The sequence below is a fragment of the Trichomycterus rosablanca genome, chromosome 27 (assembly GCF_030014385.1).
Source record: "Trichomycterus rosablanca isolate fTriRos1 chromosome 27, fTriRos1.hap1, whole genome shotgun sequence".
In the NCBI taxonomy this organism is placed as follows: domain Eukaryota; kingdom Metazoa; phylum Chordata; class Actinopteri; order Siluriformes; family Trichomycteridae; genus Trichomycterus; species Trichomycterus rosablanca.
This window is the reverse complement of record NC_086014.1, coordinates 12780472-12912010: the sequence shown is the minus strand read 5'-3', so window position 1 is coordinate 12912010 and position 131539 is coordinate 12780472. Positions and strand designations below refer to the sequence as shown.

Sequence of the window (131539 nt, the reverse complement as noted above, 5' to 3'; positions counted from 1 at the left end):
TCAAGTTCAGCCATAAATAATGGTTACACAAAATTTAGAATTCTTCTGACATTCAGCTGGTACAGACAGAACATGGCAAAAAATATTTATAAGGGCACAGAGAAGTCCTAAAGGCCTTAAAATTTAGAACTAAACTCAAAAGTTAGTTATGTAGGAAGAGATGACTGACTACATTTGTGGAATTACTCATTAATTTATCTTCATTAACCATTTCATCCTGCTTAGGGTCAGAAACTGGACGCAAGGCAGGAAAACACTCTGGACACGTCCATGTTTACTCATTTACTCAGTTTAATCCACCTTTTTGTGGTTTTTAAATAATGGATGAGAACCAGAGACTGGAATGAGGCAATAAAGATGAACGATCCAGCTTTAGATAAATTGACTACTATAAATTGTATCTACCTGTGAGTAAATGAGTGATGCCCTGTGGTTGACTGGCACCCAGGTCAGTGTGCTAATGCAGTGTGCCCAGTGTTCCTCAGGGTAGGCTCCAGGTCCACAGTGAGCCTGATCATGAAGCAGCTGCTAAAAATGAATGAATGAATGTATGCATAAGTAATTCTGTTCTGAAATTAAGATACAGCTGATGCTTGATGGCTAAAAAGGCAATTTCAAAATACATGCAAGAATGTGATTATAATGTTTTTAAATTGATAACCAACCACAAAATATAAAAATATATCAGTACTACAGTTTGAATGTAACTGAATCATAAATCTGACACACAAGAACAATGCTGTATTAGACCAGGTCAGCTAAAGAAAGAGACGCTATTATTAACTACAGATTAGTGTAATAATCAGACAGCTGACCGATATATTTCACATTTAAACTTTTGACCACAAACAACACAACAATAAACAGTCACTGTGTAATTTGGGCAGCTGTTACAGCAAATCCTGACATGACCGATCTAGCCATGGAAACCGTTCCTGAAATAGATCGTATCAGACTGCAGGGAGTGCCTAGATTAAATAAAGCCACTTAATAACAACAACAAGAAGAATATGAGAGCTAGACAGCTAGAGTAGGTGCAACAGCAACTTGGGCCAATCTGTGCTTCTGATCATTGTCTGTAAGGAAGTTCTATGACATATTCCCTGTCAATTTAATCTCCCATAATTTTAGTAGGTGGATTGGCTGCAAGCGAGCAAACCAGACAATGACTAGCGCCCAGTTCATTGTATTCCTGCCCTGTGCCTAGACTTTCTACTCTTGCAGACACCGCTGACTCGTGCCAATCTGTAAGGGTTGGCAACCCTAATCATACCTGAAAACTGTAATGACTATGTGCAAAGTCTTTTACAAAAACAAATCTAGATGCCACGGCTGACCTGTTCTAGCTCGCACAGACATTTCTGTAGCAAGTGCACCATGCCTTCAGGGTCCTCATATACAGAAGCAAAGGCTAATCTGATTCTCATTAACAGCACAGATCCGTGTAGTCCAGTATCCCCAGTCCTACATTCTAGATAAATAACAACAACAGATTTACAAACATTATTCAGATAAACTACAATGCAGCATTTTGTTAATTAATCTGGTTTGATTTACCATTTACCTTTAATCTTTCAAAAATGATGCTAAACTAATTATACATTTAATTATAAATAAAACATTTAGGATAATAGTGTGTTGGGATGGGACTAGAACATGTCTTGGGTAATTAAAACTGAACCATTATTGGTAGGAAGTTTGAAAAACAAGTAAACTCCTGTCTTATAGTTTTATGACTGCAGGGTGCTGACATTTTAGGACTTTTTTTTCAATGAAGGACTGCACCACCCTCTGCCAGCTAAACCATTCTCAAGTCCGAGATAAACTTAGTCACAAACTTAGATGACATTGACAAAGTTTATGTGAACTTTTGACCTGTGCTGTTTATGACAGATTTATCTCAAATTGTAGCTACTGGGTGTATGTTATTGTGACAAAAGAAAAAAGATGAAGCACTGACCTTGGGAGATATTTCAATTTGCTGATAGGAAAACATGCCAGACTTCCGGTCACATTCCGTCTTTGTCTGATCTAAAGGTTGTACGATAAATGTACTACAGAGAAAGAGAGAAAGAAAAAGGAACAATAGCACAAACCAGCATAAAATCAGCATACATAAGCTCCCATGCCATTTAAAAAACATTATTAAAAAGCAAATGTGATAACCGAGATGTCATAATGGTATAGACAAATGCCGAAAATGTGTAGAATATCATGAAGATGACAAACATTAGAAAGCACATTAATTATTTTCTGAATTGCTCTAGACATGCAATCCAACATAATGGGCAAAACTAAAGACCTACTAAACTAAAGGTCCTACTTTGTTGCTAATAAACTATTATAACTGTAGGGACTCCCCTTCATGTAGTGTTTAATAAGGTTGTGTACTGATGTTTGGGGGAAAGGCCTGGTTTACTATCAAGGTTACAATTTGTCCTTGAGGTGCAGGATACAGTTAACAGCTGCAGACTTTTCTTTTGTCTTTTCTTCTCCAGCACTTTAGAATTGGGACTTTCTGTGGAATCTGTCTGTTGCATGATTCCTCGCTGTAAAGAATGTTTCCATCACTCTACAGTCCAATGGTGGTATGATTATTCACCTGAGCGCCTTAACAGTGTTTCAAAATTCTTGGCCCTGCCAATCGCACATACACACCAATGTGTTGAAAAACGGAAAACCTGAGAAATTCTGGAGAATTTTCAGAGTTGAAAAGTGTAAGCAAGGTCAACAGGGATAAATAGCTTCAACAGCAGCCATGTTTATCCACCACAAACATTGTACAGTTTATAAACTCTTAATGTTAACAGCAAGAGTTTGTAAACCAACACGGCTGTAAACTGAAGAGGCATGTCACGTACCATGCACTTCGTGAACGTTCATGTCCATGTGACTGCATGCTGCTTACATTAGCTGTTTGGTTCCTCATACAAACATTCATGCTGAAATAAATCACAAGCACATGAAAAGTTTAATTACTGAAGCTCTAATGTGCACTAAGTACACGTATCTAACTGACGTGGATAATATGGATAAATGAAAACATGAATGTCAAAATTAATAAAAATCTACACGGTTTAACTTATGCTGAAGCAGTGCTTGTAATTTGTGATCTAAATACACCATCTGTGAACTTTCTTTTTGGAATCTAATGCAATTAGCTATTTTATACTGGGGTTGAAATCAATACTCATTAACTGATAAGAAAAGTTCAAGACTACAAACCATCAAATCCAAATGGCTGCAAGAACAAGTCAAGATTAAGACCAAGTCAAAACTAGAATTAGATGCAAAGGTGCAATAATATATATTGATACACATAGAAATGACCTACTTCATGTTAAAATTTTGGGTAAAACTACAGTATAGCTGTATGGATTTTATGAATTATTTACCCTTAAAGAGCAGAACAGTGACACACATTAGGATTGTTAGCTTTATTCTGTGATGTAAATAAATGTGTAATGCCTTGCTATGTGTGTAGTCATGCTTTGCGTCCAGTGTTTCAAGGTGGTACCGGACCCACTGCAAACTGATCAGGATAAAATTTATCAGATGTGATAAATATGTTTTATCTGTACAGATTGTTTGTCCTCTATGAGCAGTTGTGTTTGGATATACCAAGTTGCGACTGAACAAATCAATTCTTTGCACAATAATGAAGCACATCTTCTATTGACAAAAGCAATACTGAAATAAAACCCTGTGTAGTCGTGTGTTTGATTTAAAGCAATCGCCTTACAAAGATTCAGAGTCAGGATCTCAACAGCAGAATCTGTGCATCAGGATATAATTATAAAAGATGCATGAACAAGCAGCATCAGTTAAAGGTTAAACTGCAGAACAGCTGGCTAGTAGCAATAAAAATGGCACAGCATGAAATCCCACTGAGCTGCAGATGTGTTAGGCTTCCCCTGGCCCCCCCCCCCCAGTAGAAATTCTATTAATTCAAAAGTTTACATACACTTTTAAGAGACTAATACACAACAATGGCTAAAGAAAGACCCCTAGGAAGACACTTACACATGTAAACATACATAATTTACATGCGCTTCGTCGTCTTAACCCATGTGCACAACATTTGCAGCACGTCATGGAATAAAATGAAAATCAGAAATAGTTTATATAGTTGGTAAAAAAACATTCACTTGCAAATTTTAATGTACTAACACAGTGTTTAATAAATGCCTCGCTGTCAATCACTTTTCTCATCAAAAACACTATGAAGGCAGATTTATAATGCAGTAGCTTGAGCAGGATGTTAAATCCTGACCTGCATAATTAACACCAACAAATAATGTGGGCAGGCCAAGAAAATAGGACTATCACTCAAGCTCACTCAATCTCACTCAATCTCACACACACACGCGCACACGCACGCGCACGCGCACACGCACACGCACACGCACACTTCTGCTCAAAAACAAACATGGTTCAGATGATGCAAAACTATATAGCAAATTAGGGCTGAGTGATGAAGAATGGTCCGGAAGCTGACTAGAAACTAAAACTAACATTGAGCAGTACTTAATAATGCTAACGGGCATGGAACCCTGTAATTGAAGTTCAAAGTCATTAGCACAATGCTAAACCCTTGCAAAATCTGAGCCAAAAGTCTGACCAGAGTTAATGAGAACAGATTTGCTATCGGCTAAAACAAAAATGATGAGTACAGTCAGTAAAACGTAATCAGTCTGACATCAAAGCGTTACCATTTTCTACAAACGCATTAAAGCAAAAATGCAAAAAAAAAAAAAAATGCTGATGAATGATTCACCCATCTAAAGTCAGAGGTCACAGGCCTTCCTGCACAGGACCGGGTGTTTAAAACAACCTAATTGAGCTAATTACTTACTTTAACAGAGTAATTCAGAGTGTTCACAGCTGACGAGATAATTACAAAGTGAGATAATTTAATATTATCCTATTTTTAGATGTATTATGTCCTTTTTCTCTAGACAAAAAGATAAAAACACAAAAACTGGGAAAATATATTCTGGATTTTACAGTGTTCTACATATATCAAATTGTACAGCAACCTTGGTTTCTCTCAAAGTAAAGTATACAGAAAAAGCAACTGTGGTGATTAACAATTTTACCAGAGGATTAGTTTAAGACTGGAGATTAACGATCCTGATCCCGACATGAGCTTGGATCTGTCAAACACTCTCCACTCTTGCTGTGGTTTTAACAGCTCTTACTAAACCCACCATCACCAAACAAGGACTTGTTTAAGGCAGGACAACCTGGGAGAGTTCAGGCGGGTTACTTTCCTTGTCGGAGGAATCTGAAGTGAAACAAATCCTTCAGTTGATTTCCCGGCTGGCTCGCAACACAAAAGATAATTGTCGTCACCTGAAACACTTAGATCTAGAAAAGGACAAAAACTAAGTTAGATGCCAGCAAAAAGGTAACATTAGCATTTTACAATAACAATAACAATAACATAACAATAACATATTTTTCATCTGTCTCCAGTTTGTTTCCACCAGATACTCCAGTGTCATCCCACCTAACAAAAACATAAAGGAGTTGTCTTGAATACTCAAACCCATAGGTGTAAGTAAGCATACGTGTTTGTGTGTATTGATCTGCAATGGATTACTGTCAAGTACAGAACGGATTCCTGAATTGATAACAGGAAAGGCTATTATAATAAATATATAAGTTGTAAAAAGTCTTGTCTTTACAAGCAGATATGGATTGTGGCTCATCACTTTGTGCAACATTGCGTCGTGAGAAAATCAGTTCAACAACATCTTTGGGTTATTTACTAAACTTTCCTGTAAAGGTGTGTTTTTTTTTAGGAGTGAAAATTTTTGGACTGACCCTCCGTTATTAGTTAATGGGCTTACAAGGACATTGAATCATTCTGGAAAATAAATGGCCTCTGCTTACACAAATAATAAGGAGCCAATTATTAAGGAGCAATTGTATCAGAGGTGATAACAAACTTACTGAAACATTGCTTTTTCTTCCCAGGATGGCCTGCACACTTTGGAATAAATTATATTTAAAAAATTCCTTTTTCTAAAGAGAAATTCTACAGCTGGGTTAAGGTTTTAAAATGCAAAGCTTGATGACAGTCACATCTTCCAGATGAACCTAAAGTGAGGATGGATCTCATTTTACCAACTGCTCTGGAGCATAAAATAATTTCCTCTCCTCTAGATTTAGATCATTTGTATGAATCAAATCTGCTCAACTGTAATCAAAGCAACATGCAGTAAAAACAAATGAAAGAACAGTAGAACATTAAAACAGTAAATTACTCAGCAGTTTAACTGTAATAATGAATGTATGATACATTACCAATGATTAATCTCACATGTAGGCCTTTATGCTTTTAGAAAACAGAGTTGAAGTTAAAGACTACACACAGCTACACAAAAAGTGTCTGAGTGACAGTGTTTAAACCTGCGTGTTAAAGCTCACTGGACTGTGGACAGTGTTACCTACGTTTCAGCAGCTTTTCATTTATGGCAGACCTGACCGACCTTACTCTCCTATGAAGTGATTCAGTCTAAACTCATCTCACTGCCTCCATCTACTGACAACATAGAAATATACACTTCACACTTCAACCTGGCAAGATTTTCTTCATTTAAATAAAACTGTTGCGATGTAACCAGTTTACCTGATTTTCTTAAAAAAATTAAAAGTGAAGCTACAAAAACAAACATATAAAATATAGCAGAACTAAAGTTAAATTACAAAATAATAAAGTGCAACTAAATTATATACAAACTAAATATAAAAATATCTTAATATTATTAAAATGACCAAAAACTATACATTCTGCTTAAAAAAAGTTCTACAAGTAATCTAATACAGTACACTTGAATATAATATACAGTACACTATAAACCCACCAAACTTACCAAGTAAAATTGCAAAAAAAATAATAAAAATGCAAATGAATGAATATGTATAGTATAACCATTACATTTGCTTCCAAAACTGATTTTGTAAATAAACATGGCTTTTAACAAGAACAATTCTTCTTTATATGCACAATAAATTGTCTATCTAGCGGCTCATTTAGTAGGATAACACACCAGAAGCAACATATTAAACATGACCTTACTGTTCTAATACAGTTTCTTCTTGAAATCAAATATAAAATCAAGAATTTAACCTAAAACTCACAAAACATAGAATGCATTTATAAAAACTAACAAAGACTAACCAACCTAACCACAGTAAACTCTCTAGAACTTAAAATAATGCTCCATAACTAACATTTAAATGTTTTACACAGATAAGAAAAGACAATGTAAAGTGAGATCAATCACAACAAATTAATATGAGAAAAGTGAAAATAAATCTGTTTGACAGTCGGTACAGTTTTATTGTTGTTATTAAATGAAAGTTATGCAGTATATTTTACAAACTGAAAGCTTTACGGTGTCATAATATTTTAATATTTGAAAAAACAAAAACCTTTTAAAATGGCATTACAAAAACAAGTAGTAACACTAATGAACAAAAAACATTCTTTAAATAACAGAACTGTACATTTTAATAGGAGACTTAAAAACCCAAAAAACCAAACAAACAAAAGCTGAAAGAAAAAAACAAACTTGAACATTCTTCTACACGTTACACAGCTATCACTATTATCTTTAAAAGACGCAGATAATGAAAACGATGTAAAGGTGTTGGGTTATTATTAGCACAGGACTTGGAATCAGGACAGAACATCACAGTTTAATTGGAAAGGGCAGAAAAAGGGACAGTAAGAAGACCAGCAAGAAGTCCAAGCCCAGTGTGAATAAGGCAGTAGAGACGAGATGACCTCGTATAGAAAAAGCAAAGAGAAAAATAAAGGTCTCTGTACAGCCGAAGCTCAATCACACACCATTTATAGAAAAATCCTGAACTGTAGAGTCCATATTAATGTGTTTTTAGAGACACAGTAATACAAACCCAACTGGTCGTCCACATAAACATTAAGACATTTTAAAGTAAGCCATGCTAACATCCAAAACCCTGACCGCAGATCTGCTAAAACATTAGAGAAACAAACTGCAAAACATGTTTTAATTTCTTTTTTGCCGGCTCACATCGCTCATATCTATTTAACCTTTAAACACCAACTGACCACACAGAGTCGAATAATAAAACATGGACATGGTACACATCACCTTCATCAATATTCATCTCAACACAATTCTGTCTAATGAAATATGTATGTATCATTAGACAGTGGCTTTTAAACTAAATGTGTAATAACAATTATTTCTGTCTAAAACTTTATTTGGCTCAATGTCAAACAAAAAAGGGGGAAACTATCTTCGTTTAAGCAACATTACCTAAACAGAAGACTTTATTTTGCTGGTTGAGTATGAATTCCTGAGAAACTTTTATGCACGTTGATTTCTCCTATAAAATTCTTGGTCATTTTCATGTGGCAGGTAAATTACAAAAGTAATTTGTGCATCATTCCAAAGGCTTTGCATATATAAAGCGCAAAATCACAATGACCATCCAGCGGCCACTGTTAATAAAAACTCTGTAAGGTTCCATCTACTGATCAGTGCAAATGTTTAAACCCCTGAAATGAATGCATTGCTTTTTAAAGGGATTGCTTGACTGAAAATAAATGTACAGCAGTTACCTAGATGTAGAATTATACAAAAACAAGCTTTGTTCTGTTATCAAACATTTTTTTAGTAACCACTTAATTAAGGACCACAGTGAATCCAGCGTCACCTGGAAACAGTGGGAGCAAGGCAGGATTTACACCCTAAACAGGGCACAACTTTATCACAGGGTAGCACACACATTAACTCATCCACTCGCAACTAGCGTTATTTAGAGCAGGGAGAAGAGCAGGTTCAAAGCTTAAAGAAAGTCTGCCAAGTGCTTTTTTTTCTTCAAGTGTCTGCTGTGTGGAAGTACAGCAATATGCAAAGGCCTGGACACTCCCGGTCAAATTCTATCTATGTTACCATCACACCAACTTCACAAAGACAACCACATGAACCAACCTGTTCAAGCCCTTAACATACACAGTTATGTCTGAGGGAGGAAGGGCTGGATGAGGAGTCAACAATCCTGCCAGTGCAACAATGACTTTTACAGCCTGGTTCAGAATGCATTCAGAAGGTGGGAAGAAAGTGGATAAGCTGGGAAAAAACTACCACAGAATCAGATTCATTTTATCATAAATTAAATAACAACCTGAAACAAAGCAGAACCAGTTGCAGTGCTCCCATGGACACACTTTTTTTTTCTTATGCGGTACCGTAAGTCAAATAAATTACAAGTGACTGGTTTCTCTAAGCTTCAAAAATAATGTTAAGTTTTACATTACATTTGTAAAATGTATTTAACAATGTTAATAAAATAGCAAAAAACATACTGACATGTTCACTGATATAGTGAAGTATTCATGCCCATTCCTAACTCACTGAATAAAAATGCATTTTAATTCACACACAAACTGTATTCTTCTGGTGAACTGCTAGCTATAAGCCTTTCCTACCTGACAGCTTTATTTATTTAGCCGAGAAGAACCGAAGCTTCAAAAAGGACGACCAAGACGTCTTAACTAACTGGCTATGTTTGAGGTACATGGGTCCCAACTTCTCTCTCGGTGTATACCATGTCCATACCACACGTTCTGACCACAGACGGAATGCAGCTGAGCTTCTAAAAAAAAACACCACTACGCTTGTGGAGCAGATTCAGGGTGCGACATAAAGAAATAGAAACATACAACACATATTACAAGTCAGTATAAAATGTAGAAGTGAATATATTCAACGATATAGTAGTAAATATACAAGTAAAATAGTTCCTCTTTCATAATCTAGATGATAAATTCTGCATAGCCATAGCATTAAAAGGGCTTCCGTTCACTTTAACGGGCTGAACCGATAAAATGTGATTAGAAATATACTCTTCTAAAATTAGAACTCTACTAAAATCATACAAATTTCAGTTTTTTCTGTTATACCCTAATTATACGTTCTAACTTTTTTTTTGTAAACAGCTTTCCCTTTTTGAAATTGTGAGACATACATACTTGCAATGTACATTTCTTTTATAGTCTTTTTTTTTCTTTTCCTTACAAAAAATGTTTATATGCAAAGAAATTGGAAAGTAGCGCCCTGTACAGAAAGTCAGATTCCCTCGTTTGTTAAAGCATATCCAGAAACCTTTTCCTCCCCACAACATAAGTTTAGTTTGTCCTGCTGGTGCATGAAAGTGGCATGTGATGCATCAATACGAGCTGCTAGCAGGCAGACTGACAGCTTTCTCTGTTCAAGGCGTGCCACTCTATGGCTCCACAGGCAGTGGCTGTTTGGCAGAACCAAGAACAGATTTGTGATGTCAAAAAGGGGGCAAGTGTAAAAAAATTTTTTTGGTTCAGAGGAGCAGAACAGACAAGTCTTGCTTTATAAAGCGGCGTACATTTGACAGTGCTGTTGGTGAGTCTGATCGTCACATTGCAGCTGTGAAGTACTATTATTTTCAAGTACGATCTGGAAAAGCGGGCACTGGCTAGTCAACAATCGTAACAAAGATTTTAAAAACCCAGTTCTGCTGGTGTGACTCCTGAAAGTTTGTTAAAACACCTACATGGATGTATTACGTATGCATGTTTACCATTCAGTCCTGAGGGATTTACAAAAATTCCTGCTAAGGCTTAGGGATTTTTTTTTAATTCATGAAATATAATTAGGAGTTATACCATCAGAGAATGTTCGAATTTTAGTCAGGGCCATATGTATAAACGTTTATCTAGACATCCATCAAAATACACTATATATAAAACTATATATATATATATAAGTGCAAATTTAGATTTTATGATTTAACTGGGCAGAATGATGATGTTAAATAAATAAACATATTTCATGATCACATATATTTACTGTGATTATAACTTTAAACTTTGATGTTTTTGCTGCAGTACACTCAGATCTTAGTGTGCATGTAAAAACTGCAGATTTTTGGTGATATACTATTTTAGGACTAAAATAAATGTTTATTATAGGAACTGTATTGAATTGTATTCATCCGCACAGTCCTAGATCCATTACGACTTCACCACAAGTCTGATGACTTGTACATGTTATGTATGCTTTTACACATATGGCCCCGACTGAGGAACATGATGGTTACTGTCTTGATTATGCTTTAGTCAGACAATCCAATTGTTTCATGACCAGGCTTATGCTGGGTCAGAATGAACAGAGCAGGTTCAGTGTATCATGATCAAGTGGCAGAATGGCCCCTGAGAGACGCTGCTTGATTACTGGGGACTAGTAATCAAGGGACTTACTGTCATCATACCTGAAGCTGTAGTGTTTCTACAAACTGAAAAACAATCTGCTTGCTTTTGATTCTTGCAGAATGGGGTGCTGCTGCTTTTTTAGTTACACATAGCAGTAATCCGTGAAAGCCATTCAGAGTGAATGAGTATACAGGTGTGTTTGAGAAAGAATTCATATGCTTAAAATCTCTTCAGAGTCTGTCGCTGCGGAAGCTTTCCTCCACCGATGGGTCCGGCAGAACCATGTTGGGGTCACTGAGCATGCTCAATCCATCCAGACTGAGAGGTTCGATTTGAAGCTCATGCTCCAGTGGGAAAACTCCCTCCGTATCGAAGCCCTCTGGCACAGCTAACAATACACTGCTGATGTCCTTTAAAAGGCTTGGACTGGACTCATCTAAAAGAAGAAGATAGATCAGTCATTTATTTGCTGGGTTCAAAGGGATCACATTCTGTCATATCCATCATATTCATTAACCGTTTGCGATGCAGCTTCTCGATATTTACATTTCAGACTGCCCTTCCAGCAAGCTATTTACATTTTTAAAAGGTGTGATGCTACTATTTTACTACAGAAAATGATACTTGCATTAATGGTTAAATATCTACATGTAAACACATGGTTTGCCAGCCTAGGCAAAAACAAAACCACTGTGATAGTTAATAGTACACTACAGACGCAGTAACAAAACATTACATAAAATTTATGAAGGATTTCCTCCTTAAGTTTTTACCTGTGAGGATAATGTTGGGCACGGCACCTCCACAGTTCGAGTACAACATGTTGGCCTTCAGCTGCAGAGGATCCTGCAGGTTACCATGACTACCGCTCAGGCCCATAAGGGAGGCCTGGGAGTAATACAGGCTGGACGGAGAGTCAAATCCTCCGGCCATGGAGCTCATGGCATTTTCTAGCATATTAAACTGGTCCTGCAACAAAAGGGCAGAAAGATGTAGGAAAAAGTGTGTTACAGGCATCAAATTCCATTTTTTTATGTTTACAAAATGCATTTAAATTGGTCAGTGAAAACATTTAATATCTTTGTACTTTTGTCAGTTTGGGTATGCACACTATGTGTCATAGTGATATATTACCTGCTATAAGTTGTATAAAATACATTATTTACAGTAAATTATAAAGTTAGAGTTTAAACATTTGTTCCTATTGTTCCTACCTGGTATGACTGAACCTTGGACTGGCGACTGGAGAACTGTGGATCCATGAACGGATCATTAAAGAACACGCCCATGTGGCTTGGCTTTAAGGAAACAAACACAGCAGTTTTTACATTTTCAGCTAATTTTAAGATGCATGCAAACTAATAACAAGGAGAACAGCTTTTAGAAAAACTCACAGTACTGGAGTTGAAATCCAGCGGGATGCTTTGCAATGGGGAAACTGGCTGATGCTGTAGTTGGCGCTGTCCCACAGCATGCTGGGAGCCCATGCCGGACGGATGACACTGGGATGACTGCTGCTGCAAGGCCTGCTGAGATTGCTGGTAGAGAGGGTAGGGAGGCGGCGGCTCCATTGGCAAGTTGCTGGTGTCCAAGGGAACTCCCTGGAGAGTGGGAAATACAAGACAATAAACAATGCGCTCACAGACCGTATACAGGACGTTTAGGGAAAACAAACCTAGATTTTCTGTCCACTGTTTGCACAGAGCATTGCAGGAAGCCTAAAACTTTATGACCTCTAACCTTATGCCACTAAAATAAATGTATAAATGAGCTGCACACCTGTGTGATGGGAGAGAGGGATGGTGACATGGTGGGCGAGAGTTGTTTTCCAAGGCTGCGGCGCTGCTCAGAACCAGGTGAGAGTGTCAGGGGGCTGATGGGAGCCGGTCTTCTCCTGGGCGAGGTGGCCATGCCCCCTGGTGGAGGACTGGATAGTGAGGAGAGCCGCAGAGAAGTGTGGATGGAGGGATTGCTCAAAGATGAGGGCAGCTGGGAGTTTTTGAGTGACGCTTGGATTGAAGGGTTGCTCAGAGAGGAAGAGAGGCCTTGAAGAGAGAGATCTGACAAAATGAAGAATCTATTTAGACAGCAAGAGAAATCTGATTCCGTAAATTAGGACCACAAATAAGTTTACATCAGAGCTACTTTAAAAATCATTGTTAAATACAATAGCTTTACAAAAGAATAATACACGTCTGTCCTTTACAAGTGGGTGGTTCGTTTGGCTAATAATTAAAATGCAGATGCAAAATATCAAAAGAAAATAGTAATACAGTTCCTAGTGTAGTAACAGGTTTGTTACAATCCTGCTGGACTTGCTAAGACACTGAATGATTGTTTGTGAGCAGCTGGAGTCCTGAGCACAAGCAGAAAAGAGCTGTTTATGTGCAGCCAATTCAAGGGTCAAAGTTAACCGTCATTCTGGGCTTTAGCCAGTTCAGTTCAGGCCGCACTGGCAGAAGCAGTAAGCCAGGGCCGGCTGTTCCCAGACGTGGGTCTGAATGGAGAGTCCAAAGCTCAAGAGAGTAAAAGAGAATGAGAGCAATCAGATAGTGGAAAGCAGGCTGGGGGGAAAGTTGGAGTGTGGTGACTCTTATGCATGGTTGTGACTGTGTAAAGAATAAACCGTAATTATTCACCACAGTGTATAAAGCGGTTTCGAAACAAAGGGTGGAGTGTTCATGATGCTAAGTTCTGTTTAGGAAATGTGTGGCGTGCCAGTATCATTAACAAGAAGAAGTTCTGCCATCAGCTTCTTCACAGATTTTACATTCCAGCTCATTTCTTCCACTTTTCTGCCACTTCAACCAAACACGTTGAAGTATTAGTGTTTGGACAACATTTGCAATTAATTTTTTTACTGGATTTCTCCCCCTTCATGTCTCAATCCTCCCCCTACATACATAGCCTGACTGCATACATAGCTTTACTCACCTTGAGAATTCCCAATGCCGAGATGCATCATGGCAGCAGGCAGGTTTCCTGTGCTGCTCCCTCCGCTTAGGTTGGGGTAGCCCCCCTCCTCAGGGTCCAACGGAGTGGGAAGAGGAGAGGGGAAGTGGAGGTTACTGAGGTCGGGTAATGAGCCGCCAGTATTTAACGTGCCCTGATAGTGGGACAGACCAATGTTTTGCTCTGGAGACGGGAATATACTGTACAGACAGGACAAAGAGAGCAACAGCAATTACTAAAGTAACCACTGGATACACACCGTCCTACCAACAAGTTTTATGAGAAATTTCAGACATACTTAATTCCAGGCACTTCACAAGACTTGGGCCGCGACGAAAGGGACTGCACCTGCCACAAAGCAACACAAGAAATTAAGCAGACACATTTTTACTTAATTCTATAAGTTACTGACAAGTAGATTTTCAATGTAATACACAATACACACAAATCAGTGTTTTATACACATATGAAGTGCTAATAATGGGTAAAGCAGGTTAAAGCAGTGGTAAAACATGAAAATGAAATGGTTAAAGCAGTGATACCAGTGATATAAGCAGTGAATATGTTGGTGTTGCCTGGCAACAGTCCAGGACTATTCATGTTCACAGAGTAAAAGAAATTATTAACGAAAGAATGACATTATAGTCGACGGGTGTTTGTAAAACAGCACTCCCTCTAATGTGATATTGCTTAAATAATCAGATACCGGAAGTCTAAATCATTTCCTCACCTTTTTGGCTTCCCACAGCTGCTTGGGCAATGGCTTACTCAAACCAACCAAACCCTCCTCGTCAGCAATGCTGGGGAAGGAGAAGACTGGAGAAGAAAAGAAAAGAATCCATCAACTGACCGTGGAATAAGTAAAAACATACAGAATGTAGAAATGTAAGAAACACGGCTGATCAAATATAACTTATTTATAGATTTATTAAGGTTTTAATTGTAATAAACATTATAAAATTTCTACACTAATAAGATGAAGAAAAAAAAACAATCAAAAATGGGGGGTGTAAACAAACAAGCTGCTTTACTAGCAACCGAGAGCGTGTCTATGTTCTATATGCAGTTCATTCAGGTAAAATGATTTTAAATTGATATACAGTGCGGGCCATATATATGTTTTATTTTTTGACAGCATGAGGGATGTAAGAAATCAAAAACTTTACATGAGTATGAAGACTCCAGTGTATCACACGTTTCTAATGTAAATTTGATGAAGCACAATCTCTCACCTGTGTCTATTTCATTAAATAAAAAAGTTTAAATAAAATACATAAAAGCCTCTAATTTTAAAACATTGAAACATGTAGGTCACCTGATTCAGATTGTTTTCACAGTAATAAAGCAATCTTTAAGCAGTTTCAGGTGGAAAAAGTTAAAATCAGGTAAATAGCTCGAGGAGCTAAGCAGAATTTGCTCTTCATCTACCAGCAGGGGGCACTAGCAAACATTTGTACTGATATGTACGGTTCAACCCTAGAGGCTACTAAAGCATGTTTAAACAGACAGTGAAAACCACGGAGGACTTTAAAATGCATGAACAAACAACTGTGGTTTGGGTTCAAGTGAAGTTTAGAAAACGATCTGCAGTGCGTACAATGCCACAAGCGAGGTCAGTAACCTAAACCAGATCCACCTGCATGCCCATATTCTACCCGCCTACACACACACACACACACACACACACACACACTTACCATCTCCAGTGATGCCATCCACCTCCGCTTCATTCATGCTGGCTGCACCACCATAACCACACAGCAAAGAAATTAAAAACAACAGAGTTTACATCATGCAAAACAATTAATTTATGGATTAAAAATATTTAAAACAAAAGGGAAATAATTCAGGTTTTCTGATAATTCACATAAACCCCAAAGCAACAACCAGTAATGCATGCTTCTCAGCATGACTTCTATAGCAAATAAACATTCATCAGTTTTTAGACACAAACATATTAAAACAGTTTTGGGATTTTAATCATTTCTTCAACTGTTACATCTCTGAGTGATGGGAACATGCATTGTCAAAACTGTGGGTTAAAAATATACATATAAAGGAACTAGCATCTCCATTTCAGTATAAAAAGGCTATTTAGAACTTAAATCTGCAGCACGGGTGTTAAACTCACTGGAGTGGTAATGCTCTCGCTCAGTGAAGAGCAAATATTAATTATTACAAACTGAGTTACTCAGAACGCACACTCCTCCACACAGTTGGGTGCAGGACCGGGTTTTGGACTAGACTTCCGTCAAGCCTGCATTTAAAGAATCGAACACAATGCAGTGTCTTTTCTGGACGAATGTAGGAGCAGCTGCTGTAACTGAGCAAAGGAAGGGAAATGAAAAACTGTGTGACTACAAGCGCTGGAAGAATAAATGAGGACCATTGTCCTGTGAGCTGAAGAGATCTGTTAGAAAACAGAACTTTTTTTTTTTTTCCTGGGTGCACTGGGCCAGCACTTGCTAAGTGTAGGATCAGAATGGGATTAGAGTCAAGATTTCCTTCACACATTCAGCAGGGCTACTTAGCCAACCAACTGGCATGAACTTCAGGGCGTGAAAATGAAAATATAAAGAAAGAGAATAAATTAAGAAAGAGGATTTGTTATCTGTCCTATATTTTTATATTAGGTAACTGCATTTCTCATTTTAATTAAAAAAATAAATAAATAATGAACGAATGAGCTAGCCATTTTATAGAGTAAGCACAAATAGACATTTACACACAGATACACTTTAACGTTGCCTTTGAACTTTGGTGCTGGCGAAGACTTTTGAAAGCACCTTGGAAGACAAAGGAGGAGCCTGGGTGCAAAACTGTGTTAATCCGATCTGTCACTGGTGATATTAAAAGTAACTTTTTCTCATCAGTCATCACAAGACAGGCCCAGAGCTACACACTTATTCAGACTGTACATCCTGCTTGAACATGCTGAGTAAACCCGTCCACTAAGTATACAGGTTCCACACTGAATAAGCACTGAAGTCTGATGAGATGAACACTACTCTCTTTGCTGACAAACATATTTATTTGTACATACAGTGTATCACAAAAGTGAGTACACCCCTCACATTTCTGCAAATATTTTATTATATCTTTTCATGGGACAACACTATAGAAATAAAACTTGGATATAACTTAGAGTAGTCAGTGTACAACTTGTATAGCAGTGTAGATTTACTGTCTTCTGAAAATAACTCAACACACAGCCATTAATGTCTAAATGGCTGGCAACATAAGTGAGTACACCCCACAGTGAACATGTCCAAATTGTGCCCAAAGTGTCAATATTTTGTGTGACCACCATTATTATCCAGCACTGCCTTAACCCTCCTGGGCATGGAATTCACCAGAGCTGCACAGGTTGCTACTGGAATCCTCTTCCACTCCTCCATGATGACATCACGGAGCTGGTGGATGTTAGACACCTTGAACTCCTCCACCTTCCACTTGAGGATGCGCCACAGGTGCTCAATTGGGTTTAGTCCATCACCTTTACCTTCAGCTTCCTCAGCAAGGCAGTTGTCATCTTGGAGGTTGTGTTTGGGGTCGTTATCCTGTTGGAAAACTGCCATGAGGCCCAGTTTTCGAAGGGAGGGGATCATGCTCTGTTTCAGAATGTCACAGTACATGTTGGAATTCATGTTTCCCTCAATGAACTGCAGCTCCCCAGTGCCAGCAACACTCATGCAGCCCAAGACCATGATGCTACCACCACCATGCTTGACTGTAGGCAAGATACAGTTGTCTTGGTACTTCTCACCAGGGCGCCGCCACACATGCTGGACACCATCTGAGCCAAACAAGTTTATCTTGGTCTCGTCAGACCACAGGGCATTCCAGTAATCCATGTTCTTGGACTGCTTGTCTTCAGCAAACTGTTTGCGGGCTTTCTTGTGCGTCAGCTTCCTTCTGGGATGACGACCATGCAGACCGAGTTGATGCAGTGTGCGGCGTATGGTCTGAGCACTGACAGGCTGACCTCCCACGTCTTCAACCTCTGCAGCAATGCTGGCAGCACTCATGTGTCTATTTTTTTAAGCCAACCTCTGGATATGACGCCGAACACGTGGACTCAACTTCTTTGGTCGACCCTGGCGAAGCCTGTTCCGAGTGGAACCTGTCCTGGAAAACCGCTGTATGACCTTGGCCACCATGCTGTAGCTCAGTTTCAGGGTGTTAGCAATCTTCTTATAGCCCAGGCCATCTTTGTGGAGAGCAACAATTCTATTTCTCACATCCTCAGAGAGTTCTTTGCCATGAGGTGCCATGTTGAATATCCAGTGGCCAGTATGAGAGAATTGTACCCAAAACACCAAATTTAACAGCCCTGCTCCCCATTTACACCTGGGACCTTGACACATGACACCAGGGAGGGACAACGACACATTTGGGCACAATTTGGACATGTTCACTGTGGGGTGTACTCACTTATGTTGCCAGCTATTTAGACATTAATGGCTGTGTGTTGAGTTATTTTCAGAAGACAGTAAATCTACACTGCTATACAAGCTGTACACTGACTACTCTAAGTTATATCCAAGTTTCATGTCTATAGTGTTGTCCCATAAAAAGATATAATGAAATATTTGCAGAAATGTGAGGGGTGTACTCACTTTTGTGATACACTGTATATCTATATATACATTAAGCAACCACTTTATTAAAAACACCTGTACATCTGATCATTCTATACTCGTAGCAGCACAAGGCAAAGGTCACTGGTTCAAGCCCCATCAATGCCAGGGTACCACCGTCAGTCAGAGTGACTTTGACAGTGGCATGACACATTTTGGGTGCACAATTGACACAGGTATCAAAAATCCAAAAACCAGGATCACTTCAACCAACAAACAAATACAATGAAGGATTTTAGCAACGTCTAATCTCCACATCATTCATCAGTCAACACCAGTCCACTAAAGTTCTGACCACAGCAGCACTCATTCTCTCAGCTGTTATAATAACCGAGCATGGTAATTATATTAATGATAATCACCCCAGCAGAGAGCTCTAACACTTTCTCTGTGCCGCCCACACAGGTGCTGTTTTTGAATGTTTGTGTGTGCGTGTCTGTCTAAACAAACCTCATTGTACGTATACTATTCAAATTTTCATGGCATTTACATATTCAAAGGCAAAAATGCACATTCAAGTGTTTAACATCCCTTGTTCTACACTCACCAGCCACTTGATCGGAAACACACAGTAATGCTGAGTAAGACACATTTCGCTTTGAATCTTCATGACAAATTCTGGCCCCAAACATCCTCATCTAAATTTAAGACTCTGGCAGGGTACTCTGCCTGCAGAACTGGTGCTTACTGGATGTTTTTAGTTTTGTACTGTTTACAAAAGTTCTCAAAAGATGTTCAAATTATCTTATTTTAATGGAAACGGATATTAGTTAAAACTGCATTAAACTACTGATATTCTGGCCCTGCAGAGCCTTTTGCTTTATTCCTATCACCCCACCTCAATAGATTTTCACCAACTACCACAGACTAAACTGCTTTATCTATACCGAACTATGTATAATTAAAAGAATATATAAATAAATACTTAAATACAATGTATTTGTTTGCTAACCAGCCAGTTATTTCTACTACTGTGGTATCCATTCGTCATATATAGAAGTGAAAGTGAAATCTAACAGGTCTTCTTAAAGGAAACATCAGTACATAATATTACTGTACAATATTTAGTCAGAGAATGAGAGGACGGTGGTTGATTGCATATCGCAGGCATTTTTCAACCGTACCCCCTGCTTTTCAATCTAAACTAACCACTATTGTAATTATGCATTATTTTAAAAACAACAAAAAATTTAGCAACATGCACCAACATGTTTTAGGAGGAATTTCACAGCCCTGGTTTACATGGGTACTGTAATTTTGCGTGAGTGCCAAATTGCTAAAGTTATTGTTATTTGTTGTGTCTGGTTATTTAAGAAAGCTCTGAACATGGCTCACCGTTGCGCTGGGGCGGCCCTCTGCCCACTTGCTGGTTCCCACCAAATGGATCCTGAGGATTGGGATTCATTGCGCTCGTATGCAGAGCAGAGTCTGAGTTGGTTCTGTAAACAGGACAGAAGCTGGATTAAGAAAGATGGAAAAAGAAAAGATGAGCATCTCTCTTCCTGAGCAGCCGCTGAGGACAAGCAAAAGCCTGAACGGTCTTTTAACGTCATTTATCTACACGACTCCGGGTTCTGTTCACTTAGTGCCCTTTAACCAGTTACACATGAGCTCAATCTGAAGGGCTCTTCAGAAAATTCTGAAAGTGATGTTCTGTTCTCTTTACTAAGCACACACTCCAAACAGAGCTCATACATTAATCATTACACAGGAAAGCTTCACTCTGGGTACTTGTGCTTTCTGAAAACCCACAGCATGGCTACACGCCACAAAAAGAAGATTACATTTGTCCAGTATTTGTTAAAAAAACAAAACAAAGACAGTTGTTAATAAACAATACTATATCATGGTTATGGATGCACCAATCGGATTTTAAGTATTAGGAACGTTCCAATTTATACATTTCTCAGACTCAGACTCAGCTTTATCGTCATTCAAAACCATGTACATGATTAGAACGAAATGCAGTTACTTAGGTCTCGGTGTGTGTAAACATAATAAAATATAAACATATAAATAGCAAGAGAAACTATGGTTAGTAAAAATAAAACTTAAGACTTAAAAACTAGAAGAAATAACTAAGGTAACTAAGGAATTTTAAATATTTACATTTACATTCAAGTATTGCACAGGAACTACAGCAGCTTTCTGATCCTATATAGTTATAAGAGCTCTGAATATTGGCTGATATTATTCTGATAAAGACATCCTCACAGTCTAGTCTAGTCTAGTCATATTCAAATTTCAATCATAACTCCCTAACCATTGCAGACCCCCACCCTGAGAGTGGTGCCCCCTGGTGCCCCCTCCAACATGTAGTTGACGACTGCTTCTTTTCACCTGCCAGAGACATGCTACTATCTATAACAACCATTCCTTACACAGACTCGTCGACCAGCAAGCAGAGTCAGCAAGTGCAGCAGCAATTAAGGAATCCTGTGTGACCTCTCCCTCATCGGACACAGCCAATTGTGTCTGTGTGGACACCCAGGTGGTCGATAGCACAGCTGAGATTCAAACTCAGATCTGTAGATCGCTGCGCCACCAAAGTGGCTCACTGTTTTTGATAGATTTTGACGGTGGTGCAGTTATCACGACAACACAGACTAAGGACATAAATGACCGAGTGCTTTAAGCCAATAATGGAAATCAACTGAGAAAAATACACAAAATAATGAAAAACATCACTTTGTGTGTTGCATCTAGACTTTCACATTGTGTTATTTAGCCCAAATCTGCTAACGATGTGTGTTACAGCACTCATTGTTCACAACCCTAATCAATACCAGACCAAAAACTGAAAGCAATTGAAACAGTGCATCACTACTATAATATAATGGGTGCTATAGTGAATTAAATATGTTTACATTTTGTTGACTTATTTTCTTTCCCTCTTATATCTTTCATATACTCTTATACTTACATAATGGAGTAACTGGTTTAACAGGGCAGTACAGTTCAATCAACCTTGTTCAGACTGAAAGCTGAGTTTGGAAGAATTAGCTTTTGTAATCCTCCCCCAAATTTAGCACAAATAGTTCCTAAGACCAGATAACCTGATGCAAACACTTATCTGTATTGTGAACACGTATGATGTGAACATGGGTCAGTCACATTAACCAACACCAAAGTTTTTGTTTATTTTTTTCATTTCCACTGGGCAGTTATTGTATAAATGGCTAAATTAAATCAGTACTGGTTATCAGCTGATACTGATAATGTATGAAATGTAGAAAAATAAAATTGAAATATCTTACATATCTTGCATGTTAAAAAGCATTTAAAGGTTAGTGGAAACTTAAATTTTTGAGTAATTGAAGTTTAATCAGAGACAATATGAAAAGAGAGAGCTCGTGGCAGTCACTTCCAGTCAATCAATTAATGCACTCCATATATTTCTAACTGCAAATAAAAAGTTCATTAATGAAAAAAAAATTTATACAATTGAATTAAAAATTAATACACCCTTTAATTAATACAGTGGTACCACCACCATGTTCAGCATTATGCTTTATCTCCTTTACATTTCAACCAGGGACCTTTCTCTTCTTACGTTGTCTCAAGTTTAGTATGGAGATGTTCATCAATGTGTTATTATTGAGATTAAATATCAGAACAGAATCAAAGACTGAAATAAATGATTTAGTTGTAATCACCTTGACCTGGTGAGGGGTTATGTGTTTAAAAAAACATGAAAATGAAATTAAACATGAAGAACTGACAGGTAGAGAATAACTCTGATCAAGGAAAGCAGGACAGAAGAATGTGAGACAGAAATCCATAGGAGCTGATCTGTGAAAGAGGAGATTGAAGGTTAAAGATCACCTGTTGAGCTGTGATATTAATCTAAACCCAGGTCGTTTGTCTTCAGTCCATGGCTGCTGCTCCCTTTGGAAATGGAAACAATCATGCATTACTGACCACCACACAATCACAAACAGAGGACCTGGAGCTCAACCTGGATCAGGGGGTTAGTTCAGGGACACGAGCAGCAGGACAGACAGAAAGATCTAAACAAGAGTTGCAGCCTAATGTGGCCCAGTGTGGAGTCTCGAGGGTCTGCAAGTGAACGTAAACAGAGCTTAACTAATCACAAAGCTTCCCCTGTGTTAGTGCTCGGCAGGTACATCATGCTAAACTCCTGTTACAATTATCCTACAGAGAGGATCACATCTGGGAACTGCACAAAGAACAAACAAACGTGCTGCATATCCAGGAAAGTCTGAAACAAGTATGCAAGCAGCAAAGCAGTGTTCTCTAGGCAAAAGAGGAAAATCCTGACCATTGGACTGTTCAATTAGCAGCATCTCCCATTATATAGGGGTGTTTTAGTCACATTTGGCATGAATAACTTGCACATCTGTGGAGGCACCAATAATGAGGGATATGTAGCCCTTTTGAAGCAACATATAACATTTGTGCTTGTCTTAGCAAGCAAAGCCATATTCACATTTGTCACAACAGCATGCCTTCGTAGTAAGAGTGCAGATGCTAGACAGGCCTGCCAGCAACCCAGCAGGTCAGAAAATATTCTAGAATTATTGTTTTAGTTAAATATTCATTCAGCATCAAAACTCCTCACAGACAGTGACAGGATGAAAGGATCAAACCCAGAACCACGATGCTGTACGGTCCCTATCTACCAGAAGTGCCACCCTAGTAACATAAATATACAGTAGATTCCACATTAAGCACAACTATTTTTGGTAATAAACAACATACAATGACAGTACTGAATTGCAACTTCTTAATGCCAAAGTACATCAAACGCAGCAATAATTGTTTTTAGCTGCAACACTGTCGATTTTTTAAAACTATAAATCAGTATCAGTATGCATAACCACAACTGAACCATGTAGGGTAGGTTAAGTTTCTACACTGCTGCTACATTTTAATTCCAGATGCTGACCCACCAGCTGTGAAGCATATGCTCCTACAGTTTATTAAATTATTCATTTCGCTTGTAAACAAAACTGATGTCTTGATGATAAAAAATACATTCCTAATTTTTCTACAATTTGTACTGGGGATTTCAGCATAAATGGTTTCACCACCACTGCACATGTTATAAAAAGAATAAACAGAGCAGTGATGAGAAGGCATCTATTCACAGTCTCATGCTGACCACCAGCCTCATTTCATTTCCATGTAAAGCCTTTTCTCCCCCACCCACTGAACTGCATTAGAGCTTAGCGGGACATGCCATATGGAGCGCTGTGCCTGACCCTGGTGTTGAATCTTCGCAGATATCATAGAGTGCAAATTAAAGATGACACTCTCGAAACAGATTCAGAGATGAAAGCTGCATGCATGATGAACGAATGGATGAGCAGGAACAGACTACATACAAATTCAACTGAAGGGCTTTTTATATAAACTGCCTATGGGCTGCTTCTGATTTCAGTATCACTGAAGATGACAAACGCAGATGCTTTAAAGCTGGCATGAAACCACAAGCGCCAGCAAGGCACCACACACTACTGAATGAGTGTTTGTTGCTTTTGGATCAGTCGTGCCCGAGTCTCTGGGATAGGGTGCTTTTCAGAGTGCGCTCCCAGGAGGCCTGCCTAGGATGCAGCGAGAGAGAAGGGATGAGGGAGCGTGGGAGCAACAGAGCGATAATGACCTGAGATTTGACCCAATCCATCTGGGCTCCATTAAGATATCAGACTAACCTTGACCAGAAACTAGAACCAGGCCATTTATACCTCACCCACACCCGAAAAAACTCAGCTGATACAGCTTAGCCTTCAAATTTGAACAAAACTATGTCTTGCATGAAAAATTAAAGCCACATAAAAATTCTTATAGCACAAGGCATGCAGGAGTCACGCATTAATCATTTTTTAGACAAAAATAGAATCAGAAAGGTTGTTTAGGAAGGATGCACCTGAGAAACATTTAACACCACCATTACAACCAAAAGAAAACAGTAAAACGTAAAAGCATTGGGGATGCTTGAAAACACAATTTAAGCAAACGAGTTAAAAACGGTATGTGACTTAGTGACTATCAACGCTGTAGAATTTATACAGTAACAATCATGACTTATTTTCTCTGCAAATTAAGGCTGCATTGTAGCACTGTACACTATTTTCCCCAGGTGACCAGGTGCTGTTAAAATCATTTTCTGAATAACACTAATAAGGAACGGGTGCATCTTACAAGCTGTAGGTTTATGACTATAAGCATCCTTGTCCGTGTTAAAAAGCTTCACCAATTTGTTTTAACATGTAGCAACATTTTCAGTTTACCACCCAGACAACTACAAACCTGATTCAGTTCTGACAAAATAATACTGTCAGTTGGTTCTCAGAAACAAATCTGACAAGGCATAAATCAGACTTCAATCCCAGCCCACTTACGAAAAAAAAAAAGTTAATGAGTGCGGACTGCCTGCAATATGTCCTGCAGAAATGTAGCACAGATGTGGAAAGATTTGTAAACATTCCCTGCTTCTCTTTCCCCAGAGGCTGTACATCAGCATCTCCTTCCAACTGGACAGGTCTCACCATCTCCAGTGCCAACACTACCTAGTGCCAGCTGTAATGCACAACTTTAAATTCCAATCCCCACTGGTATCTGTTAAGTATTTACAAGCATTTGATGAACCCCAAATGCAGCATTGGACTCTTTTTGTTCATTTTTTTTCTTTTCTACACTTTATAGACCCCCTGCAGTCGTGCCCGAGTCTCTGGGATAGGGTGCTTTTCAGAGTGCGCTCCCAGGAGGCCTGCCTAGGAAGCAGCGAGAGAGAAGGGATGAGGGAGCGTGGGAGCAACAGAGCGATAATGCAATCCCCACTGGTATCTCAGCAGCATGCTGCAAAACCTGATCACAGAAGAGACTAAACTATCAGTGCAGATCTACTGATGTCAGCTGACAGCTGTTACATTCTCTACCAAATCTGGGTTAAGAAATCAGCCCTGACTACAACTACAAAAATACTGCTGATCCTGCTCCAGCTAGCAGGGGGTCTATAAAGTGTAGAAAAGAGTCCAATGCTGCATTTGGGGTTCATCAAACGCTTGTAAATACTTAACAGTTTACAAACTGACTGTACGGCTACATTAATTTTCATTCATTGTGAACTGGATTCAGTTCATTAAAATATCAACTAATAATGTATACATTTATGAAATGCTCAAAAGATTTTAGAACTGAATGTACTATAATTACCTACATGTGACAAATTTAATGTAAAGATCAGGCTAAAAAAGACAGACATTTCTACAAATACTATACAATCAGTATAAAAGAGGGAAGCAAGAGGACCAAAATCATTTGAGAGGATTTGTTCATTTGGCTGAGTGGGACCACAGCTCACAGGTCGACTCCTGCAGGTCCTGTACAGAGAGGAAGTACAGCAGCAACACAGTGAGAACACAATCTGCTGCAGGAGGGAGCAGACGGTGAAAGCTTGGCGCAGTGCAGATTTGGCACAGTGGGTTAAAGCTGTTGGCGCAGGGCAAGAGCACACATGCACACACACATGCACTTACAAATATACACACACAAAGAAAAGCCACACTCTGATCATTAAGGGGAAAAAGCATGGTTAGATTAGAGAGTAAATCTAGGTTAGTACTGGAACGTCACCAGGAGCTCAAAAAACCCCAAGAATGATACACATCTGAAAACATAAAACACTGATTGAACAGGAGTGAAACTTTACGACTGTAAGAAGCGTTATAATTATACACCAAATGTTGCTTTCTGGCTACACTTCGTCTGATCCCACTGGCTCTTCTGTTCGATAATTCATCACAAATGTCTGTGTAGATCGGTGTTGTAAGATCGACATGAAATGAAGTGCTAACAGCATGTATAATCACAGGCTTTAAGTTTGCAGGGATTTTCTACTCGGTTGACTTTGGCATTAAAAATGAAGTCTTTTAGTTCAGAAATTCCCTTTTTAACAGCTTTGTTAGACTAAAAGAGCAGTATGTGCCAGCAGGCCTGCTCGGTTTAAGACCCTCAAAAGCTAAACTTCTAGTAGTGTATTTACAGAAAAGCGGGTTTTAGGTTTAGAGAAACAAAGGGTGGGTAAGATCCAAATATCAAAATCATTTAACAGAAATATGAAATGTTTTAAAACCAAACTGTATTTACAAGACAGAGATGATGCACATTTTAATTAATTACGTTTAAAAACCCTTATGACACAAATGTCTGACTGAAACTGAAATTTAAGTGAAAAAGCCATGGTTGCCATGGTGATGGTGGACGCTGGCGCATTTGGCTGCCGCTACCGTTACCGTATTTTACCGTATTTTACCGTATTTTATTGTATTTTTATCGTTTTTCGTTTTCATCTTTTTACACACCTTGTGGATCTATTTCTTTTATGTTACTTTTGATACTTTTATTTGTGCTTTTGATACTTTTTGTTCTTTCTACTGTACATCGCGTCTGCGGCCGGTGGTGAACGGTGGATGAGTTTTCCTGGGATCGGCACGATGTTGAACTATTCCGTTGACCAGCTGAGGAAGTTCAACAACTGCACTACTCCATCGTGTATTTCAGTCATCAAACAGCTTGGACTCCTTCGCCGGCCTCGTTATATTCACAGGGGCTCCCGGAGAAAGCTTGTTTATCTTCGAAACGGTAACGCTATTCCATCCTTCTGGTCAGCCGTGCGCACTGTCGCTCCGCAAACACGTCATCAGAGCGCTGCTGCCTTGCACACCAGTAGCGGTGTAGTCTCCATGACAACGCTGTCCACGGAGTGGGATGGGAAACGCGGAGTGGACTTAGCAAATCTCCGTTCTCTTCCTCGTTCCTCACAGCCAACTACACAACAATACCACTTGAAAATGGCATTGCTTAATGTTCGTTCACTCAACACAAAAAGTACTGTACTCAGTGAATTTATATCTGACAGTGAACTAGACTTTTTCTGTCTCACTGAAACTTGGCATAAACCCTTGGATTATTTTACGTTAAATCAGACCACGCCAATGGGATACTCGTATATTGATGAACCTCGTATGGAAGGGCGAGGTGGTGGTGTTGCTGCAGTCTATAGGGATGATATTAAAATAACCACTTTGTCTTTTCCTGCTGCTCTTTCTTTTGAACACCTGGCTTTCAAGTTGTCAGGGCCTACTCCTCTGGTCACTGCTGTAGTTTATCGTCCGCCAAAGCCAAACGCTTCCTTTCTCTCTGATTTTTCAGATTTTTTAACCCAGCTTAGTGCCCTCTCATCCTCTGTACTGCTTATGGGTGATTTTAACATCCATATTGATGACAACAACTGTAAATTTGCCAGGGAATTTTTGGAATTGTTACAGTGTTTTAATTTCACACAACATATACATTTTCCAACTCATAAAAAAGGTCATAGCTCTTGACCTTGTCTGCTCTACTGGTGTCCTAGTTCATCAGCCGTCCAGCCATGACCTTACTGTCTCTGATCATTTGACAATCATCATGGACATTGAGGTCACTAGGCCCATCACTAGAGCTAAACGTAAAATATCCTTCAGGAATCTTCAATATATCTCTCCCTCTGCTTTCTCAGATTCTCTTGTTAAAAAGATGTCTGTCTGTCCTGTACTGTCTAGTAATTCATCTGACCTTGTCGATTACTATAATGACATACTCGCCTCATGTCTTGATGAGCTGGCTCCTTTGAGAACCAAATTTGTTTCATTTAGTCATTCCGCACCATGGTACACAATTGAGCTTCACCAAATGAAATCCCGTAAACGCCAGCTTGAAAGACTTTATAAGAAAACCGGTCTAACAGTACATTATCAGATTTATTCTGATTATCTTCAACATTACAAAGACGCTCTTACGGCAGCCCGATCCACTTACTATTCCGAACTCATACATGCTGGATCAACAAATCCTAAGACTCTCTTTTCCACAATAAATAAACTTCTCAAACCAGTTGACAATACTACCAATTCCTTTACAGTTGACAAGTGTAACTCTTACCTCTCATTTTTTCAAACAAAAGTTGAGAATATCCACAATTTTCTGACAGTTTCCCCTGTCATCTCTGTTTCTCCGCCTATCTCATCTCAATTTATTACCCAGCCTCTGTCTCAGTTCTCACCTGTGTCTCTTTTGGACCTATCTGAGATCTTAACAGGGATGCGAAGCTCCACTTGTGTTTTGGATCCTGCTCCATCAAAACTTGTTAAGGGTTGTTTTCCAGTTCTCTCATCACTTATCACAGAGATAATCAATTCCTCTCTTAGTTCTGGCTCAGTCCCTCAATCACTCAAATTGGCTGCTGTTACTCCCATACTTAAAAAACCTGGACTTGACTCTAACATTATGAGTAACTTTCGGCCCATTTCCAATCTTCCATTTCTGTCGAAAATACTGGAACGTGTTGTTGCCTCACAGCTCAAAGATCACCTAAATTCCAATAATCTATTTGAATCATTTCAGTCTGGTTTCCGCCCCCAGCACAGCACTGAGTCAGCCCTCCTCAAAGTCACAAATGACCTTCTTCTTTCCTCAGACTCTGGACAAATTAATATTCTCGTCCTCCTTGATCTTACTGCAGCTTTTGACACCATTAATCACTCCATTCTTCTGTCCCGCCTTGAATCCTCTGTCAACATCACTGGTACTGCCCTTTTGTGGTTAAGGTCATATCTCATAAACAGACAACAGTTTGTTAATATCAACAATTGTAGTTCTGCCATTGCTCCACTGTCCCAAGGCGTTCCCCAAGGCTCAGTGTTAGGTCCCCTTTTGTTTATTCTTTATATGCTCCCCCTTGGTGACATCATACGTCGGCATGGTTTACATTTCCACTGCTATGCTGATGATATTCAGCTTTACATCTCCTCCAAATCCATTAATACTGAACTTCACTCCACTCTGACAAATTGCATCACTGAAATGAAATTGTGGATGAAAGCTAATTTCCTCAAATTAAACTGTGAAAAATCAGATATGATCATCGTAGGTCCTACAACCCTGGCAAAAACCACAAAAAATTTTCAAATTACCATTGATAATGACACTTTGTCTCCGTCTTCTAACATCCGAAATCTTGGTGTAATTTTTGATAGCAACCTCTCTTTTGACCGCCATGTAAATCACATCACCAAAACTGCTTTCTTTCATCTAAAAAACATAGCACGTCTACGTCCATCACTCTCCTTTTCTGCCGCCGAAACCTTGATTCATGCTTTTATTACATCCAGAATTGATTATTGCAATAGCATCCTTTATGGTACATCTAACAAAATCCTAAAAAAACTTCAGTATATCCAGAATTCAGCTGCTCGCCTCCTTACTCATACTCGCTCCCGTGATCATATTACACCTGTTCTACAAAAACTTCATTGGCTTCCCGTTGCTCAACGCATTCAATTCAAAATTCTTCTATTCACTCACAAAGCTCTCCATAATCAGGCCCCATCCTACCTCACCGACCTGCTCCATCAGCACATTCCCTCCCGTAGCCTTCGCTCTTCTGAGGCTAACCTACTGTCCATACCCTCTAGGACCAAGCACCGGACCTGGGGTGACAGGGCCTTTTCCATAGCTGCTCCATCTTTATGGAATGCTCTCCCCAAACACCTACGAGATTGTCCTGACCTGTCCAAATTCAAGTCACTTCTCAAAACTCATCTATTCAGAGTGGCATTTAACTTGTAACAACACAAAATAAATGCTTTTATTTTTGCTATTCTTTTTAATAGTTTTTATACTTAGATCACGACAGAAATGTGAAGTCCTAGATCCTAAAACTTGTAAAGTTTTCAGTTTCCTGATTGCATGTAAATCTGTCCTGCTTCTGTCTAATTTTAAGAAATTGTTCTATATTTGTTGTTCTCTCTCATAATTTAGCTAATTTTTAATGAACTGTCTTATGCTGCTCTCTTTGTTTTTATCTTAATTATTCTTGATGTTGATGTACTATTTTGATTTTGTACTATGATTTGTATGGTGTATGTACGTATTTGTTTTGATTATTTGTCTTATGTAAAGCGTCTTTGAGTATCTTGAAAAGCGCTATATAAATAAAATGTATTATTATTATTATTATTATTAAAAAATTAAGCAAAATCTCAACTGGTAGACACACAGACATTATCAGATGGTATATACAGTGCCATGAAAAGTATATTTCCCTTTTAGATTTCTTCTATTTTGAAGGTATTTTTCAGACTTAGTAGTTTTAGATCTTCAAAGACAAACGTGAAACACTTGGTGCTTCAGATTCTTTGTGGTACCTGGACGATATTTTGAGAACTACTGTTTTAGGCTCACAACAGAGCTATTAATTTTAGTTTGTGATCAATTTTTACAATATAAAATATTTAATAAAATCACAAACTTTAGCTTCTATTAAGAAATCTAAAAATATTTTAGTGACATATTTAATTGCCATTATAATAACAGTCACTATGAAAGTGGTTCTAATTACTATGTCAGTCGTGTAGTGGTGCACATGTAGCGCCACATTTGGCTCTCAGGAAAGACAAGGTTAAGCTAAAGCCGCAGCGACTAACCTGTTTTCAGGTGTAAACAGTGACGGAGGGAGGGCGTGTACTCATTCATTGTTACATTCATAGTACAGTCTGAGTGCTACTGCTAATGGGAAGAAGCCACGTAGGCTGGGGGCCAAGCCCACATTCAAAACATGACAGCAGAAAAAGGAGGCGCCACGTTAAGGCTTTTGTAACCGGCTGTCGTTTCCCCCGTAGTAAACAGAAAAGAAGAATGTCCTGATTACTCTGTACTGAAAATAAACTCAAGGTAGAATTGTGCTGCTGGTTTTTTTATGTGACTTTTGTCCTGAAAGATCTGAAACTGCTTGAGCTTCGTCTTACTGTGTTCTTATTTAATAATAAACAATGTTTTAAAGTGTTTTACCGTTTGGCACCCGTAGACTTTTTAGTTATTCCCTTCAGGCGAAACAAAGCAAAAATAACCTTGCTGTTAATGTCATCTGAGGTATTGGTCAGAAGAAACCATGTGAAAATGAAACACCAACATTCCACTTAAAGCCTGCTTGACATTTTAAACAACAGTCTGTTTTGTGTTTGGATAATGAGGAACTTTTAATAAATTCTACAGTATTTTTAAGACTTGAGCACTTGAACAGGAAAGACTCACCTTCTCCAGTTGTTGTCTGGTGGAGGCGACAGGTACACAGGTCCGTAAGGAGAACTCTCTGCGTGGCTTAGTTAAGAAAATTTGGCACAGTAAATTTGGCAAACCTACTACCTTATTATCATCAGGTAAAAAGATATACAATAACAGTCCAGAAATAATTATGAGGCAGTGTGTAACATATATAAATCAAACTAACATGAAAGCAATTAGCACCAGATAGTTTATTTAGCTTTCTTTTAATTATGCACATTGACCAATTATCCATTGTTCATTATATGTTCATTATATAAATATCGGGTGATACTTTCAACATTTAAAAAAAACCCATTTAAACAGATATTTAACGCAATATATAAAATGCAATGTATTTTTAAATAGGATTTATTTCATTTCAATTTTATGTTTTACTACCCCTTTACCCTAATCAGGGTAATGAATATCTGCAGTCTTTCTCTCTCAAACATGCAAAAAAACAGTAAAACGTAAAAAAAAAAAAAAAGCCATAAAACAAAGAAAAACCGGAATCACAAAAATAAATCCCAATAGTCCACACATAAGCTGGATAAATAAAGTCATCAGGAAAAATAAAATGGGGACCAAACAGACTTACTAAGAAGTAAACACACAAAAACTTTTAAATAAAAGAGTGTAAGTAGCAGCAGAAGAAACATGGTACCATTACTGACACGGCTGCTTTCGCCAAATCTTGTGTCAGAGGGAGGTGGAACTCAGAAATCCAGCAGGACTGAATCTCTGTCAAACATCTGCTGAAGCTCACCCCACCCAGTCATCATTTCTGCACTAAGACACACGACGCCAAACTGCAGCTTGACCACCGCAAAGCCAAAGTCTTCAGCTGCTGACCTGGGCCTTCACACCACATCACTGGCCACCAGGGTCTAAACCTGACCGCTTTCTCGAAATGTTAGTCATTCTGGTTTATCTGAAACAACATATATCATTATTTCAAGAACAGCCATGGCACTGCTGCAGTGTTATCACCAGTCTGGCTGGCATTCGATATGATAGGGGGTTTGGGAAAGGGGTGCACCATGGCCTGCTTAATCTAGGCAGCTACACTGAAGTGATTTCTGAGAAAAATGGGCTAACACTGTGAGAGGAATCTGGCACTGAGAAACCATTATAAAAAGCAAGAAGTGAGAAACTGGTCTCGCTTCAACACGCTTCAACAGCAGAATAGAAACTCGAGCAATTGGAAGCCTTATTAAATGATTAAAATAAGACTTTTTTATTTAAACTATCCTCATAGGGAATATATATCATTTTAAATTCAACCATAATCTTGCTGCATTTTTATCCATAGCTGAAACCCATATGATGATCAATTGGGCATAAAATGAGCTATAAAAAGTCTACATCATTATTATTTTATTCCCTTTTTAGCATTCAGTTTATGATTTATTCTTCGCTCATAAGAAAAGTTTAAAACGATTTGGAGTAAACTAATAAACAAATTAGGCATGTGAATTTTTACTTTCCATTCTTATTGCCATGTGCAAAGCTTATGTTTGCTTAATGTCAGAATACAATATTAGGCTGATTAATATTAAAATGTAAATTTGAAATGAAAGGGATTACACCACCCTAGTCTAATATTAGCTATGTCACCTAACTAGCAATGCAAGAATTATAAGCAATGCAAACTTTCACGAGAGGATGATTACCTTCTGTATGATGTAATAGCTGGTGTTTGTACTCCAGCTTTTCCTACTCCCAAAAACACATGAACCGACCCTCCAGAGAGCTGGATAATCAGCTTATGAGCTAAACAGGGAGTGTTCGCAAGTAAAGAAAACTTTGCAAAGCAGTGGGCCTTTATAACTGCCATAGGATCCAATACCAAGGTTAATTAATGAATGTAAATGATTTAAGCATGTGAGTCATATGCTACAATAAGCTTTGATACCTGGACATTCCACTCACCATGCCCACCTTCCTAGCCTGCAACAGAACAATAAACTAGAAAAATCACTGTAATCGCTGCATTCAAGAAGGATTTGAAGGACACGTTCCACTAATTTGTAGATCAGACTCCGGTTCAGTTATTAAGGCGGGAACTGCACGCTTTACGAACAGCAGACGAACATCTGAAAAACAGGTTCTGCAATGCTAACCATGATTGCAGTTATACACACAAAAGCTGCTTCCCACTCACAGAATCACAGTGTGTTGCAGCTCGAGACTGCTCCGATTCAAATATGTCAAACATTTTGCAGCCATTCGGCAAAACTAAAGTCTATTTTCCTCTTTCTTTATCTCTATTTCCAGAACACTGGCTAAATTTTAACACATTTTTATCCAGAAAAAGATCTAAGTATATTAATTATAAACATCAACAAATGTGAAACAACAGAAAGATTTAATTAAAGCCTACAGGTTACATGTATTTTTAATTCTGTGCAAAAAAAGGTGTTTCAGTGTTTTTGAAGAAACAAATCACCAGACAGGAATTATTGAGCTTAACAGCTTGAGTTAATTAGCCCTGTAATAATTATTACATGTTTTTGACAGAAAGGTTCTGGTTATATTAAAGTGATTTAGTAGAATTCAAGTAAACTGATTTGAAGCCAGTAAAGATTTCTCAAAACATTCGCACAAGACTGACTGAGACGGTCAGAGGGAAATTCTGTTACATTGTGCTATTCCCACAATACAAATATGCAAATACCCCTCTACACACACACACAGAGCTACAACTCACCCACACCAACAACAACACATCTCCATAAGAACTATACAGAGTCATACAGTCAAACTCTTAATGACCCTCCAGCTCTAAAAGCAGCTGCCCACATGAACAAAGGTCATGGTACAGTCATGCAAATAAACACACACACACTTACACAGACACACACCTAAGATGCCTTACATGATTTCAAGCACACAAAGAATTCCAAAATATTTGTTAAAAATCAAGCAACTATAATAATAGTACCAACTAGACGTGTGTCTGACTATTCAACTAATTAACAGTAACTAATTATTAGTTAGTGAAAACAACTAGCCTGGACTTCTTTTTAAATATTCCATTTAATTAAAATATTAACATTACTTTCATTAGTTTTTATTATAAAATCTCAATCATGTCACCTAACTGGCTAAACACACGTGATGACCAGGTTAATTAGTATTAAGCTGTGCTGCTGTGTTATGCGTCGGCACCACAACCACCAACCTTAATAAGATAAATAGGACGCGGTGGAGCTACAGTACATGTGAAAGTACTGTACAAGTATACTACTAGTACACACCTCGGCAAATATGGCCGAGCGACCACGAACTTCAGTAACCAGTTTCTTTTGAAATTGATTTTTATGCAAACAAAGAGAAAGCTGTTCAGCCCGTACAGAGCAGGATGAGCGTGTACGTGTGTGTAGCTGTGTGTAAAGGTGTATTTGTGTTCAGTAGTAGCAGCTAACCAGGCATTCCTCATTCCTGAATGTGTGAAAATGCTAACCTGTAGAAACTGCTGTGTGTTTCTTTTTCATTTCAATTTGCACAAACGCACACAGCAGTTTGGAATGCAATGTTATATAACTAACATTTTGTTTGTGTTATTTACTCAGAAACGTGTTGTCATATCATTTACACTATACTAGGCCTGTGAAAACTTATTTATAAGCTGATTCATTTTAAACATTAAATAAACAAACTTATTTAGTTACATTAATTATGTTTCTTTGACAGTTTTGACAGCCTAGTGGGTAGAACTTTGGGCTATTAAACAGAAGATTGTCAGTTCAAATCCAGCCTCTGCTGTTTAAATCCAGCCACTGTTGGGCCCTTGAGCAAGGCTCTTAACCCGATCTGCTCCAGGGGTGACGTAGTGTGCACTGACCCCAGCTTCTAAACAAGCTGGGATATGCAGAAAAAAAAGTATTGTACTGTACACGTGTATATGTAAATATGACAAATAAAGGCGTTCTTCTTGTATACATAGATAGAGCAAATGCAAAAGTAACACAGAGCATTGTTGAGAACGACTGGTCTGACTGTAAGCACTGACTGATCTATTTACAAATGGCTTTTGCACATGCTAACAAACTCACTCATTCAGTGTAAACGACAGTCACTAGCAGGACTGGACAGCTTGTAAAGGATATTTGCCGTCCATGTTTGTCGATAGGTCTGCGGTGTGGTGAGTTGATGCGGTTTCTGTCTCTGTGGACTCTCTCCACCAGACCGTGGTGCCTGGTTCCTCTTACAGAGTCAAAACCAGAGGGGAATGTGGCCTGAACAGGAGAGTGAAAAGAAAAACCAAAACATGATCAAAACGGTTACAAAAAGTTTACAACAGCAAACAGAACACACAAATTTAATATAAAATACATGCACACAATATACACACACATGCCTAAATCCACAGGACATTTCAAAGATTCCAGTAAGTGGTTTTGATGATTAAGCAGTTGATGATAACCGGCCACTGTTCAATTAACGCCGTCAGTCAAAAAATGTCTTTTAAATTTATTTCCAACAGCTGATGCTTGAGTCTAACTCAGAGCTCAGCTACAGTCTGCACTGAGAGAAAGTGCAGATTTGAAACAAACCCCAAGTCACCTTCAGTTGTGCAATGCGCCAACTCTTTGTAGAGCTGCATTTAGCGTTTTTACACTAATGTTGTCAGTAAAAGTTTTAACATACAGACTACAGCTGATTTAATCATGACTGGGGTTTTTTTTTGTAAATTAAGCATTAAGACTCAAAATAAAGTATTAAGAGTTAATATGAAGCTCAGTAAGGTGATTTATATTTTGAAGGGAGGCTATAAGCTTGTTGGTTTGTGGTTAACTATGGACTAATAACGTTCGGTTATCGGTAAAAAGAAATGTTTAAACTTTATTTAAAAAGGTCTATAAAGAAAACCTGGAATTTAAACTAATGTTGTGCAGTATAAATCAAGTAACGACAACAGGATGGCCTACATTTTAGCCCATAAAAATTATTGTGCAAGACCAGCTGTAACTGCACCCTGTTTTCTTACATGTAAAGCTTCTCCCCACCCCACCACTTTGCACCACTATGCTTACAACTGAGAAAAAAAATGTTTAAACAGATTCCATTTCTGATTGAAGACAAACACTTTAAGGATCAATCTCCACTGCCTGAAAAGAAGCTTGATTCACTGCAGACAGAGCACTTTCATTAAGAGATATGAGCCACTTTTTCTCCACAGTGAACCTAAGCAGACAGAGTTCAGCTCTGCCGTATCAAGTTAAGTACAGCAGTTCTCTAGTTCAGAGTTGAGCAGGCCAAAAGATACAGGTGCAACAGAGAATCTACACATATGTTTCTTCAATGGACAATATTTTTAATTAGCATCTCTAACCAGAAGTTAATTTGTTCTTTCTTTAATGTTTAGGATTAAAAAAAATCCAATTTTAATCCACATCAAACAATCCTTTAAGGGATTTCAATAATGAACTGGTTAAATGATCATTTTTAATAGCTTACTCGTGATTCCAATTGATTCAACACAAGATCATCAACAATATAGAGCAGGTATGAAAGAAGCACCACATTTACCTGGAAGTCAGTGCAGACATTGCCAATCTGGTTGACGTTGGGCAGGGATCCACCATAGTACTGGGCACGGTTCTGAGACAAACGAAGCTGCTGAAGCTTCTGAAACTGCACCTGTAAATAAAAGTGAAAAGTTATAATTTGAATTCACTTCAAACTACTGATGTTTGAATAAAATAAAGAGCAGAGCAACAGATCTCTCAGCTGTACAAAGCGCATTAACTGTGTGAAACTGTCAATTTCTTAATAAATCTGTTAATAAATCTTGCACATCAGCTTGGAGGAATTTTAGCACATTCATTCATACATAACAGCTTCAGTTTACAGCAGATGTACTGATATTTTCCTTTAAAATTCTCTGGTATAATTCAGAATTAACTGATGGAAAACCTTCCTGGCTCAGATGCAGCAATACAGGACCAAACCGTGACACTATCACCACAATGTTTCACAGTGTTTCTCATTCAAACCAAAATAATTGTATTCAGTCTCATACACACAAAACATTTTTTTCAGTCTCAGGCTTGTCCACATGATTTTAGTACACTGCAGACGGGTAGCAATGTTGCTTTGGGAGAGCAGTGGCTTTCTCCTTGCAACCCCGCAATGCGCACTATTGTTGTTTTGTGTTCTCCTGATGGTAGACTCATGAACATTAACAGTCCCCGATGTGAAAGAGGAATGAGGTTGCTTAGAAGTTATTCTGGGTTCCTTTGTGACCTCACACACTATTACACCCCTTGCGCTTAAAAAGATCTTTGTTGCTTGACCACTCCTGGGGAGGGGAACAATAGCCTTGAATTTCCTCAAGACCATTTCCATTTGTAGACAATGTCTGACTGTGAATTGGTGGAGACCAAACTCTTTAGAGATGGTTTTGTATATACATACAGGGGTTGGACAATGAAACTGAAACACCTGGTTTTAGACCACAATAATTTATTAGTATGGTGTAGGGCCTCCTTTTGCGGCCAAAACAGCGTCAATTCGTCTTGGAAATGACATATACAAGTCCTGCACAGTGGTCAGAGAGATTTTATGCCATTCTTCTTGCAGGATAGTGGCCAGGTCACTACGTGATGCTGGTGGAGGAAAACGTTTCCTGACTCGCTTCTCCAAAACACCCCAAAGTGGCTCAATAATATTTAGATCTGGTGACTGTGCAGGCCATGGGAGATGTTCAACTTCACTTTCATGTTCATCAAACCAATCTTTCACCAGTCTTGCTGTGTGTATTGGTGCATTGTCATCCTGATACACGGCACCGCCATTGGATGCACATGGTCCTCCAGAATGGTTCGGTAGTCCTTGGCAGTGACGCGCCCATCTAGCACAAGTATTGGGCCAAGGGAATGCCATGATATGGCAGCCCAAACCATCACTGATCCACCCCCATGCTTCACTCTGGGCATGCAACAGTCTGGGTGGTACGCTTCTTTGGGGCTTCTCCACACCGTAACTCTCCCGGATGTGGGGAAAACAGTAAAGGTGGACTCATCAGAGAACAATACATGTTTCACATTGTCCACAGCCCAAGATTTGTGCTCCTTGCACCATTGAAACCGACGTTTGGCATTGGCACGAGTGACCAAAGGTTTGGCTATAGCAGCCCGGCCGTGTATATTGACCCTGTGGAGCTCCCGACGGACAGTTCTGGTGGAAACAGGAGAGTTGAGGTGCACATTTAATTCTGCCGTGATTTGGGCAGCCGTGGTTTTATGTTTTTTGGATACAATCCGGGTTAGCACCCGAACATCCCTTTCAGACAGCTTCCTCTTGCGTCCACAGTTAATCCTGTTGGATGTGGTTTGTCCTTCTTGGTGGTATGCTGACATTACCCTGGATACCGTGGCTCTTGATACATCACAAAGACTTGCTGTCTTGGTCACAGATGCACCAGCAAGACGTGCACCAACAATTTGTCCTCTTTTGAACTCTGGTATGTCACCCATAATGTTGTGTGCATTGCAATATTTTGAGCAAAACTGTGCTCTTACCCTGCTAATTGAACCTTCACACTCTGCTCTTACTGGTGCAATGTGCAATTAATGAAGATTGGCCACCAGGCTGGTCCAATTTAGCCATGAAACCTCCCACACTAAAATGACAGGTGTTTCAGTTTCATTGTCCAACCCCTGTACATCCTAAGTAAAAGCATAACAATATCTATTTAATAATCACCCAAATCACAAAATTAGACAGATGTAGGTGTAAGATGATGTAGCGTGCATTCCCACAATCTCAAAATGACAGCCATATAAATTATGCCCTATAGTGCACAATCGCCATAAGAGGAAAGGTAGGGCAGGATGAACTGGCATGACAGGAGGAATGTAATGGCAGTTAAAAGTGAATTGAACTGGTGGATCATGTACAAGACTTAATTGTCAGATCATTCTTAATGCAAGGCTTATATCTGGTGAAATAGAGCTGTAAATATCGCTGATATAATGTTAGACATAAACATAAAACAGTGGAGAGAATGAAAGACACAATCCATGATAATGCAATTATAAAGTGGAGAGATGCTGATAGTGGAGGATCCATCAATGTGATTACATGATGCTGTGCTGTATTAATGTGATACAAAGTGCACTCATAGTCAATAAAATCTACCACGTATTCACATGTGAGCAGTGAAGATTGTGGTAAACTAAAGGACTTTAAGGTGCATGTCCATAATGTGGCTAGGTGGAGGAAAGTAAACAAATCAGCCTGGCTCTTAGTTTACTTAGTCTTATATTAAAGTTACTTTAATCATATTGTTTTAACAATTTTGTTTGGAATATTGTACTCATTCTGCAACAGTACGCACAATTAAAACTGACCAGTGCATGACCAACTGACCAGTGCATCTCTGTGTGAAATTACGCTGAATACAACACAACCTGAATTTGATTCAGCAAGACAAACAACAAAAAAACTTTTAGCACACTTTTAACCAAACATGTTACATAAATGTATAAACACTGGTGTACTTACCCTGGAGACTGTCAGGTCTGTCATGAGCTGCTCGAAGGCCAGTGTCTCCTCCGCCTGTTTCTGGTTGTGCAGGGCGATTTTCTCGCTGAACTTCCTCGGGTTGGAGGAGCTACTCGAGCCCGGGGATCCAGACATAGCGTCTACCAAACTTTGTAGTCTCACTTTACACCGAAATTAAACGTATCTACTGAGTGCTGGGTTTAATTCTCACTGTTTTTCAGCTGTCCTCATCGCTACAAGACTGTTGTCGGGTCACTTTACGAATCATTTCTGATTAAAATTCAGGAGTAAATCAGCGACGTCAAGTGTCAAAATTATATCATTTGAAAACTAAAGTGGTGGATAGGTGGCACAAAATAATACCCTAAACGAAATATATTTTGCATTAAATAAGTAAAATCCCTTAAAATTACTAACTGTTCAACTTATTTACAAGTTTTAAACTTTAATACGGAGTAATTTAGCTAGCTGGGCTAACGTGTTAGCCGGCTTTGCTAAGCTAAGCAACATTAGCTTCGTTACTAGTGCTTGCGTCTATGTACATTAACTTCTTATTTTGTGTAAAAAAAAAAAATTAGGTCTGTTTAATAGCTAAAATGTTTCTTAATTTTCCAGTATACAAATACTAGTCTAAAATATCAATAAGATAATGCTAAATCCTAGCTATATAGCAAGCCGCTAGCGCAACTATTATTTGTTTATATTTTTAAAGTCGGATGTAAAGTTAGTTATAACTTTAAATATAATGCCAACACAGGTAGGTTAAATGGTTATATGTTTCACCAACAAATGCCGTTTTTTGGTAATGAATTGTTCAAAAATTTACCGTCTAATGTAGTTCTACACAGTTCTGTAATAATGTGACAATTGTAGTTCAGCTTTCTTGTCACCCCAGTTTCAGCTCAGATTTATAAACATTTATAGGGTAGATAAGTGGTTATAAATGTATAAAAACGTCCCAGTTTGTGTTTCATACGTCTGCACTTGCTGACAAACTTTTCCTCAATTTCAACAAGTGGTTTACACAACACATAATAAACATAACCAGTTCAGCACTGACTCCCTCCAAACATCACAGTCCTATTAATCCTACACATGCTCTTCTACACTAACCAGCAGTATTTATTTATTCTCATTACTGTTGCACTCACAGAACACGTAAACTCGATCCCACCGAACACAGGAGCCCAACCAGCAGCTCCGCTCCGACCGTCCCTGTCATCCACCAGCACAATGTCAGCTCTCACACTGAAATCCCAGTACGTCCTCGATATTATACAGTCTTTATAGCTCCGTATATCCGTGTGTACAGTCTGGTTAATGCACAAATGCAGGATTAAGAAAGTCCGGCTGCACAGTGAGCTTGTTTAGAATTTCTACGATTCCTTGTTTCTAAACAGCTGAAAAAAACATACACACAAACCGAGCCGATCTAAACTGTACTGCAATACCGCATCTGTCCACAAGGCGGCAGCACACACTCCTTAAAGAGACAGTACCTTATAAATCAGGCACTGTGGCGCATCTTCAGCAACCTTCGTGGTACGCATGTCACTTGGTTAGGTTCTCCAACAATCCAAATGTATGTGCCCAGTGTGTACAGCCAACCCTAATAACAATACCCTATCAGCATTATTAGAATAATAATATCAGTGTCTGTAATTAAATATCAAAGGCTATAAAACAGACAACGGAAGTTTTGACACCCCTGGTTGAATTCCATGATTGATTGCTGTTCCTGTTCAAAATCAGTCAACATTCTTTACGGAAATATCCAAATAAAATAATTAATAAAGACTGTAGATGGGATTAATGACGAGTGATAATGTATGCAATATGAGAAAACCAATTCATTGGGGAAAAACATATATGCTTAGTAGAACTGAAGACAAAGGAGGAAAAGGACAGCAGGCAACAAGATAAATCAGCTATTAAGAAGCCTAAAGGCCAAAACAGAAGACATAATTGTTCTGGAGAAACAGTACTCGTACTGTTAACCTCATCGTCAAACACCGTCACAGGCAATTTTGTATCTCCAGTTCACCTAACTTGCATGTCTTTGGACTGTGTGAGAAATCCCAAAGCCTGCAAACGAAACACACACAGACACAGGGAGAACATGCACACAGCAACAGCTGTCCTTGACACTTTGGTTCAATTCCAGCCTGTGAGAATTTTTACACATTATTCTCATGTTGATGTGGATTTCCTCCCAAAAACATACAGAAGGTGGATTGGCTACTTTGCTTTTAAGATCCCCTAGCTATGAATGGTGCGCTGTCTAGGAAGAATTTTACCTAGTGTTTCTAAATGGCAGCAAGCAATGGCTGCAGGATTAACCACTTAGGATAAAATGACTGACAAAAGTAAAATAACTCTAATGCATTGCAAATGATGTAATTGAAACAGGAGTTTGTGACGTTTTACAGTTAGTGTATGTGGGGAGGAAAGTGCACTACAGGATGCCGGATCAACGTGACCCAGTGACCCAGATTCAAACTCCTGTATGTTTTGTTTCCTTCTGCAAACCTAAAATTATACCAGTATATGGATTGGCTCTAAATTGCACTCAGGTGTGGGTAAGTGTAAAATACCATGCGATGAACGGTGTATTCCTGCCTTGCTTCTTCAAGATTTGGCAAATGTGGAATGTATGATGATACTTTTTTCCCCTACACCGTAACATTGGCACCCTATACTTTTCACATCTACACAAACAGATACACATAACATTTATAAGCATGCTAACAGATCTAAGCGATATTGGAAATGCACAACAGAAGTTAAACATTCACATACACTTGTTAGGGACAATGCAGTGTTGAGATTTCAATGATTTTTGCAACTGAACTTTTTCTGTGACTAAATAAGTATAACTGGCTCCCTGTCCTGGATGTATTCCAGTCTCGTTTCCTCCAGACTTGTTAAATGTGGCACAGTTGATGCTGCTTTTTCTCTACACCACTACTCTGCACCCTATGCTTGTACAGATACACAAACACAATATCTTGTTAAGAAACATGCTTATACAAGCAAGTGACAGAAAAAAGAAATTCACTGAAATTAAAACGTCTTATAAAAAAGCAAGAATCAGACACCAAAAGAAAAGAAAATCAAGTCATTTTAATTCATTTATTTATTTTAAGTTGTACTTAGATTGTCCTATTGATGATTGTTTTGGTCCACGGGATATTTAACACTAGATATTTTCCAAAAAGACAATATACTGACAGGTAAAAACTTTAAGTGCTGTCCAAGCTAAATGTACACAGTAAAGGCGATATGGCACCAGTCTGCTATAACACCACGCAAACGGCAGAGAGAGGGCAGAGGATTCAGATGCTACTATATACTACAGACACCAAAAACAGACGTTTAAAAAAGTATGAAAAAGAATTTCAATTTCTGAATTCTGTTGAGTTATTTTTCAATGTGTCCAGCATGCACACAGGGCTGTCAAGCAAAGCTGATTTAAACAATCATGTAAGATTTATATTTATATATATATATATATGATTTATTTCCATGTCCGGCATCCCTTCTGTTTTTTAACCCTGACCTTGTCCACTTAGGCAGTCAGCAGGTACTTTAGAGCCCTATTATTTATGAGCACTTCAATGCTTAATTCAAGTTAAGGCAGTATAAAAAAAATCCAAACAATAAAGCTATGAAATCCAAAGGTTGTAAACTTAAAATCCATACAGTGTCAGAAAGCTGGGAGAAAAAGAACCCCCTTTCCAATAAATTATAATTTGTGGCGAGACCCAGACTTAAACGACAAACTTCTGAGTAACAGACACGATCACTCTGATAAATAATTTGGCTGCATTTTTCCTATATTATTGGCTTACTAAGAAACATGTACTGTTCTCCCAAGCATAAAATCGAAATGTAACACAAATGTTCTCTTTACATATTATACTGTTCTAAAGCCATGCGTGCAGTTTGCCACCAAGCAAAGCTAACTAACACAGGCATATCATATCACTGACCTTTTTAAAATGAATAAACATGAAACAATACAATTCCGGACATGGGAGACACTATTGGTGCATTTCTTAACAACAGGGTATATTCCCGGGTAGTACAGACATGTAACAGGCCTGCAGGGTTTGGTGTTGAGAGATGTGGGCATGTCTTTGTAAAAGACAGTCTGTAAAGCCCATTTTAAGTTAAATTTTATTTGCCGTAGAATTTTTTATTGAGCAGGAAAATGAGCAGGTTGACGTTTACAGTGGCTCGGTCAAACAGCTTCATGACAGCCACGCCCTCGTACTGTAACTGCAGAAGATCCTGTCGTTTAAAGAACAAATATACATGCAGTTAAATTAGCAATGCTGATCATATGCACAACAAAATAAAATAAATGGTAAACACTCCTGTTCCAGCATGACTGTGGGACAAGCGTGTATAATGATGGATTAGTGTCAATTAGTTCATTAGATGCACCTTACAAAAAGACAGAGGGCAAAAACAATGATAAAAGAATAACGTTTACCTGGTATTCTAACATTAGCGTCTCCAAATGGACTCCCATTAACTTGGCTTTAACTTCAAACACTCCCACAACTTCAGCTGGTGAGATCTCAAAAATGACATTCTTAAACCTGGGAAACGTTCAGAAAAGAAAAATGTTACATATTAAGAACTGTATTTGGTAGATTTTTAAATCTAAAACACAAATGCAAACGTACTGATTGGTGTGCAGATCATCAATGTCGATAAGAACTCCTTTCTCATGCAGCCGTGCTGCTGTGTATTTCTGTGAAACCTGCTTGCTCTTCTTGGCCTTGTTGTCTCCGAGCTTCTTTGACACTCTGACAATGGAAAATAAAATCAATGATAACAGATATAACAGTTCTTATCATCTGGATTTTTTTACATTATAGTATTTAAAAGTATTAAAAAAAAGCTCATGGATGATGGTGGTTTGCAAGTTTCTTGAAATGAAAGTGGATTACCAAACAGAGGATGACTTCTCACTTCACAAAATCGGATCAATATGACACTTACTTGCCCTTGGCGAGGTTGTCCATACAGGTCTTAATGTACTGGTTGTAGTAATCGATTTGTACGTTATAAAAGCTTGACTTTGTGTTCAGGGCAGAGTTGGTTTGCTGAAGCTTTACCAGCTCAGCCTTCCTTCTCTGACGATACCTCCTCTGATTTCTGATATCCTGCATGAATAAAGAAAAAGGTATCAGGCATACACATTGTATAAATCTACAGCTGTTACTTCTCACTTTATTCATTTCTGCATCCAAAGTCAAATCATGTGTTTAATTACTGCTTTTTACTGGGTATTTGCCCTAGATAAATTCTGTTAGCAACAATATAAGCACCACTGAAGATTCAAAAGGGGAAAGGGGAACCAACAATTGTTAATGACAAAATATACAAATTATAATGAAAAAAGACATAGTAGACACGTCTGATGTGGTACCTTGGCAATGTCGTTAATAAGATCCTGGTATCTGTTCTCTGGATGCACTTTACCCAGCTCTGCCAGCCTCTGTAAGTTGCTCTTAATCTTGTCTTTTTTGCCCTGTAGTGTAAGGCTGTCGTCCACCACCGGTTTTGCCTGCTTCATCTTTTCTGGGGTTTTAGCATCACGGATAGCCCGTCGCTGCATTGCTCTTTGGTACTCCACTTCCTAAAGGTCACACAAAAATGGAGGATCAGTTCATGTCTACCTTAGTTTGTCTTAGTAGCACAATTCTGTTTACTTTTGCTCTTTACCTGTTCTTGTGTTGCAGGAGTTTCCAGGATTTCAGAGAGGGTTTCTCCTGGTTGGAATCGGATCACATCCACAATTAGCCTCTTGGTGCTAAAACAGAAATCATTTTGAAAATGAGATTTTATACAAGACACCCTGTTGTCTACATAAACAAAAAAACAAAGCTAACACAGAAACTGAGGAGGAACCCTATCCGTATGGCCAACCGGCTTTTCCGGATCCAACACTAAACATGCCTTGGCTGATTAGCTAGATTGGACATTAAGAAAAATGATCAAGATATACTTCAGAAGGAGGGTCTTAGCATCTGTTTCAGCATTAGCTTCACCAGGAACATCAAACTTGTTGGTAAGAATGAGGGAAACTTCCGTCTTGCCCATCATTTCCTTATTAGGATCATCAGGTGGCAGCGGATTTTCACCTGTAACAAAGGTGTAGGATCATAACAGCTTATTTCGGTGACTGTAAACCACAACTTAGCTATGTTCACTACTGCATCTTCAGTGACTTACCTATCAGAGACTCAATAGTGGGCACCTCTCCCAAATCTTCCAGCAGCTCATGAATAGGATCATTGTGCTCAGGAGCGATGGCGTCCTGGTGATCCAACAGGAGCTGTAAAAAAATAAAAAGAACATAAATATCTAGTTAAAAAAAAGTAGATGATACTGGGTTTAATGTGATGAATACCATGTGCTTAAGATACATACAGTGTGGGTATTGATGATCTCCCCAATTGAAATGTAAATAACAGGTTTGCTGACAGTAACTAGGTCAGAGTACTTATCCACATTAAATTTATCCTCCAGTGATGGAACGTCACATGCTGCCAAGAAGAAGCGTCTAAAGCAGGGAATAAAAATAACAGGATATACTGGTAATTCAAGCAGAAAGAAAGACAGTATCAGTATACAACTATTCTATTCCTAAATCCACAATCATTATTATTTCTTGTTTATAATTTCAGGCTAAGTTAAATAACCATAATTTTTTTTACCAGTGGTGTGCAGCCCTAAGTGATATATTAAAGGCTTTAATGAGTAAGGTATACCTAAACTTCTGGTAGGAGTTGGTAAGGTACTCATTGATAGGGTTTAGATGGGCATTGTCTCCGAGAAACATCTTGTTTGAGGCAGCGTGCTGCAGCATTTTGGCGATTGAGCCCAGGTTTCGCCGCTGGTCTGTGGTCAGCTGACCTCCAGCTGACATATCGATGATGTCAAAAGCATCTGGAGCCACAATGGCAGGGTTCATATAGCGATAATACAGCAGGTTCCCAACAATCTGCAAACAGACACAGCAATCAGACTTCCTGCCAACACAATTTTATTTTTTTATTTTTGTAATCTTTACTCAGGAAACAGGACTGGAAGCGTGAAGAAAAGAAAGACGGCAGTGTGTCTCACCTCTTATGGGCCACAGACAGGAGAGCAGAAGCCTCGAGAAAGTAGCAAGGGCAAAAAGAGCTGGAGCCAGGAGCGAGAGAGAGGGAGAGAGAGAGAGAGGGTGGACACAAAGAAGAAGAAGAAAGAGATAGAAGCAGCACTTAGCATTCAAAAAAGTGAAAACAAAAAGCACCACAGCAGCTTTATAATCACAAGAAAGTTTGTTTTAAAGATTTTTATGGTGTAGTTCTATATAGCACCACAGTACATGTGCAATACCCACTGAGATTAAAAAAGAAAGGATCAAGTTTAGAATATACAAGCAAATAGAGAACAAAAACTTTGGTTTAATGCTGTTTTAATGTGTTATTTAAAATATCAAATACGGGTCTGGTATATTAAATAGTATTTTACTTTGATGCTCAAAATTACATTTGCCATTAGGATTCCATTCAACACTAAATTTAGTGTAATTCATGCTTTTTGTTTATCCTTTTTATTCTTACTTTACACAATTTTCTTGGATTGCAACAAGAAAATGCATTCCGAACGGCATTATTTACAAAACTTAATTCTTGGGCTACAAATTTATCCTGTTCTTGCTAATATAAACTCCTTATCTTCTTCTGTGAGGTGATTTCATGAATTAGTGAAGATTCAAAACATGACGATGGTTTCTGCTCACCTATTGAAGTATATATATATAAATATATATATAAATGTGGAGGAAGTTTTTTAACAAATGATTATCACTGATTGATTAGAACAGACCCACATTCAGAGAAATCTATATGAATTCTGTGATCACAAACCTTTAAAAGCTCATCCTCTGTGGCATCAGGAAACTTTTCATTAAGAGTATCTTTCAGCACCTTGGCAATGAAGCGCATGCCGTACCTGCAAATGAACACAGAGGCAGCTAGTACGGCAGGCTTGCATTTAAATATTTAAACACAAACATGCATAAACAGGCCCAGATACATTTTTAGTTTGTTTGTGAGCATTAGATTTTTAGTTTATTCCATTTCATTTTAATAAACCACTTTAACGGTCGGTCTGGTTTCATCAGGAAACCGTGAGCGCAAGGAAGGAATACCCTGAACAGCTAAGATTCAAACCTGAATCTCAGCAGTAATGGGCTAGTGCAACAGACGTCATCTGAGCGCACTAGGACGTTAGTTTTATTTAATGTTAGTTATATCAACATATAAGGGATTTCTGCTCATTTCAAAAACTGACAATGTACATTATATAGAGCTGTAGAGAGCTGACATATTGGTCAGACCCTATGGTAATTATCACATAAAAGGTAAAGTTATCACTCTAAGGTGGATACTTACGGAATTTTGTCAACGGAAGTGACAATGGCAGACAGGAATTTGTCAGTCACCGTGCGCATGTTTTTAATGGAGGCTTCCAGTCGGTTGCGAACTTCCTCATGGCTCATCGCTTGCTCAGGTGTGACATCATAAGGCAGCTTGCTGTACGGAGCAGAATTAGATATTTGCAAACATTTACCCTAAATGGTATCATGCCTACTAATTAACACAGTCTTTTAAAGAGATATATAATAGATTAATTTCTTTTTATGATCTGTGATTTGATTAATATAGTAGCTGGTGAGTTTTTACCCTATCATCTCTAAAATATTACCACTACAATTGACAATGGCATGCTAAACGACAATGACACATTTCCCTTCACACTACTCTAACATGAATCATTTAAGACATATAATTTGTTATTAAAACAATTTGTTGTTTAAAATAAAAGAACAAGTAATTGCAAGATACAGCTACTAGTGAAATACAATTGTAACATGTAATAAAGTAATTCTAACCTGGCCTCCCCGGTCTGAGACTCCATCTGGTTCACCCAGGCCTTGTAAATATCAACAGGGTCGGTTTTGATGTTTAGCGTCTTGTCATCCATGATTTCTTTCACAACAGGGGAGAGGATTTGTCTCAAAGCATTCTGACCTCGAGCTCCTCTGTTGAAGCTCACCACCATCTTGATAACGGTGGGGTTTCCAGTTACAATCTCCTGAATCTGGTCAACTTTTGATCTGGTTAAATGAAATGGGTGTTAGTAGTCAGTAACTTCTTGACTTACCTTTAATTAACCCCAATGAGAATTTATTTATTACAGACTGAACTAGCGATAAGCAACCACCTTAGCAAACACTTTGGCATCAGTAAGAAACTAATGTTGGTAAATGTTAGTAAAACATATCTAAAACAGGCACAGCTGAACAGAAGGGGTTCAAAGGTACTAACAAACGCATGTGGGGTAGGAGTACCTAAATTGACTGCTCTAAGTTGCCCTTAAATGGATGTGTAAGGTTTGCCTATAGTACTTCCAGGTTAGGCTCAGACCCACAGCAGGCCTGATATTATGTCAACAAGAAAAACTGAATATTAAATGTTAGGTAAACGTCTATGACAAATCTATCCTACTGTCTAAATTTTTATCTCATTTGAAAAAGCATCATACTTTTTATCTTTGTGGTTTATGCACTATGAAGGATTCTTACTTGATTTCCTCTTGCAGTGCTGTTTTGAAGAGTTTAAGCAGCAGATACTCTTCACGCTGATTAGATGCATAGTTGTATAGTGTAAAAATCACAGAGTCCATAAATTTGGTGGACTTGTTCTGGGGCATTTGAAAAATCAGTTTGGCCAAATATGTGGGGTTCGTCTGAAAAAAAGAAATAAAAGAAATAACAACATGACAAACAAATGACAACATTTTTAGTGCAAGTGCACATCGAATGAGAACATGGCATCATGTGGAAGATACTGAACATACCTGCAGCAGGTAGAAAAGGTTCTGATAAGCCTCCAGTTTATCTCTCTTTTCTTTGCTAAGAGCTTTCAGTCCTCCTTTCTGTTTGTTCATCATCATGAGATTGGAAAGCTCGCCCTTGTTTTTCTTGGTTAGCTTTTTGCTGTGAGACACCACTTCCTGCAGTGTGATCTTGTTCTTCACCAGCAACCCGATCTTAATGTCCATCAGGTTCAGGTCGTTCTCCAGCTGCTGGTTGGAGCGTATGTTGGTGATCACCTCCTCCCTTAGACGCATTAGGTCCAGCTCCTCCTGGAAGTCCTGATCACTGTGGTCCAGCAAATGCACAAATTTTCGTACCACCCCCATTGGAGGATCATCTGCATTAACTGTGAGCGAAGAGGAAAAGTAAATGAAAAGATTGTTCATGTATTCATTCTGGATCTCTTAAGACAATGGTCACAACAGGTTAAAAAGTTTTAGGTTTTGAATAAATGTTGTATTTGAGTAATTGTTTTGAATTTTTTACATTTCATTCAACAACAAAACAACCAAAAGAAGTGGTTATGAACTATTTTACTGTACACACACTGATGGCACTTACTGAGGGTCTTGTAGTCGTCTCTCGCTTTGTTAGCTCGGATAAACGCCTGAATTTTAATCACATCATCAATCTGAAAATTAAAAAAAAAACTAATTAAAATCAACAGGGCAGCAAATCTTGTTAAATCAACAAGCAAACAGTGACATGCATTAACTTACACAGAAATCTTAAATATTTTACTCATTTTTTATTTATTTTGGCTGTATCTGACATTATGTGAATAAAACGTAAAAAAACCTCCAATTTTTATTAAGGGGCTTTTAAACCTTTGACTATTCAAATATATAGTTTGAACCAGTGAAAACTAAATGATATGAAATGTGCTTTATTTTTACTCACATGGTCTTTGAAGTATTTCAGACGATCTCTGTACTTTTGGCGAGCCTGGTGCATCCGCACCATGGACTGGATCTAAAAACATTATGTGTGAGTACTAGCAATAAAATTAACTTGTAAATAAAATTCCACTGCTAATGCTTCTCCATTATCGTACCTTGACAGCATCATCAGTGTGATCCTTCAGGTACTGCTTCCTGTCATTAAAGGCTTTTCTTTCTTTGTAGCCCTTCCAGTGAGCCTGTCAATCACAATCAGCAATTAAAACCACTATTCACCAACACAGAAAAATAGCATGGCACTTGCATCACTGAGTTGTGTTTACTCAGTTTAGCATGACACAGTGGTTGTAACTGGCACATTTGCTGCTGTTAATAAAAAATTCTGGTAAATTGTAGCGTTTGTGCTTCCTATATCAATTATTTTTTACACTTACCATATATCCGTAGTGTAGTATGGTGTACAGTATAAAAATAAGACTTGTAACCTGGGCAAGGCAGTGTCTTGAGCTCACTAAATATTGACAGGACTCACCTGGATGCGTTCAATGGCCGAGTCCTGAGATTTGAGGTAGTCAAGACGCTCTTTCAGACTTCTTCTCACGATGAAACCGCGACACCGAGCCTGTAGTTTGGCTATCAGACTCTCGTTAGCCAACCAGAGCTGCTCACGGTTGTAGGCTGCAGTCACTCCCGACACCACAGACTGGCCAGAAACAGAATTAATGCGAATGTAAAATGTAAAAAAAATCATATTTGTGTGGACAGGACCTGAATGTATGGATGAGAACCTTTTGTCAGACAGTTCTTTAATACCTGGATTTCGTCCTTGTTCAGCTGTGTGTTATTTTGCACAAAATGGGCAGGCTCGTCCCAAACGCCTTCTTTTGTCTTCAGGTTGTAGTAGTAGTTGTAGCCTCCCTTTACCCAGTGCTTCATCCATTCACTGCCATTATCACCTTAAACAACCATTTTATTATTATCCACCAGATAGTAAGCTTTAAACTAGAGATATATACTTTTACAGACCTATAAAACTCTGTAGAACTGCCATTAAAAAAAAGGAAAAAAAAAACAGATGATGTAAGTCACCCTATAAACCTGATTCCATACACACTTCTCACTCTTACCCTCCTTCTTTTTGTCTTCTTTAATCTTGGCCAGGTCATCCTGGTAGGTCTGAGCACACTCCGGGGTCACACCGTACAGACTGGATCCAGGAGCACGCAAAGCAGTCAGAGTGTGGGTGGCATCCCCAGTGTCTACAGCTTCATTAATGGCCTGAATAGTCTGAGAGACTGCATTGGGTCAGAACAGATACATATATAATTAATAAGATAATGATGATACATTTACCCAGTTAATAATAATTATAGATTTCCCCTGATAATAATTGTAGAATAATGATGACATTAGTTAACTGTGTAGATTCTGTTGGTTGTTATTTTAAGTGTTCTTACACTGCAGGGCCTCCTCTGTATCTCTATTAGATTGGAAGATGGCCTCCTGGATTTCATCCAGCCACAGCACTGCTGATGGGTCCTGTGTCTCCTACACAGAGAAAACACAAAAAATCAAAATTACATTAAAATTTCTGAAATAATAAAGAAACAGCATGAATGTTATGCAATACCATGAATATTAGAAAATAACAGAAATGGTCCTAACAATGCTGTGTAATGCTTTACATAATTGGGCAATAGAAGCATGAGGTGCGGCTAAAACCCACACAGCTAAAAGCATAATCAGTGAGCACAGAATTCCATCAAGAGATGTTTGAAATAAATGAATCTTTAAAAATGTGTTTATTAAACTAGCACTTCTGAGAGCACTGTGGCTAGGCTGTTTCAAAACTAGGGGTGGTTTAGAGACACCCCAGGGTAAAACCTTTAGCTAATTTCGTACATAATTAGGGGTTACATTTGATGTGTTAGAAGAGGTATATCAGAAACCTCTCTCAGCCCTCCAGGATTTGACACCCCCGTGTTAAATTGAGAAGTGTGAGCACTGCTGCAGTGATTGCTGTGCCACGATCAACCACCAGGAGGGGCTGTAACACTAATACCAGACAGCTCGTTTTTTTACATCCACACTGACCCTCCTCCTGATCTGGGATTTGCTGGGATCATGCTTTTTTTTTGCCCACATTTTTGTAGTTTTAGAAATCGTTAGACTTTTGTATATAATTTCAATATAAATGATTATTATTATTATTATTATTATTAAGAAAAACAACAGAAGGCACAGTTACATTTTAAGTTAAAACATGTATTTTTTGCTACTACTACAAATAATTGTAACGTTATTACAATTATGATTATTAATATAGGCTTTGAAAATATTGTTAAGATTATAGTTTGTACATTCATTGGTAGCAAAATGAAACATGATATTATAGAATCAGCAGTAGCTCAGTGGTTAAGATACTGGACTAGTCATCAGAGGGTTACTGGTTCAAGCCCCACCACCACAAAGTGGCCAGTGTCAGACACAAGAGCAATCCTCACAACTGTAAGTCACTTTGGATAAAAAGCAGCTGATAAATGCTGTGGATGTTAATGTTAAATTTAATAAAGCCCTCAATGTTCACAGTGATCGACCATAACTATATGAACCATTAATTTAGCACTGATCACTGAATCTCTCTTTGGTTTGTACTCTGCAGTGCTTCAGTACAGTATTGCACTAATCTTGTGGCAAGAAAAGGAAGTGGGTGTGGCTCTAAAGGTTTCCGGCATGATTAAAAGAAACTCTGCTGATTGACTGAGTGTGCAGGCTCCTCCCCAAGTCTCTCGGTGTTGGTGGTTCACAGCAGACCAGAGGGTGTGGTGGCCTACTGAAGTGAAAGTCTAGTGATTAAGTTTTGTCGCATTTGGAGTTATGAATCATAAACGATGTTATATTTTACTAAATGTAAAAAAATGTAAGAACGGTTTTATTGTTTTCTCTACATGTGCATTTAGGTGTAATGCAAAGTAGAAAAACAGCTGCCAATCAAATTTGAGGAAGTGAAACAGAGTATGTCGAAATCTCCAAGATTGCATTTTAGTCTCTGTAAGACAAGTAAGCGCACAATATTGCAAGAAAAAGATGTGGAGCCAGATTATTACATGTAAACTAATATTTTAAATAATGTGAAAAGCCAGTACTCTCAATAATCTGTTGTGCAGTTGTTTATGGCTACTCTTCCCATCTATTATTATATTTGACAATGTTTGAATAAAGCTCTGATGTTTTATCAGCAGCACAGTTCATGACTTTGCAGATGTTTTATAAAAAAAATTCTTCCACAACCACTTCCTGTGACATGAACAGAGCCGGAGAGGTCTATGTAAACATCACACCCAGGAATCTCCACTTAGACTACGGGTCAAGATCTAAAAATGCACACTCTCCTCATCTCTCCCCCATCCCACTGTGCAGGACCAAGTTTTGCCCTTTTAAGGCTCTGATGAACTCATCTGCTCTGTTATTTCCATCTGATGTAAGAAAAACCAACATATAAAGGAAGGCTTTGTTTTCATAGTCATTTGGAGTCTGGCATGATTCTGAAATAGAGCTTGTCAACAATTAAACCCTAAATATCAGAGACGCTTACATGATACAGATAAGACTCCACTTAACAAGTAATTTTTCTGTACTGAGAAAAGCACCAACAGAATCCCAGTTGGCTGTTCTTAAATAATAGTTAGTGTACTACCATTAATACATCATTTTTTCTAAATGTCCTTAAACACAATTACTTACTATCATCTACAAAACCCCAAATAATTAGTTACTATTTTCTAGTATCTTCCCTGATAACACATATAAAAACCTTTTTGATATTAAATATGATTTAATCCTCTCCATGCACCAAGTCTATAAATCAGTGATAGCATTTGTGGAACCCCACCACAAGCCACAAGTGCAAAGTCCTTAGGGTAGGGCACTGGCCAAAAAAGGTCAGGAACGCATGACTTGTGTATACGAAATGAGGGGCGTGTGTGTTTGTCATGGCTCTCCTTGGTCAGAAGTGGAGGTCAGCAGCAGTAAAGAGAAAGAAATGCAATCAGGTCTGACAGCTAATATGACACTTGTTTAAACAAAAACAAACAACAGAAGGATAACAGAGTAACACGTTTACATTTGCACCGCTTTTTATTAAATGTACTGGCTCCTCACATTATTGAATACATCAGCTTACATGGTATAAGCTGGCACTTTAATTTTCCTACACTGACGTAAAACGTTTGAAAATATAGAGAAAAATATAGTTATTGCCTTTAAATTAACTTTTAGATTATGGCCTGGAAATAAGGCACATATGACTTGTGTGCGACTTTGATTACTTACATGAGCTTTCTCCCTGCGTGTCTCCAGTAGTTTGTCAAAATAATGCTGAGCGATGTATGGATCCACATCTGTTAGCTTCGCTGCAGGGTGCTGTAAAGCCTCCAGAGTTTTCTTGGGGTCGCCCCCATCCAGAGCTTCGTTGATCAGACCAATAGCAGCGATTCCTAAGTGGTAAAACATAAAAAAAATATTTTCACACCGCTGGGATGCACAGACCAGTGCACTGTAGTGCCGGTCCCAAGCCCGGAAGTATCCTACTCCATTAGATCATAAATAAAGAGACATCTGACTTACTTTCATGTTCCTCCTGAATCGCACAGTTGACCACGTCCACACAGGCCTGGATGTCATTCCACGTCAGATAGTCATTGCCTTCTTCCCTCGCTGCAGCCTTTAGTCGCATCAACTCATCCATGTACCTATATACAACATAGTATTTATTTGGATGTTTTACACAGTGTTTACACAGTGGTTATATTTATGGCAGGAAAGGTTATTTTAGTTAAAGGTTAATTTTAGTTTATAGTCCTTGTCAAATGTTGACGTCACAGCCACAGTCTTAGTAGGTTGTATCATAACCATATGCCTTATTTATGTCTAGTCACACTTGCCTAATCAAAAATAAAACTTTTTCTTTAAAAAAAAGCACCTCACCTCTGAGCATACTCTTGCTCCACATTGCTGAGTCCTGTAACAGAGCTGCTTAGCTGCTTCCATACTGCCCTGCGGTCACCAACGTCCAAAGCTTCATTTATCAGCACCACTGAAGACAGCATCTCGACTGCAACCAGCAGCTCTGGATGTGTGAGTGAACCCTGATCAACCACACACACACACACAAATCAGTCAAACAAATCTTTATACGGTGCTTAATGTCTCAATGTCAGTATATATTTCATTCAGTTTGATCTTATAATGAAAATTGTGTGTATTTTTATTTACGTAAGAGTTCATCTAAAAAAAAAACTAAATCATATTGTTTGAGTACAAGTGTGTTTGTGTGTTCTGACCTCGGTGCTTTGCTGCTGCAGGCTGTATAGTTCTCTCTGATAGAGCTCGGCCGCTCTGGGGTAAACAGTTGGAAGCTGTGCATCTGGATTCATCAGTTCATTTACTGTGTCCTCAGCTGCACCTTTCCTAATGGCTGCATTTATTCTCTCCACTGCCCGCAACACTGACAAACAAAGAACATACATTGTAGGACAAACATGTATTACATAAAAACATTCTAATGTTTAAGAAGACAAAAAATAATAAGGTTATCTGGCTCATTACTGTATAGCCCTGTATAAATTATAGGTTCTTCTATTTATTCATATGATAACACAAACCTTTAACATTTTCAAACTATAACACGTTAAAACAAGTTAAGCCCTTTTGCTTCTTAAGCAAATGTGGCTTTGCTAAACCGGTTTGCACAATCAAATTAATGGGTTCATACTTTTCTGATAACTTTCTGCAACATCATTGGCTGCATTTACACCACTCTGTAGCTCTTCTTTGGTCAGAGACTCTCCTGGGTTATTCTAAGTGAAGGGAGAAAAACATAAGACATACATAATAAGTAAATTAATCAGCTAATAAATAAAAAAACAAGCACACATTTACATACCTGCTCCTTAGCCTCTCTATCTGCCATCAGCTGTTTAAGGTACCAGCCCTTGTTCTTCGATCTCAAAGATTGCAAACCCAATGCCGGGGATGACAGTGCTTCATAAAGCCTGTTCTCATCACCACCTAATAATGCATGATCCACTGATTTCAGAGATGTGGACACTAAAACAAAAAAGAATTAAAATGAACCATTATTGAAATTTCTTTAAACCAAGCTTTTTTCCATGTCTTTACAGAACTTGCTTTGTGCACAGTGGTACAGTCATTTTGGAACAGGAAAGGGCCTTCCATAAACTGTTGCTGCAAAATTAAAAGTATATCATTTATATAATTGTTTTATTACACCTGTTAGAAGGGGTGTCCCAATACTTTTATCCATATAGCGTATGTAAACACTTAAAGCAAACTTACAGTTGACTTTGTTGACATTGCCCTGAATTTCAGCATGGGTGAGCAGTTCCTCATAGATGTCCCTCTCAGCATCCACGTTCTCGCCGATCTAGTGTAGATGGGTGGGTACAAATTAACAGACAAATATTTTAAATTATATAGCCATAGTTACATATGCCAAACTGGAAGCAATGCTCAAGATTATTTTTAACAACGAGTTTTACTAAAGTCAGTATTTTTGTACCCTTTTTCTGGAGTTGGCCACTTTCTCAGCTTTGGCCTGGTACAGCGTGTCTTGGTAGTGCTGGGCGGCGGTTTCGTCCATATTGAGCAGCATGGCATTTGGATTTCTCATGGCTGCCAGCGTGCCTGCAGGTTCTCCATGGTCGATAGCGTCATTAATGGCGATCACCGCAGCATGCACTGCATCAATGCAAAATAACAGTCACACTCTGTTGGTCAGAAAGTGCAGACAGACTATTCTCCACACTTAATTCATTTCTTGGCATTATGTTAAATAATAACTTAGTGAGAGTGAATAAAACCATTATTACTGAATACTCAGATACTGCAGTTGAAAGTAAAACATGTAAATAATCCTTACATGCTGCCTCATCCACAGACAGCTCATTAGCCAAGATGCCACCAATTTTACTAAACGCTGGCATCTGAATGTTGTACTTCTCCAGCTCAATCTTCATGTTGTTAATCTCTTCCTCTGTAAGACACAAATTAGGTTAGGTGGGAATAAATACTTCATGGAAACCTGCTGGGTAAAAAATATGCATGCAGCACCTCATGTTATTTCCTGGTCCTGAGACTGGACATTGTTCTCAAAATGAATGTTAAATAATGTTCCATTGCTGTGAGCTTGGCAGCCAAAGCAGGTTGGAAAAGTAGACAGGAAAAAACTCACTAATGGCTTATACACTCCCAGGCTTTCCTACTGATAAAAAAAACTTCAGAGGGTCAGTTAAGTCCAGCAGAGCTGGTGTACATACCTGTAAAAGCGACTTTGCCATACAGGTCCGTAATCTGAGGTGCAAGGCCGAGCTTGAACAGATACAAACTGCAAAGAATTGACAAAACAATAAACTATGGGAAAACATTAAATGGTCTGACATTACTGTACCTGTGCTTGAGCTGGCTGGAAATACTAAGTTTACATAGTGTTGACAATATCTGACTTCAAAGAAGCAGCATTGTATTAGTGGATATGATACTGCACCAGTAATTAGAAGGTTAGTGCAAGGCCTTTAACCCTCAGTTGATTGCATAGATTATTGACACAATTTTTAAGGTTTTTTTAATAAAAATAATATATTCATATATATTATTACATTAAAATTCAGTCAAATGCCAACATTTAAGTAGTGATGTGTAATTTGCAGCCTTAACAAATACGTTCACAGTTCACAAAACACAGTTCTTTATCTCTGTACCTGTAAGGAAGTCCATCTGATTGTTTCATTCCCCACATAATTGAAACACCAGAAATAATTTAGGATTCTCTTAAATACAACAGGCAAACACAACTGTATTTTACATATTTTACTCTATTATGCTTTTATTTAAGTATACATTTGAATAGCCTTGCAAACTCTGCTCAACAAGTGAACCAGCATTTAAGCTTGGATTTTTTTTGGATTTCTTTTAAAGGAAAACCACATTGCATCTGTTCCAAGGGGGGTTGTTAAAACACAACTCGGCCATGCGGTGAGATACAGTGCTGTTCCAAACACACCTCCCAGTAACAGCAAACTCTCACTAACATCTTACCCGGTATGATTTCCTTCCTTTCTACAGGCAGATTTATGACCTGTGTGCTGTGCATGTATTCTGCACAGAACTAGAATGCAGAGTTAACATGTGCTTATACCAGCTTATCCATTGTGGCACTAAACACTAACTTAACGTACTGAACATGCACATGGTCTAAGGATACATTTACAAATTGATAAATAACGACATTAGGGACAACTAAAAACACTATTGGTTCTTAGTTCCCAAATTATTTTAAAAAATGTTTTTTTTTTTTTAAAGAATGGTATAACAAGGGTACCCCTTTGCAAACTTTTTAGCAATGTGTTACAGCCATCAAGTTTAGACTATCTTGTCTTTGTGCAGTTATTTAGATTTTTCCTGTTCAAACATTTTGGAATTGAGATTGCATTGTACTTGTAATTATATTTTATGTTAAGTATTTAAATTTATTTATCAGCAGAAATGAAATACAAATAGTGTGTTGAATAAGAGAGAAATTTCACATAATCAGCTGAATTAGTAGCTTAATTAATAGCAAACAATCACTTTCTGACTTTGGGCTGGACTATATTCAGAAGGATTGTTGAATGGTGTAGTAGGAACATGTGTTGTACCTGAGTGCATGGATGCAGTAAATGCAGCGAGGCATGTTCTTCCTGTCATAGATATCTGTGGTTTCAGGATAGAAAATCTAGGAAGGAGAGGAGAGACGGGTGAAATTGGGATTGTGTGCCTTGATTAGTTTACACTTAGTGCTCACTATTTCAAACACACACAAACAGTGAGCTTTTAAACAAGTCACGTCATGTTCTACACACCTCCACTACTCCACCTTTACGAGAAGTTACTCACAGTATTGAATGAGTACTCACCCAAACCCTCTATGTAAACTCTCTATTATACACACATATAAGAGGAAAATACATGTATATTCGCAGGCATTTGTTTATAAAAAGAAAGGGCCAGTGGTAAAATACATAAATGCTAGTAGAGGTACGGAGCACAGAAACAGAGTATCTTTAATGCAGTAGTTCTGGAATAAACTTACTGTGATAATAAGATACATAATTTTAGAAATGTAAAGTGTCTTGCCACAACACTAGACTGAGACATGCTTAAGTAAAGGGCTTGGCTGATTGATTACAATTGTTTTATTTCACTTTTTTTTTTTGCCAAGACATTTCCTCAACGTCTCATCAAGCCTGAATTTCCCAATTCAAACCTCTCACCTTAGGAAGACCTTTATCAGCCATAGCGTTGAGCCACTGGATAACATTGTCTGTATGTCTGAAGTGAAGCCCTGTGGCCTACGAGCAAAAAGAAAACAAGGTCATGAATTCCTAGCGTGTGACAATCGGCATTCACTTCAGTGCATTTTTCTACTCTGCTCTCACCTTGTAGCGTGTCTGCTCGCGATCATAGATCCTCTTCAACGAGACGACATGAGGGGCAAAGAAGTTGCCGAGCTTGGCCAGGTACACGCCATTGCGCAGGCCTTCCTCCAGCTCTGTGGTCGGGGGAAGATCCTCATCCAGACAGGCCTCCATCCAGCTACAGCACACAAACATCAGGTTACACAGGGAAAACACCTGATAACTCCAGTTTACATCTGGCATCGTTTCAATACACATTTAAATAAGTGGATTGAAGCCTGAAGCTTAAACAGGAGTGTGGGAAGCATAAACTGAGTGTTCATTTGTAAAGATCGTATGGCCAAAATGGACTTGTTTTATTTGACACTTGGTACAGTATGCAAAACCTTTAAAAGCAACTGTTTAGTAACACTATCTTTACCAAGAACAGGAAACATGTCACAAACAGCTACAAAACAAACATTTGAAGAAATGTTTATTTTACTACAGCAAATGTACCCAGACATTTTCACTACCCCAGTCCTAAACAATGACCCACTGATGACTGTATAAAGCATTCTTTAGACTTTAATGAGACTCATTTTGTTAGAGCCTTGATTGTCAACAATATTCATTTCCATGACTGAGAACTTTAAAATGCTTTTCACATTACATCACAAGCCGGACAGGTTGTTGGAATTTAAGCCATTGTTTTACAGTAAACGCCTTTACACAAAAACACACTGCAACACAAAAAGATTTATCCCTCTCATGTACAGATTAGCTTACATAAAAATTTACACAATTGAAGTCATTCATTAAAGTTAATTAAATTTGATAACAATAAAGTCTGATCAGTAAGGATCTGCTTAAACATCCTGCAAACACTGCAAGGCACCACACACTTATTCACACTTTTATAACTAGGGGAAATGTAAGGCAGTCTGTCCTTTTAGCAAGTTGTTGGAATGTGTGGGGGGAAAGTGGAGAACCTGGAGACGCTGGCTTTGCCAACCCGAGCACACCATCCAGAATTCTGCTTGCAAAAAAAGATTTTCTCAAATTTGGAAAACATAGCATGCCCACATAAATTTAACCCGATCGCTCACAAACTTTAGTGTATGAATGATTGAAATATATTTTTTAGCAATAACATTAGTGAAGACAGTTCTCTATTCACGCAGTCATCCTCTGCCTGCTTCTTAATGCCCTCCTGGCCAAGGAAGAGAGGTGGATTCATACAGAGAACATCAGCACATACAGAGAACTAATGCCTCAAGTAGACAGTATGAAATATTGTTACAGCAGCAAAAAGTTGAGCAAACTGTGTTGGTTAAGAGCCTGGCCAAGCCGGTGGCACCACCAAGACTCAAACTTAAAAGTTAAGCCTTGACGTGCTGCACCACTATGTCACACTTTTACCAAGATGATGATTCATAACACATACAAATCTGCACCAAAATGGTTCAATAAACACAGAATTAAACAACTACTATGACCACCTCAGTATGTAAAACTAAATTTTCAGCATCTGGCATTGCTCCCTAAATAGTTAACTTTTAGAGCCGAGTAGAAATATTACATCAGATTCTCCACCCTGCAAGTAGACAGACTGGCCTTACTCAGAAGCTGCATTGAGAAACAGTCGTCCTTTCACACTTTTACTCTTGTTTTATAACATGGACACGCCTAGCAGCAGGATACCAAACCCCACAAACCACCAATTAGTGCCGTAATCATGACTGGAAAATGTCAACAATTAGATTCTATTATAAGGGAGCGTGGCAGAAACAAAACCAAGGCTAATGAAGAGGAGGCAAAAATTAGAGAAGACAATAGGAAGGAATAATGGTACTGAAACTACTTCCTGTTCATGCGACAGGAAATCATAAGTCACACAGTTCAGAGGTCAATGCAATAGGAAGAGGCCAGAGCAAGGCAAGAGTTGGTGGAGGAAAAAATAAAGGAGGCACATACATCCTTTGTATACATGTGCATGGTATACACATGGTATACAAGGTATACACGTGAGCATCACGAGGTTGCCCTGGTGTTTTAGTAAAACTATAAATAAGTAGCAGCAAATGTAAATTAAAGTAGCTAGCAACCATTAACAAAAATATTTAGCTATAATTATTCAGACCATGCTGTCAAACAGACAAACCTTTTTATCATAGACAGTCAGTAATTTCCTTTCTTACACTGATACTTCTTGGCTGTGCTTTTTTATCTTTTAGGAAATGTATGGAACATAACCAAAAGTCTATATAGCTGTTCGTTACTAGGCACTTGTTAAAAAAGATGATAAAAACGCTAAATAGGAGACATATACTAAATATCAGTATCAACTTAAGGTGGAAGAAAGAGTTTAGACTTTTCTTTCTAGGGGTGTTATGCTGACCCACGTCTCAATGTGAGCAAAGGCAAATCTGTGGTAAGTGTTATCTACCTATATTGAAATGTTGAGGTAAAAGGCACACCTACTTTTTTCACAACCTCTTTTACCCCTCTTTCTTTCTTTGCACTTAGTTCATTAATGCAGCCTAACTCTGATACTATACAGAACTTTAATTAAATTAAACAAAAAAATACAAAAAAACAAAAATACAAATCTAGACTACATGAGACAAACACTGGAACAGCAAACATTATAGCATGCAGTTTTTAAAGTAGGCTTAGGAAACAATGGTCATCTCACTGTTCTGTTGAGGTTCTACAAATCGTAGACTTTACCATATGCAGTGGGAATATGTAGTCTATAGAAAACCACTAGTGATTAGGTCTAAGACAGCAGCACTGGAGTCACCCAACTGCACTCATTAATGATATACTTGAGAATCAACTATTCAATTATAAAAAAAGAAAAATATACTGAAATTTAAATGACTTATTTTATTATGAAGTAATTTGTTATCAGATTATGGTGTGCAAGAATAAAACTGCCTTGGTGAAAGCACACAAACCGAGGTCAGACCAGAGTAAAAAAGAAAGTCTTGGTGCATGATGCAATCCTGAAATCCAGACACTGAATCAAAATTCCTCCTGTCTTTTTCTGACTCATCTCTCTTTGGGATCATGTGGCCACATTAACCCTGCTTTATCCTCTAAGCTACACTCTCGCCTTTCTCCACATTTTACATGCACGGAAGCTTCTTCACTCACATGTCAGCTCATTAGGAAGCAGTTCTCAAAAAAACCTGGGAGTTAACGCCCTGCTTTCTGAACAAAAGGGGTTTACTTAATATGAATTTTACTGGAAAGGCAGACAAAAGCTTCAACTTCTCAGTGCATCAAGTCTAAGTGACTAGACTGAGCCTCTAAAAAATGAAATTACACTAGAACAAACAACACAAACTACAGCAAACAGTAAAAAAAAAAAAAAAAAAAAAAAAAAAAAAAAAAAAAAAAAAAAAAAAAAAAAAAAAAAAAAAACATTTTTATGTATTAATCACAAGAAATCCAAATCTGACCGATGACCAATATGATTGTGGAACCCTGTATCACATGATATTAACAGATTGCTCAAAAGTCCAACAGTGGCAACTTGGTTGTGGTGTGGCATAAAACAGCAATCCTCCAATTACTGGGTAAATGCCTTAACCACTAACCTATTATTATTATTATTATTTAGTGCCACCGCCAAACAACCATATGGGTAGTTTTTCTCCAGAGCATCCTGTCCTCTGTCTGCCTCTTTAAGCTTCCTAATGACTTGTTTATTATTCCTGTAATTGTATTTTTCCTACAACTGCCCAATATCAAGAGGGATGTCTGGCCCACAAATTATTAATTTAAATTACTTAACAGCTTAATAAGATTGTAACAGACCAAAGTTGTTTAGACTAGTAAGAGCTGCCAAGGACCTGAGTGACACTGACTGATCTAAAAATATATATATATATTACATCAGAAGTGAGTTTCTGATTATCACCTTACGTCTATCTGGTGACACACATGAACTGACGATAAACTTTAAAACAGTCAAGGCCTACAGGACAAGTCAAGTAAGACTTGTAATGTTTCAAAACTTACCTTTCAGTTTTTGTTATTGCTACAACTCACATACACACACATACAGAGAAAGAGGGGGGGGGGGAGGCTAAAAATAAGAGGGGAATGAATGAAGGGAATAGACAAACACAAGGGTGTGTGCCCTTTCCTGCCCAAACAAGTGAACTGCTCAGGGGAATTGAATGTGCAAGTCGCAGAGCAATTGAACTACGGACTATGCAGCCAGTCATACAGTAAACTTCGTCCAGGTGCACAAAAATAAGATGTGATCTTAGCCAGATCTAATCTAGAAATCAATCATTCACTACCAAGCTTTTATATTAAAAACAGTAGGCTTGAGAGTTAGGCTTGATTTTTGGTAAGCTGTGCTGTCAAGACAGGCCCGGGCTTTACACGCTGTTCAATAGCTTCACTACAGTAGCCAAGCAACTCAGTATACAAATCATTATACAAATAACCTAATATTTTTAACCAGATCTGTAGTGTATGAGTAAGTAGCATGAACAATTATCTTAACATGACTCCCAGCAAGGGACAAAAGAATACAAAATATGTAATGCATAACAACATATGTCAAAGAGCAGTTGTTAAGGCAGTTAAACCCTAAGCAAAAAATTTTTTAGAAAATGCATGTATATATCTGGTATTCACATGAAAGTAATCAGTAATGTTAGTGCAGAACTGCTCCATAGAGCTGGTTACGATTCCTGAACCCTACTGCAAGTGCAAAGTTGTTATGTTTTCTTAATATTGCCTTTAGGGAATCACATACATGTTCATTCTCACTTCCACCTATGCACAGCATGTATGCCCACCTTGTGCCCAGTGCGTTTACAATAGGCCAGTAGCCAGGACACAGATGCTCACCAAGAGACAAACAGATTGCTAATAAAACACACTCACACTGGTTATGAGTAGGAACTAGTGGGATTACATTGTTAGTGACATGAGGTAATGATAATTTAATGTCAATGCGGTCTATTTGCATTATACCATTTAGACTGATAGTGGTTGTAATTTTGAAATTTCTTTATATAGTCACACACTTTAAAGGCTAGGGCATAAAAATACATTTTATATTTTCATTTAATCTTTTAGGATTTTTTATCTTTTTTATCTTATAAGACCACTAAGACTGGAACACTGGCTTCTGCTAGGTAAGCTCTTTTATGCAGTCCTCTCTTTCTTATATTGCTATAAACATAAAAAAAAGAAAAATTAAACAAATTTAATAACACCTTACATTTTGACTGAATTCGGCATCTGCTGAAATGATCATACATACGTTTAAAGAGAAAACAGAACTATAATTTCAATATAATTATATATTAAATTATTAATATCCTCTGCTTTGTTCTCTTCAGAGCCCAACTCCCTCCACACGTCACCCTGAGCAGAACATTACATTAAAGCAGTCTTGATTAATGCTATAGCAGAGGAGAGGTAAGACTAGTTAAGAATTAAGAAAGAATTAATTTAGTTAGAATTTAATTTTTCATTCAATTTTATCAGATTGACTGGCATAGCTTTCAAATTATTTATATTAATCATATTAATCATTTTTACCACAGTTCATTTTCTTACTTTCTTACTTAAAAAGAAAATTATGGAGTATTGAAATGTTTTAAAGCATAACACATCATCAGAACTGTTGGAATATACAGCGCAAACATAACCTCATGCCAGTCAGTAACGTGCCATGTAGGGTATCACTTTTTTTTGCTGAACACAAACCCAGAGTTCCTCTCTGAAAAGCCCTCAAGCCAGTAAAACCACAGAGAAATGAGGCCTGCACTAAAAGAGTAGTGATAAAATGTTAACCTTAATTACCACCATAAATATGCATCAGCGTACTGCCCTAAATTCTATGGTTCCTATTAACAGTCAATTGCTTTACTGTACTTTAAAAGCAGTGATTAATTAAAACTGTTATTGTTATTGTTCGGGTGGCACTAAAGTAAAGAAATAAAAACTGCTGTCTCCTTCACTTTTATATACAATAAGGCAATATAAAAGTTCCTTGCTGGTTTTGATAAATCATAAATATGTAAAAGTCTAATAAAACTGACAGGTCTGTCAGACCCTGCTACAAATAACTTACAAATAGGGCTGTTTTCAAAGAGGTTGTAAAATTCAGCAAGAGTATAAATGCACAGCCAAAGGGGCCCTAGAAAAAAAAGTCAGTGACCTAATCCTTGCATGCCCCCCCACCCGAATCTGCTAAATGCCCTCATGCTCCTCCTGCATCAGCTGATCAGCTCACATTCCCAACCCTCTCTGCACACTCTCCTCCACTCGTACTGCATTAAAACCTGTAATTAACATCAAGCTAGATGAGAGCTCTGCTGCAGTCTTCTGACTGGTGGGTGGCCTGATCGTCGACACCACATGTCGCATGCCAAGATATCCAACAAACCACCTAAATAAAACTTCTCAGCACAATTCACTCTTGGGTTGACTGTTGTTGACTAAGCTAGTTTCATCAGGCCGTTGAAGCAAGATTCTCATGAGGTTATTGAGAAAGCTGTGTTGCAAGTGCAGTCATGTTATATCCAAGGACACCCTAGTCACTATCTATTTGTTCTATTCAACAGCAAGGCAGCTGCCTAAAGGAATTCACAGTACAACTGTTACGCAAAAATCTCAATCTGCTACCCTGTATTAAGAAAAGTGTCTATTCTTAAAACTGTTTATTCTTAGCTAACATGCTAGGCAACTGTATTTTAATAAAACTTGTCAACACTGAGAACGTCTTACCAAAGTTATTCATAAAATTATCCAACTTTTCAGGACAGGAGCAATATGGTTAAGTTTAGTTGTATTTTACTATATTTTTATCAAGGTTTTAATAATATACATAATAGATCAGACATTTACATTCACACATTACACATTCACTCTACACAACATAGAATTTTCAGTTTTTAAAAAGTTCCAAACGAACACCGCAGTAATAGTGGCACTTATATGGTGTGTTCACAGTATAGATGGATCTTTTTAATCTTACCTAGTAAGACATTATTTAAATAGCATATCTAAACACAACTCTGTATTAGGGCTGGGCGATTTTGCAACAAAAAAAAATCTCGATTATTTTAAAATTATAGCCGATTGTCGATTACGATTTCGATTTTTTTTTTTCTTGTATAATGCAATTAAAATAAGACTCAAATTTCTTTTTTGCATTGTAATTAAAGGCTGCAGAAGTGCAAAAATAGTAACAGCACCACCTATAATTATCCTTTTAAGGGACTCAAACTTTATAACAATAACGATATCACAATAATTAAAACAAAATAGATCTAAATTATCTATATCCTTATCTATCTATATCTAAGAATAGCTCACAAACAACTTTAATTTTAAATAATGTTCAGCAGAACCTCCTTACATTAGGAAAAAAAACTACAAAAAGTTCTTTACAGGTTTCTTAAAAGGAACACGAGCCTGTACTGTACTGTTTCCACCACTGAGTGAGTCTGTATCAGTATCTACATTGGGGGGGCATCAAGTGATCACTCAGCTCAGCTTTAATTTTGTCCTCTTGTGATTTGGGGGGTGGATACAACATTTTAAACATTTAAGGATGTGTAATGTGTCATTTTAGTCCCATAAAACTTTCAAAGTGTATTAACCACTATTATGTGTCGTAGAATGATTCCATTCTATTGAACGGCCCTTTAAGCCAAAATCGATTCGCGCATTTGGGAGTCGTTACATACATACGGCTCTTTAAAAGGAACCGAGACAAAAGATCCGACTCCCTATCGCAGAATTCACTGCAGCAGTTTCCCAGACGCGATTTTTTTACTCAGTAACGGATGTGATTTAAAATGTAGCGAATTACAATTCTTAGTACAAAACTTACTTAAGTAAAAGTAAAATTACAGGCTGTAAAATTACAGGCTGTAAAATCTACTTTAAAAAGTACAAGTACACAAAAACGACTCAATTACAGTAACGCGAGTAAATGTAATTCGTTACTTTCCAGCCTGATCGCGCTCATCGGCTCCGTATTTTGATTCAGTTCAGCGGTGTTTGATTCAGTGAATCTTAATTAAACTCTTCTGTTTGTGTCTCGTTTTACCGTTAGCGTGTATAATCCTTGTTGTCTTCCGTTTACTGTTTTGGTTTTCGCTGGTTTTGGACACTGTTTTCGCCTTTTTTATATTAAACTTTCCCTGATTTATATTCCGTGAGCGTCTGGTCAGTTTCTGCTTCGTGACATGTTGGTATTTTAATTAAAATATAAAGTATGTAAACAATCGCGATTGTCACATTCTAACATCGGGTGAAAACGTTCATTCGAATTAACCGAATTAATCGTGAAAATCGCCCAGCCCTACTCTGTATTTACATGTTCCTTTATCAAACAACCAGACTTTCAAGAGCTCTGTCAACATAAAGCACAAAATGGTCATAGTGTTAATAGATTTAAAAGTCAGACAAAGTATTACGCCATATTTAAAAGGTAAATCCCACAACAACGTAAAGACACCAAGCACACAGTGTGCATGCAGCAAAAACGGCTGTTAGCACACTTCCAGGTAAATTCCCTTCATTCTGTCATGAGAAGCATTACGCATGTTCACATACTGTGTGCATTCCTAAGCCAAGCCTTAAAGGAAGCTGAGGGCCAGCAAGGAGTCATGTTCTAACACTTCTAACATCTAATAAATATTCACCCCTGCCTTTAATAAATAAACAGAAGCAGCAAAAATACAATACATGGATTCATCAGGTATCTTCTAAAAGGTGAAGCTTTTCTGTTGGCTGATTCTGTTGGGAGATTACGCCCATTATCTAAAAATAGGTGAAATTTATAGGTCTACAGTCTATTTCAAATCTATGTCCATTCAGTTTCATAAACACTCTATTCTGAACAGGGTACTAAAACATTTAGAGATAAACTGTACACTTATTGGCAAAAATTATGCAACCGCCCTCTAATGTATTTAGCCACACATTTTGCATGCAGATGCATAAAGTAATTGAATTATATGTTTTCAGAAGAACATTGTTTGGAGTGGAAGAACCAGATCTGTCAAACAATGACAGTTTTTAAAAACCTGACACTTAACACAAATCTACAAGCAAAAAAAAAAAACTGAATTGTGACACAAACTGTTACCATCATAAAACTATACCAAGTCAGAAGGTCTTCACTTCTTTTACACACACTTCCTAAAGCATGCACACAGTCACACATCGCTGTACACCGGAACCAGTCTCTATGACAACCAATGGTTTCCACAGTTACACTCTGAGATACTAAAAATCAACACTGAGTGAGTCACTTCCTCTTGTATTGACTAAGTGTGTAACACACGTATGGAGAGTGTCTGAGGGGATGAGCATGGACTGACACTTTCCACAATAGGCTCATGCAGCTGAAAGCATTCTGCAGAGAACTAGGGATAAATATACAGTCTACAACACAGACTGCAGAAACAATGAGCCAAACGGTCATGTGGTAGGCCTAATGCAAGGTCAGCTGATTCATATCCAAACCAGTAGTTACCATAGTTATATAGTTGGAAAAAATGTTTCTTTGTAAAGTTCTTAATGCAAACACAGAACTGACCACAATCAACTCGACTGTGACTTACCTTTATCATGTGATTATACACACTGCATTGCTTAGCAAACAGTGCTGAATATAGTAAATACAAGTAACTCTGCCATAAGTACACCTACCAAAAAAAACTACTCTCCAAAATATTTGGACAGATGGCCCTTTACAGACAGCACATCTGCATGAGTGTTCTCCATTAACATTTATGAATTTAGCAGATGCTCTTTTCAGATTTACCATACAAGCAAACAAATTCAGCATTGAACAGACCTAAAAGAACAATTTGGTCGTAATTAAAATGTACACAATTTTCCTCACAGCTTAAAATTGTCTTATAACAAAGACTCAGTTGATTGAACACATCTGCGCTGACATTAGGGTAGCTAGAGATGAACGAAAATCTTAGAAACAGAACCCCCTTCCCTAAACCAAACTCCACACTAACAGAGTTGGGGATCAAACCTGGGTCACTGAATCTGTGAGGGTTCATCATTTACATTACATTTTCAGCATTTAGCAGACTCTTCTTAGCAGAGTCTAGTTAACCACTAAGCTAGCACTGCCCAAAATAGCAGTTCTAAACAAAATAAGCAGCTATATGAGTATTTATGATCTAGCTATAGTTAGGGCCAAGTGTGGAGGCATATTTTCCGGACACATCAGGAATTTCCTTAAACATCAGTCTTTAAACTGGGCATTTTTAAAATAAATAACTCAAACAGTTTGTCCTAAGGAGCAAACAATATCTTAATATATGTGCCAGTATTGGGATATGGCTGGTCTTGTCACACTTACAGAGCTCTAACCACTAAGATGCCCATGTTCCACTGCATGAAAAGTAAACTGAAAACTGCATAAATTTGACTAGCAGATTATCAGTTACTGGAATAGTAAGAATGTGTCATGGCTGCTGGCATGCAGTAAAAAGTTACTATAACTGCAAAAGCAGAAAAACCTGATAGTGTTTGGCAGTGAGATATTTAATTTTACATCTCAAATAAAGACTTCTTTATACTGCCTTTCTTAAAAGGTACTGTCTTCAGTGTATTTGATCTGACCCTGTGTTATTTGTAACTGCCTACCGTTTGGCCTCTTCCAGGTGGCACAGGTACTCATAGGCCATGTTTTGCTGCCGGCGCTCATCCATCTCCTCAGCTGTGAGTCGCTCCACACCATCCAGTACGGCTGCAGTGGAGAATAAATACATGAGATATGGGGAACAAATGCACGGTCCCATTGCAACATGGTGTTTATCCAATACACAGTGACAGTCACAAAGCCAGATCATCAAATATGCAAAGAAAGCAAGATGACGGCCAGTCACAGCCACATTTTATTATTTTTAAAAAGGGGCATAAATATGCTAAACAGGACAAAATTACAAATGTTTAGTGGCACCAACGAATTCTTCACATGTGATGTAAAACCATGATTATTTTCTTAGTGAGCAGGGACATTTTTTCAACGAGAGAGTAAAGGACTTAGAAACTGGGGCCTGACATTTGTTTTGACATAATTTTGGTAGATCTGTCTACATAAAGGAAACTGAATGTATCAGCCATTTGTAGATAAATAGACAGACAGACAAAAAGACAGATAGTCAAACAAACTATCATTCCTAAAAATATTGACTGTTTTTGCTAACATAATACAATAGATAACATACAAAACTCAAGAAGTCAAGAATTCTTCATTATGGCACTTAGCAGAAAGGAGAAAGCTGACTTTCCAACCCTTCTAGAAATTAAACTGAATATAAATGTCATCATAGTGTCCCGTGTTTATCTGTGCTTGTCATGAAGCAAGATATGATTTGATAACAATACATCATGATAAACTAAATATTTAATTACAGTTAATTCCTAGATCTGTGTTTTAGCTATTATTTTTACATTTGAAGACAGATGGGCAGGCAGATAAACTAGTACAGAAATATATGCAAACAGAAAGGAAGACTACATTAATGGAAATTAGACAGATCAGTATCAACAGACAAACTGCTAAACTGAAAGACAGTGATTTGAATTTCTTTGTACCAACAGCAAGCCCTTTCACACATGGTAATACCGTTTACGTATTTATGTGATATATTAATTTATTATTAATTTCTATATCTGGTTATGGGCGCCACAAAATGCCACGTCTTCTTTTTTTTTTCCTTAAGTGAAACAATGATTGGCAGAAGATGGAAAACTCTATACTGTTCACTCATTGTTGTTTGTAAATGAGCAAATGTGGCTTTGCAAACAGTTTGTGTGAGTAAGCACCAGTTGTGCAGCCCGAACGAATCTGAGGGTAATAGAAGCAAGTCAGCACACATTTATGTAATCCTCCAGTAATGCCTAAGGTTGGGGCGTCAAGTCATGACGTAAAAGCAGAAGAACCCACCTTGGACAATTAGTTTTTATTTTATTTTAACAATGAAGTAAGGCACTGCTAAATAATTCAAATATATCTATACTTACAAAATTAAAAAGTAAAAAAAAAACATTTTAGGGTGCAGTTTACCTTAATGATTGGTATTAATGAAACGATTAGAAAGCCTTTACACTGCAATATTCTAAAGTATATATTTAAAATGTGTTCTCACCTATATTATTAGAATAAACTTAATCTCCAAACCTCGCAGGTCTGCGTTTAACTCTAAATCATTGTTTACAGCTGTTATTTATAAATAATTGTCACTTGGAATTTGACTGAAGGTAAATATACTAACATATAACAAAACAAAGCGCGATAAAACTGGTAACTGAGACTCTTGTTTATTAAATAATGTATATCTGCATATAGAAAGATCAGTCTTCGAATGCACTTAGTTGAATTTACTGAAATGCGGAAGCGCTTCACATGCTGATGGAATCACAAAGTTAAAAATGTAACGAAAACAGTAACATAGTAATTCTGTGCTTTTACTTCCAACACCCAAACGCATTTACTGCAGATTGAGATGTGAATAAAATGTACTTCTCGTGTGTAAGTGTACAAAAACTTTGTACTCACAGCCATATCTTGGCCGCATACCGTCTGCTTCATCCGAAGTTGACATGCTTACAAAAGTTTTAGAGAAATCCTCTCAGGTGATGAAGGTATAAATCCAACCTAACAGTAAATCCGCGTTTTCTATTTCACTCTACTATATTTCCTTCTGTGCTTTTTGGTCGGAGGGCTCTTTAGGCCTCCTGATTTCTTCTCATAACACTCGGTATCTTCAGACCTCACTGCTGAGCTGGGCGTGGGAGAGAGGGTTCCTGCCCAAATCCTCAAGTTATGCGCTCCAGGAAACACCCATGTGAAACACTACACTTACAGCGCCACCTGGTGCACACACAGTAAACACACACACATACACAGTAAACACACACACACACACACACACACACACACACACACACACACACACACACACACACACACACACACACACACACACACACACACAGGTATAGACCGAAAATGCCGATTATAATCAACTCACAACTTTTATCAAACAACGCTTTTACAACGCTTACATTAAACTCCCTCACACATTCTTATTAGGGCGGCACGGTGCTGTCGCCTCACAGCAAGAAGGTCCTGGGTTCGATCCCCAGGTGGGGCGGTCCGGGTCCTTTCTGTGCGGAGTTTGCATGTTCTCCCCGTGTCCGCGTGGGTTTCCAAAGACGTGCAAGTGAGGTGAACTGAAGATACAAAATTGAAACTAAGACTGAAACTTGAACTGATGAATCTCGTGTAACCAGTAACTAGCTGCCCTGTCATGAATGTAAAAGTGTAAAACATGACGTTATAATAATAAAAATAAACAAACAAACAAACATTCTTATTATGATAATGATGATGTGAATTAAAACTCTGTGCAACTACAGAACACTGTTTTCTGTTTGGGACTTTCTTAGATGTGTATCATTTATTTCATATGAAATCATGTCTTACCCCACAAGACTAGGTAAACAGTTTTATTTGCGAGGTTAGCCTCCACTTAATCACTTCTTTTTTTACCCCCTTGTGTGTTTCCTTTCTGGTGATCTGAGATCAGTGCTTAATTTTTAAAGCTCAAGAATCTGGCACCCCCTGCAGAGACGTTGTATTAGCTCAAATGATAGCTCACTTGTAAAGCTCAAAACCCTCAAAAAGTAACAGGTGTCATAGGCCATCCACAAGTTGTTTTTACTCTTTCACATACTAAAGGCTTTAAAGACAATTATCGACGTACAATGAGATGGCTAAAGCATGATTCTTTTTATCATGGTCCTGAATCACTCACTGTGTGGCATAAATAGCACAACCCTAGATACATATAGTGCTAAACGGAAGTACTTGCCACCTAAAGATCTTTGGCACTTTAATTCTTTTTAGGTTTTTCCAGCACCTATATTTTGTTATTTATATATTAAACCTGGTGGGTGGAGCATCTGGTCCTATGATCCAGTCTGGAGGGCAGTGCATTTGTGGTTATAAAAGCAGCATCAATCAGAATGAAGTGTGTTCCAGGTTTCTTCTCCTCATCGCTCCTGTAGGATCAAGACACTGTGTCTCAGGACCATGGAGAGCACAGGAATGGTGATTAGACTGCTACTCATTGTTCTGGTTTTTGCCATGTCCAGCGGTCAACATCCACCTGAGATATCTGAGGAGGAGCAGAAATCTGACATAAACTCTGACAAGGAACTGGTAAACTCAACTAATTAAAGGGATTGTATATTTAAAATTATATAAAGTAGTGATAATTAAATCTTAGGGAATTATAATGATTTTATACTAACTTGCAATATATGAATGCACTTAACAAAAAATGGTACGTAGTTCTAAAGTTACGTTTTTCAACAGACTGATGCAATCGACGAATTTATGTCCAGATTTCAGAACAGACTGGGAGTGAATGAGAAACGTGCCATTCCAACGGTAAGTTCTACCTCCTTTTATAAAGCAGGATGTCGAATTTCCCCTAAACTCTGTCTCTAGATTTTATGACATGCCTGTACATTCATATGAATTGTGTAGTTTACTAAATATGACTTTGCACTTTGTAGCATAAGAATGTGGTTCCAGACCTAATGTTTATGTTTTAAAGTTTCATATATGTGTGTGTATTTATACATTTATATATAGTTGCTTTGGACACAGTGTGGGTCTGCTTGTCTCCTTTCTTTATTTGCTTCATTACAGGAAACAAACCTGTTTATCATTAATGCCTAAAAACTACTTATTCAATGTGCTCTGTAGTAGAAATATTACTATAAATAATGTATGGTATAACTGTTGTTAACAATAAATTATTGTTTGAAAGTCATTAACTACCTAATATTTATATCACACACTAATACAAATTTTTTTTAGTGTGTAGTTGGGACACGCTGTGCGATGAGGTTTGGTCCACGTTTTGGACAGCTGTGTGAATGTACCCGTGGCTCTTACTGCAACTCATACTTGCTCAGGTGCATCTGATTTACCAGCTGGGATGCTGTCACCCCTACCTCTGCATTTACACAAAACATGCAATTGCTGAAAAAATGTCTACAGGAATGTTATTTTTTAGAAAAAAAGTATTGAGTACTGATTAGCTGGTAAGCATGAGCCATGTGTTGTAAGAGTACGTCTGTGTAATATTTTCAGTAAATTAATTTACTTTGTATTTTTGTTTCATAATCAGTTTACTAAGGTAAATTGATACAACTTGTATAAAAAAATTTTTAGGAAGGCCCCGGGAAAAAGAAGATGGGGAAGTATGTTTACTCAGTGTTATATCACATAAAAGCCCAAATCATTAAGTGGTGAAAACATGGCACAGTTTCATAAATGCAGTGTAGAACTGATGCAGTTTTTTAACCATAGGGATGAAATACAAATGACAATTACCAAATAAATAGTGTCAAAATCTGAAAAAGTATATGCAGACCAACTGAAAATTCCAGCATAGGAAATTACCAAACTTTGCTTAACTGAGCTTACAGGACTGTATTTTTGCAACCCGACCTAAAAACTGTTTATGCATGTTGTATTACTGATGTGTTGGTAATAATTGTTGTGAAAATTAATTGTCGTAATTGTAAAAATAAAAAAAATTATAAAACTGAAATTTTAATGTAAAGAAGAATACAGGAATTACTGATTGAAAAAATTACAGCATGGAATAAACTACATATTTTGTACAATAAACAGTGTTTTTCCCGAGTTTTTGTATACATTTACATTTGCTTTATCTTTATACTAATCTGTTAATAGTGTTCATCTGCCATATAGCCCTGTTTAAATAGATCTTCAGAGAAAAGAGAACTATTGCTGTTGACTGACATGGTTATTAGTGCATGGAAAACCTTATACCGCCTTAAAGACACAATCAGGAATTTTTGAATGAGTGCTTGGCTGACTCAGGGCTAATTTTAAGTAGACAGGCATAAGGCAAAAAAACCAACTATCATGGCCTGAAAATGTTTCAACATTTATTTTGGCATTAAACATAGACTTAGTAACCATAGTAAAAGCATATTTTAACCACTGACTATCATCCAATAAGATTGCTATACTGCCCTAGAGAGATAAGCAATATCAATATATCAGCTGTAATGTGCCTACTTTAATGACCCAAAGCTGATAAGGGGCTTAATGCCTCCCTCAAGAGACCCTTGTGCATAATTTACATGCCCTTCTTAATGATACAGACAAACTGAAATAAATCCACAAGCAATAATTGCCTCAAGATTTTGAAGTGTGACTGTAAGTAATCGTTTTCATTGAGTCCACTGGTCAGGCACTGATCTCGAATAATAAGACTTACAGGTTAACAGTAGGCAATAACTTCAACCCACAGGTGTTGGATCAAAAGGACAGACACCAAGTGTTTTTGAGTTCCTTGATGACCTAAAAGCAACAGAAATTGCAGTTATACAGTGAAGTAACACAAACAAAAAACATCACATTAAACATGAATATTATGAATATTAAAACAAGTCAGAACTCTTTTAAAAGAATATACTCTGGTCAGATAAAACAAAAAACAAAACATTTTGGCAGTAATTTAGCTTGAGTATGAAAAAAGAGATGTTGCTCCTACAAACACCACATCCACAGTAAAATATGGAAGTGGGAACATCAAAATATGGGGCTGTTTCTCTGCAAATGGTACTGGGGTAAAAATGTCACTGAAGGGAAAAATGAAAGTACCTTTTTTCTCTATTAATATGCAGTGAATGCACTGGAATGAAACTATATCACAAAGACGAATGTGGATGAATACTTGTCTCCATGCATGGCATATCATTCTATTTTCTATAAAGAAGTAAAATAAAATATGGAATATAATAAGTACAAATGTTGCAGCTGTCTTGTTAACTTAGCTCAACAGAGGTACTTCAATATTGCAAAAGACTGCAGGTTTACTAAATTACTAATGAGACTACTGGATTGTCCCTTTGGCCATTGTAATCAATATTTCAGAACCTTTTCCAATTATTCACCACCGGCTACTTTCACTATATGAAAATAATCCATCAATGTCCTAGGCTGGAAAAACAACGATTTCTAATTTCCTCATCAATCACCCTGCCTTAGTTCCCTTTGTAAGTAATAAAAATATAAAAGGTAATGCAAGACTCATTTAAAAAAATAGAACATAGCCCTGTGATGAACTGGCGACGTGCCCGGGGTGTTCCTGACCTTTTTCCCCAGTAAATCTGACCCATCGCAACCCTGAACAGAATGCTAAAACAGACAATGATTGAATTAATTTATGAATAAGAACATAGAGAAGATGAATAGGTATTATGCTATAAAGTGTGTTATTGTGCTATTAAATAATAAAAATTGTTGTTCTTAGCTAAATTAATTTAACACATCGTTACCATTAAGGAATGTATGTATTCTGACTAGAATATATGTTGGACGTTTTTATAAAGAAATAAGCTAGATGTATTATATTTAGCAGAATTTAGATTTATATTCTCCAGGAATTAAAGCTTAATGTTTATTATTTCACCCTTTTTATTTCTTTACTTAAAAGTACAGAGCGCATAGAACAAAGCTATGCTGCCACCCTGTGGTCAATAATATGTACTACACCTCAGGGGTGAAGGATTTACATTATACGTGGTAAATACTGTATATAACACAGTAACACAGTAACTACGTATAACACAGTAAATACCTGTCACTGTTAGGAATGAGCCCCTATTACTATTCGTATGTTTTATTATCTCAGATTTGATGTTAAAGGAAGTGTTTACTGTTTTGTTTACTCAATCACACCTGTGGGGAAATATATAGCAGCCAATCCAACTGCCATTTTATTATGCGGCAGACTGGAATAAACCACGCCGACATGAGAAGAGCTTGGAATACCCCACGCCAAGGGCAAATAAAAACATGACTTCAGACATGGCAGAGGATGTAGGTGCTAATCTGCAGGTGTAAGAGTGAGGCATGCAGCAGGAAAGCTGTTGTAGGAAACTGAATATGAATAAACTGGAAAAAGTGTGTGTGCGTGGACAGGGGGTGTAAAACAAAATAGAACTTATTACAATTGTTATAATTATTATAATGGTTTCTGTCTTTGTAAAGATTGACACGTTCTCCCTGTGACCACATAGGTTCCTACTGCCAATAGAAACATATTGGCTACTATGAACTGCTCAGAGGTTTCAGTAAGTGAGTAAATGGGTAAGTATGCAATGCCATGCTTATTATTATTGTTATTATTAATTATTTTATTCTGATGAGGACCATCTGGAAACACTTAAAGAAAGGCAGGAGTACACCCTAAACAGGGCAACATACCCATGTACTTACACCAATGAGCAATGTACATGTCCTGAATGTTTTTGGGAGGTGTGAGGAAACTGCACTACCCAGAGAAAATTCACATTGTCAAAGGAGAACTTATAGACAGGAAACAGGATCATATGCTATATAGGTTTTATTACATGTTTATTACATGTTTCTCTAGTGTTTTAAAGTGCATCATGAAACCAGATAGGTTGGTGCTGTTTAAGAGCTTCGGTACAAAACAATTTGCACACAGAGAACATTAGAAAATAAATACATTTTTATTTTAAAGTAATACATGTACATCAAAAGCAGCAGATAATTTAACTTCACACATTGAACAAAGAAATATTACTGTTTTCTAAAAATACAGACTGTAAAAATATTTTTATTAAGTGACTCCATTTATAGTCCACATGTTGAATCATTATAAGCATTTAAGTAGGTAGGCATGGCAGGTCGCTCCGATCGGACAGTCGCACATCCTGCCGATACGCGCCCCTTTCCGTATGGCACACTGCTGCCCGACACCGCACTGTAATTACACATTAAAATGAAATCAGCTATGCAGGTTGCACCAGATCCGCCCCATTGACAGGAAAGATACTGTATCTTGAAGATAAAAATCCAAATCCTGCCCTGCATCCAACGGCACCTGCAGTCATCTTTCTTCTAACATCCTGAGGCTTTTGTTCAGAGATGTACAAGCTACTGACTCTGCCTAGTTCACTTTGGTTTCTTTCCAGGTCCCTACATTCTTTTGACCCTGCACAGCAGCCTAACAGCCCTCGCTCTGGTCTTGTGAAGGTCAAGTTCTTGCTCCTGTCCTGGGTGGTACAAGCTCTGACTTCATGTTAAATTCCTGTTCAGAGGAACCACAAATGCCTACTTTTGGACGGTGGTTTACATGCTTATGTACAGTGCACCAAATGCTGCTGCTCATTTGCAGTGGACCTTAACCTGTTCCTATATTTCCTATATTCAAAAGACATACATCCTCCTGCTTCTCTCCAGGGAACACATGCCAATGCGCCTGTCATGCCCCCCAATCTCATGCAGGAGGCTGCAAGATCCTACACATGGGATTATAAGCTATTTTCTTCAAGTCCTTAATATTTATATGATATAGTGCAGGCAAGTGAATGTACTTCTGTAATAACCAGTTCTCCTGAATAAGTCACTTGCTTGCTACAGGTTAATTGGTACTCTTTAATTCTATTATATTAAATCAATTCATTAAAGCCAGTTAAAAGATGAAAATTTTATTTTTTTATTTTTTGTGAATTATTTATTTTAATGTATTAATTTTTAATGAAATTTATTTAAAACATAAATTATGAACTTTATTTAATGAAACTTTCAGTGACATGTTCCTCATTTATAAACCTTTGAAATTTTTACAGTAAGATACAATAAAGGGTGTAAAACATTTAACACCATTTGATAATGAACGATCTATTGCTCTACAGTTCTATGCAGTAAAAATATTAAGGTTACGTGAAAAAGTATGACACAGGAAATGTTTAAAGAGCCTCAACAAAACACAAGAAATACATTTTTATTAACAATACCCTCATAATTCAGTGCACCCGCACCATCCAGCTACTAGAGAAGTGCCCATGCTCCAATACAATATTTGCATGTAGAAATGTTGCTATTGATTGAATGCTGGTTGTGATAACAAAATTTCAACACATGACAGAGCAACACTCACTCACTCACCCGTTTACTCACTCAATAACATCTAGGCTGAGTTTAGACAAACCAATCCACCTATTGCATTTGTAGGAAATATTTCATGCAGAAAGTATTTCATGCAGCTACTAAAAATAAATCTGTAAAGTAAATAAATATGATACTGTCTAAGCTTTTTGAAATTAGCATTAAAGAGCTGTAATGATTTTACTCACCGTGGGAACGAGACTGAACTTCTTTTCCCAAAGTGAGACCCGTTTAGTCTGCAGCTTTTTCAAAACTTCCTGCAGAGCCCCGAGCTGTGAAAAGGATACAAATCAGTTCAAATAAATGAAAAAAAAAAATTGTTTTCATTTTACTTTTTCTCTGCAAGGCAAGTGCAAATCTGACAAGCAAATTTCATTATCTGAATTATTTAGCAGTGGAGCTTACAAGTTCTTTCTGACTGGTTAAATTAGGTTCTTTGGGGTAGAAGTTTCTCAGAGCTCTGCTGTCCACCTTCACCTCCTCATCCTCCGGAAGGTAAGTTTCATCGGCGGAGGTGCAGGACAGCAGCACGACGCACACTATCACGCACACTCGGCAGCTCTCCATGCTCTTCAGCTTCTCATGAGCTTCACAATGTTCTCATCAGTTTATATCTGCTTCTGCCAGGCGCCTCTGTTGCTCCACCTTTCACCACTGATGAGCTTCGTGCGTAACAGAGGCTTCGCGTGTGACTCATTTTGTAAAGTTTGCGGGGAGGGTTGGAGCGTCTGTGTTTCGTTGCTGAAATCCAAAACCTAATCCAAATAAGTGATGCACAAAATACTTTTACACATAAAATGCTTTGGAATTTCAAGCTCATCTATCATATATTTGTATATTTCAAACAGTATATTTTACTAGAATTTTGAATTGTGCATATGGGGATTTTGTGCACATTCTGTAAATACAGCATTTGGCCAAACGTTTATTTAAGTTAAAAAGAACATGCAATACTCAAATCTTCTACTGGGTTTAGTAACAGTGCTGTATTAATGTAGTGTGTACATTCTGTGTATTTAAACACTTGTATAATTTATGAAAGGTTAAAAGAGCTTTCAAGTCTTAATGAGCACAAGATTGGCTTTTAATTAGATGGGGGGAAAGCAAATAAGTTGCCTTTGCCAGAACAAGATTTAATTAGCAGTATTTATATCGGACAAACAGAATACTTCAATTAAAAATAACCAACGAAGTGTAAAAAATATTTTTTTTCTTTTTAATGCAAAGTGTTCTGTTGTTCCAAAATTAAACACTAATCTCAAAAATGCCAAGTCTCACCAAGAAACCCAATCAGTAAATGATGTAAGTCATTAAAGCAAACACAAATTCTGTCATAATTCATCCTGCATAATTGCAATAAGACCTGGAGAAGGATGGCAACTGGTTTAATTGGTTTGCTAAATAAAACCCTCAAGTAAACAGATTACGCAAACACGTCTTCCCTGAAAACACTGGATGCAGATGTGTGTACCGCAGGATAATTAACTTTTTCCTCAAGTCAATAAGGACCACCTATGCTGCCCGTTTTCTGACAAATTGGCTCAATCTATTTGTCTCCATGTGTGACCTTATGTTCAGCAGAACCTGACCTGGAGAAAACAAACCGAATCTTAGATTCTTTGAGCATGGCATGGCATCTCCGTAATGAGACTCTTCTCAAGCAGGCGAGTGCCATTTGAAGGATGATACAACTAAAGATATGCACTAGGACTGACCTCATTTTGCATTTCTCAAAATAAATGAAATGAAAATATCAGACTAGAACACACAACACAATAAATGATATTCTGTCATTTCCCCAAACCCTCCATATGCTCCACTAAAGTTTTATTATTGGCAAGTGTGCCCGAATGCTTTTTGACTTGTCATAAACAGGTGTACAGTACACTGAAATTCTTTTTTCGCATATCCCAGTTCGTTTGGAAGCTGAGTTCAGAGCGCAGGGTCAGCTTTTGTACGGTGCCCCTGGACTTTGATCAAGGTCTTGATCAAGGTCCCAACAGTGACTGCATGGCAGAGCTGGTATTCGAACTCTAAACCTTTCACTAAGCCACCACTGTATGATGAAGAGTAAAACTTTAAAATTCTTAAAAAGGATTATGAATGTGGCTAATGGGTGAAGTCTGTTTTGTGTTATTTTAAGTGTTAATGCCTGCCAACTTGTAGCTCTAAAAAAAGCGTGTGCTCATTAGTGCAAATACAGCTGTGTAGGCAGGGCGAATGCTTCAGCACTGAAGGCAACTTTTTAAAGACCTTTAATTACCTCACAGTGACGTGAACAGACTTGACTGCAAACCTTGATATTGCATTTAACTATATAAAAAGATCAGGGATGACACATGTGCCGAGCAATAAATCAATAGAAAAACATAGAGCTAAAGTTCCGGAGGGGAGGATTTTTCATTTATGCAGAAACTGGAAAGTGTGTTTACATGCAGTAGAGAATTTAACTATTATACAACACCCCAGTGAACTAAACACCTTTAGGATGAACTGCTACGTCAATCATAAATGAGTTCTTGACCTCATACATGCTTTTTACTAATGTGCACAAAGTCCAACAGACACAATCCAAAATGTTGTGCGGCTTCATAGAAGAGTAGATATATCTATTGAGGTGTATACAGTGTATCACAAAAGTGAGTACACCCCTCACATTTCTGCAAATATTTCATTATATCTTTTCATGGGACAACACTATAGAAATAAAACTTGGATATAACTTAGAGTAGTCAGTGTACAGCTTGTATAGCAGTGTAGATTTACTGTCTTCTGAAAATAACTCAACACACAGCCATTAATGTCTAAATGGCTGGCAACATAAGTGAGTACACCCCACAGTGAACATGTCCAAATTGTGCCCAAAGTGTCAATATTTTGTGTGACCACCATTATTATCCAGCACTGCCTTAACCCTCCTGGGCATGGAATTCACCAGAGCTGCACAGGTTGCTACTGGAATCCTCTTCCACTCCTCCATGATGACATCACGGAGCTGGTGGATGTTAGACACCTTGAACTCCTCCACCTTCCACTTGAGGATGCGCCACAGGTGCTCAATTGGGTTTAGTCCATCACCTTTACCTTCAGCTTCCTCAGCAAGGCAGTTGTCATCTTGGAGGTTGTGTTTGGGGTCGTTATCGTGTTGGAAAACTGCCATGAGGCCCAGTTTTCGAAGGGAGGGGATCATGCTCTGTTTCAGAATGTCACAGTACATGTTGAAATTCATGTTTCCCTCAATGAACTGCAGCTCCCCAGTGCCAGCAACACTCATGCAGCCCCAGACCATGATGCTACCACCACCATGCTTGACTGTAGGCAAGATACAGTTGTCTTGGTACTTCTCACCAGGGCGCCGCCACACATGCTGGACACCATCTGAGCCAAACAAGTTTATCTTGGTCTCGTCAGACCACAGGGCATTCCAGTAATCCATGTTCTTGGACTGCTTGTCTTCAGCAAACTGTTTGCGGGCTTTCTTGTGCGTCAGCTTCCTTCTGGGATGACGACCATGCAGACCGAGTTGATGCAGTGTGCGGCGTATGGTCTGAGCACTGACAGGCTGACCTCCCACGTCTTCAACCTCTGCAGCAATGCTGGCAGCACTCATGTGTCTATTTTTTAAAGCCAACCTCTGGATATGACGCCGAACACGTGGACTCAACTTCTTTGGTCGACCCTGGCAAAGCCTGTTCCGAGTGGAACCTGTCCTGGAAAACCACTGTATGACCTTGGCCACCGTGCTGTAGCTCAGTTTCAGGGTGTTAGCAATCTTCTTATAGCCCAGGCCATCTTTGTGGAGAGCAACAATTCTATTTCTCACATCCTCAGAGAGTTCTTTGCCATGAGGTGCCATGTTGAATATCCAGTGGGCCAGTATGAGAGAATTGTACCCAAAACACCAAATTTAACAGCCCTGCTCCCCATTTACACCTGGGACCTTGACACATGACACCAGGGAGGGACAACGACACATTTGGGCACAATTTGGACATGTTCACTGTGGGGTGTACTCACTTATGTTGCCAGCTATTTAGACATTAATGGCTGTGTGTTGAGTTATTTTCAGAAGACAGTAAATCTACACTGCTATACAAGCTGTACACTGACTACTCTAAGTTATATCCAAGTTTCATGTCTATAGTGTTGTCCCATGAAAAGATATAATGAAATATTTGCAGAAATGTGAGGGGTGTACTCACTTTTGTGATACACTGTATATGTGATTTGATATGCATTTCCATCTTACGCTTTTGAATTTTTCAACTCTGCTCTCACATTCATTCTTTTTTAGTTATTGGTTTACCACATTTTAGTCATTTTATTTTACACAGAGGCTACAAAAGAATCCTCTGGAAACAGCAAGCATGAAACTTTCAGATACCAAGTTCAAAAGCACTGACTCAGATTACTGCATGATGATATCACTTAGCTGGCTCTCTAAGCACTTGCAGTCATAAGAACCTCCACATTATGTAAATACCATTTCATCCACGCATATGTTACAGATCCAGAATAATAAAGGACTTTCATGTGTACTTGTGCTGTTTCCCTTCATCATCACAAACTGTTGTTGGATATCGAGATTTATTTGTGTCTTGTTCTGTCATTTTTAGTTCAGTTGTGCTTTCTGCGTTTTGACAAACCCTTGCTGTCTGTTAGACTCTGATAAATGAATTTACCCTAATGAACAGAAATGACGTAAAATCAACCTCTATTTCCTGTTAGCTACCCTATCCACGTAACAAGCTAGACAAGCAAACACCAAAAACTCCTTGTTAATAAACCTAATTGAAAATCATGTGCATTTGAATTTTTGCCCCAGGATTCCTCTGACAGACTGACAAAGCTGCCATTAGTGTTTAAATGATGGATGTAATCAGTCCACAAAGATACTAAAAGCTTTTACTCAGTGTAATCTTGTCTCCAGAGTGTTAATAACAGATGGATCTGTGGGTGGTGAACTCATCATGTTACTCTATGTAAGTCCCACTTCTCATTAACAGCAGCCCTTTTCACATCACAATGACTTTGATTGTCAGTGCTGATTAGATGGATTAGGTATATTTGCCCAAACATTACAGCTTCATGATCACAACATGGAAGCGGGTGCAGGCTTTCTACCCTTGACAATGTAATTAAAGCCAAGCATGGCACATATGTGACGCACAATGGCTCAACTTCAGGCTCACTCAGTGTTACACAGTGATGCCAAAATGGGAAACAGACCAAAGCGCACCTCTGGACAAGAGAGTGCCAGAGCGTGCTTCCCACACACTTGAGAGGAAGAAACTGAACACATGATGCAGAATCTCAGGTCGAGGGAGAAAAATTATGTGGCTAAAAAAACAATAACTACAAGGGGGGATGATCTGGAAAGTAAAATGAACGGTTATATGTTCATACCGTACATGGCGCCCAAACCAAACTCTCAACTTTTTGCTCATCCTGGTTTGGACCAAATTGGGTAAGCGCCCGACCACCTGTGCTTTCGTTGTGCCTACATGGTGATGGGTGTGCTTCACCTTAGAAAAAATGGGACGCCGTGCTGCTACTGGGGAATTCTGCTCTTCGAGTTTGTGTGTGCCATGAGGCCCATAAACACAGAAGTTCCCAGAGTGAGTTCCCAGAAGTGCTGGCATCCTTTGTCAGCGAAAACCTGAGTGAACCTAGAAATTTAAAGTGTGCTTTTCCCACTGGCCACCCTTCTGTCTAAGAATGAAATAGGATTTAGCAGTACTGTTCACGAACCTTGGTTATGCATAACATATTAAACTATGTATACTAACAAACACCAAACAAAAACATAAAGAATTTGTTTTTTGGCTCTTTGTTTTTACCGTTAATAGGATAATTTATTTACTTTATATCAGGCCAGTATATGTCTTGAAAACACTCAGCAAAATGTAACCTTTTAAATCTTTGTTTAAAGCTTGGTTCCAAACCACATACCATGCTGTGAAAAAGTATTTGCCCTTTAACTGATTTCTTCTGTTTGTTCACGTTGAAATAACCCTGAATAAAATGTTCCATGAAAATGAAATGAAAGGTAAATTCCGTAAGCCAGAACAGGAATTCTTGTTGTGCCATTACCACCAGGCCCCTAAACATCAGAGGAGTTAATGTACTCACACACTCAGATGAAATCAATTCCAAGCCAAGCTCCCGTCATCCTATAATTGGACTTTGCAGAAGAGGAAATAGAAGCGTGTTTGTGCCGTGTCTCAGAATGTCTGGAAAAAAAGAAAACGAGATGTGTGAAAGAGTCTAGGTCTTAATGAATTCTGGTCTCCCACACACTGTCTCCACTGCTCTTCATTTAGGAACAGACTTCAAAACAAGTCCACTTCCTTTTCTGAAATGGACACACACACACACACACACACACATACACACCAGCTCCAGGAATCCCTGCCTCACATTAATGCCAATTAGGTACACAGAAAATGTTTTTGTCAGGTTAAAAAAAATGTTCGGCGGATGTTATGTGGGTTTTAGCTTCGGCTGGAAATAAAACAGCAAATTTGTCAGTTATATAGCCAAATGGTTAGTCAGAAATTAGGTAAACCTGGCCCTGCACTCTTGCCTTTCTTTTAGTGTTTACAGGTGACTCAGAACCCACAGCAATAGTAATCATAATAAAGCAGTTACTAACTGAATAAATGATAAATTAATATTAGTTTTACATTCCCCTGATATAAGTTCAAAAACAAATCTAAACTTCATTGAATGGAAAGATTTAAGTCATTTTTTTTTGATTGATGCATCATGATTGAGCGCCGTTTACAACTTCATTAACCAGATTAAATAGTCAGATAAAAATTGTTCTGTGCATGCACAATGTGCAACGTTACATTTAAAAGCCTAAAATCTTGTAAAATCATTTGTCAATAAACACTGTTAATATTCTCTTGATATTTGTAGTCACATATACAAAAAATTTATTTCTTTATCTGATTTTCAAAACAATAAAAATCTACTCATTTGACTTAAAACACATTTAAGTAAACAGCATTTTCACTTCTGCTATTTAATAATAAAAACCATCTCTACAGCCCTGAATCTGTGAATTCCTTCTGCAGTTACACATTTTACTAGAAAAGCCACAAAATTCCTAAATCTACAAGTTACAACCTGCTACTTGATAAAGTAAGTCTGTGGTAGTACGTCATCTGCTCAAACCTGACATCCGTTCTCTACTGAAAACATCTAATATGATTATACATTCATCCAAAAATAAAACATTTCAGTCATGAAGCTCTAATATTTGCATTTCAATCCGATGTACTGTATAATGTGTAATTTAATCCTAACTGCACAGACGTGGTAGCTGCTCTCTATTAGTAAAAATGGCCCTAACAAACTCACATAAAACTCTGTTTTAAAAACATTTTAGAGCAATATTTTGGACAGTAATTGGAACTGTGTGAGTCATGCAGCAAACAAGAGCAGGCTGAAATGCTCATGTAATTATCATTTGCAGTAGAGCTAGCAAAAAGTTCCGCTTATGTAATTAAACACTGATTTAGAGCAGCTTCGGTTCAGTGTCACCCTTAGTCACTGCATAGCTTAGAGGAATTGTGCATGCTCATGCTTTGGATTTGTCTAAATTAAAAGTCATTTTAAAGGGTGACCAAACTTCTCATTAGCCTCCTAATACACTAAGTCTTCTGTTAGTTTGGCTTTAACCAATTAAAAGAATTTGTTTAACGGCAGTCACAGCAGGACCCCATCTGATTATAAACCAGGCAGCCACAGTGTAAAAAGGGACACGAGCAGTGAGCGAGAGACGTCATAACACATCAGGGACATTTTGATTGATGTGGCGTATTTAACTTTTACACTTTTGCCTCACTGCAGGGGAAATTCAGTCACAGAAATGTAATTACAACTGTCAGTTGCCATTTCATGTTTGTGTATGTACGTGGACCTTAAACTTTAAGTGACTGTAAAAATGTAAGTCTGCATAATATTTCCCTGCTATGAATACAAAAGGGAAAAAGGTCACACTCATCTGAGCAGCCAACCATTGCAAAGCGATGACAGCATAGTGACATGACATGTTTAAGTAGGCAAAGTGTTCCTCTAAGGTTCAACATTTATGAGCACCTAGAACCTAAACTGAGTCAGCTGTCAGTCCTCCCAGCCCTCCCACCGTGTGGTTTTACTCCACATTAGTTCCATTATAGTGTGTCTACATAGAAAACCCAAACTGTCAAACAAAAGAAATTTATGATTGTCAAAAAACAAGTTTGCCATAAATTAGAAGAGGTCAGGAACTGATGTTCCAGTAAATTTTTAGAGGGGGTTGAATACCTGAAGCAGAGAAGGTTAAGGGTTGTGTTTGTGCACCCAATAACCAACTGACCATACAGCGTTTATATTTCATCAGTGTTGTATATTGATTGGCTGTACTTATTTTGGTCAAAAGATATGTTGATTATAAGAAAAGAAAAAAAGAAAAACAACATGTTTTGTAAAACATGGATGATTTTATTAGGTATACACAGTACTTCAAAGACATTAGGAATAAACTTGGGCCTGAAATATCAAAAGAATGTTATAATGATTACACTTAAATGTCACAAACCTAAATTGGAACAATAAAATGATTTAGGGTCAAATAAATTCAAGACACAAAGGCAATACTAATAGCCCAAATCTAAAAAGAAAAAAAAAAGAATTACAGATTAAGGCCTAATCCTTTAAAACTATTTACAGTCATATAAGGTCATGTACCACTGCATAAATTATTAAATCTTTATTAAATCTATTTTATGCATAGATTACATGAGCACAAGTGTAACCATAAGAAGAAATGTAAGAAGAAACCAAACAACCATGAAGCTCATTGTTAGCTTACCAGCAATCTGTAAAATCTTAATGTGAGTCAAGAACCTGGATTTGTCAAATATAGTGAGCTAATTAGCTTAAGTTAATGCTAAACTAATAGTTTCATTAGACAACTTAAGGTGGTAACAACTTAAAAATAGACACTTTTTGAACATTCTCTGTAAAAATCGAACTCAAAAGTAAGAGTGCAAATGTAGACGTTTTAAAAGAAACCAACTGTTTTTTTAGCATATTCACTGCTATACAATTTCTACTGACAATAGAGTCGTGCTGGTAAGGCACTGAAGCTAAAAGTAGCCGGTGGACTTACAGACCTACAGACCATAACAGGGTAGACTGTGTCACTAACTGTGTATTATGGAGGTACAACTCAGAAAAACAATGCTGGTTTCTTTCCAATAATTGGTCATGTTAATCAATCATATTACATAAACAAAGCTCCCAGTTAACAAATTTAACTGAAGTTTGGGGGAAAAAAACATTAACCATGTTTGTTAAACCTTGAAGAAAAAGAATATTGTTTTAGATAAAATATGTAAATGTAAAGCCAACAAAGCTTACTGATTTTCAAACCCCTTTAATTAAATACCTACATTATTGATGGAATCCTGCCCCATTTTTCAAATGAGTTTTGAGATGTTATTTTCTACCTCACTACAGGAATAATGTACTTACAATCACAGATGCATTAGCTAAATATTAGGCTGTGAAAATGCTACAGTATTCCTTTAAGTTAATTGTAACCAACAAACTGTAAAATAATTTATGAAGAACAAACAGAATATCAGAGTATTATTTGTACACCCTCTTCCAACACAAGGCATATTCTATGACTGTCAAACAAATTAGCAGTTATGTGGGCACAAAAAAGTAAAATGTAGTAGATAACCTTAAAAAGGATAGCTTAGAGCAGGGGGCAAAACTGGGCCTCTGGGCTGCTCGTCAAACAAAACTATGTCCTCTACATCCCGGCCCTGAAATCTGCGACGGGAGATCCTCACATTCACCTTCCGTCCCTGGAATATTTTCAAAGCCTCCTTTGAGGCCATGGCCCTGGCCGCGCATTCATCTCGCCCGTATCCTGTGCCGAGGTAGACAGTATGGCAGCGCAGTTCACACACCTGGCCCTCTTTCTGGGTACAGCCAGCCGGCAAGTCGGGAATGTCTTTAAGTGGCACGAATACACAACTAAGGCTAGCTTTGCATGATTCCACACAGGAGCGCAGGATCTCAAAGTGATCCAGGTTGGGTCCAAAACCTCCTGCAGATACCAACTTCCAGGCCACAGCTTTGTAAAGACGATTAAAGAAAGGCTGGTGTTCTGCAGGGGCCGAAGCTGAAGGGCCCGATTTAATAGCAGCGGGAGTAGTCACACATTCAGTATTTCTTTCAGGGTCTTTGCTGTTAGAGTCATTAGGCACACATTTGCTTTTCTTAACACAGCTGTCAGCATCTGTACCTGCGCATAATCAGTGATTTACATTCATCAGAAATTTGAATGAATTTGTTAAGACACGTAATATTTAAATATTTTTAAAAAAACAACGTTTTGGATTGCTTTAAATAAAGGAAGCTTTATAAATCTAGACCAGAACCCCAGCTGAACAGGTCTCAGGGCAGAGTTAAAACAAACAGTAATCCCACACAGCAATGAAAGCAACTAAAGAGATTAAATCTAGACTGCATGAATTAGGTTAGACACTGGTGACTACACAACCCAGTAAAGCCGAATCTGAAACGGAAAATCGGACCATCTCATCAGTCAGGCAGCAAGCATATGCTGGACTCTTTTAAACAGACTAGACCTTGAAAGGTACATCCCCTGGACGAAGACCACAAATCAGAACTAGAACCTGTAGGAGTTAGAGAGGTCTTCCTGCTGGGATAGAAAAGGCTGTGCTGATCTGCTCAGTTTGCTGCCACCACGATACCAGGAGAAACAGATGGAAGATAAAATGTACGCAGTCTTAACTGAAGTATCAACTTCAAAATGAAACACGCATGTTGCCAGGGAGGTTTTAACCAAAACGTCTATAAAAAACAACATATATGCCAAACACAGAACATACACGAACTGTGACCGAAATCGTCTTCAGAAGTGTATTTAACTGCTTTATTAGCTACTTCATAAAAACAGCTTGCTGCAAGATCTGCTGATTGTGTGCTGATCTTACAGATTTCAAACAAGCATGAATATTAATTAAATAAAACAAATATTAAAATGAGATATCCTGAAATTAATATAATTATTATTATTGTACCAAAATAACATGCTTTATATAAATCAACTGAAATCAAATTACCTACCATATATATTATATTGTTTGCTTCAGTTATCTAAAGAACCTAGAGTTTAAACAGCTGATGTTCTTGTAATATTTGACCAAGTAATGCTGCTTGTTTGAAGCACATCTCCTGGTGCCTTTTACCTTTTATTTAATACTTAATAATAAGAATATGCCATCTATGGCTAGCTGTATGATGTAACATTTAATTAAGATATTACGCTTAGGCATTCACAATCATAAATATTCGGGGGAAAATGCATGTGTTGGCAGTTGCTACTCAGTGAAAAATGCATCACAGAATATAGTAGTTTAAAGACGAACAATAAAAAAACACGACATTGTTTTGAGTACTTCTTTTATATACATACATATATATATATAAAGAAGACAGGGCTCTTTAGGGAGTGTTTAAAATGTGTACAAATGTGTCTCAAATACATGCATACAAAACTGCAGCCAAAACCTCATACATTAGTCGGTCGCTCTAATAAAATTGTTTTAACAATTTATTTTGGTATTTTTAGATGTTCATGTAATGTAAAATTGGAAGAATAAAAAACATTAACCGGTGAATTAATGAATTAAGCTGTAACAACATGTATTATAAAAATGCAAGAATGAAGCTCCTGCTCCAAAATTGCCACCTTAAAGCTTGAATGCAGGTTAATTCTTATCACAAGTACAAAGAAAAAGCAGAAGCAAGGACATCGTCTTGCATGGCAACCTCCAAGTCTGTGGCTATGTAAAGCTCGCTGGGCTGTAAACAGTGTCACCAAAGTTTAAGCATCTTATAATTCATAGCAGACCCGTTTTGAGTGGTTTCTGGATTACATCTGACCCTTTGGACATTATTTCTTTGCAGTATAAGCTGACAGTTTTCCTCCCAGCCTTGTCAAGACAACTAGTTTCATGTCAGTTTTAATGGGTGCAGCCTAAATAGTTTATGGCCCATCCAACAGTATTAAAATATTAAGTATCCTCTTAAGGATAATAATAATTTTGTCACTGACCCATGAATTCATTAAATCTATTTAAGACCTGTTTTTTAGATGCTGCTTTCTCATGTATATGATTTAGAATTTCGTTTTATTGTAGTTTCGTGTAAATTAATACTGTTTTCTTAATAATATTAGGAAAAAAATACCAGTTAGTATTTAATTACATTGTAACAACAAGGCCAAAACTTTTTGTAAAAATGCACGTAACTTGCTTAATCCTACACTAAATTTAAAACTACACTAAAATTAAAACAACAACTTAAAGTAGGGGGTTGTATTTCCAAATCACTTTGGGCTTGATCACTGACTATTTTTTAGCTGCCACATGAATCTCACCTATAACAGGTGGCCTTTTTCCTTTTCCAAGGATTTCATCTCTTGTTTTACGAACTGGGGCATCAATCACAGTGATTCCGTCTGCCAACTCTTTCACTTTGTCCATTACCGGATCTGGATACCTACAATTAACACAGACATGTTACAAGTGAAAATCATAACTACAGTGCTGCACCAATGGCTAGGACAGCACAAGTTTTAATATAAGCAATAGTAAGAAAGAACGTACCGACAGCCTAAGAACACGTGGTTGGCCCAAACTTTGGACAAAGAAAGCAGCATATCCAGACTGTGTGATGTGGTCCCTGGTTCAATGGTAGGAAAAACCTCCATATTGCGTAGAATAAATTCACGTCTAGAGCCCCAGTGCTTACCGGTCTCAGACTGCTCTCTCAAAGTTTCCACCCATTCTGCCAAGTGTGGGTTTTGATTCAGGTACTCAGAAACATCCATTCCACTTTCCTCTGTCATCACTGTAATACAGCAGAACAATGAAAAAATTAAAAATTATTCTAGCATCAAAGAAAACAAACATATTCAAGAGAGTGGATCTGAGTCTGGTCTGATACTGATGCAGCACTTTTTTAAATTGTATTATTGTGTTGATGCACTACCTGATATGTGTGGTAAAACTGGTTATCCAGTTAAAAATAAGAGACATGAGATAACGTGAAGTCAGAGCATTTTAAATTTACACTCAAATATAAATAATTTAAGGCACTTAACATTTCTATTCGGGGATTCTGCTAAGTAAAAAAATACATACTGCACTCAGAATAAGCAATTTGGCATTGTAATACCCTCTAATTGCTTATTTGTGATTATTGTATACAATTGCTGACTTCTTTGCGCCAGCATATTATTTTTAAGTTTGGCAGAACCCATTAAAATTTATATGGAAACAGTGGACTCTCGCAAGGTTAGGAAGTAAACATATTTGACCATCCAGACAAACAATATTTGTCATATGTGGTTAAAAAAACACACCAAAAACAGATCTGTTTGGGTTTTCTTTCCAGCCTTTGTCACGGTTCCTTGTCATTTTAAAGCTTGCAGATCCATTAGCTTTCAGCTGTATTTAAAAAGTGAATCGCTTGTTAAGGATACAAAAATGCATGTTACATAAGTGTTAAATACATTTTTGTTAGTGGCCTATATTTTACAAATCATTCCTTTTTGCTTAAATATATTTTTTTTAGATTTTGCCTGAGCCATGTTTGTTTGGTTACAGTGCTTCGAAGCTAGTTAGCTTGTTTTGTCAATACAAAGTAATTTCGTAATAAGCAACTATTAAACATATTTAAATTTCCATTTTAGAATTCGCTTAAACTTACTATAAGAGATATTAAAAGTAAATAAAAATGAAAACCTTCAAAAAGTTCCTTTTAGTCGAATCCACATACCCAGTTTAGATAGCAATAGCTAGCAGCAACGTTAGGGTCGCGTTACAATCCGCACACTACTACACTACATACCAAGATGGCTACGACTTCGTGGGTTCTGTTGCTATTGTAGTACACTACCTAGTACAGTAGTGTGAGATTTGGAACGTAACAAGTGCGCCATCAAATTGCGACTACACCTTTTCCGTATCCCAAATAGCACTATGTGCCTTATTCCCTACACACTCCTAAATTAGTTTTAGATATTCTATATCCTAGAATAAATACATTTTGGCAGTAGCATTAATGTTGGATGAGCTTATATATGCACTTAAAATATATAATATTATTAAATATTATTATAATTATTAATTTAAAGAAAAAAAATAAGACACTAGGTGGTAAATACAAAATGATTTGGGACGCGTTCATACGTTCTCAAAAAGAGACCTACTGGATTTGGCGGTGTTCATGACGAGCGTTAACGGTCAATGGACGCTGCAATATTAACAATATTTTACTCATTTTTTGATTTCCTTGCGTACAGCTTACAGTAAATATGATCCACGAGTTGTTGCTTGCTTTAAGCGGATATCCCGGAACTATATTAACTTGGAATAAACGCAATGGTTTGCAGGTAAACTATTTTTATGGTTCTGTTGCCTGTCAAGTTGTTGGAATCGATTCCAAGCTTTGGTGTGTGCTAACAATTCACCAGTAAATAAAATAAACTGTTAATTGAAATCGACACTAGCCTAAAATAAATATGTACGTAAACTACAAACAGTAACAAAATCCCTCCAGCTTCTTCAGCAATGTACGTATTTTAACAGTCGTTTCGACTCAGAATAGATTTGAAGTGTTCGTTATCAAATATCAAGGTATTTAATTCAGAGTCGAATCCAGACTGTAATGATCTCGAATCTTGATCAACAGTTGTCGGTAAATCCCTGATGCTGTGCACTACTGTTGTTGATGGTATAAAGGACAAAATCTTTGAGGTCCCAGTCCCACAATTCCAAGCAAAAATAAAATCGTGTATACAACTTTTACATAGTCATTTTAGTACAATCATTAATAGTTCTTCTTACATATATCTCTTATAGTTATGGCTATATTGGCCCAATCCAATGTGCAATACTTTTCACTCATCACTTTATATTTAATCTATATTTAATCTAGACCGTGTACTGTATACTTGGAACTGCACCTTCCTGCACTTTTAATTCCATTTGGTTATGTTAATTTTGTTTATTACACTCAATCCATTCTCATCATTAATAACTGATCTGTAGCTATGTGATATATGTAAAACTCAGGTTACATCCAATCTGTCAAAAGTGTTTGTACTTTCTAGAATTATATTGTTGTAATTTGTTTTCTTCATAGTGTGTATTTGATTTGATTTAATGTACAATGCTGCTGGGACTCTAATTTCCTTCGGGATCAATAAAGTATCTAAGTATCTATCTATCTATCTATCTATCTATCTATCTATCTATCTATCTATCTATCTATCTATCTAACAGGTATAATAGTTCAGTCTTTGGCTCTTAGCAGGTAAAGTAGTGAACCTTAGTCAGGACAATTAATTTGTACTCCCTTCATTATGGCTTTATATCTATATATCAGACAGCCCAAATATATCCTGCTTTGTTTTGGTATTAAATACATTATATGACCTACCTTACAAACCGTTTAACACTTGTACAGTATATTGCATTGTGTAAAGGTCTGTTAAAACATCTGTAACATTGCAAGTACATTGCTATGTATGTGTAATATTTAATATATACCTTGTTCATAAACACTGTATAAACGTATAGTCTTTTAAAGGTGGCATTTTCAGGTGAACAAACTCTCACTGATGTTGTACATGCAAGAAATTAGACACTTGATTGATAATTAAAATAATTAATAATAAAGTATAATTCTGTTTGTCCCCTTTAATCATAGTAAAACGTCATTTAAATGTAAACTATTTCATGTTTGCTGTTGCAGGTGTCTCAGGACCTGCCGTTTCTCCATCCCAGTGAAACGAGCATTTTGAACCGTTTGTGCAAGATGGGCACGCACTACGTCCGCTTCACAGAGTTTATAGAGCAACACACAGGTCATGTCCACCAGCAAGTTAGTGTATTTATTTATTTTTATAAATTTCTAACGAAAAAAATCATGCTTTTAGTATATAATTTATATGTAAAACTTTGTGTCCCAGGAGCACCAGCCAAACCAAAGTGGACTTCATGGGATCTACCTGCGAGCTTTCTGTACCGGCCTTCATTCAATGTTACAACCCTACCGACAAGCCTTACTGGATCTAGAACAGGAGGTATGGCATTATTTGACTGGAAATATTTTGTCTAATTAATCATATGCTAATATAAGTGGATCCTGAGCTGACAATTATTTATTTCTTTTTTTCAGTTTCTTGGTGATCCACATCTTTCCATTTCTCACGTGAACTACAAACTAGAACAGTTTCAGTTGCTGTTCCCATCTGTGATGGTTGTTGTGGAGACCATCAAATCTCAAAAGGTTTGTGACTCGGTGCTTACAAAAACTCTGAGAATTACTACCACAGGGGAACACTAACCGAATATTCTCTGTTTTATGTCATTTAGATTCATGGCTGCCAGATTCTGGAGACTGTTTATAAGCACAGCTGTGGAGGACTGCCTCCTGTTCGGATGGCTTTAGAAAAGTAGGTTAAGAGTTTATTAATACAGCCCACAGTCATATATATCTTTAATAACAGGGAGAAGTTGTGAAGATTTTTTGAAACATACTGAACACAATTATCATTATTTGATTGTTCTTAATAGTATAAACTGACAGACTCAGGTGTACCTTTTAATCACTATTTTCCTTGGGCAGGATTCTTGCAGTTTGCCATGGTGTGATGTACAAGCAGTTGGCAGCGTGGATGTTACATGGGTTGCTCCTGGATCAGAGTGAGGAGTTCTTTGTGAAGCAGGGTCCCAGCGCAGGAGGGGCTGCAGCAGCACAGGAGGAAGAGGAAGAGGACCTTGGCATTGGAGGGCTGAGTGGGAAACAGCTTAGGGAGCTGCAAGATTTGGTGAGAAGAAAGATTTATTGATAGTTTTAAGGCAAATACACATACTGCATTATCAGCTACCAGCTTAATCTCAGAGCCCATGATTCTTAGGTTTGATTTACCAAGGTGCATTTTTTTACTTTTTAAAATGTCCCAGCTATGTTCCATTTTACTTGATTGATGTAATTATTATTGGTATTGGTGTGGCTGTTTTTCTCTATAGAGACTGATTGAGGAGGAGAACATGCTCGCCCCCTCATTGCAGCAGTTCTCTTTGCGCGTCGAGATGCTTCCGTCATACATTCCTGTCCGAGTGGCTGAAAAAATTCTCTTTGTTGGGGAATCAGTGCAAATGTTTGAGAACCACAACCAGAGCCCGTCCAGAGCTGGTAAAATAATCTAGCAGTATGGAGAAAACAATCATTTTAACCTTTTATGTAATTATATTTCTGTTGGGTATTTAGCTTCACATGGTTTACTTAAAAGGTTTAATTTATTATTATTTATTTAATTTTACTTACAAGGTTTATTATTTACAGGACATTGATTTGTTTTGTGACCTCGTTTTGGATTTTATGCATTTTTGTATAATTCAGGTTCCATACTGAAACACCAAGAGGACACATTTGCTGCAGAGCTTCACAGACTCAAACAGCAGCCACATTTTAGCCTGGTGGATTTTGAAAATGTAATTGATGGGATTCGAAGCACAGTTGCTGAGGTTTGTCATGATATTCAGTGTTTTATGTTAGATTTAACACACACGTTTAACTATATTTCTATATAAACTGATTAGTTCTATTTTGTTTAGCACCTTTGGACTTTGATGGTGGAGGAATCTGATCTTTTGGGACAACTCAAGGTAAACAAGCAAATTTATTATGAATGTGGACAATTTGAAAGTATGATCTTAATATTGTGATAAATATACACTTCTGTACAAGCCCAAAATGGCAAAACTAAGTTTTTACTGGTCTTAACAAATTGATAAAAATTAGACAGACAGGGGAACTAAGGTGGTATGAGAGCTGTTACTGTTAATCCTCTCAACACTGATGTCAACAAACAGATGAGTAGTTGACAAACATTTCAAAATATAAGAGATCAGATATTCATCATATGGTTTTAATATGGACTCTGTCTAGGCCATTAAACTGATAGACTTGTTCTAATCTAATCTAAGCCACTTGTGGGCAGGAACATTATCATATTAAGAAATAACATCTGGGTGTTCCTATTTTGAAAACAACTTTTTAGTTAGGGGGAAACAACCCTTTCTGCTCTGTTAACACTGTACTTCAAAGCATTGATAGACATTTTCTTTACTGCGGTGGTGGTTACACTAGTGTTTTATATCACAGACACTGTGCGTGCTTGTATTTTCTATAGATTGTAAAGGATTTTTATTTGCTTGGACGTGGTGAGCTGTATCAAGTGTTCATTGACCTTGCCCAACATATGCTTAAGACCCCACCGTCAGCTGTAACAGAACATGGTATGTGATAATTTCCCTGAACTGTTAATGACTATAATTGTAAAACAAAGTATTCTTACTTGTACAATAATCATCTATGCTATTTAATTATCACTTTTTTTTTACAGATGTGAATGTGGCCTTCCAGCAAGCTGCTCACAAAGTTCTACTTGATGATGACAACCTGTTACCACTACTGCACCTCACCGTTGATTACCAGAAGAAAGACTCCAAGGGTACTGACCATTTTATTTGACTATTTCTAATTGTTTTGTGTTTTAGATCTTATTTTTTATTTTAGTATTTATTATTTAAAAAGGGGTTCTGCAAAAATCTTAATTATTTAATATATATTGCTTAAGGAAGATAATTTAGTTTGTAATATCCCAATACATTCTGCCTTAATTAATAATGCACACACGGTTGTATTTTTCATGTCACCAAACATTCATGATATTTCTGTTTCAGTCCACTAGGTGGCGACATGCCAATAACAAACGGTACCACCACCATTATATAATTATTATATTATATTATTTAACTTAAAACTTTTAAAGCTCCTTGCAATTTGTAATCTTACTCATCAAAGAAATTTAGCAACAAAAATGTATTAGTAAATTAACTATTAATGTCTTGTCATATAAGACATACATTGTGACTTTGTGATTATTCTCATATCACACAGGCCTACTATATCATCTCTACAGTGGCCAAACTGTAATCCAGAGATGAACAGGCTTTAATTTAAACATTTTAATTTAAACCATTAAAAAATGACAACCGTTTGTGTATTTTTAATTCTAGCAGAATGTGTGTTTATTAGTGAGGTGGATAATATAATAATAATAATAATAATACATTTTATTTATATAGCGCTTTTCAAGATACTCAAAGACGCTTTACATAAGACAAATAATCAAAACAAATACGTACATACACCATACAAATCATAGTACAAAATCAAAATAGTACATCAACATCAAGAATAATTAAGATAAAAACAAAGAGCGCAGCATAAGACAGTTCATTAAAAATTAGCTAAATTATGAGAGAGAACAACAAATATAGAACAATTTCTTAAAATTAGACAGAAACAGGACAGATTTACATGCAATCAGGAAACTGAAAACTTTACAAGTTTTAGGATCTAGGACTTCACATTTCTGTCGTGATCTAAGTATAAAAACTATTAAAAAGAATAGCAAAAATAAAAGCATTTATTTCGTGTTGTTACAAGTTAAATGCCATATTGAATAGATGAGTTTTGAGAAGTGACTTGAATTTGGACAGGTCAGGACAATCTCGTAGGTGTTTGGGGAGAGCATTCCATAAAGATGGAGCAGCTATGGAAAAGGCCCTGTCACCCCAGGTCCGGTGCTTGGTCCTAGAGGGTATGGACAGTAGGTTAGCCTCAGAAGAGCGAAGGCTACGGGAGGGAATGTGCTGATGGAGCAGGTCGGTGAGGTAGGATGGGGCCTGATTATGGAGAGCTTTGTGAGTGAATAGAAGAATTTTGAATTGAATGCGTTGAGCAACGGGAAGCCAATGAAGTTTTTGTAGAACAGGTGTAATATGATCACGGGAGCGAGTATGAGTAAGGAGGCGAACAGCTGAATTCTGGATATACTGAAGTTTTTTTAGGATTTTGTTAGATGTACCATAAAGGATGCTATTGCAATAATCAATTCTGGATGTAATAAAAGCATGAATCAAGGTTTCGGCGGCAGAAAAGGAGAGTGATGGACGTAGACGTGCTATGTTTTTTAGATGAAAGAAAGCAGTTTTGGTGATGTGATTTACATGGCGGTCAAAAGAGAGGTTGCTATCAAAAATTACACCAAGATTTCGGATGTTAGAAGACGGAGACAAAGTGTCATTATCAATGGTAATTTGAAAATTTTTTGTGGTTTTTGCCAGGGTTGTAGGACCTACGATGATCATATCTGATTTTTCACAGTTTAATTTGAGGAAATTAGCTTTCATCCACAATTTCATTTCAGTGATGCAATTTGTCAGAGTGGAGTGAAGTTCAGTATTAATGGATTTGGAGGAGATGTAAAGCTGAATATCATCAGCATAGCAGTGGAAATGTAAACCATGCCGACGTATGATGTCACCAAGGGGGAGCATATAAAGAATAAACAAAAGGGGACCTAACACTGAGCCTTGGGGAACGCCTTGGGACAGTGGAGCAATGGCAGAACTACAATTGTTGATATTAACAAACTGTTGTCTGTTTATGAGATATGACCTTAACCACAAAAGGGCAGTACCAGTGATGTTGACAGAGGATTCAAGGCGGGACAGAAGAATGGAGTGATTAATGGTGTCAAAAGCTGCAGTAAGATCAAGGAGGACGAGAATATTAATTTGTCCAGAGTCTGAGGAAAGAAGAAGGTCATTTGTGACTTTGAGGAGGGCTGACTCAGTGCTGTGCTGGGGGCGGAAACCAGACTGAAATGATTCAAATAGATTATTGGAATTTAGGTAATCTTTGAGCTGTGAGGCAACAACACGTTCCAGTATTTTCGACAGAAATGGAAGATTGGAAATGGGCCGAAAGTTACTCATAATGTTAGAGTCAAGTCCAGGTTTTTTAAGTATGGGAGTAACAGCAGCCAATTTGAGTGATTGAGGGACTGAGCCAGAACTAAGAGAGGAATTGATTATCTCTGTGATAAGTGATGAGATAACTGGAAAACAACCCTTAACAAGTTTTGATGGAGCAGGATCCAAAACACAAGTGGAGCTTCGCATCCCTGTTAAGATCTCAGATAGGTCCAAAAGAGACACAGGTGAGAACTGAGACAGAGGCTGGGTAATAAATTGAGATGAGATAGGCGGAGAAACAGAGATGACAGGGGAAACTGTCAGAAAATTGTGGATATTCTCAACTTTTGTTTGAAAAAATGAGAGGTAAGAGTTACACTTGTCAACTGTAAAGGAATTGGTAGTATTGTCAACTGGTTTGAGAAGTTTATTTATTGTGGAAAAGAGAGTCTTAGGATTTGTTGATCCAGCATGTATGAGTTCGGAATAGTAAGTGGATCGGGCTGCCGTAAGAGCGTCTTTGTAATGTTGAAGATAATCAGAATAAATCTGATAATGTACTGTTAGACCGGTTTTCTTATAAAGTCTTTCAAGCTGGCGTTTACGGGATTTCATTTGGTGAAGCTCAATTGTGTACCATGGTGCGGAATGACTAAATGAAACAAATTTGGTTCTCAAAGGAGCCAGCTCATCAAGACATGAGGCGAGTATGTCATTATAGTAATCGACAAGGTCAGATGAATTACTAGACAGTACAGGACAGACAGACATCTTTTTAACAAGAGAATCTGAGAAAGCAGAGGGAGAGATATATTGAAGATTCCTGAAGGATATTTTACGTTTAGCTCTAGTGATGGGCCTAGTGACCTCAATGTCCATGATGATTGTCAAATGATCAGAGACAGTAAGGTCATGGCTGGACGGCTGATGAACTAGGACACCAGTAGAGCAGACAAGGTCAAGAGTATGACCTTTTTTATGAGTTGGAAAATGTATACAGTGTATCACAAAAGTGAGTACACCCCTCACATTTCTGCAAATATTTCATTATATCTTTTCATGGGACAACACTATAGACATGAAACTTGGATATAACTTAGAGTAGTCAGTGTACAGCTTGTATAGCAGTGTAGATTTACTGTCTTCTGAAAATAACTCAACACACAGCCATTAATGTCTAAATAGCTGGCAACATAAGTGAGTACACCCCACAGTGAACATGTCCAAATTGTGCCCAAATGTGTCGTTGTCCCTCCCTGGTGTCATGTGTCAAGGTCCCAGGTGTAAATGGGGAGCAGGGCTGTTAAATTTGGTGTTTTGGGTACAATTCTCTCATACTGGCCACTGGATATTCAACATGGCACCTCATGGCAAAGAACTCTCTGAGGATGTGAGAAATAGAATTGTTGCTCTCCACAAAGATGGCCTGGGCTATAAGAAGATTGCTAACACCCTGAAACTGAGCTACAGCATGGTGGCCAAGGTCATACAGCGGTTTTCCAGGACAGATTCCACTCGGAACAGGCTTTGCCAGGGTCGACCAAAGAAGTTGAGTCCACGTGTTCGGCGTCATATCCAGAGGTTGGCTTTAAAAAATAGACACATGAGTGCTGCCAGCATTGCTGCAGAGGTTGAAGACGTGGGAGGTCAGCCTGTCAGTGCTCAGACCATACGTCGCACACTGCATCAACTCGGTCTGCATGGTCATCATCCCAGAAGGAAGCTGACGCACAAGAAAGCCAGCAAACAGTTTGCTGAAGACAAGCAGTCCAAGAACATGGATTACTGGAATGCCCTGTGGTCTGACGAGACCAAGATAAACTTGTTTGGCTCAGATGGTGTCCAGCATGTGTGGCGGCGCCCTGGTGAGAAGTACCAAGACAACTGTATCTTGCCTACAGTCAAGCATGGTGGTGGTAGCATCATGGTCTTGGGCTGCATGAGTGTTGCTGGCACTGGGAAGCTGCAGTTCATTGAGGGAAACATGAATTCCAACATGTACTGTGACATTCTGAAACAGAGCATGATCCCCTCCCTTCGAAAACTGGGCCTCATGGCAGTTTTCCAACAGGATAACGACCCCAAACACAACCTCCAAGATGACAACTGCCTTGCTGAGGAAGCTGAAGGTAAAGGTGATGGACTAAACCCAATTGAGCACCTGTGGCGAAGGTGGAGGAGTTCAAGGTGTCTAACATCCACCAGCTCCGTGATGTCATCATGGAGGAGGGGAAGAGGATTCCAGTAGCAACCTGTGCAGCTCTGGTGAATTCCATGCCCAGGAGGGTTAAGGCAGTGCTGGATAATAATGGTGGTCACACAAAATATTGACACTTTGGGCACAATTTGGACATGTTCACTGTGGGGTGTACTCACTTATGTTGCCAGCCATTTAGACATTAATGGCTGTGTGCTGAGTTATTTTCAGAAGACAGTAAATCTACACTGCTATACAAGTTGTACACTGACTACTCTAAGTTATATCCAAGTTTCATGTCTGTAGTGTTGTCCCATGAAAAGATATAATGAAATATTTGCAGAAATGTGAGGGGTGTACTCACTTTTGTGATACACTGTATGTTGTGTGAAATTAAAACACTGTAACAATTCCAAAAATTCCCTGGCAAATTTACAGTTGTTGTCATCAATATGGATGTTAAAATCACCCATAAGCAGTACAGAGGATGAGAGGGCACTAAGCTGGGTTAAAAAATCTGAAAAATCAGAGAGAAAGGAAGCGTTTGGCTTTGGCGGACGATAAACTACAGCAGTGACCAGAGGAGTAGGCCCTGACAACTTGAAAGCCAGGTGTTCAAAAGAAAGAGCAGCAGGAAAAGACAAAGTGGTTATTTTAATATCATCCCTATAGACTGCAGCAACACCACCACCTCGCCCTTCCATACGAGGTTCATCAATATACGAGTATCCCATTGGCGTGGTCTGATTTAACGTAAAATAATCCAAGGGTTTATGCCAAGTTTCAGTGAGACAGAAAAAGTCTAGTTCACTGTCAGATATAAATTCACTGAGTACAGTACTTTTTGTGTTGAGTGAACGAACATTAAGCAATGCCATTTTCAAGTGGTATTGTTGTGTAGTTGGCTGTGAGGAACGAGGAAGAGAACGGAGATTTGCTAAGTCCACTCCGCGTTTCCCATCCCACTCCGTGGACAGCGTTGTCATGGAGACTACACCGCTACTGGTGTGCAAGGCAGCAGCGCTCTGATGACGTGTTTGCGGAGCGACAGTGCGCACGGCTGACCAGAAGGATGGAATAGCGTTACCGTTTCGAAGATAAACAAGCTTTCTCCGGGAGCCCCTGTGAATATAACGAGGCCGGCGAAGGAGTCCAAGCTGTTTGATGACTGAAATACACGATGGAGTAGTGCAGTTGTTGAACTTCCTCAGCTGGTCAACGGAATAGTTCAACATCGTGCCGATCCCAGGAAAACTCATCCACCGTTCACCACCGGCCGCAGACGCGATGTACAGTAGAAAGAACAAAAAGTATCAAAAGCACAAATAAAAGTATCAAAAGTAACTTAAAAGAAATAGATCCACAAGGTGTGTAAAAAGATGAAAACGAAAAACGATAAAAATACAATAAAATACGGTAAAATACGGTAACGGTAGCGGCAGCCAAATGCGCCAGCGTCCACCATCACCATGGCAATTTGTATATGATAATATAATGCAATTCAGTTTAATTCAGAGGTTGTTTATTACAGTGAACAGATACAATAACATCATAAATGCGTAATTATATATAATATAATAAAAGAAGTTAACACATCCTTCACAGGGAACAGTTTCTTCACATTTTAATACACTAGTGTTTATTTTGCCAGATCTAACAGATTTTAACAATAACAAGTCATTTTGCTTAGTGTGGCATGTTCAAAATAAACCTCAGATGCAATTAAATAGAAGCTGTGAACTTAAGTTATTTTAAGCTGATGATTATTTTGTGAGGATAAACGCTGACGGTACATACATGTTATTATGATATGATTATGATATGATATTGATGTTATTACCCACACCGGCGGTGGCCATTTTCAGTCAAAAAACATTTCAGTCAACAGGGTTGCCAGATTGATTCAATATTTATCAGCCTAAACCAATAACTATGATTAATAGTCGATAAAAAACACAGAAAGACAAACTCGACACTAAATAAAGTTTAAAACCGTCTTGTGTCTCACTTTACTTGCTGGTCTGTTAAACTTATGTGACTGACAGAACACAAACCAACGGTTTTCAATGAATATTCTTAAATAATTGTAATTAGGTTTTGGACTACATGTCACACAATTCAATTCGCAACTTACCAAAAAACTTTTGAAAATAAAACAAAGATGTTAATGTTTCAGATACTAATATGAATTTCAGGACATTTATATTATAGAAACTAAGATTACAAGCAATACATTGAGTGTAACTTACCTTTACAGGGCTTTTCTTGTTCAACTTTGTACAAACTTTTAAACATTAATGTGTTAAATCCAACTCAACTATGGGTATTAGATACATTTATTCAAATTCAAGCAACTTTATTAAACTTATTAATGTTAGAAACGCCAAAATCATGACAAAGCAGCTAAACTTGAAATTTTTCCCGCCAAAACAACCCAATTTAGCTCGAGGCCATCTCAGCTCGCGTGAAACAGACCAATCTGGCAACACAGGCAATGTAACGGCAGAGGCCGCGTGGCCTGAAGTGCCTTTGTTTGACCGACCAATCACAGCGCAGCTTTTCAGATCCTGTCCAGTAACGGTGCATGATTAGTGGCTCTTCTTCTTGTAGACCGGAAAACCAATTTGATGTTGGTGCACTAGCGCCACTAAATGGACTGGGTGGTGAAACGTTGTTGTTAACAGCTTATTATAATATTAAAAAGCAAAATCACTGATGTTATTTAGTCAATTCGAGAAAAAAGTGTAAGCTCTTTTATTGGTTTGGGAGAGAATTAAATGGTTTATGCTCAGTTTTGTCATTTGTCACAGTATAATTCTTGTGTTTGGCATGGTAGCTCCTCACAGCAGTCCAGTCATTCTTTATTAAAGCATCTCTTGATGTGTGATGTGTTTACCGTGTAGACTCACATCATGATAACACAACTAACACTGCAGCGCTGTCAGTATGAATAATTATTTTGATATAAAACAATGGGAAAAATAGACTTACACTCATCCGGAGTAGCTCAGTGGTTAGGGCTATCATTTACATTACATTGCATTTTCGGCATTTAGCAGACGCCTTTATCCAAAGCGACTTACAGTACAGTTACAGTATACAGTCTGAGCAATTGAGGGATAAGGGCCTTGCTCAAGGGCCCAACAGCAGCTTGAACCAGTGACCAGTCCAGTACCTTAACCATAAAGCTACAGCTTGCCACATGTATATGCTATCATTCCCAAGCTTAAGGATACCAATTCTGGCTCTGCCAACCAGCTACTTTTGGGTGACGACTCAATATAATGACCGAGCCTGCACTCTGATTCTAGCTGGGATATATAAAAAGAATATTATTGTACTTGTGCAGATGTATGTGAATGTGACATGAGCAAAGTACCATATACATTATATATTTACATTTTATACATGTGCAAAACTATTTTACTTTAGTCATAATCCTACTTCAGATGAACAATGTAAGATGCCTTTCTTTTCAATTCCAATTATTCTTTAAAGAGGCCACTGGGAATCGAGAGGGCACAACTCCTCCTCAGGACACATCTCCTCGAGAGTCTCCTTCCACCGGCTGGGCAGCACTGGGTTTGACTTACAAAGTGCAGTGGCCATTGCACATCCTCTTTACTCCTGCTGTACTAGAAAAGTAAGTTTAAATAAAATGTGGCTTCCTGATTAAAGGGTTTAATAACTAACCAGAGGTGAAGACATGGAGGGAAGTAAGTGATATTTCTTTTCTTCTGTAGGTATAACGTGGTGTTTCGTTACCTGCTCAGTGTGCGAAGGGTGCAGTCGAAGTTGCAGCACTGCTGGGCCGTGCAAATGCAGCGTAAACACCTCAAGTCCAACAAAACCGACGCTGTGAAATGGAGGCTGCGCAACCACATGGCTTTTCTAGTAGATAACCTACAGTATTACTTACAGGTACACCACTATATTATACAAAAGGGTTAATGATGACCTTTGACATTTTCACTTGCTTAATGTCAGTATTTGTGATGGTTTACGTAAGGGTGCGTTAGTAGGGAATTCTACCCTGGACAGGTAGATGTAATTCCACTCTTCCACCACCAGATCCGCAGTGGTTCTGTGGCTGTATTGGTTTGGGTACGAGTGAGTAATTAAATGTGTGATGCCCAGGGTGAATTTAAAGGTGTCTTAAATTAAGTGAAATAAATAATTTTATAACTAATCATGTTTATTATTAATTCCTTAATCAGGTGGATGTTTTGGAGTCTCAGTTCTCTCAGCTCCTGCAGCATATCAACTCGACACGAGACTTCGAAAGCATCCGACTGGCTCATGATCATTTCCTTAGTAATCTGTTAGCCCAGTCCTTCATTCTTCTCAAACCAGTAAGTCAAAGTAACCAATCAGATTTAGTATTAACCACCACCTATGTTTCTTAAAGTGTCCTATTTTTCTGTTTTCACTAGGTGTTTCACTGTTTGAACGAGATTCTGGATCTTTGTCACAACTTCTGCTTGCTGGTGAGTCAAAACCTGGGGCCGCTGGACGAGAGAGGAGCAGCTCAGCTAGACGTCATGGTGAAGGTAAGATATTCATTTTAAACTTTCGAGATGCACTAAAATTTCAGCCCCAGATTTTATTTAGAACCTAGTGGGTTGTTATAGTCATTTGAATGTATAGAAGTGTAGTGTTTCATACTGAATATAAGCAAATAAAGTTGTGTGGGAAAATGTTGTATGTGCAGGGTTTTAGCCGCCAATCATTCCTGCTCTTCAAGATCCTTTCCAGTGTGCACAACCACCAGATCAACTCTGACCTGGCTCAGCTGCTTCTACGGCTCGACTACAACAAATACTACACCCAGTCTGGAGGAACTCTGGGAAGGTATGTGTCATACAGTACACCTACTTATTTAGCTCATGTAGGTTAACTGATTATAGAAAAATACAGACGTGTGTATTTGTTGTTTTTATCTGCAGTTTTGGACTCTGAGGTTGAACAGGAAGCAGAATCACTGCAGTGTTCTACTTGTAAATATGATTTGATGTAATATATGGTAACATCTGTATTAATTACAAAAGTATTAAACATGTCTATGGTTCTGCACAATGAAAAACAAAGTGTAAATTAATTGTACAGAAGCGAGACTGGATTAGAATGAGACACGTGGTTTATTACTTAATAAAAACAGTTTAAAACTATGTACAGTAAAGACAGGCAATGCTAAAACAGTACAATACATTAAAAAGAACAGGATCTAAGAGGAATAATTGAGATGGTACTCAGGTTGGCTGTCGTAGGCCTGGCGTTCTCCACAGATCACACACTGGACCAGCCATTCCAGTGACACCACTGGAGTACCAGCATCCTTCGCGCTCTTCAGCACATCTGCAGGACATGAGGACGCTGACACCACTACATCAAACTTCTGTTCTGGAGCATCTATGAGGCAGGATACAGAGCACAGTGTGGTAAAACAGAAACGAGTACGTTTATGAAGATTCGTTTAGTGTCTTAGCATCTGAACAAGGCAGCACTTACTGGAACTGTTGCTGTTATGTTGCTGGACCTTCGCTGCTCCACATATGGTTAGCAAAGCAGTCCACAGGTCCTTCCGGTCTTCTGAAACTAGCAGGACCTTTAAAGCTTTGAATGGGTTGCAGCGTGCATGCCTGCATTAAAATGCATTGAGATTTAGGACACAATCATAATGCCTACTTACATAAAAATGTAAAAATGTTTCAGCTGGTCTGTTTGTTACATTCATCACACTGTGATTATTCCATTGTGTAGTTACACTCACCAAGCACTTTATTAGGTACACCTGTCTGGTAGGCACTTTAATTTATTATCTTATTGGTGGACCATTCTCAGCACATAAATTACACTAAGCTGGTAAAGGCCTGGTAGTTTATCAGGTGCAGCAGGATTTTTTTTTTAAACAGCTCAATGCTGAGAGGAGAATAACAGCCAAGTAGACAGTATATGTATAACCAAAGTTCGTCTATATGACGTAATTATAAAATAATCATGTACATACCAGACCAGGTTTACCTAATAAAATTCTTGGTGAGTGTATTTGATAATGTAAAGTACTCACAAAAATCTGTATATAATTATAACTTACATGCATTAATGTTATTGAGCTTGTAAAAATTGTTTGCAATAAATGTTCTCTCTGGGTTGCATTGAACTGCAGTAGCGAATTATTTAAGATGATCCTGCAGTGTTCTGTTTTCAGCTCCATATAAACTGTTTACTTGCAATTCACAGCACATAAATTATCTGCTTTGCACATAAGTTAAGGTTAGAATTCAACAAGCCTTAATGATGTCTTAGTCTTTAGTAGATTGATCTTGCACAATTTCAAACATAATCCTTATAGATTTACCCAGGTTCAGTTCTATTAATTAATTCGCAAATTTGCACCCCTAATTAAAATATTTTAAATGCCTAAAATATCTGCAATGCTGACGTATGACAGGGACTAAAGCAAGTTCATGCAGGTAAACAGTAGCACACAGTAGCAGTAAGCACTAAAACCATCAGACGATTTATTTTCTAACCGTAACATTTTACACCTAATAACAATGTTACACTTAATTAACAATGTTCATGTTTGAAGTGGAGTTATTATTTTAATAAGCCATTTTATATTAAAAGAGAACTGGTAAAACAAAGAGCTGTGAAGGCATTTTATTGCTAATAAAGTAGTTGTGATCCCGGTAAAAAAATTCAGGACAGGCCTAGTTAGCTATTTAAGGCTTATATTTTACAAATTAAAATGTTGCATTAGTTGGCAACTTGTATTGTTAAAAATTCAAAACTAATTTAAACTAAGATTAAATTCGTATAGAAGATTCACATAGCATCTATTTTCAACTGGTTAATGCTGCAGTTTAAATGTTAAACAACGACTGGATTGTTACTCGACTAATTGCGGTCTGATTTCAACTTATCTATTCATGTATTTAAGTTAAAAGAAAGTTCAGGAAATCGTACTTAAATTGTAAATTAGAAGCTTTTAGAGTGGACACATACAAAATCCTGAAAATTATTTATTTTAAATGTTTAGGAAATACTGGATCATGTGTGTGCACATCCTACAGGGAAAAACATTTCATAACTGTGTGGGTGTCAGTAATCTATTCAGTGAATTAGTCACTTACCACTCCATGATGCGCTTTTCTGGGCCGAGCCCAGCAGGTAGCAGGTAATTCCTGTAGTTCATCAGCTTTTTCTCCTGACAGCTGTCTCGTACCCAGATCTGAGACACACATGGAACTCCACCTGCTATACACAACAGGTATGTCTGGGTTCGGCAGTGCTGATCAGCTATCAGGATGCTCTGATATGCTGCTTTACACTTAAAGAGAATAATAAAAGACCAGTAAAGAAAATTAAGGAGAAAACTGCAACTCTGTATATTAATGAAAAAGTGATTATAAATTACAAATTTAAATATCTGCAAACATCATTCGATTAAAATTTTGTTTCACCTGTTCTTCATTAAATTCAGGTAAAATCATTCCTCCTCCAGCCTCCAACTGTGTCTCGGTGTACTGTTTGTTATATGGAGCTACCTGAACATACTCTAATGACAAAGAAAATAAAGTACAACTGTAAACAAGTTTCATTAAAGACAAAATGAGATTTGCATTTAAGAGAACACAGAGCACTATTAAAATCACCTACACAGTGACATCATTCACAATATGCCAACATCTGGTCTCATTAAATGAAATTAATCATAAATGCATACAGGTACACAAGTAAGAGGTGATCGATACAGACAACAATACAGGTACCTGCCAGGTGGGTTCTACCAGAAAAAAACATTAGGTGCAGAACTAAATATACCAGTCGTGCTATGGTGGCAAATTAAACACATCTTTGAATTAACAGTTGCAGATAAAAACTATTACATTTCCTCACCTTCATCTCCGTCACTAGTCTGATTAGACTCCTTGTCATTTTCAGAGGAAGTGGTCAGCATAAAAACAAATCCCATGAAGAGTGAGGTGCTTTCTGGGACAGGGCCGTGAGTCACCAGCAGGTCATTAGGGTCTGGGGGCAGTTCAGCTCCACTTCCGGAGGTGTTACAAGCAGCCATTCTCAACCCTAAATCCACAACAATGAAATGCTGGCCATATCAAAGGAATACTTCACTTTAAACCTAATCTCTGTCCACTACATCTGTAACACAGGTAACTACTACAGCCAAGAATTACGGTTTCTTACTGCTAAGTTAGGAAGAAAAAGCACAGGGATACTTGTCAGCAAATACAATTAACATGTGACTTTGTTGTAAATCTAAAACTACAAGAGAAGAACGTAAAAAATTAATGTGTGATAACCATACACAGTTATGCTGAACAACTAGTTGCTACCTGGTGTGAACCCTGGACTGGGACACCAATCCTTCACAGGGCCATACACACTCTGTCTTACAGAGTGACCAGCAATAAGAATTTAACCCAGGTCAAACCCAGACTATCTATGTCACTGCTGCATCATTTACATCTCGAAAAGGACAAATTCTATTTGATTTACGTTTATAAATAACCTTGCTATTTACATTAATTGTTTCTATGCTACAGATGCAGTAGCTAAAGATTAGGTAAAAAAAAAGTCAACAATAAAACAATAAAAGTAAACACCCCGTACACCATACAGATCTAGTAATGAAGTGAAGCATGCAGAAGTAAGTTAACCACCACACCGAGGACACCAATTCCATCTGCCTTAGTAAGTGCACCCAGTACGTACACAATCAATAACAAGTAACATACCAACATCCAGAGAACTGAATCTGCAGCTCAGTCACACTCAAAGAAAGGGAACTTGGTTTACAAGTTTCAATGATTTATCAGATTTACAACGTAAAATACATCATACATGTTAAAATCCTACGAGAACACACCAAGTCTAATGAATATGTCTCACTAAAATGATTTCTTCCAAGTAGGTTTGGGTGTTACAGTGATGCAGCATATTGTAATATATAGACATCCTGATACTTAATTTATGTTTTAAATATCACAATATGATTTTACTATCTAATTTGGGCAATTTGTTAGCAATACCAAACATGATAAGCCATGTTTTACACAAGATCTTTAGTTGATTTTAGTAGATATAACATTCAAACCTACCTAGGTTTTGTCTAAAAAGCAAATCATATAACAGATGCTAAAATGAAGACATGCTATGATGGTAAAATAGATTAAAAAAATAAAATCTTAAAACTATAGTTAATCATGATCACAGCTCTACAGTGTCCTCAGGTCATGTCATAGCTGAAGCTGTGCATCATTTATGTCTCTACGGACTGCACTCGGCCTCCGTACCCGGTCTAGCTCCGGCCCCTTTGCGTCCTCTCTTTGTTGGCGTCCTCTCGTCCTCTGTGGAGCTCGCAAGTTTTCTTTTGGCTGGGGTTTTTGGGCTGTTCGTGGAGCTGCTGCTTGGTGTTCCTGGTCCAGCCCCGTTTCCTCTGCGCCTCCGCTTTCCTTCCATTAGGTTATCTGACAGAAGGAGAGGCACTGTCAGCACTATTTCAGCATTTACAGACAAACAAACTGCAACTAATATATATGCTTGAAAACTACCCTGTCTTTAGAAATTTGGCAAAATAAGAGAGAAAAGAGCAGGAGGACAAACCAAGGCTGATATCGGAGGCCATGCTCTGAGGTGTGGAGGGTTCATAGGGGCCCAGGCCGTACTGTTCCCTCAAACGGTTTCCTTGCTCCATGGTAAGAATCACAGCGGTCCTGCTGTACCACAAACTCTTTCCATCCTTCTCCACGCTGTACAGAAACTCAGTACCTTGACGCTTGTAACCCTTTACTAGACCTGCACAGCAAAACCCAAACACAGAAAAGTTCAGTTTTTAGTGTCCCACATTCACTGACTGCAGCAGTGCAGCTCTCTGCACTTGAGAATTTTCTAATACACAAGGAGCGGTGTACCTGTGTTGAAGAACTCCTCCTCTGTCAAAGCAGTAACCTCAGTCTCTATTGGAATAGGGTCACACAGTAAGATGTCCCTTCCCTGCACCTCACACTCCTGGTTATCGTCAAACAGCAGCCCGAAGTGGTTCTCTCCCAGGTCCCGCGTGATCGTTCCAGAGTAGAATAACGAATTAGATGACCACTTGGCCATCACACGCAGTCCGACAAAGCTGCTGTTGCTCCCTGAACTGTTTTCAGGGGATGTCGTGTTTAGGGTGTCCAGTCGGCTAGAAGAAATGCGGGCCTTCGAGTTGCTGGGGAGCTCGTCCTCTGAGGAAGATACAGTCGGGCCATGTGGACCTCCTCTCTGTCCTGACTTTCCACCTCTGAGAGAGACCAGCAGCAGGCATCATACACATTATAAAAAGTTATAACATACAGGGATAACAAAATTCCATGTACTTAATTACTAAAGTAGTAGCTAGTCAAAAAGACGTTAGTAAGAATTTGTAGTTGAAGGTACTAACAGGCTGAATAAGAGTAAGTAAGGTTTCCATCCACTTCTTTTTAATTGTGTGCAAGAGAAAAAATGTTTGATTGTAATGGGATTTTGAAAGGGGGGTTGCTTCTCATTTCATTATATTCAGTAATGCTTCTTTATTTAAATTTTTTCTACTCTGATTTTCTAATATTTCTAATGATGATGTTACAGTAAACTTGGGAGACTGTTAAGAAAACAAACTAAATCTTATTTTTTATATAATGTAATAAACCAAAATCTATTTATTTACATTAAATGGTTTTCATCTAATTTCCTAATCTTTCTTAAAGACCAACATGACCTTCATGACCCTCATTTGCAGTAACTCCTACAATATTTGCTGTATCTCCAAAACAATTTCTATATAAAATAAACTGCATTTCAATAGTATAAAAGTAAAATCAGAGTGGTGGGGGTCACATGGAGCCTAGTGTGGTTCTCATACGTATGTATGGCTCTGTTTAGGAACCCAACATGGTCAGATGGGGGTGGTCAGATGCAGACTCATAGTCAGAAATTGAAAATGTAAATGGGGTGAAAATACAGGGGAAAAACTGGCCAAAGTTTGTTTCCAGCTTTCATTCTGGCTGGGAACCAGATGGCGTGATTCACAGATACAACTATGGCTTTTTAATACATGCTGAATTATTGAAAAGAAGCACTAATACACAATATATCAATTATTAAACACTATTACAAACAAAAAAGATGTGTAGACGTCTTTTGGTTTCTCATTTCACAACAATTTTTCATTTCCATCAAAACTGTGGTAGTGGGCACTACATGCAGTTAGTAGTTGTCTTGATGATAATAAAGCATGTTAAAACTGGAATAATGCTTAAAGAAAGCAATCATCACAGAAAGTCTAAATTTTAGGTTACATACACTCATAAATGAATTAGAAGTAAAAGAAATGATTGAAATAAATGTACACAAATAACTACTGGGTAAGCTTTTGGTTTTACCCTCCCAGTGGCTTTTTCTGTTATGACTACTTTCAAATCAACAACTCAACAATCAAACACGTTTGGATGGAAGCCTACCAAAGTTCATATTTGGGTAAAATCCAGCCAGTGTGCCCTCACCTGGACGATGGGCTGCGTGAGGGGGGTCTTCCTCGGCGCCCATGGCCTCGAGGGCTTATCGTAGGACCCCAACCACTCGCCAGCTCTGACCCCACTGCCTGTTTGCCCCCCCTCCTGGGGCTAAGAACACACACACACAGAGGGAGTGGTGAGAGGACGTGTCCTCAGCCAGCCAGTGTGTTAGCAGCAGCAGTGGGGAAGCAGCTGTACCAAGTGTGCACTGTGTGTGTGTTTGCATACATGCTTAGGAATTGGAAAGGGGGGTCACTTCAGCAAGTCTTCCCAATCACAGGACAAGGTGGAGGTGAGCATGGGCTTCCTTTCTGAGACACTAGAAGCTAGCAGCTAAACTGTAGATAGTATAGAGCTTTCTTTCATTCACTTAAGCTAACAAACAAGACATTTCTGATGTAGTGTATTTTTAAAATATCATTTAAAAAAGACATTTTAATGTGGAAAGAACATAAATGCAATACATACCTGAAGCAATAATTTTGGATAAAAAAAAAAGTTTCAATTAATATTAATATCAATCTGAGAGAAACTACAGTGTTGTAATAGGACTGGAAAAAGGAGACAAACAGGTATTACTTTACATGTTGGATTATTTCTCCTCAGAGGCAGAAGAGCCGTATAAATCCTTAGCATGTATGCATCATTCACTGCAGAGCATTAACAGTAGCGAATAGCTTGTGTTAGCGATAGCCGAGAGGTCATGCTGATGTTAACAGAACACAATGCAGGGACTCACCTGCCGATCTTCCCACCACGGCTGGGAGGCATTACAAAGCCAGTTATCCTGCCGGGAGCCGGACCTCCGCTGCTGGTGCCGCTTGAGCTGAAGTGAGACGCAGCCTTGGACGACAGAGAGCTCATATCCGCCAGGTCTCCTGAGGTCATGGAGCTTGCTGTTCGAGAAGGAGAAACGTCACTGTCCATCACGCAGCGATCCACCACTGGCTCATCAGACTCCTGGAGAACATACACACAGATTTGGGAAATCCAGTCTTACACCGTTTAAAAGAACCCCCATGCTGCGTTCACAATTACGTTACAGTGCTACAAAAAACGTCTCACCTCAACCACCTTGCGGTCCACCTCCTTGCCGTCTTCATAATACACGTCAGTAATAATGCGAGTGATGGTGGTGCGCACTTCCTGAATGGTTCTTACATGTCTGCGGTGGAAAGGACCCGACTGTGAGCGGGTTGGAGTCACTGGTTCACCCTGTAAAAAGGTGCAAAAGGGTGACTTCAGAAATACTATCAATTTAATTGCCTTAAGTTTAGAGACATTAGTTGGTCTTAAAGCTGTAGTATATAAAACATACCCACAATTATTACCACTTTAAATTTAAAAGTTCTCTTTTAAAAGTTAAAAAATCTCTTTAAAAGTTCATTTAATTAATTTAATATTGATTGAGCCACTGAGCCACTGAGTTCAGAGCCAAAAAGTTGAAATGCTCATGCCAGCTTGACCGATCTTACTGAACTAAATTATTAAATAGCATGAACACATATATTTTAAATCATTTATTGATTATTATCATATAAGTATAATGTAGCTGTACAAAATTATATTTAAATTTATTATATAATAATAATTAACAATTTTATAATTTAATTTGATAAAATAATATTTAATTTGTGCAGTTCTCACGCTTGATCTCCTTCCAGGCATAAACCTCACTTTATCTGGGCTTGGGACCGGCACCAAGAGTGCTCTGACATGTATTTATCACTAAAAACATATCTTACCCTGCCTAGCTGTATCTGTGGGCCAGAAGCATCAAAGCTGGTCTGCTGAGAGACTGCTCTCTGATAACGAGAAACACAATAATGTTGAAAAACTGTTCACATTTCACACATCAGTATAGCTTATAAACAATACCTGAACAGCTTACTTTGCTGAGAGGGCTGGTTGTTGAGGACAAGTCCACACTAGTTTGTTGGGACACAGCTCTCTTTCCTGTTGGTGACTTAGACAGAGCCTGTCCAGAAGTGCTGGGAGCCTCATGTTCAGTACGTTCTGAGGTCTGCCCCTCAACCAAACGCTCTGAATGACTGGCAGTGCCGTTGGGCTGCTGTGATGCCCGATCTGCTGTACCATTATCTACTGCCTCCAGGGGGCGAACAGGCAACAACCCAGAGTTCTCACTGTTCGGGTGGTCGGTTTGGCTCGGAGGTCTAATTAATAAGAGGAGAAAAACACCACCAATAATAACCTTTCATTTATATGGAGCTCTTACCCCAATGTTGCTTACATTTACTTTCTAACGGAAAAAAAGATCACAGAAAAAAAAAAAATAATAAATGTAGAGAAATTGTAAAAATTGTAGTCCTGTTCATTATAATATTATCGTACTACTACTCCCAGTCCTCTGATGGCTTCAATTCAAACCATAACAGTCTGTCATATATCACAGCCTAAAAACCAATCCTTCCTCTTCATGTTTATCTGTCAACTTAAATCCTGAGCCCAGAATAACCTCTTTACGGCAGGTCGGATAGAGGAAGTAGAACACACTTCCACTTCCCTGCATACTATCACTCAACCTGAGCAAACAGGGCACTATGAAACCCACTTAGAGTGTTCCAAAAATAACCGTCACCAAGGGAAATCTATATTTAATCTGCAGAAAAAAAAAACACTCAAGGTCAGACATACTCACATTATAAGAAGAAAGTCAGATAGCTTCTATCAAGGTGCATTGTACTAGATCCCAGACCTTTTATCTACTGAATTCAAGCAGGATCTGGTATTATAAAGAGCAGGGATATGTCAAATTAGGTTGTACCTTACTGACAGGCTGCTGGATTCCTTCTCATCCTCTACCTGCAGCTGCCTGTGAACCTCTCGAACCCGAGTAAACACAGACTGAGGGCTGAAGAAAGAGAAACGGCTGCAATAAAGCTAATTGCAAGGAACTAAGTTTTTTAATGTCATGTAAATATGCATAATAAATACTTGTGATTATTTCATGTTAACAGTAAGTGCATACAAAATATCCACAAGTTCTTTGTCAGATTTTTTTCATAGCCCAAATGAAAAGATGCAAACACTGTATTCAAATTAACCCAAACTCTTGTGCAATTATTTGCTATTTTCTTTTCTTTTTGAATTCCATACTCTAACAAAAGCTTCTGCTGATTATTCATCTCTGTTTTACGAGTTACATGGCAGTTACCAGGTCAGGTACCTGCCTGCTCCCATTAATATAAATCATCTTGCTTTAATAATTCATAGATAGTAGCACGTGATTTTGTACAGGATACTGTTCTCTGTGAGGTTTTGGAAATGAGCATGAGATTTGCTATGCAGGAGTGGTAACTAGTATCAGTGACATTTAAGCTCCACATTTGGTGATGAAAGCATAATTTGTAAATATAAAAAAATCTTAGTGTCTTAATAATCTGTATACTTAACAGCACTAAACATTCATAGTTCACAAATTGAGTTCTATATGATTCGTCATTTGCATTTCCAGAAGTACCAATTTATTTTTTACTGTTTAACAGGAATATTTTCCAAAGAGAAAACTGAGCTCAAGCTGTGCACTAATAAGAAAATCTTAATTCCTGGAATATGCTAAATCCTGAACGGTGGTAAATCATTAACCATGAGAGCGGAAAATTGGAACGGAAGCCCACACACACACATTCTCACAAATGAGCTTTCTTACATAGCAACCACTGCATGTTACCTGGTTACAGCCTTGGCAACAGAGGTAGTAGCCTTGGAGACAGAGCTTTCCTCGTCTGGCAAGGACGGTTCTGGAAAAAATGACAAACGTGTACATCAGAAAAATCAAGTCCAGTTTTTATATTTTCACAGAACAGACTTTAAATATGTACATGTATACCTACTTTGGTTGTCAATATGCTTAATTAAGGTACCGTACTAGTATTCAGAAGGTTCAGCTAATGTGTAATATATACTCATAATAAAGTATGTAGACACCACTTCTATTTGTCCAGTTTAGGTGTTTTATTCACACACATTACTAACAGGTGTATAGAAGCAATGTCCATAATGACACTGCTTGATGAGTCTGGTGTGGTAAAAATCAAGTAAACTGCACAGACTCCTGGTTTTAACTCAACAGAACACCTGATGGATGAATTAAAATGCTGCTTGCGAGCCAGGCCTTCACATCTAACCTCAAAATGCTCTTCAGGGTAAATTTGTACCAATTCCCAAAAAGACAGAGACATTTAGAGTAGAGTTAATAAAAGATCCTGCAAAAACACAGGGAGAACAAGATAATAAAATATAGTAAGACACAAACTTCTGAAAGACTGAGCTCTTACTTTGTAGGCTGAATTGCTCAGACCCCAGGCTGCCATCCTGCACAGGGGACACCACCTTCATCCTCAGACTGAGTTTACTATCAGTCCCTTTAGTGTTAGGCTCTTCTCTCTCTCCACTCTCCTCTACAGAGATCTCGCTGGCAATCGTTGTCTCTCTGGAACTGTTTGCATCTGGCCGCTCAAGGAATGGACTAATCTCTGCTACAGGCAAGAACACATCAAATGAACTTCAATAAATGCTACAATAAGACACAGATAGATAATATGTGCTGGAGGTGTTTTCCCAGTGCAATACTCTTTAAATACTTAAAATTTTAATACTTTAAATATTTTTAAATACTTTTAAAATGATTGAAAACAAAAATGCTGACCAATTGGAGTGCTGTGAAGTGGTGTGTTCTTCAGCTGCCTGACATGAGGGGGAGTTGCGCTTGCTGCAGGCCCGATCAGATCCCCTTCTTTTGGAAGTGTGAAATTGAAGGGGAGATCTACAAAGCAAAAAAAGTCATGTTGTTGTTACAGCTATTGTTTACAGTTAGTGCAGTGTATCTGCTCTCAGACTCTGTTGGAGAATGCTGTCCCAGCCTCACCTGTACTCTTGTTCAAGTGGAAATGTACAGTAGCACATAAGGTATGGTACATATAGTTCTGGATTTGGTTGCATACCGTATTGTACTGTACACTTTAAAAATGCTTTTGTTTATTATCTCAAACTTAGAGTTGTTGAAATAGAAAGAAAAACATTTGTAGTTGAGCTAGAAAATCTAATTTTAATTCTAATGTGAGTGCCCACATACACAATTACGATCTATAAACATGTAACAAAAAAAATCCATTAAAATGTTTGAACTTGCAAAGATTTTTTCAGTTCAACTTTGCTCACAGACAGATCTGAACACAAACTGTATCCATAAAAAGACAAAGTCTCTGAAGGATGCAAACTGCTTTTTCTGGAGTACACCTCAAGCTGCATGTTCTGCAATGCCACTTTTCTGTCAAGTTCTTTTTTTGTATACTATATTTAGCCAGTCAGGTTTGATAAAGTTGTCAGTACTACCAAAAATTGGAAAACCAGAACTAGATTTAAAATTAAGGGAAGAAACTTGAGAGCACTGCTCTATATTTACATCTATAATTTTCTCAGTACAGTTAAATGTTTTGAAATTGACTACACATACTATGCAGATGCTATGGGTAGAGATTCTACTAAAACTACCTGGAATTTTCTTTTCTTACCTCCAGAGCTGTCACTTAGGCTTTTGTTGGCCATGATTGCTTCATCACTAGCCTCAGGATTTTGCTGACGAAATTTCTTGGGCACCTGGCCTGAGCTGCTTGGTTGGGAACCCATCAGCTTCCTCCCATACTCAAAGTTCTCTTTCGGGGAGCTTTTAACAGGCTGTGAGGAACTTTTGAATGTCTGTGATCTCTGTGCTTTTTCCTGTGAGACTCTCTGACTCTCTTCCAGAACCATAACACCAAAACTCTCCTCCTTATCACTGTCTGCAGGCTCTTCTCCAACCTCCATGGGCTCTGGAGAGTCAACCTGGGTCAGAGAAAGAGCGAGGCCTAGCCCAGAGCCTTCAGTTTTGCTGGTGCTTTGGATTTCGTCTTCATCCATTTTGTGGTCCTCTTTGCCATCTTTTTCTGTAGTGTTGCTAATACTGTCAAGTTTGTGGCTGTGAGACATGGGTTGGCTGAGCTTTTGTTTAGTGACACCTTCGCATTCGTCACCCAATATGACTGACTGGGACTGGGATGTGGTGCCAGAAAGTCTTCCAGATGATTCTTCGTTCTGTGACGAGCTGCTGGACGTCAGATCTATAACACATATCTTCTGGGACATGGAGGTGTTGGAAATACATGGAGTCTCTTGAGATTTGCTAATGGTTTCGGTTACACTTGCAGAGTGTGAAGGTGTTTTTTGAGAGGAGCATTTATCATCTGCCTGTTCTGGTTTTAACTTAGACCCCTGTAATATCTCTTGAGAATGGTCCATTTTAATGAGACCAGAATCTGCACCACTTTTGTTATCTTTTGCACTGTTGCATACAGGGACAGAATCTTTTTCACCCATTTTAATAGTTCCTTCAGTTTCCTCGATCTGTGTTGCTTGACTGTCCTCATCCACAGTAAAAACTTGTGTTTTCTTGTCAAACACACTGTTTTCACTGTCCAGCTCCAACTGGAAAGAAGTAGCCACATCAGTTGGATGGCTGTCTGAGGGTTTTTTGAATCCTTCTGCATCAACTGATGTGGAAGGGCTTTCCATTTTCTTTGGTGCATCCTGACCTTGACTTGAGCTTCCAGACTCCAGGCTTGGTGTAGGCACAAACACATCCTAAAACATTTGAACAAAAAATAAGAAATAATGTTTTTTAAGAAGTCATAATAGAATGCAATAAGGAAGTGTTATGAACGTCTCAACTGAGGTTCTTACGTGTGACAATTCAGGCTGTGTTGGCAGCAACAAGGTTTTCTCTAAGGCAGAACTGGATAAGTTCTGTGACACTGCAGACTTGAGAACAGGAACCACACCCAGTGGTTCATTGTGTCCCTTCTTTTGGTCCTTTGTTGTTTCTGCAACGTTGTAATAAAAACAATAAAAAAAATAGCCCAGTCTAATTAAAATGCTGTCTTTAAATCAAAAATTCTTACCTAGCTCATTTTCCTGAGCTGTGGGTGAGTTGGGGATGATGAGCGGTGTTTGGCTCAAGCCGTCTTGGGTGGCTGCTACAAAGTCAACAGATTGCCTGTTGCCAAAAAGGGACATACCAGTATCTTTTTTTAACTGTTTGTCATAGGACATTTACAAATATTTATTTTGCTATATTTTTAACCATTTATACAACAATTTAAATTATGTAAGACAAATAGCATGTTACATCTGTTTCAGGCAACATAAAAAAAATGCATTTTACTGGGTCATAATCACTGTGTATGTATGTAGGACAAAGTGAAATCACACACAGAGAAAAATATTTAGCACACAATGTTTTGTCAACAAGAAACAAAGTACTAGCCACTAATAATGCAAGAGATGAGATTTTTCAGAATACAAGATCCTTGCTGATTTAAAAAAGGAAAACAGGGATTAATTATTCGATTTAACCTAGTTTTAGCAAAATAACTGGAATGTAATCTTATTTCTGATCAGACAGCCAAGTACCATAACTAAGTTCGGTTTAGCTCATCTTACTGTGAAAGGCTCTCCTGCACTAGGGTTCCTTGGCCAGACAGATGCAGCAGATGAAGGCTGTGGGCAGGGGTGCTCGTTGGCTGCTGTGGTTGAGTCTCAAGTTCTGCTACTGTGCTGTCTACTTTAGAGCCTGGAAAATGAAATTATTATTAGCAACAGTTAAACAAGCAAAGGAGTGCTTACTTCCAAAAATGCAATTAATGGAGTGTGATTATAAAGCTGAACCTCAAATTGTTTCCACTGAGCCAAAAGTGCATTATGGTTTATACACTAGAGGTGAGGATGATAATAAGCTTATTATGGATTTGGTCTATCTGTGCTGGTCAGGGCTCCAATAAAGTATTGCTGTATAAAGAGGAGTTAAATCATGAAAACTACTAGTTACAATATCCTCACCTTTTATAGTATAGCACACTAGCACTGTATTATTGTATACTCTGAAGAAAATTGCTGGTTCAAACCTTGCCAGGCCGTTACTGTTGGGCACCTGAACAAAAGCCCGTAACCACCATTGCTTGCATTGTATTCCGACACAATTACAAGTTGATTTAGATAAAAAAGAAAAGCTTAAAGACTTAAATGTAAATGGCAGATCTTGAAAAGGGGGATCCATAAACATAAAGGGAAATAACACATTACTTTTCAAACGCTGAATTTAAATAACTACATGATTATTGTTGTATTTGTCTTTTCAAAACAATCAGGTAATTTCTCATGGGCCACAAAAGCATTTGTGGTGTGTTGGGTAGACTGAGTAGCAAAAGTTCAAACGCCTCTGTTCTAGATCCTAAATTTAAAGTTCAAAGACAATATAGGTGCCACAGCATTTTTGTCTTACTAACAAATACAATCACAAGCAAGTTTAAAACGATTCTATTACCATTCCTCTCCCCATCAAATAGATCATCCTGGGAGGACATTATTTCCTCATCTTCATCCTCCTTTGACTCGGAGACCTGAGAGTGCAGTATAGCCTGGACACTCAGCTCTCTGTCCTCCTTCTTCTGAGACACAGAGGGACTGCTGGAGCTCACCTCTGATCTAAAGAGAGAGAAAAAAAATAAAAATATGACAAGTAGTTCTGGAAAGCATTTTCTTTTTATGCCTTTCTGCAAGCCTGCTACCTTTTAGATCTGCCATCTTGGCTGTCTGGTGCCCTGAAGGAGCTTTTAAATCCACCTAAAACACACATAAAGAACGTCAGTAAATCTAAAGCATCATGCAAAAGTAACAAATGTGTAGAAGTAGAAATAATACTTTGGGAGGCTGGTTTCTGAATGTCTGTCTGCAGGTTGGCAGGGGTGACTTCCACATCCTTATCATCACTGTTCTGTGACTCATCAAATACTCCCTGACTTTCGGAGAGCTCCAGAAGGCCAAAGTGAGACATGCCCTCTATATACAAACACAAATCAAACAAAAAGAATATAAATATTATAAAATAGTGGCTAAAATATAATAATAATAATTAATGTGTAGGGAAGGCAGAGTGCATTAGTTAATTACCTGTAAAATTAGCTGATTTGTATTATTTATATATAGATGATGCTCTGACATCACAAGCTGTACTTCTGATGTCTGATAAAGCCTAAAAAAACTTTTAAAGTTTTTCTCTTACAGTGCTTTTTAAACAACACCGAATTTTAAAGGAACATTACAGCCATTTCCATATTGACCATGAAAACTGATTTAAATAATTAATGAATGACCTATCTAAATTAAATTATTTTACATATAGGGTTACATCTGTAGACTTGTTAATAAACATAGCCTGCTTCAACAGACAGGCACCATTCTTAAAAAGTATGTAACTTTTTAAATGTTTTTTTATTTTTCTCACCTTCTGTAATTCCACCTTCTGTCTGTGCACAGTTAGTGGTGGAATCGGCTCCAGTATTCATGTTTTCTTGGTAACTTCTACAAGAAACAACATTAAAATTCTATCACTTTAGCAGAAACAGAAAATACTTGCACAGAACATGCGGAAAAACAGACAGTACTTGATTAATTATAGTTAACAGATTTTAAAAACTATTTGTCAGAGCATTTACATCCAGCATAACTGTGTGCATTTGCACAAAGCAAGGTCCACAAATTTACAGTTATTTAACTACTTGAGAAAACTGTCGTGTGCAAAAGAGACTCATCTCTTATACAACGACTAGTAAACTAATACAAAAACTATTGATCCATCCATCCTTCATTTCAGATATGATCACATCTGGGCATCATTACAAAGAATGTGCAAAAGTACAGATTCAATACTTATTTTATACCTTTTTCTACACAGAGAAGTAAATCTCCCCGCCTTTCCTTTGCATCTCATCTTTAAATTTAAATATCATTAAATTCATAAAACAATCATCTCTCTGTCCCATTCAAACACTCTTATCTCCCACCAACAGTTGATTCAATGTTTTAAAAAGTACAGTGATCTTGTTAGCAGAGTCTAATATTACAGGTGTTTTAGAAAATACAATGTTGCATTATAATCTTCTTCAAGGACATCATTCTGAGGCCCAAGACTGTGAGATCCAAGGCCACAGCACTTTCCCATCCTAGGTTTAACAGTATTATAGAAAGACTTTTAGACTCATCTCTCCAATTACTTATTTTTAACTTTCTTTTCTCAAATAATTCCATCAAAACCTTTCAGAATCACAATCACAATTAAAACATGTATGTATGTAAAACATGTACACAACGTGTATAGAGCAAGCTCATCATTACCTGTATTTTTTAACATACCTTTTTATTTTCGGAAGGGAACAAATGGCAAAAACTTGACTATGCTCTGCTGCTGAACTTGGGTTAGCCTGAAAATTGTCTAAAAAAAAAAAAAAAAAACACAAAAATAAATGTCCATAATGGCTACTAAGATAAAAATACAAACAAATAAAATACAAATACTGTATTACTTTACTTTCTGCTTAGTGGCTGTACACTTTTAGAAGCAGACATGTTTTCCCTGGAACAATACCATCTTCTGATGCTAGCCATTTAGCAAGGAAGTCGTGTTTGCAGTTAGGAGCAGTTCAAACGGTATGTAAACAAGCTAGTCCAGAAATGTGACATTCAGAATTTGGTTCATCACATTGTTACCATGACTTTTATTGCATTTACCAGGTATCATTTACCACAATATTTGTGAAAGAAATCTATTAATATTTGTGCATCACTATATAAAAATATAACTATTAATATAAATATGTATTACACCTTAAATACTGTTAAAATGATGTAAATTAAACTAAACAAACACATACCAGTCTGAGAGACGTTGTTACTTTTTTCAGTCTGGCTGTCACTTTCAGAGCATTGACCTTTAGATGGAGAAGAGATCAGCTCCTAAAACATTTTTTAGATTTTATCAATATGCTGCATTATAAATACTTTCAGATTGTAAGAGAAATTAAATATATTGACTCAGGAGATGAAAGTTTTTTTTTTTTTTTACCAGCACAGGACTGTGAGATGTGGGTTGGAGGTTGGAGAGGCGGCGGGCGAGCAGAGCGCGGTAACTGGTGTCAGGGTCGTCCTCCAAGGCCACGCTATCTGGCTGGGAGTCTTCTACGATAAGGCAGGGATTCTCGGCCTGAGGAAGACTTGACTCCAGATCACTTCCCCCTGGATCCATCAGGCGGCATCAGGCTCAGCAGTCAGCTGCAAATAAACGTTTGAACATAAAGTGAGGGAAAGAGAGAAGCTGTACACACCTGGGTTTAGTGAAAAGCTCACCCAATCTAAAAAAAAAAAAACTTATCATTTAGCTAGACAGGTAAAAATGACTATAATCTATAATGACTGGGGCTGTTTAAAAGAAGAAAACTGACCAATACACATAAAACATTACAAAGTGTAAAATAAAATGTAGGTGTATATTGCAAACGGTTCTCTAAATATAAAAAAATTGTGTATAAACAATATATAAGGTAGATTTTGTACAGTGTATACAGTGTATACTGTAAACTGGTCAGTGAGTGTAAATACAAGAGAGTGTATACTGTAAACTGGTCAGTAAGTGTAAATACAGGAGAGTGTATACTGTAAACTGGTAAGTAAGTGTGAATACAAGGCCAGTGTATACTGTAAACTGGTCAGTGAGTGTAAATACAGGAGAGTGTATACTGTAAACTGGTCAGTGAGTGTAAATACAAGAGAGTGTATACTGTAAACTGGTCAGTGAGTGTAAATACAAGGCCAGTGTATACTGTAAACTGGTCAGTGAGTGTAAATACAAGGCCAGTGTATACTGTAAACTGGTCAGTGAGTGTAAATACAGGAGAGTGTATACTGTAAACTGGTCAGTAAGTGTGAATACAAGGCCAGTGTATACTGTAAACTGGTCAGTAAGTGTTAATACAAGGCCAGTGTATACTGTAAACTGGTCAGTGAATGTAAATACAAGAGAGTGTATACTGTAAACTGGTCAGTGAATGTAAATACAAGAGAGTGTATACTGTAAACTGGTCAGTGAGTGTAAATACAAGAGAGTGTATACTGTAAACTGGTCAGTGAGTGTAAATACAAGGCCAGTGTATACTGTAAACTGGTCAGTGAATGTAAATACAAGAGAGTGTATACTGTAAACTGGTCAGTGAGTGTAAATACAAGAGAGTGTATACTGTAAACTGGTCAGTAAGTGTGAATACAAGGCCAGTGTATACTGTAAACTGGTCAGTGAATGTAAATACAAGAGAGTGTATACTGTAAACTGGTCAGTGAGTGTAAATACAAGGCCAGTGTATACTGTAAACTGGTCAGTGAGTGTAAATACAAGGCCAGTGTATACTGTAAACTGGTCAGTGAGTGTAAATACAGGAGAGTGTATACTGTAAACTTGTCAGTAAGTGTGAATACAAGGCCAGTGTATACTGTAAACTGGTCAGTAAATGTGAATACAAGGCCAGTGTATACTGTAAACTGGTCAGTGAATGTAAATACAAGAGAGTGTATACTGTAAACTGGTCAGTGAGTGTAAATACAAGGCCAGTGTATACTGTAAACTGGTCAGTGAGTGTAAATACAAGGCCAGTGTATACTGTAAACTGGTCAGTGAGTGTAAATACAGGAGAGTGTATACTGTAAACTTGTCAGTAAGTGTGAATACAAGGCCAGTGTATACTGTAAACTGGTCAGTAAATGTGAATACAAGGCCAGTGTATACTGTAAACTGGTCAGTGAATGTAAATACAAGAGAGTGTATACTGTAAACTGGTCAGTGAATGTAAATACAAGAGAGTGTATACTGTAAACTGGTCAGTAAGTGTTAATACAAGGCCAGTGTATACTGTAAACTGGTCAGTGAATGTAAATACAAGAGAGTGTATACTGTAAACTGGTCAGTGAATGTAAATACAAGAGAGTGTATACTGTAAACTGGTCAGTGAATGTAAATACAAGAGAGTGTATACTGTAAACTGGTCAGTAAGTGTTAATACAAGGCCAGTGTATACTGTAAACTGGTCAGTGAATGTAAATACAAGAGAGTGTATACTGTAAACTGGTCAGTAAGTGTTAATACAAGGCCAGTGTATACTGTAAACTGGTCAGTGAATGTAAATACAAGAGAGTGTATACTGTAAACTGGTAAGTGAGTGTAACTACAAGGCCAGTGTATACTGTAAACTGGTCAGTAAGTGTTAATACAAGGCCAGTGTATACTGTAAACTGGTCAGTGAGTGTAAAAACAGGAGAGTGTATACTGTAAACTGGTCAGTAAGTGTGAATACAAGGCCAGTGTATACTGTAAACTGGTCAGTGAATGTAAATACAAGAGAGTGTATACTGTAAACTGGTCAGTGAGTGTAAATACAAGAGAGTGTTTACTGTAAACTGGTCAGTGAGTGTAACTACAAGGCCAGTGTATACTGTAAACTGGTCAGTAAGTGTTAATACAAGGCCAGTGTATACTGTAAACTGGTCAGTGAATGTTAATACAAGGCCAGTGTATACTGTAAACTGGTCAGTGAATGTAAATACAAGAGAGTGTATACTGTAAACTGGTCAGTAAGTGTTAATACAAGGCCAGTGTATACTGTAAACTGGTCAGTGAATGTAAATACAAGAGAGTGTATACTGTAAACTGGTCAGTAAGTGTTAATACAAGGCCAGTGTATACTGTAAACTGGTCAGTGAATGTAAATACAAGAGAGTGTATACTGTAAACTGGTCAGTAAGTGTTAATACAAGGCCAGTGTATACTGTAAACTGGTCAGTAAGTGTTAATACAAGGCCAGTGTATACTGTAAACTAGTCAGTGAATGTAAATACAAGAGAGTGTATACTGTAAACTGGTCAGTGAGTGTAACTACAAGGCCAGTGTATACTGTAAACTGGTCAGTAAGTGTTAATACAAGGCCAGTGTATACTGTAAACTGGTCAGTGAATGTAAATACAAGAGAGTGTATACTGTAAACTGGTCAGTAAATGTGAATACAAGGCCAGTGTATACTGTAAACTGGTCAGTGAATGTAAATACAAGAGAGTGTATACTGTAAACTGGTCAGTAAGTGTTAATACAAGGCCAGTGTATACTGTAAACTGGTCAGTAAGTGTTAATACAAGGCCAGTGTATACTGTAAACTGGTCAGTGAATGTAAATACAAGAGAGTGTATACTGTAAACTGGTCAGTGAGTGTAACTACAAGGCCAGTGTATACTGTAAACTGGTCAGTAAGTGTTAATACAAGGCCAGTGTATACTGTAAACTGGTCAGTGAATGTAAATACAAGAGAGTGTATACTGTAAACTGGTCAGTAAATGTGAATACAAGGCCAGTGTATACTGTAAACTGGTCAGTGAGTGTAAATACAAGAGAGTGTATACTGTAAACTGGTCAGTGAGTGTAACTACAAGGCCAGTGTATACTGTAAACTGGTCAGTAAGTGTTAATACAAGGCCAGTGTATACTGTAAACTGGTCAGTGAATGTAAATACAAGAGAGTGTATACTGTAAACTGGTCAGTAATTGTGAATACAAGGCCAGTGTATACTGCAAACTGTAAACTGGTCAGTGAATGTAAATACAAGGCCAGTGTATACTATAAACTGGTCAGTAAAAGTAAATACAAGACACTGGGGTAAATCATAATCTGGTCAATAAGAGTAAATATATGGCAGCTCTACCTAATAATCTGCTCACCATGATGCTATTCAATGTATTGGATTCAACTAGCATGCTAAAGCTAGCAGCCACGAAAATGCATATAGTGACAAAAACACGCAAATATCCGCCATCTCAATAAAAGAGCAAAACGCATACAGCAGAAGAATATTACCTGTTGTTAGCACCCAACTACATTTAAATTCACAAATAATAATAAACTGGTGCGCAGGGTTTTCTTGCCTACCTCTCCATACACGCCTCTTCTCCTCCGCGGCAAAGGAACACAGAGCTGGATTATGATTGGCTAGAAAGCCCATAGGAAACAACAGAAGAAAGCCAGTGATTGGCTAACTCCTTCAAAGTGTTCAAACAAACGCCAATAAATGACAAACAAATATGCGAAAGCCCGCCTACAGCTTTCACCGTGTAAGTGTCATTTTATTTATGTTCACATACTGTTTCATCCTGATAAGGGTCGCGGTGGGTCATTAAGTACTATTCTGGAACACACTCAGGACAGAATCCAATCAACTGCAGACCATCACACACATTTACTTGCACCAAGGGACAGTACATTCAGCTACTGCATGTTTTTGAGAGGTCGAAGGAGTCACAAGGAAAGCACACGCTTTTACTTTAAAACATACCAAACCTCTCACAAACAGTGACCCAAGGTAGGGATCGAACCCAGGTCCCCAGGACTAACGTTGCTGAAAAGCACCCACTGAACACTCTTCACATACTATCATTCATTCATTCATTTTTACCAGCTACAACACATTCACTTACTTGCCAAGTCACATGTAGGACCAATTAAGGGCAGCCAGTCCACCTTCTGCATATTATAGAAGTGGTAGTAAACCGAAGTAACCAGAGGAGACACATATATACACAAACAGAACATTTTAAATTGGTTAGTGTATGTGTGAGTTTCCTATGGATTATCCAGTTCACCTTTAAAAAAAACAAAACATTATACTTCACTAAAAGTATGCAAAGACCGATTATAATGAATGGAACCAGCAAACATACAGCCAGTCTTTATTAGTAAACACTGGCAGTGGAATGGAATGTAGCAAAGTTCTCAGAGAATTTCTATTCGGCACTATTAATGCTCTCTTTCCAAAAAAATCTGCCCTGGTAATGCTGCCCTGTCAACTGTTAAGTGATTTACTGTGAATTGTAATGTCTAGGAGCCACAACAGTTTAGCCACAAAGAAAAAGGTTACACAAGTTAAGCACAAACACCACACACAGCTTCATGTCAGTGCTGTGCTGGGAAGGGTTCACTGTTAGTGTCACTACTTCACTGGGAATAGTCAACCAACCAAATACTTACTATATTTGGTGGTGTTTTTAAAACATTCCCTTTTCATGGTTGGATATGATGGCGAATAGTGCAAACTGTGCATTGCAGACT

At 37.9% G+C, this 131539-nt stretch overlaps 7 protein-coding genes across 13 annotated transcripts; 2 read left to right on the top strand and 5 right to left on the bottom strand.

Moving 5' to 3' along the window:
- Window positions 1-10938: 10938 nt before the first annotated feature.
- On the bottom strand, window positions 10939-41074 carry crtc3 (CREB regulated transcription coactivator 3). 2 transcript variants are annotated; one of them, XM_062989677.1, is made up of 15 exons: window positions 40462-41074; window positions 37483-37593; window positions 36060-36188; window positions 31936-31997; window positions 22666-22728; window positions 20176-20279; window positions 15898-15939; window positions 14931-15016; window positions 14499-14548; window positions 14183-14400; window positions 13028-13308; window positions 12643-12849; window positions 12463-12546; window positions 12022-12217; window positions 10939-11684 (listed from the first exon to the last, which is right to left on the bottom strand). In XM_062989677.1, exons 1-15 carry the CDS (start codon window positions 40594-40596, stop codon window positions 11479-11481), a joined length of 1974 nt encoding a protein of 657 aa, XP_062845747.1. In that variant the 5' UTR covers window positions 40597-41074; the 3' UTR covers window positions 10939-11478. The 2 variants fall into 2 exon arrangements, with proteins under 2 accessions (XP_062845747.1, XP_062845748.1); XM_062989678.1 differs by lacking the exon at window positions 22666-22728.
- A 2500-nt stretch (window positions 41075-43574) lies between these two features.
- On the bottom strand, window positions 43575-73549 carry iqgap1 (IQ motif containing GTPase activating protein 1). The gene is made up of 37 exons (XM_062989406.1): window positions 73348-73549; window positions 71430-71532; window positions 60804-60960; window positions 60639-60716; window positions 60024-60100; window positions 58647-58714; window positions 58250-58363; window positions 57890-58068; window positions 57667-57754; window positions 57254-57417; window positions 57083-57167; window positions 56652-56815; window positions 56296-56456; window positions 55936-56060; window positions 55642-55805; window positions 52767-52857; window positions 52437-52604; window positions 52123-52265; window positions 51842-52012; window positions 51465-51548; window positions 51311-51382; window positions 50972-51041; window positions 50392-50756; window positions 50117-50280; window positions 49424-49648; window positions 48924-49064; window positions 48396-48480; window positions 47250-47482; window positions 46909-47041; window positions 46711-46813; window positions 46484-46619; window positions 46201-46288; window positions 45905-46114; window positions 45475-45638; window positions 45156-45278; window positions 44960-45068; window positions 43575-44754 (listed from the first exon to the last, which is right to left on the bottom strand). The coding sequence occupies exons 1-37, from the start codon at window positions 73391-73393 to the stop codon at window positions 44641-44643; spliced, it is 4965 nt and encodes a 1654-aa protein (XP_062845476.1). The 5' UTR covers window positions 73394-73549; the 3' UTR covers window positions 43575-44640.
- A 1308-nt stretch (window positions 73550-74857) lies between these two features.
- Window positions 74858-76500, top strand: cartl (cocaine- and amphetamine-regulated transcript-like). The gene is made up of 3 exons (XM_062989951.1): window positions 74858-75015; window positions 75172-75246; window positions 75682-76500. The coding sequence occupies exons 1-3, from the start codon at window positions 74887-74889 to the stop codon at window positions 75787-75789; spliced, it is 312 nt and encodes a 103-aa protein (XP_062846021.1). The 5' UTR covers window positions 74858-74886; the 3' UTR covers window positions 75790-76500.
- A 297-nt stretch (window positions 76501-76797) lies between these two features.
- Window positions 76798-81572, bottom strand: cart3 (cocaine- and amphetamine-regulated transcript 3). Of its 2 annotated transcripts, none has more exons than XM_062989710.1 (3): window positions 81229-81572; window positions 81012-81095; window positions 76798-77202 (listed from the first exon to the last, which is right to left on the bottom strand). In XM_062989710.1, exons 1-3 carry the CDS (start codon window positions 81388-81390, stop codon window positions 77161-77163), a joined length of 288 nt encoding a protein of 95 aa, XP_062845780.1. In that variant the 5' UTR covers window positions 81391-81572; the 3' UTR covers window positions 76798-77160. The 2 variants fall into 2 exon arrangements, with proteins under 2 accessions (XP_062845780.1, XP_062845779.1); XM_062989709.1 differs by lacking the exon at window positions 76798-77202 and adding an exon at window positions 79407-79636.
- A 7741-nt stretch (window positions 81573-89313) lies between these two features.
- cdkn2aip (CDKN2A interacting protein) lies at window positions 89314-106315 on the bottom strand. 5 transcript variants are annotated; one of them, XM_062989706.1, is made up of 5 exons: window positions 106209-106315; window positions 97531-97747; window positions 93528-93771; window positions 93299-93420; window positions 89314-91135 (listed from the first exon to the last, which is right to left on the bottom strand). In XM_062989706.1, the coding sequence occupies exons 3-5, from the start codon at window positions 93767-93769 to the stop codon at window positions 90567-90569; spliced, it is 933 nt and encodes a 310-aa protein (XP_062845776.1). In that variant the 5' UTR covers window positions 93770-93771; window positions 97531-97747; window positions 106209-106315; the 3' UTR covers window positions 89314-90566. The 5 variants fall into 5 exon arrangements, with proteins under 5 accessions (XP_062845776.1, XP_062845778.1, XP_062845777.1 ...); XM_062989708.1 differs by lacking the exons at window positions 97531-97747; window positions 106209-106315 and adding an exon at window positions 94702-94752; XM_062989707.1 differs by lacking the exons at window positions 97531-97747; window positions 106209-106315 and adding an exon at window positions 94668-94748.
- On the top strand, window positions 95232-110119 carry tubgcp4 (tubulin gamma complex component 4). Its single transcript, XM_062989703.1, has 17 exons — window positions 95232-95317; window positions 96682-96810; window positions 96899-97012; window positions 97108-97218; window positions 97305-97384; window positions 97558-97759; window positions 97962-98127; window positions 98335-98459; window positions 98550-98600; window positions 99128-99233; window positions 99341-99448; window positions 107458-107602; window positions 107703-107880; window positions 108177-108311; window positions 108393-108509; window positions 108671-108810; window positions 108906-110119. The coding sequence occupies exons 1-17, from the start codon at window positions 95240-95242 to the stop codon at window positions 108916-108918; spliced, it is 1998 nt and encodes a 665-aa protein (XP_062845773.1). The 5' UTR covers window positions 95232-95239; the 3' UTR covers window positions 108919-110119.
- On the bottom strand, window positions 109079-130392 carry tp53bp1 (tumor protein p53 binding protein, 1). Its single transcript, XM_062989701.1, has 29 exons — window positions 130364-130392; window positions 126469-126674; window positions 126278-126359; window positions 125760-125838; window positions 124852-124928; window positions 124269-124406; window positions 124136-124190; window positions 123892-124052; window positions 123012-123141; window positions 122471-122565; window positions 122253-122392; window positions 121049-122153; window positions 120184-120300; window positions 119813-120013; window positions 119206-119275; window positions 118300-118386; window positions 117406-117688; window positions 117260-117319; window positions 116580-116729; window positions 116254-116474; window positions 115503-115622; window positions 113895-114262; window positions 113587-113778; window positions 113277-113450; window positions 111862-112047; window positions 111426-111520; window positions 111096-111292; window positions 109468-109598; window positions 109079-109368 (listed from the first exon to the last, which is right to left on the bottom strand). The coding sequence occupies exons 2-29, from the start codon at window positions 126646-126648 to the stop codon at window positions 109184-109186; spliced, it is 5079 nt and encodes a 1692-aa protein (XP_062845771.1). The 5' UTR covers window positions 126649-126674; window positions 130364-130392; the 3' UTR covers window positions 109079-109183.
- Between the last annotated feature and the right edge of the window lie 1147 nt (window positions 130393-131539).

What these genes read in the sequence shown, in the direction of transcription:
- crtc3 (XM_062989677.1), bottom strand. Translation starts at nt 40,596, where the DNA reads ATGTCTGGATCCCCGGGCTCGAGTAGCTCCTCCAACCCGAGGAAGTTC. An exon ending in TTAATATCACAGCTCAACAG is followed by an intron (nt 20,280 to 22,665) that starts GTGATCTTTAAC and finishes TCCTGTTTACAG; the next exon opens with AACCAACTCAGACTCTGCTC. An exon ending in AGGGCCGCCCCAGCGCAACG is followed by an intron (nt 15,940 to 20,175) that starts GTGAGCCATGTT and finishes ATGGTGGTGCAG; the next exon opens with CCAGCATGAATGAAGCGGAG.
- iqgap1 (XM_062989406.1), bottom strand. Translation starts at nt 73,393, where the DNA reads ATGTCAACTTCGGATGAAGCAGACGGTATGCGGCCAAGATATGGCT. An exon ending in TCTCAGACCGGGGAGGCCAG is followed by an intron (nt 49,065 to 49,423) that starts GTTAGAATTACT and finishes TGCTCCGTACAG; the next exon opens with CAAGCTGCCTTATGATGTCA. An exon ending in GACAACCTCGCCAAGGGCAA is followed by an intron (nt 45,279 to 45,474) that starts GTAAGTGTCATA and finishes TTCCATTGTCAG; the next exon opens with AGTGTCAAAGAAGCTCGGAG.
- cartl (XM_062989951.1), top strand. Translation starts at nt 74,887, where the DNA reads ATGGAGAGCACAGGAATGGTGATTAGACTGCTACTCATTGTTCTGGTT. An exon ending in TAAACTCTGACAAGGAACTG is followed by an intron (nt 75,016 to 75,171) that starts GTAAACTCAACT and finishes GTTTTTCAACAG; the next exon opens with ACTGATGCAATCGACGAATT. An exon ending in AGAAACGTGCCATTCCAACG is followed by an intron (nt 75,247 to 75,681) that starts GTAAGTTCTACC and finishes AATTTTTTTTAG; the next exon opens with TGTGTAGTTGGGACACGCTG.
- cart3 (XM_062989709.1), bottom strand. Translation starts at nt 81,390, where the DNA reads ATGGAGAGCTGCCGAGTGTGCGTGATAGTGTGCGTCGTGCTGCTGTCC. An exon ending in TAACCAGTCAGAAAGAACTT is followed by an intron (nt 81,096 to 81,228) that starts GTAAGCTCCACT and finishes TCCTTTTCACAG; the next exon opens with CTCGGGGCTCTGCAGGAAGT. An exon ending in AGTTCAGTCTCGTTCCCACG is followed by an intron (nt 79,637 to 81,011) that starts GTGAGTAAAATC and finishes GTGTAATTACAG; the next exon opens with TGCGGTGTCGGGCAGCAGTG.
- cdkn2aip (XM_062989704.1), bottom strand. Translation starts at nt 94,340, where the DNA reads ATGACAAGGAACCGTGACAAAGGCTGGAAAGAAAACCCAAACAGATCT. An exon ending in CCCAAACAGATCTGTTTTTG is followed by an intron (nt 93,772 to 94,285) that starts GTGTGTTTTTTT and finishes GCTGTATTACAG; the next exon opens with TGATGACAGAGGAAAGTGGA. An exon ending in AAAAAGGCCACCTGTTATAG is followed by an intron (nt 91,136 to 93,298) that starts GTGAGATTCATG and finishes GATTATGCGCAG; the next exon opens with GTACAGATGCTGACAGCTGT.
- tubgcp4 (XM_062989703.1), top strand. Translation starts at nt 95,240, where the DNA reads ATGATCCACGAGTTGTTGCTTGCTTTAAGCGGATATCCCGGAACTATA. An exon ending in TACTGGATCTAGAACAGGAG is followed by an intron (nt 97,013 to 97,107) that starts GTATGGCATTAT and finishes TCTTTTTTTCAG; the next exon opens with TTTCTTGGTGATCCACATCT. An exon ending in TTCGAAGCACAGTTGCTGAG is followed by an intron (nt 98,460 to 98,549) that starts GTTTGTCATGAT and finishes TATTTTGTTTAG; the next exon opens with CACCTTTGGACTTTGATGGT.
- tp53bp1 (XM_062989701.1), bottom strand. Translation starts at nt 126,648, where the DNA reads ATGGATCCAGGGGGAAGTGATCTGGAGTCAAGTCTTCCTCAGGCCGAG. An exon ending in ATTTGATGGGGAGAGGAATG is followed by an intron (nt 123,142 to 123,891) that starts GTAATAGAATCG and finishes TTCATTTTCCAG; the next exon opens with GCTCTAAAGTAGACAGCACA. An exon ending in ACTTCACAGCACTCCAATTG is followed by an intron (nt 120,014 to 120,183) that starts GTCAGCATTTTT and finishes TCTTGCCTGTAG; the next exon opens with CAGAGATTAGTCCATTCCTT.